Source organism: Liolophura sinensis, chromosome 1 (assembly GCF_032854445.1).
Source record: "Liolophura sinensis isolate JHLJ2023 chromosome 1, CUHK_Ljap_v2, whole genome shotgun sequence".
Taxonomy (NCBI): Eukaryota; Metazoa; Mollusca; class Polyplacophora; order Chitonida; family Chitonidae; genus Liolophura; species Liolophura sinensis.
In genome coordinates this window covers 71,429,912-71,574,090 of record NC_088295.1, presented here as the reverse complement: position 1 = coordinate 71,574,090, position 144,179 = coordinate 71,429,912, and the positions used below count along the sequence as shown (strand labels likewise).

The 144,179-nt window shown below is 39.7% G+C and overlaps 2 protein-coding genes across 2 annotated transcripts; both read left to right on the top strand.

Annotated features, from left to right (window-relative positions):
- The first annotated feature begins 74,605 nt into the window (after positions 1–74,605).
- LOC135463726 (thrombospondin type-1 domain-containing protein 7B-like) lies at positions 74,606–137,405 on the top strand. The gene is made up of 25 exons (XM_064741140.1): positions 74,606–75,474; positions 81,659–82,337; positions 83,081–83,344; positions 83,788–83,906; positions 84,211–84,369; positions 85,549–85,760; positions 89,317–89,518; positions 91,812–92,013; positions 92,447–92,491; positions 93,156–93,283; positions 93,799–94,017; positions 94,842–95,036; positions 96,054–96,548; positions 97,010–97,185; positions 97,623–97,765; positions 98,120–98,273; positions 98,704–98,967; positions 99,527–99,641; positions 100,586–100,731; positions 107,596–107,712; positions 108,816–108,915; positions 109,629–109,826; positions 125,159–125,374; positions 130,209–130,299; positions 134,143–137,405. Exons 1-25 carry the CDS (start codon positions 75,081–75,083, stop codon positions 135,506–135,508), a joined length of 6,399 nt encoding a protein of 2,132 aa, XP_064597210.1. The 5' UTR covers positions 74,606–75,080; the 3' UTR covers positions 135,509–137,405.
- On the top strand, positions 75,621–77,991 carry LOC135482349 (uncharacterized). Its single transcript, XM_064762283.1, has 2 exons — positions 75,621–76,466; positions 76,729–77,991. The coding sequence occupies exons 1-2, from the start codon at positions 75,621–75,623 to the stop codon at positions 77,443–77,445; spliced, it is 1,563 nt and encodes a 520-aa protein (XP_064618353.1). The 3' UTR covers positions 77,446–77,991.
- Positions 137,406–144,179: the final 6,774 nt, after the last annotated feature.

Genomic DNA, 144,179 nt, shown 5'->3' with positions numbered 1-144,179 from the left:
TTAACACAGGGTGTGCGTATACAGCTGATTCCAAAAATCGGGCGTGTGAGTCAACCTATGCTAAGTTAAACCGTGTACGTCTTAATCTCAACACATGGCATAGACGGATAGGGGAGAAATAGACATAGTCCCGGGGGTTCGCCATTGACAACACTAGCCTCAAAAACAATGATACCATTCGTGCGAAGCCAATTTAAGCAGTCTAAGCCACTCCATCAGGTCGCTAATCAATTACAAATTAGGCTGCGTCTACAGTTCTGGTGAATAAGTACACAAAAACTTGGAACAAGGCTTTGACTTTGTAGCTTATCTCTACAAGGGAATGAAGACCGGGACTACAGCGATATAATCTGGTTGTTGTGACGTATAATTTGTAGCGTATAATTTGCTACAATTTACGCATTTATGTGAACAGTTAGAATAAAGGCCCAACAAATGTAAGATGATAAAGGTCCGAATTTTAGAACTCATTGCCTCATAATTATTCAAAACACAGTGGCTCGCTGGATATTCGGGGGAGCTCAATATGTTTTGACACAGGGTGACACCAGTTGCCTAAACTGCTATCGACTTTAATCTGAACACTGCTTCTGACACTCCTATACTTGACATTTTTTTTACGTTTCAGTGTAATATAACCTTCATAAACGAATATCATTTTATCACTCTTGGTATGTTATCTCTCGACAGTGTGTTTTTTTGGAGGTGGGTGTCAGGACATTCTCCTACAAAAACAATGTTGTCTGTTCACTAAGGCAGTAGTGTAGGCTGTGTTACTTTGTAGGCGAGTTTGTTAAAACGGGCATGTTGGTTCAGCTATTTGTAAACAAATTACTCTCCACGCCCATGATCCAGCATGCCACCTATTTTTGAATAATTATGACGTCACCCGAGGTAATGAGTTTTAGGTGTTGAAACCCGACATATGGATCAGAAAAAGTATTCTAACAGCATTTTCCTTGCAATAATATAGGCGTAAAACATATCAGTGTGTTGAGTTTGTGGTGTTACGTGTCACTAATGACTTTACAGATGCCTGACTGTAGGGGATTGGCTAAAAGAAATTGACTATAGGTCCTAATAAGGGTAACAGGAAGGGTGCATTGGCCGAGTGGAAATAGTTACTTTACTCGCTTGTTTTTATAGAAGGACATTTGTCAAATACTTGATAGCCTCCTGGTCAGAAGCGCAGTTGAAACAACGAGAGTTTGATTCGAACAAGTGATAATAATGGCCCTGACCTTAACAGTTACAGCAAACCAGCACTTTAGTGTCCCCATTTTGAAATTCAGTTCACCAATAACGGCCATATTAATGTTGTATATGTATGTACGAATGTTTCTTATAAGCAGGGCATACGTCGTTCTTGTATTTCGTAGCCTAAAACAGACATTGATGTGCGGCAGCTACCGAAAGTTTATAAAAGAAAATGACTAACATCGATGCTATCTTGAGAGGCTATATTTATCGTAAAATAGTTCTCACCATCAATTTACCCCCGTTAAGGGACACATACACTGTATGACCTGATGTGCAATTTGGCCTATGTAGTGTAGATATCGATATTGACTCAGACACTGTTTTACTCGTGGACAAGGTTTCTAAGAGGACATTATTTCGACAGGAACGCTTTATTAGTTCATTCCTGATTACTAACGCCCTGGGCTCCTTCAGATACCTCTTTGCTCCTCCTGGACCACCTCCCCGCACCCTTCCCTTCCTCCCCCACTGCCTAATCCCTGAACGGTCCAGCTTGCGTGGTTAGAGAAACGGAAAATAGCGTATGGATCACCGTCACACGCATTAATAGAACAGCAATTGTCTTCAATCCACTGGAGTACAAACAGATTTATTACCACTCAATATTGGAGCCTCTGTACTTACGGGCCTCACCAGCATTCTCACTGGTATTTATTTACATATGTGTGTACCAGAGATACCAGGCAAATATCCTGTTTTTCAAATGGTAAATGTATGTTGTATAGGCCAAAAATAGACAAAATTTGTTTTCTTACATAGGTATTATCTTGATATGAAAATTGGTGTGTAACCACTGGGGCTGAAGAAAAGCCCGAAAAATAAAACCTTCACTAAAATAATACATGGCTGACATCCGTTTATGTGACTGTACTTGTCGTATGTTTTCTTGTACTCATTTTAACCCCGGGAAGGGTTCGTGCATTTTCTGATGCCATGTATGACAAGGTGAAGTGGCTAGTTGGCTCAGTCTGTGTAATGTGAAACAAAACATCACGACGCTCCTTAGTTTCAAAGTTTGAAGCAAGATGAGGCAACATTCATAAAGACGTTACCCCTATTGCCCGTCTGTGGGTTACGTGGTTATATACATATTATGGTATCTAAATCCCTTCTTTTAGCGCCTGGAAAACAACGACTTCATAGCTCGGAAACCATTCGTGTTTAGATATATCACACAGCACATCCGTGCCTGATTTCTTAACTCGCCTAAACCCACATGGCTATCATGCAATTTGCAGTTTTGCCCTGCCTGTTGTTATTTCAGTGACTGTTTCCCGGGCGGAGTGTTATTGATACAGGAGATAACCGTGTATCTCACCAGAGACCACCTCATAGAGTTACGTGTGGCGGGGAGGATGATTTGAGGATGGCATGATGGGGATGGTGTGGTGTGGGTGGTGGAATATGGATGGTACGGTGTGGATGGTAGAGAGGAGGTGGCGTTGTGGGGATGGTATAGTGAGGGTGGTAGGGAAATGCTGTAGTTGGGAAGGTGGGATGGGAGTGGTGATGGTGAAGTGGCGATGGTGTGTAATGGTGGAGTGGCGATGGTGGGGAATGGTGGGGTGGGGTGGTGTGTAATGGTGGAGTGGCGATGGTGGGGAAAGGAGGGTTGCGGATGGTGTGTAATGGTGTAGTGGCGATGGTGGGGAATGGTCGAGTGGCGATGGTGTGTAATGGTGGAGTGGCGATGGTGTGTAATGATGGAGTGGCAATGGTTGGGAATGGTGGGGTTGGGGTGGTGTGTAATGGTGTCGTGGCGATGGTGGGGAATGGAGGGTTGGGGTGGTGTGTAATGGTGGAGTGGCGATGGTGGGGAATGGTGGGGTGGGGGTGGTGTGTAATGGTGGAGTGGCGATGGTGGGAAATGGTGGGGTTGGGGTGGTGTGTAATGGTGTCGTGGCGATGGTGGGGAATGGTAGGGTGGGGGTGGTGTGTAATTTTGGAGTGGCGATGGTGGGGAATGGTGGGGTGGGGGTGGTGTGTAATGGTGGAGTGGCAATGGTGGGGAATGGTGGGTTGCGGATGGTGTGTAATGGTGTTGTGGCGATAGTGGGGAATGGTGGGTTGGGGTGGTGTGTAATGGTGGAGTGGCGATGGTGGGGAATGGTGGGGTTGGGGTGGTGTGTAATGGTGTAGTGGCAATGGTGGGGAATGGTGGAGTGGCGATGGTCTGTAATGGTGGAGTGGGGATGGTGGGGAATGGTGGGGTGGGGATGGTGTGTAATGGTGGAGTGGCGATGGTGGGGAATGGAAGGTTGCGGATGGTGTGTAATGGTGTAGTGGCGATGGTGGGGAATGGTGGGGTGGGGGTGGTGTGTAATGGTGTAGTGGCGATGGTGGGGAATGGTTGGGTGGGGGTGGTGTGTAATGGTGGAGTGGCGATGGTGGGGAATGGTGGGGTGGGGATGGTGTGTAATAGTGTAGTGGGGATGGTGCTGAATGGTGGGTTGCGGATGGTGTGTAATGGTGTAGTGGCGATGGTGGGGAATGGACGGTTGAGGACGGTGTGTAATGGTGGGGTGGGGATGGTGGGGAATGGTGGGTTGCGGATGGTGTGTAATGGTGTAGTGGCGATGGTGGGGAATGGAGGGGTGGGGATGGTGTTTAATGGTGAGTTGGGAAAGGTGTCGTGGGAAAGGTATAGTGGGAATGGTGTTGTGGGGTTTGGGGTATGTATGTATGCATGTATGCATGTATGTATGCATGTATGTATGTATGCATGCATGCATGCATGTATGCATGTATGCATGTATGCATGTATGTATGTATGCATGTATGTATGTATGTATGTATGTATGTATGTATGTATGTATGTATGCACGCGTAAGGTTTTATGGCGTACTTAACAATTTTTCAGTCATAAGAGGAATACCGTGATTGAATCTCAAGACTGAAATCTTTGCATTCAAGATTAATGTGACCCAGAGACTCTTGTAAGACTTTAGTATATCCGCAATAGTCACGTGATCCAAAGACACCAAAGGCACTCTGTGACAAAACCGTGCAAGCGTATCACGAAGATGCTTTGCGATGCTCGCATGTAGTTTGTACGACAAAGCCGAGCAGCTGATTTTTGAGCATGAATAAAAACGCGACCACTTGTCACTAACTCTCCACGACTTATTAATCATAAGAATAATTCAAGATTTAAAACGATTACCTGCAATTTTCTCCTCACAAAGTGACGTAATTAGTCATAAATATAGGTTTGACTGGAGCTTTAGCTAATTGCACCCAAGCCTTGGCTAATTCAAGAAATAAGTCGTTTACCTGTAAATTTACCGAAAGCCTAATCGCACTAGTTTTTATTGATTCAGAATTTGGACATCTAACCCAAGACAAAGCAAATAGTTGTACTTATGACAGACTGAGAACAAATCAAACCAGAAGCCATGTCAATACATTCCACGGCCCAGGTAAATGTTAATGTTCGATAAGTAGACACGGGCATACCAAGGGCTTGCGAGAGGGATTGGTAAGCTTTGACCCTGAACATCACCTGCAATAATACTACTAACAGCCTTGATAGGGCTTCATATTCCATAGACAAATCTTTTGATATAAATAATAAAGGATACAATTTTGATGACTAATAGTCAGAATTTATTGTTTTGTATATGACCAATAATAATAAAATTGGTATTGGCAACTGTATGTTGTAAAATTGGTATTTTATTATTTGATCATGTTTTGGAAGTGGATTAAACCAAACAAAGGCGGCACAGAACAATTTTAGATTGAATATATCAGATGACCACATTCTCCAGTTTTCTGTGCCTTCAGTCAACTTTATGTAAATCATCACCTCCGTTACAAAAAGATAATTCCCCTGACATAGCTTTATATGATCATACTGCTCTCAGGGACGCAATAGTGTTGTTGATTGACTTGGCCTGTGCAGAGTATACTTTTCTTCGCTTAAACTTTGGTGTTGCAAGATAACAGTGGTGATTCTCATACATGTCGATCTTATGATCACGATAAAAACCACATCGCTCCTTTCTTCGCATGAAATTCACAAAACTAATTAACACAAACGTTAACCATGTTACTAACTAGGAGCAAATAACTAAAACGGATTCATGTGAGACAGAAGCATGTCATGAAATCTATACAGAAATTGGAATTCTTTGTCCCCAACAAATCGAAACCATTACTTGAGTTTTTCAATCGATGTCGCTGATTGGCTGATTGCCTATAACCACCATAATCGTTTAACGTAGCAAATGATACTAAGTCTCTAGTCAAGTCTCAGCACATTGCGTCATTCGGAACTTGGAGAAAGGCCAGCAGTGTTAAAGCCTTGTACCTCACGGAACAATTACAGACATTCTTTGTTACCCCGGCACCGGTTGCTGATTGATCCACTACAAGTTCTAAGAGATCGTTTCATCTCCGGAATCACTTTTATTTATCATATAGCATGTTGTGTCAGCATTTGTTCCGTAGTGTGACTGGGGCTTGTCAATTCCAGTTATTTGATGAGTCAAAACATTTCCAACCTAACTGTAAGTTGTACATTCCATCTGTCGCAACAACACAAAAGCCTGATCTGCGGGATTCCTACGTATCTCGCTTAGTTACTTTTTCTTTTCATGACATGCCCTTAGCGAACGATGTTTTCAGGACAGAAAATATTTTTACTTACTTGGAGTACACCTTGTTGTTGAATTGTTTACAATATGCATTTCATTCAGAACTTTTTGGAAACCACTCCGCTTCTGGTGAAGAGACATATCGCAAACCCCTCTATCTTCAGGTTTTACTTAACACACTATGTTCAAGTTACCATCAATGTCACCGTAACGCTACACAGGCAAGGACAAACAACCATCAATATTGTACGTGCCACCACTCTCCCATCCCATCCTGACCCCAACGTGTCTCTATTATACGTCTTAACAAAACGTAGATTATTTTTATCAAATTTCTCGGAATAATTTACAGTTTACATGTCTGAGATGGAACCTTCTTTCCATGGCAGAGCAGGAACCTTCTTTCCATGCCAGTGGGAATCTAACAGAATTACCAACGTTACAATTCCAAAGGCTAACTTTTGCGATGTAATGGTTTTCGCTGACAAAATATTAATTTACGCGATCGACTTTCCTCGTAACACATCGGCGTGCTTCTCAGTCGGCACGTTAAATGTCACGTTGACATCGGACAAAAGTTTACTATCAGTAAGGCCCGACGGCACTTACTGGGAAGAACTGAACAGAATTGAAGTGTTACGTATTCAGACAAGGTACAGCGACGCTGTTTCTGTCATTTATGAGAACATTGACTAGAGATGAGAGTCTGTTTTTACCTTCAGTGTGAAAAATAGTCTTTAGAGCCAGCTTCTGGCAACACTTGTAGGCATCTGAGAACATTTTAAGCCACATGTACATTGTGTTAAAACGACATGTGCGCCAGCACGATCAGTGGGTGAAAAAATATTAAAGAGACATGAAATAAAACTTCTAAGACGCAGGAAACCTGACAATCTTCTCAGTCATCTGCATGACAACATTACCACTTAAAGTCAATATTGGCAGTCCAGATTAGCCTTATTTCCACAACATCTATTCTATTAATGAGGCTATACCGGGGTTTTTTGGCAAAAAATCCATATTCGCTAATGAAACCAATTTTTCTCCATTTACCTACAGTAGTTCAAATTATTGCATTTCAGTAAATACCAGACTCGTACATTTATAGTGTTACATGATTATAAGGTTTGAAAAGTTATAACAAGCGATTCGCTTTATAAATTTTGGAAACTTCACTACTAATTTTGACGGATAACACGTGCACACAGCCGAGGTTGGTATTTTGTGCCAGGTAAGTACTTCCACTATTCTAAACTAACAGCAAAAATTCGATTAGAGTTGCCATTTTAACTGTACCGCTATTAATTGTATGTTTTAGATGTAGACAGTGAAAAGTAACAAGATCTCTTACAAAACACTCTGTAACGCTCAATATTGTCAGTTCAGTTTAGCGAATAAGGGTTGTTGTCCTTTAACAGACAAACAGATAAAAAAAACAGATATTGAAAACAACACAGATCAATGCCTTACAGAAAAGCTTCAACAAAGATAATAATATCTGAGATGTTACAATAATAATGATCTCTTCTGATAGTACATTGGCATATTAGCTTTTCCACTGTGTAAAAGTGTAAAATTTAGTACGACCCTAAACTCGCTATAAAAGACGTCATTATCATGAAAGTTACATTACCTAGGACGGCAGCAAAAGTGAAAAGTCTTCGCCCTGATAGGCTGTCCGTCTATTCGATTGAAAACAATATAACATTAATTCAGAATGCACGTCTTAAGAATTGGGCAGACGTACATAAAAGATAAAATCTAGGCTTCGAAACAGATATTCGTATGCCTGCCGTCAACCTAATTAATAATGTACCTACTGAAATATCGTTTCTGTGGTTACTGAAAGGTGTTTAACCGATTGTCTTTGCGTGTCCAGGGCTTTTAGTATTACACGGCTGGATTTTGCACTGCAATTTGTATCAATCATTCTGGCATGAACTGTTACCTATTTCGAGGGTCCTTTCATCGGTTGACAAATGGTTCGTAGAATCGGAACTAACGCTTGGATTCCACTACGGAACTGTCATTACCAGCACATAACACAGACTTAGATGGTAAAGGATCAGCTTTGGGATTAATTATAAGGAAAAGAGAATATTTACGTTCGGGGAATAATTTTCAAAACATTTCCTTCCCTAAGAACATTGGCAGAAGCTGGCAGGTTTGTGCGCATGCCGAGACACGTCACCATGCCATATAATGTAGTTTATCACTGCGCCGTAACGCCAAAACACATTTTGTTTCACCACTGGGGATTGAAAAGGCTATTAAATGGGCATATTTCATCCTTAATGGAGCTGGGTTAAGTTTATTAGAATGTTCATTTATTGAAGATGGTTCCCACTTGGACTGTTAGCCATGTTGCAAACTCTTTCTTAATATCGCTTTTATTCAAAGATTGATTGACTACATTGCTGTCTACAAAATGGATGAGATTTTCAAGAAGGTTGCCTTTTTTACGAATCGAGGGTATAATTTACACCTGCTTTAGGAAAATTTACACTGAATTGCAAAACTGAATACATCATGTTAAGGGAATTATCAAAATGTCCTGTCTCTTAACAGAACCTGTGTGTTCAGGCTGAGATCGGACTTACTTGGAAATTTTTCCGTGAGAAAAATGGTATTCCTCTCGAAAACGACACAATTTGGCACAAGAAATGCGTTTGTTGTTAGCCTCATCTGTGTACAAGGGGCATATATGCGTACTTTTGCTTAATGATGGAGATAATTTTAGGAAGGAACTGGCAGATATATAATACACTGACTACGCCAGGTCACACCCAAGTTGGTTAATGCGACAGGGTAATAATGCAGTTCCACTAAGGCAAATAATTTAATTTCTTCTCATGGTTTTTACGTAAGCAAACAGCTAGATTAAAGGGACAGGTGTCAAAAATGCAGAATTAGGGCGCCATGGGTTTGACACAGTAGACGAGGGCCAATGATACAGATGTCGGAAAGAGATCTTCACGGAAGATATGATCTTAGTGTTTAGAGTGCCAAGTTTACCACGTGAGAAACAGAAACACGCCGTGCTCTGACTTCTAGCTTCTAGTGCTACATGAACCCCGAGCCTGATAGAGAATCAGAGTTAAATTAGGGATAAATGACAATCGCGAAGGAAGTGTTTAGGCAGCATGAGCGATTGCCTGCTGCAAATCGGGATATATTGTCTACCAAGCGAAGATCACTAGTTATTAACGTGACAAATTATTCCGTGTATTGCGGTACCAAACACCGAAGCAAGAGGCGTGAAATCTCTCAGAACAACGCTAAGGTCGAAATAGGACCAGAACATTCCTCGTCTGGAACAGGTCTGAAAAGTGACATGTGCGTCAGACCTCCGGCAGGTCTGTGAGAGTAACGTTCCAATATCCTATATGTGCGACATGGTACAAGTTCGGCACCTTTGTGAAGGTGGCCCCAGCACTGTAACTACTGGGCCATGACATCCATGGCGAAACTCCATTCGGCTTAGAGCCTCGAAGGTGGGAGACCCGGAATCAAAACCCTGGTCGGATCATACCAAAGACTATAAACGTGGTACTTGTTGTTTCCTCGCTTGGCACTCACACTGAGAGGTTAGAGTAAGAAAACATGACAGGTTGGCCCGTTGTCAGTATAATGTGACTAGGTGGAGTGTCATGTCTGGTGTCTTCAGCGTGATTGTTCAGTGGCAGCAGCACTTTGGCGGCATGGATTCGCCCTGGAACAAGAAGACACGTTATAGACACATCATATCTATAAGGCTCATCGTCACCATATGACTGAAAAATTGTTAAGTACGACGTAAAACTCCAAGCATTCCTTCATTCATTCATAATCCATTCGCAAAGGTTTACCAAAGAAATGTAACGAAGGTATGGAAAACAAAACTAGAAATATCTTTTTCACGTACAACAGTCTTACGAGAGGGATCGACTGCTCATTGTCACGAAGTCTCCGGAACAATATTGAAACTGTACAGGAAAATTTAAACAAAACCCCTAACCGAGTGCTTTTATAATATTGTATGTAAAGGAGACCTGTGCTCAGTTCCTGTTAAATGAAGCAGTGAAACAGATGAGAGAGGCGAAAAGATTTTGTATGCCATTTCCTCGTTTCTAGCTCTCTGAGTCAGCACTGATTAACTTTCTGTGTCCCACTACTCTGCTAAATATTCATTCAACTATATTCATAAGAGAGCAAGTTGAGACATGTATATTACTTTTATAGAGAGTAATCTCTTGTCTGAAGAGCTTTTAGAACGCCGTGACATTGCCTGCCTGCATCAGTCTCCGGAAAGGAAAGGCTGGAATTGAACAGATCGAGATGTATACAGATTACAGAGATGTTTCATATCCCAGGAAGTAAACAACGCTTACCAAAATAGCCTGACGATGAGATCTTTGTGTTTTCAGAGATAAAAAGGCTATTGTCTTGCGGCAACCTATTCCTCAAACTACTTAAGATCAATCAATGCCTTACAAAAAAGCCAGGAGGAAAATACGTGATCAATGCATAAAGGTGGCTCGCTGGCGAAGCAAAATAATGTTGATGCTACCGTATGTTCCTTTTATTATTGGCCATACGAAAATACACGCCATACCTAGTTTCATTCAATTCATTACGCTTGGCATGAAATACGCACAAAGCCTCAACGATGATTTCCATCCTCAGCACCGCGAAGAAGATGAAAGACCCCGACATCAATTGTGCACCAAGGCATTGCATAGTACACTTTACGAACACACCAATTTGGATGAGATCAATGAAATTCCTGAGAAAGATAAAATAGAATTCGATAATAGATGTTTTGATTTTCCTTTGTGAGAATTAGGCTAAAAAGAAATGTTTCTACATAAGCCCTACTTCTGTACACAGCCATGTTAAATCAGCCTTTAGTCAGCGTGATTTATTTGTACATGTCATTTAATATATCAATATTCTTTACTACGCAATGTGAACTGAATTGTAGCTAATGCATAATGATTCAGCGCTGTAAATATCTATTAAGGCGGATAAACTGAAGAGAAGAAAATACAGTGTGCTGTCAGATTAAGAAAATCTGATCCGTGTCTTGCGTGTGTGAACACATCTAAGATTCAACGAAAAGAAAACTCGTAAAAATAATGTAATAAGACAAATGTCTTCTGTCGCGAGACGACGTGAGAACGAATGAATGTCTAGTGACCCCTTTTGCTTGTTCGCACTAAACAACGTTTAGCTTTCGTTCGGTAAACGTCTGTGATGAGACTACTTAGAAAAGAATTAACAGAAACAAACGGCCTAAGACTGATTTACTTATTTATTTGATTGGGGTTTTACGCCGTACTCAAGAATATTTCACGTATACGACGGCGGCCAGCGTTATGGTGGGAGGAAGCCGGGCACAGCCCGGGGGAAACCCACCGCAATCCGCAGGTTGCTGACAGACCTTCGCACGTAAGCCCGCTTTTCACCCACTTCAAAATGACTTCCGGCCATCAAGAGAATGCACAGTGCCGGCTTGACACTTAATAGTTTTGGCGTTCTTTGTATGCAAAAGGCATGCAAAACGAAACACCCACTTTGTTTACTAACTCAGATGGTAGCCTGTCCTAACGCGTCTTAGAGAATGATCCCTGAAAACCACAGCGGTAAATGACGCTTAGGCACTTGGTGGAAACCGACAGCCTCTCTGTTAATGTAGCTCAACGAGGCTGTCAACTCAAGATTTTCTGTTTGTTGTTTTAATTAGATGTACGCAGTCACGTCATCAACCAATCTAAGGTGTACTTGTTAAAAGACAATATAAAATAGACATAATTTAAGGCTGGCTATGTCAGATTAAGATTGCCTAATGACTGACTGCTTTGCTATGGCTCCATAGATGACTTTTAATCTTGTTAAAGCTGTAGAGAATGCACATCTTTTGGGTTGTGTTATACTGATATTGTTATGAATCATCATGCATAATTTTAGCTACATTTGGATTCACATTGCGTAGTAAAGAATATTCTCTATTTCTTTTTTGCTATAGCGATATTCTCTCCAATTACTATCCTCTGACCACTGGGGTCTCAAGTTCGAGCCCAAACCGTCCTCAAAACTATTTTCATTTCTTTTTAGCATTTTGGTTTCGTCATAAAACATATTTAAAGTAGGATAAAATACGGGTGACTTTTCGTGGCTCATCTACTGTACACTACTTTATACAACTTTCTTCGAAAGAATTTCAGCTATCTGTCTGTGTAACATTTTGAAGAAAGTTCAAATCCTTTCTGAAAATCTGCCGTAAGATCATTCCAGTACGTTTTAATGGATTTAGGCGCTAAAATAATAAATGGTTTTGTGGAATTTCTTGGTCAACACAAAAAACAACAGAAATTTAAGGTATTTCTGGACATTCCTGATTCTCTGTAACCTTTCACATGGGTCACACATTACTTTTGGTTTAATGTGCACTTTAAGTTAGCAGGTTCAGATAATGTGTATGGTTTAATACGGACCCAAAAGTATTTGATTATTGAATCGAATGATTTCTTTTCTTTTCTTTTATATCATATTTTCCAAAAAGATGGAAGAATTTCGGAAAATTAAATATGTGCGCACATTATTTTGTTTTAAAACAAATTCGACCGATATTCACGCCTTAGTATTTCGCACACACGTAACACTCTATTTGAGTTCAACACCATCTTCTTTGAGAAGACAGTAGACCAAATCTAATGTTTTCTTTTCTCATTTTGACTACAAATTAGAAGCCTTATGTATCTACAAAGTGGAACAGAATGTATTTTGATGCCTACTATACAGGGGGGATTAATGTTTGATGAAAGATAAAATTTTGATTTGATATTTGGTTCACAATATTGCATATGTACATTTATCGTCAGTACTTACTGAAAAGTGAAATCATTCTTATTAGCGGTATCAGACAGAACTTAGAGTCACACTACCAGTGATTCTGGGCGATCCGCCCATATTTGCCTACAGCAGAATAATCCTCATTGTAAAATTTAAGAATTTGCTTATCCAGCGAGGTTTGTCGATGGGGTACCGGAATACAAATACAATGTCATAATCGGGTGCAATCGTCATCCGAGCGAAGGTGAGCTTATATGTCCTGATATGCGGAGACCGTTGCAATCCTACCCAACTGTCCTTAACCGGTACGTCAATCACGTTGACGTCTATTAAAAATCTGACATGATGTATTTCAATCTATACAAATGCACGCAAAGATGGAAAACGATGTTGTTTTGAAAGTTAATTGTTGAATGAAGTATGAAGTGCCAGATGCTTTTAAATTCACAAAAAAATCTGACGCTGTAACTGCGAGGTTTTTGTTTGTCACCACATAAACGTCAACCACGTGTGCGCGTGCGCCTCTCTCGAAGATAGCAGCACGTGTCAAATGAAGACGTGTTGACATTTGTGAGTAAGTCTCTGAAAGCGAGATATTACGGAATTACCACTTGTATACGCCACGAAATGAGACAAAAATTGTCCAGAAGACCACGAAGCCGTCAGCGAAGGTAATTCACTTTGCCGATGAGACGAAAGTGTTTTCTCGCAAGTCGGCGGAGGGTTCTGTTCCTTTATACATACTTTACTGTGGATAGCTTCTCGGCTGTGAACTGGACCTTACCAAATATTTCAAGTTCACAGCCGATGTCTTGGCTAAGTTGGACCCTTGACTGATCTGGACTGCAGGTAGTTCGGTTAAGATACAAGCAGACGTTAGGCACTGAAATCTCCCACCACATATCTTCATTCAAATGTTCCTCTTGCAGAAATCCAAGTTGTTTTGATCTTTGCAGTGCACATTTAAATCGTATAGTCCGATCGGCACCATAAGCCCCTTAATTTGCTCTCGTTTTGGTCGAAACGTGTTACATTTATTTAAGCTACATGTAAACTCATATCAGCGCTCAAAGATGCCAGATTCAAACCTGGAGAGATTAAGGGTTAACCTAGCGAGGATGTGGTTATGTGTTACCATTTGCTATCACACTGCCGTCGTCGATTTAGCCTAGTGTACTCTACATGTTGTAGACGTTTATATTTCTCATATCTAACCCTAAGTCCTCCGTGGCTCAGTTGGTTAGCGCGCTAGCGCAGCTTAATGACCCAGGAATCTCTCACCAATGCTGTCGCTGTGAGTTCAAGTCCAGCTCATGCTGGCTTCCACTCAGGGCGTACGTGGGAAGGTTTGCCAGCAACCTGAGGATGCTCGTGGGTTTCCCCCGAGCTCTGCCCGGTTTCCACCCACCATAATGCTGGCCGCCGCCGTATAAGCGTCGTACGTGGGAAGGTTTGCCAGCAACCTGAGGATGCTCGTGGGTTTCCCCCGGGCTCTGCCCGGTTTCCACCCACCATAATGCTGGCCGCCGTCGTATAAGTGAAATATTCTTGAGTACGGCGTAAAACACCATTGAAATAAATAAATAAATCTAGCCCTAAGTACCCTAATTCGCGCTGATTTCCTCTACACACTGCATCTATATTAAAAATATCATTTCACTCACATCAGTTATGGCAAAGGAGAGTTCTTAATTGGTTCGGTTTCCGCGAAATTGACAGTATGCTTGAGGTGATGCTTCAAACCGATGGTGGGGGCTGCATTGTTTATCACAGTCTTTTTCATTTGGTATTACGATCATCTTTTGAAAATCCACAAATTAAACACTAGCCAAGTGTTAAATTTGATAAATTAGATCCAAATTAATAGCCCAAAAATATAACATTTAATTTTGGATACAATATTTGATAACGCAAGATGTTATCAAATCTTCTTAAAAGTCGGCTTACAGGAAGACTTCACAAAATTTGGATGTTGGTCTCCATATATCCATTCGCTAAGGTCGGAAACAATAGCCTTCAACACCTAACAATTTTTTTTGCCTATTTTAGTCAAAAGTCATGAATATTTACCGCTTTGGGCTAATGATCTTCAACTTAATGTGCTGTCTTACCTTTACTACTTGACAGGCATGTATTCTCGATGCCCATCAAGACATTTAGACGATGAACAAGAGAGTCTAACACTCCATTTTACCCCCTCACGTTCTCACATAAACTGTTAGGTGTACTATACTAGCAGAAGATTCCGATGCAGATCTTACTGGCGTAAAGGTGTGGCTGGGGACTTTGTATCAACTAAACTGTTATCTTCCATAGCTTGTGCATAAGGTAGGCGGTCTATTCCAAAGTCTTAGGGAAGCCCTGACTCAAAACTGAACTCCAGATATATGACTACGTCACAGGCTGCATGTATAAGGAACAACATAGAAATATTGTTGTTAGAGAACTTCTGCCGATCAACAAAATACATCAATGTAGAATGTCAAGTGGCAGTTCGCGTGTAATCAGCTAATGGCTTACGGATATTTTCCGTAGAAACACACTCCTCTCTTTGCGCTCAAAGGAGCATGAATCACGAAGTAGACAGACTTTACCACAAGCCGTCACTATAGAACGACGAAAGTAAAGCACTCTCAGCGAAGCAAACAGTATGGACCTCTAACCATAATAAACACTTATTTCCGACTGACAGGTGTCAGGATGGGGTATGCGTAGTGTTATAATGACCGCTGTTAGGCTTGAACGGGCACGTGTATCGGTCTCAGACGTTGAGTGTTCTGGTGTTTTCGAAACTTTCTCACTATTGCTATTTTCATTTGGCACATTTCTTCCTTTCTTAGGGGTAACTTTTAACATTAGATACTCCCACGACTATATATCCTCTTGTATAATGCACAGAGGTTTCAAAGTCATTCAACATTACATGTGCTAGGACATTATCACGAATACATGTCTCCTTGTATGCCAAGGATATCAACAATGGCGCCTTATTCAGTCAATTTTTATTTGTTGACTAATGTATAACGCTTCTTCGAGAATATTTTACAGTAGTAATTTTTAATGGAGAAAATTGAAGTATATCCAGAGTAAACCACCAACCTTTGGCATTTCCTAAGTGCCTGACAAAGATTCACAACCTCCCCCCCCCCTCTCCCCCCCAAAAATGGAGCTTAATGCTCATGCCACTTTCGTGGAAAGCAGATGATCTCCAGTGAATTTCATGTCAGACACCCCACAATTGCCACCTAAGGTTCTAGAACACCTGAAGTCTCTGAATTTCGAAGACTTTTGTACGATATAAAAAGATTAATGCATAGAGAGCAAAACCAGAGCAGCGAGAGACAGGAACTTAAAGACAAACATGACCAACAAGTAATTGGTCGATTTCCTTTGAAAGCTCCAAGATTGCCAGTTTGAATTATTAGCCATGACCCGTCTGGGAGTTGAACCTGGATCTATCATTTGCAAAGCGAAACTCTGATCATCAACCTATAATAATATACCTTGGTATCTAAGTTAGTTATCACTGCTCAAATAAACCACAATGGCCACAGACTAGGACAAGTCATTATTTCTCAAAAAATTGCTTTTCTCCCATACCATCTACAATTAGGATGTTCAGAAATAAAAACTACACAGGGCTTTCACTTTCTTATACATCGTTGCCAAGCACATTTTTGGCGGTGACCATGACAGCAACGGATCCTGCTGTATACCGTATTATGCTCGTGTCACATTAAACCAGAGTAAATTTAAGTTGCTAAACAAGCTCATCAAAAACCTTGATGGAATATATACTAGGTGTTTAGAGGTCATTCAAAGTCCATGTCTGTACATGCCAATTGTAAATGGTCGTAAACATTCCTAAGACAGTGTAACAAGTTCTTGTCTTTGTGTTGTATGGGTTTTAAATAAGTTACGTAATAATTCCTGTCAGTTGTTATCTTCACATATTGTCATGTATTTCCTTAATTCTGTATCTTGAACTAATCCTGTTTTCTGGAGAACATACTGTAAACTTATAAAACTGACAAACTTGAAAATTCATGAAATCTTAGGAAACACTCTGAATCCGATCTTTGTAATTATTCCCATAATCCAGGAAAATATCAAAGCTAAATATCAATAAATCCTCAAAGTGAAGTAGAAGTGTCTTTCGTATAACGCAACTCTTTGCCAATAATATGTATGCCTTCACTGGGTATATGTAGAAGATTTTTCACGGTGCTGTCAAACAGAGAAAACCTTATCACACAAAAAGTGAGAGGTCGGGGAAATTGAAGACATCATTTCACTGTTTGATAGCCACGTTTCGTATCCGATGTCAAACCTATCGGTTGTTTATTTATTTATCTGTTTCATTGGTGTTTTACGCCTTGCTCAAGAATATTTCACTTATACGACGGCGGCCAGCATTATGGTGGGTGGAAACCGGGCAGAGCCCTGAGGAAACCCACGGCCATTCGCAGGTTGCTGCCGGACCTTCCCACGTACGACCGGAGAGGAAGCCAGCAAGAGCTGGACTTGAACTCATAGCGACCGCATTGGTGAAAGACTCCTGGGTCATTACGCTGCGCTACCGCGCTAACCATTTGAGCCACGGAGGCGCCCCCTATCGGTTGTGGCTGAGTGGAAGCTTACTTAGGGTGTAACATGCTGTCACTCTCTTTGTAGTAGGGATCGATGTACTGCCCTATAATAATTTGGAAATTAAGTGACAAAGGTATAAAGTCGCATAAACATCATTGGGCAAGATGTATAGATATATAGGAACTGTGTTTGTGCTGGCCAAAATAAATACATAAATCCTTTCGTACTATAAAATGTAATATTTCAACAAATGTGACGATAAGATGTGTGGTACAAAGAAATCAGATCACAATGAAGAAATCATAATACATTGCATTTTTCTAATAAAACAAAATTTAGAGACAACAAACTCAAGAGCAATTCGAAAAGTGATGATATTACGTATTGGAGAAGGAGGTTCAACAACTGATCGTTCAGATGATTGACTTAGATGACTGAGCTATAGATTTTCATCAGGAAGTTTCTGATGTATTTCATGGTGCTTTGATGTCCTTTGAGCTCTCACAATTTCCTCTAATCATAACCCTGAATCCTGCTGCATTAGTTCTTGAGTATATCCTGAAACATCCGCCAAGACAATCTTTCACCAGTAAAGGCTGACTCCACGGAGCCGTATTAGTGACATGGTGAAAAAAATTTTGGGAAGAGAAAAAAATTACATGGTGAAAAAAATTTTTTTGGACGAGAAATTGTTTTTTTTTAACCGCTGACTTTGAAAGTCGGAGCCCGAGTTTATAAATCGAGACCCCGAGTTCCGTCAGGGCCCCGAGTTTACAAGTCGAGGCCCCTACTTAATTGACCAGTCATAATTAAGGGTTAGGCTATAATCTCATCTTATACATAGGTGGCCATTGCCTGATGGTCAGTGTCATTATGCTTTTGCAAATTAACTTTTATGGCTTGCAAATTACAATTTCTCAGTCCCAAAATGTTCTTTTGGACGGCAAGGAAAGTATAACCAACAATCTGGGATTATTATTAATAAAGAAAACATTCAACCAAATAATACGATAAGTTTAAAATTTATCACAGCAGTCCTCTGACATGTATATGACATGAAGTTAAGGCATTTGATCTTAAAGCTTGCCTTAGTTCCAACCTAACTGGATCAAGTACATGTATTCGAGTAGTGTCTCACATATAACTGTTGCAGTTGAGATGGAAAGAACTCAACTATAAGGGCTATACAAGAGCGGGGCTGCACGCTGTATTTTGTATTTTATTTTTATTTGGTCCATATATGTCTCTTTGAATCTGTTATTGATAAGCTGCCTCGTTGATATAGGGAAATGCGTTGCCCGCCTAAAATAAGTCGGTCTAAAGCGATTTATTCTTTTATTCTTTCAGTACGTCACTGTTTCTGCGTAGACCTAGATGTGTCCGTCGAGCATGTACATGAAGTTCACAAGCACTGAGCATGGCAGCTGGGAATATGTGTTTTTAAACAGATTAGAATTGACCTCTGTATGCGATCAAGCCCATTGTAATCCTTGTTCGTGATTTAAAATACAAATTATTTATCTCATGGTAAGACCGTAGTCAAAACATGTAGTTATCAGTGAGAGATGGGTGTCTTTGGCTGCCATATTGGCTGTTTGATGGCAAACGGCCTGTGCTTGGCCAACTAAGTTTTCTTCCTCCGAATTTTTTTTCCATGTCATTTTTTTTTAATCTCCAAAAAAATTTTTTCCTCTTCCAAAAATTTCATTTTCACCACATCGTTTTACTGCTCCGTATTGTAAGAAGACTAGCGCGCTGAAGAAAAATTGAGAGTTATGGCCAGTGGGCAAGGAAAAGAACTGGAATGATTAAGACGAGGCTGACGAAAGTGACCAAAATTGTGGTTAGCCAATTCAAGTAATGCTGTGAATGACATAAATGGGTGGAAGAGCAGATATGAAAGAACGCAGATATGTACACCATATTGCTGGAAGACAAGAGGTCAAACGCCATACTGCGCAAACAGGCGCATCAAAGGGAGAGCGAGGAAATCCACAAATTCCCTGTCCAAAGCCGAAGATGGCTAATTAGGTAGCTTTGGGTAAAAGTCTGAGATCTAGGACCTACCCTCAGAGATATTCTAAGGTGTTTGTGTAAACAAACTCAGGCGAAACAGTCTGATGAATTTAATAGCCCTGTTCCACATTACAAGCCGTTGCAATATGAACATAAATTGCCACAAATTTTGTTGGAATAGTTATTATACACCCTTATCGATCGCCCGTAACCGCTAATTTAACCAAAGACATTCAGAATAAACCCATCTCGAACGATAACCAGACCTGTGAAAAGTGCCTCCCTTTATTTACAGCGTGGCTGATATAATTATGTCAGAGCTTATTTTGTCGTATAAGAAACCATAAATGAGAACGAATGTATTTTAGAGCGAAATAATGAACTTTAATATACTGCTTTCGACTCAAAAGGAAGGTTTAAAACCTACTGTAATGATTCAAATGCAGACAAATCCCAGTCCAGGGTGTGGACAGATCCTTGCATTTTAACAATTCCTAAAGGTTAAAGATAAAACATTAGGTACCTCCATTATTTCACTCTGATTATTCGAGTCGGATATTTTGGCAATGAAGCCCCAATTTGTAAAAGTTATGATATCAAAGGTCCTAACTTATGTCTTCGGATATTTGTCTCGCAATTCCGCAGAAACAAAGGGCGGTCATTCAATCCCATGGAATATAGAATTGTTGAAACGGTCGTAGCTGGTCTTGCTTGAGTCTAGATATTGGATTCATTCGTACACCAGCCTTTGCTCATGATTCATGATGGACCCTCCAGATCAATATTCGGAAAACAAATTTCCACAACAAATTACAACATAATTTTTGAGTACAATGCCCCCTAAAAATGAATTTAATTATCTTTAAACACGTAAACAAATAAATAAAGAAATAAAATAACCAATCTTCGGATATACTATTCTTGTGATTTGTCTTATTTTTTGTTTTTAATGCGCTCTTTTTGATCCCACATGTCCCATTTCAAAACAACTTCATTGTTTGTTATCACGTTAGATTAGACAACCTCGGTGCAGATCTGTTAAGATGGCATGTTTCGAAACATTTTTCACTGAATAGCATCATGGAAAAGTGTAGGCCTGGAAACTTGTTGCACCCAGTATTTCTGACTACAGCGGTGTGGCTCATCCTTGCGCTGTGCACCTAAATTTCCGTGATTCGCAGTGTGACACAAGTCTGACTGCAAATTACCTTCAAAAGAAAAATGAAACAGACAAAACTAAAGTTGACCTAGAATGCTCAGAACTTTCCAGTGAGCCATAAGCAAGGTTTAAGCCATATCAAGGCTTAAATAATTAATCGACACTTAATTCCCTAAACCAACCCACATCTGTGATAAGATTAATTTATGATACGCCGAAGTTACTATTTTATCAATACAATAACATGACTGCGTCATGCTGCTCTAAGAGCTGCTGTCATTTAGTAAAGATTTTTTCTTTCGATTTACGAAGACGACTGGAAAATCGCGACTTCTAAATCTTCTGTGAACTTTGTAGGAAAGGACCTTGAGCCTCGCGTTTCATTTACCTTATTTTATTCCTGATAATCGCATGTTATCTTGTTTATTTCATAATTCAAAAGCACCATAGGAAATGTTGAGTTGACCATTTGCCTCCTTGTTATAAGCTATTACTTCTTTCTGATTGATAGTCTACCATGATTTTAATCGTTGTTTTGAGCGAAGTCCGAGATCATACATGAATAACGCCACGTGTATTGTGCAGTGCGGAAATAAAAGTGGGATATACCTATGCCGTATCACATTGGCATAACTGTCACACTGTCATCGCAGCTCTGTTTTTACCCTGTATGCGGTAGTCCTTCGTATAGTGCGGTACCACTATATCTTCATGATACGTCCATGGGTGTGATATGTTGCGTCAAGAATGGCACATCGTTAAAAACAACTCTCAACAAACAGCATATAAACAGACGTTAATGTCAGTTCATTTAGCACTCTGGCGGTTTGATGACCCTTTTGCACTGGTTTGTTTGACACACTTTGACGTGAACTTTTCTCAGGTGAACAGGCATCATAGTATGAGATTGTCAACAATCACTCTTCACTATGAAGGTCTGCTGAGGTCCAGCCTTAGTGTTGCAGGGCACAGTGTGAGAACATTTACCTCCCTCTATAGGGATTGCGCGTAAAAGTGGAATATTTGCATATTTATTTATTTATTTGATTGGTGTTTTACGCCGTACTCAAGAATATTTCACTTATACGACGGCGGCCAGCATTATGGTGGGTGGAAACCGGGCAGAGCCCGCGGGTAAACCCACGACCATCCGCAGGTTGCTGACAGACCCTTCCCACGTATGGCCGGAGAGGAAGCCAGCATGACTTGAACTCACACCGACCGCATTGGGTGAGAGAAATATATGCATATAACAGATCATCAACAATTCTAGTGAATCTTAATACAGACTACTCCCCCCCTCCACCCCGCCTTTCATAATGCTGACCGCCGTCATATAAGTGAAATATTTTTGAGTAAGGCGTATAACACCAATCAAGTAAATAAATAAATACATAAATAAATACATAAATACATAAATAAATACATAAATACATACATACATACATACATACATACATACATACATACATACATACATACACATATACATACATACATACATAAATAAATAAATAAATAAATACAGACTACATGGTTTCCAGTCTTTATCTAAAAGGTTAATAAACATCTAGTAGGTAGGCCAGGATAGTTTCTGACATTCTGTTAAGAGCTTGTTTAATTTTCCATGCAGAAATGATCTTGTCACATCTTGTACAATCACAACCGGTGTCGAGGCGTGTTTTCTCCTATGGGCTATAGCCAGGCAGCATTATAAATATGTAGATGAGGATGTAGAGGTTTGCTTGCATAACCGGAAAGTTTACAAAAGAAACATCCAAATATGCAGATGCCTTTTTAGCCTCTGTCAGTTTTTCTAAAAGCAGATTTTCTCACCACTCACTTCTTTGGCAGCTTTTGCAGCATATTTTGGACTCAAGACTATAGTTGAGGCGCCTTAAGTATAGATATGCATGGTTTTAAGATGTTTATGTTTGCTATCAAACAGGAAAAAGCTTAAAGGTATTTAATTTAAATTTTGTGTATATGCCAACTGTTCATTCCAGTTTTTTTTTTTACCCTGTAAATTAATCTGTACAGGTTGATTAGTCTCTCTAAACAGGGGTGTGTGAAACTGCGCCTTCATTCTCAGAAACAAATGAAAGTAAGGAACTTCATATTTTATTTACCACTCTCTGTGACGGCCAGTACTTATGAAATAGCCCCACCACTTATGCACAGGGACAACATGGCGAACTTGTCTAGCCGACGAAATCCACTTCTACTATTTTACCTCAGAGCATATTGATCCTGTACATATAAGATAAGGTGCTAAATATCATTAGGATATCAGATGAGAATTCTGATGACCGCGTTATCCACACTGTCACACTGATACAGCTTAAGGCTACCACTTCTGTCTGAGGACGTTCGTTGCACACCTAATATCAGCCGGAGGGAAATGGAACAAAATTCCTGACGCCAAAATCCGTACTGAGTAAAGATTTTGGCGCCAAGACAAAGTTTCAGTCGAGTAACAGGTCCTGTGGTCAAGTCGTGACATGATATTAAGATTCAAACGTGAGTAATACTTTTTTCAGAATTTTTCTAACTTGCCCATAACGCTGGTATATGTAGGCAGTGCATATCTGTATTTCGTAACGTTTAGAAAATGCGTGAGACTTGGAGTTGAGCACCAATGGTGTTCTGGTGTGGATTCTGCAAGGTTGATGATGGAATGATCCAGTAAATGTCATATTTTTCTGTATTTTAACTCTGTATAACTAAGAAAGCTTTCTAGCATAAAATAAACACGGTGAGATAGCTGAAGAAATCTATTTTAAGCTTTACTTATTGGGCCATTATGACACGTTTATAACATTTTTACCAGCGGTAATCATACAGTTCTAATAATTTCACAGGTTGAAGTTAACGTTTGTGAGCAAGTTCAAGATGGTATTTGTAAAAATAGTTTAGGTGAAAAGGAAAAAAATCGTTTTAGGAAGTAAAGAAGGTATTCTGCAAAGCGATCTCCTTGTCTTTTTTTACCCGTGAGAAAGGACAATCCACGCAGTTTGAACATCTTCATACTCATTTGTTTATTAATGGAGCGTTTAATCGGCTCTATCGATTGCGTGAGACATCTTAAGTATCTTAGCTTTAGGCCATAATCACTTCTGTCTAGTCCTTTCAGGTACTCTGGCAATTCCATGCTGTGGCAATTTCCTGTGGGTAAATATTGGGTGAAACTGTACAGATTCCTGCATACCTTAAGAGTGCCAAGATTCTGTGGGAGTAAACAGGCTTAACCAGAATAACATAGACAAATGAGAGAATCGGTGTGTAAATGTTAGATCAATACCCTCGCAGATAAAACGGTCAAAAGCTAAGCCCGTGTGCCATTTGCTCTTGACCGACGGCTTCTCTTTTTCGAATCCAATATACTGGAGGTCTCCGTTACGAACATAAGCCGCGCTTACATTTTGGGATTTGTCAAAATGACTTGAGGAACTCGACAAAGTCCAAACATATTAACAGTCAATCGATTTTAGTCAAAGAGTACAGGGTTTATCACAAGAAAAAAAGATGTAAAGCTTGATTGGTATTTACCTCCACTCTTGCGAAAAATCGTCAGAAGTGTCTTAAACATATCTTCAACACACCCACAACAGCCACACCTTCAAACTGAATTTTATGTAAAGAAAATATGTCAGCTCGATTAGCTCACATAGTATGGATTTGTAAAAAGTGGAATATCAAATAAGAAAACAAAGAGCAGATCCGCTATTGTCTGTACCATCATATTGCTTAATGCTCTGACTACGATGACCATGTATATGACCTCTTTCGAGATAAGCTTACTATTGGGCAGCGGACAGCTCCAATACTGATCTAAACCGTTGATGTGTTATAGCGTGCGCTAAACGTAAACAACTGGAGCACCCGCTACTTTGTTTATTAACCTAGGGATCCATTTTCCCTAATACTTCTTTCCTGAAGAAGATAACAGGAAATGACAGGCCTGGGCAGTTTGGGAAAACCGACAAGATGCCTGGTGATGTGGCTCAACAAGGTGTTGAAGACGTCTGTGTTTGTGTTTCCTCCATTCCCACTTTGATGTCTGAGTAGTCAACCGAGAGGGTGTTTCGGACGAATAATAAAAGAGATATAATGTAAACCTATGTCAGGCTTGGTGTGCTAAATGAAGCGCTTATTGCCTTGCAACGGCTGCCATCTGAGCTGTTAATCAGATTAAGTTCCACTACGACATAGTTTTTGTTCCCAGCTGAATTGGCGAAATGGTCGATCTTATAACAGAGATGATGTAATATTGACAATTAAAGACATTTTAGCCGCCCACATGTAGTTAGCTCAGGCGATATTTAATCCGAAGAATTTACTTAATACAACAAAAACGTTTGTAACTAAAACAATATGCAGGTGTCATCTCCTTGTTATGGATCACCCAGAGTTATGCCGTTAGTCTTGTAATAAAAGGGTTGAGTTTCACTGTCTGCAGTCGCGACTAGTGTCCAAGCTGGAATGACCTTTTTTTCCTTTTGTTTGTATGTGAGTACTACATTGTCGATTTCCCCGCAAATCATCATCGGAAAGGCAGGAACGAACAACACAGCACACCACTTGGGCCCACAGAAGCCAACTCAGGCGAAAATGATTCCCCATCTGGCACGACCCTGCAGGGCAGATCCGTATATCTTATGATATCCACATTGTCGGATATCTAAACATGCACACAGATACAGACATTCCCATTAATCACCCTATTAACAACAGTGCCACCAAAATACTGGCCGCCGTCGTATAAATGAAATATTCTTGAATAAGGTGTACAAGACCAATCAAATAAATAAATAAATATTAACAACAGTTTTCACATTTTATCAGGACTTTTACGCCTCACAATTCATTTTCCGTGGATAGGCTTCCTCAGCCATCTGCTGAAACTGGAACATTGTCCATACCATCGACTTAATCGTGATTCTCTTTCAACATATCCAAGAAATTGGAACTGTCGTAGCTACGATACTCTATGTTTACATAATACGATAGTATGAAGCTGTGACAGCAGATAAAACTGTGATGTTGAAATACCAGGTTGTTTCAAAGCATGTACATTCCCTCGTCATCTGATTGCGTGTGGTTCAATACTGGGTATCATGCGTAGATTATCAGATAAAACTGCCCATTATCTAGATCTCCATTAATTGTATAGTTCGCGATCCTGGTCAGAATACCTCCTCCTGACATGATATTTTACATTACTTTAACCTTGCTCACCATATTGTCATCCTTGGTTCATCACACTGTCATCCTCTCTGTTTCATTCAGACCTGTCACAAAGGTCTTTCTGGATCGATCATTTATCACAATTAAAAAATGACTTGGTGCTAAAGCCTGCACTGATTCATCTCAAAGGGCAGCTTCGATTTTTCAATTATGTATAATTTTCATAAATTATGAAAAAATTACGTTAACTCTCCCAAACAATTTACACAAACAGATCAATTGGCGTTGATTAAACAATACAAAACATGAAAGTGACGGTTGTCGGAAAAGTTTCCTTGCACTGCATTTGTATAATGGCCCGACAGACAAGTGCGTTATAATATATGAATCCGCGTGACTATATTAGACCCTGTCGACATCTGACATTAGCTTTTGGATGGCCGACCGAATGAGGAACCTGCAGGGAAGTATAGATCTATAGTCGACAGATAGCGGCTTACTGGTCGAGAACAATGTAAGGACTCCCCAGGAGGTAATATTGATCTTTACGAATAAGTCATGTCCGTTAAAACGATCGCGTTGATCGACCGCGGAAACAAGGGCTTGTGTCTATTGGGCCTCGGTCGTAGCTAGATATATTGCACAGTAGAGGAATTCTGGCCAATAGCGATTTGCCAATTCTTCTTGCCCCTGTGGCGTTGAAATACTCACCGATTAACTGTAGTACTTGTGATAGTTTATTGCGGAAGGAAAACAACCAGTTTGTCACACATTAACTGTATTGGTTACTTGCAACTTGTCCATGTCTATTTCCAGTGTAAAAGGTTTGTTTGTTTGTTTAACTGACGCACAGATTTCACCGGGCTAAGGCGGCGATAATTTGAAAAACTTTCTATTTACGACGGGTTATCCATTCTTAGAGCGGTGGCTGTCAGTGTTGGGAGCTGATTAGTGGGGGCCACCAGAGTCGTGTAGCAGCAAGTTAGTGTGGTAGCATCGCTTCATCTGGTGTGTTGTGCATTCAGGCACACTGAGATTAGCTTTAAAGTAAACTGGCTACCTTGTTCAGAATGACTGGAACCCAGTGTCGCCCAGGTGCTGTATAGTTACCACAGATACACAAGTAGTTGGGAGGAGTCCCGATACACCGAACCGGTGACGGGAATAAAGTAAGGCAACGAAGGAATCGCCGCCATCAGCTGTGCTTGTAAGCGAATCGACTGGCTGCCGTCATACGCTAGGGTGTGAGCAACCTGCGCAGCGTTCGTGTTCATGAAAGTACCTTAGTGTAACCAACAGGGATTTCATTACGGCATTCTGGGATACCGATGTTCAAAAGTTGTTAGGTAAGTAGGCAATACCTGCATGTGATGTTTACCGTTATGTTGTCTAATGAGAAAAACAGACCGTAAGATAATATAGGTGGTGAACACACCCTGTTGAGTGTGAGACAATGAGAACTGAGTACATACGTACTCTTTCTGGAAACAACTTACTTCTTAACAAGAGTTCTGTAAGCTTTTAATACAGTCTTCATGCAATACAAATAACGATATGTAGATGACAGTTTTAGTGCCTCTGTATATACATACCTATAGATCTAAACCGATGATATTCTGAAAATAATTGTTTTCTTAAACGACGTGTGTTTCCCTTACATTATGCAAAAATACCGTACTTCTTTAACAAGCCCTCTGCAGCTGTTTAATACAGCTTCCATACAATACAAACAGGGGTCTCTAGAGACCTATCTTAGTGCGTAGGACTATATATACACACCCATACAAACCAACGGTGTTCTAATAAATCTTTTTTTTAAAGGAGTCACATTAATGATGAGTTCATCGTTGATGTCAGTGAGGCTTTTCCTTGCAAACGTTATATTCTTCAACATATAAGTGCCACACACCTCTCTGCCGGACGTGAATATGTTCTTTTTGCAACGACTTGTGGTAAGATATTCTCCCTTTTTGCCAAAGGGAATGTGAGTACCTGGATAAACAAAGGCATATCATTTTGATATGCTGACTTATGTGATATGAACAAACTCATAATAGTGATAAAATCTTCAACATTTGTGGTTATACGTTGACTAAACAAATACACACACGTTACATAAAGCTCTGATTCTTGGCTATGCATCAGAGATACTTCCAACTATCTCCACATGTTACAGCCGTCTGCATATACCTCAAGGCCTGCAGGTACAACCTTAGCATTTGCCTCTCTCTGGCAGGATTTTACTCACATATACATGTGCTGTTTTGCACACATTGAATTACTATCGTTTGCAGATATTCCATGCAATCTATAATTCAAAAACGGCATGGTGGACAGGAACTAACAGACACTATTTCTTCAGCCAACATTTTTTATTGATGTTTTATGCGCTAGCAAAGATTATAGCCTCTCTCCTCTTGATTGTAATGTCACGGCGTGGGTTTAAGTACTATAGCCATGGTGTAAAATATAACAGGGGCCGTCTTTTCTTGACGTAAGTTAATACTTGAAACCTTATAGCATACATATATCCATAGGAGATGCATCTTATGAAGATGGGCTTCCTCCCTGGCCTTGTAATAAGAGTATACGACCATCAAGGGGCACCAGCGTGTACATATGTGTTACCCAAGTCATACGCACTGCTCTTCGCTGAGTAGTGTCCAAATGGAAACTGTTAGTGTAGGTAATAGTTTTATTACCAACAGCTCGCTCGCCACGTGTCTTCCGATTGAAAGACCTTTATGAGTCTTTACAAGATTACCCACCCTATGGTCTCCTAACGGTTACCGGTGTTATATCTCTCGATAAACCTCTTGTCGTCTTTGAACCAAACTCACATAGCTTCGTGGGTATGAACTCTCCGCCATGTGTTTAGCGTTTATCATGTGGCTTTGATGGTCTTTGTGTTCAACTACGATTCCATGTTACGATACCATCATCAACATTTAATTAACACACAGCTGTAGACTGGTTACAAATATTTGGCATATTTGTAATGTGATTGCTAGGCCTGGTTAATTCAAATCTGGATTGTTCCGAATTTTTACCTTATTTATTTGGATTATCCGCTACAGACGAAGAGTTCGCCTGATTCCCAAAATTGATTACGATAGATCAATGAATAAAGTCAAGCAAATAATCATTACATACGTTTACTTGGCCCAAGCTTTCGGTCTAGCACACGTACCTTACTCAGTCCCACTGTGTGCCGTGGCTCATTTACTAAAAAATTCCGATGCTAATCCATTTCCATCACATTTGATTTCTGAATTTGAACATGAAACAGGCCAGTAAATCCCCATTATCATCAATAATTACTTCATATAGCGGAAGCCCAGTTTACACGACAGAGTTTGAATTTACATCCTGTTAATAATTTCCAACGTATCGGTCTTCCGGCATTTCGATCGCTTGTGTATATTCATGACAATAGTCAATTTAGCAGAATCTCCAGTAATATAAGTGGAATAATCAAGTCCATGAATTCTCCAGATATGTTTGACTCTTATTCCAGGTCTGCTTTAGTCTTGTTTCAACAATGGCACATTGTGAGTCATGTTCTGTAAATCAACAGATTTTTAAAATAAACATAACGGCCTTGAAATAGACGATAGTTCTATTTAAGAAAGTCGTTTAAACGAACATTAAAGCGTTTAGTTCAAGATCTATTTTCATTTGTTTTGTACAAAAGTAATTGCATGTCATGGGGTGAAACTGTACTCCAGGCGTATATGTTACGCCGTAAGGAAACGCACTTATGTATATCCTTGTGTTTTATAACGCCATACTCGAGACTCTTTCACCTAAATGATGGCGAGTAGTTAATGGGTGGAGAAAAGCGGTGTAACCCACCGGCAAATAACTGACGAACTTTTACACGTGTCACGCACTGATTTGCCGGCCATATCGGTGGAGCACTGGTGGCCTTCAGCGAACGTAAAGCTATACAAACGTCCTATACATTAATGTAATGATATCTATTTTTGCTGAGAATCTGATAATTCTCGTTCACATATAATTAGACATTCAGTGTGGAGAGTAAAACCAGAGCAGGGACGACAGTGTGACAGCTCGCAAATGGTCACACGTAACCGGTGAAATATACCTACTTTCCTCTGGCTACGTGACGTAAAAGCAGCTATTACCCTATGCGTTGTATATAAAAATGTTGTAATAACATATAATTAGACATTCAGTGTGGAGAGTAAAACCAGAGCATGGACGACAGTGTGACAGCTCGCAAATGGTCACACGTAACGGTGAAATATACCTACTTTCCTCTGGCTACGTGACGTAAAAGCAACTATTACCCTAGGCGTTGTATATAAAAATGTTGTATGGTTTTATGTAAAAATGACCAGTAAGGTGTCACTAACATACAGTATGATTTATTTATTTTATTTATTTGATTGGTGTTTTATGCCGTACTCAAGAATATTTCACTTATACGACGGCGGCCAGCATTATGGTGGGTGGAAACCGGGCAGAGCCCGGGGGAAACCCACGACCATCCGCAGGTTGATGCCAGATCTTCCCACGTACGGCCGGAGAGGAAGCTAGCACCATACAGTATGATGTTAAGTCCTGTGATATTTTGCTGTGTTATACAGGATGTCGTATCACCGATCAGTTCAGTTTTACATACATGTTTTTTCAATGAAGCAAACGTTTTTGATATATCGATTAGTGAACAGCTGGTGAGTTCAAGGGCATGAGTACGTGAGGCGTACACCTGTCGCTGAAGGCAATGTCGCTGTCACGGGAAAGGGCCGGTTATATGCCTTATCACAGGCTGTGTGTGTTAGCTAATGGTACTGAAAATGGCTAGTCGGGATTGTAGCGTTCTGCCTTTATGCATGAACAGTAGCATTTTATGAAAGGCTTGAGACCTGGTTTGAGTACACAGAAATGAAATGTGGCATTTTGGACAGATAAAGGACGCTGACGAGCTATGTTTGTCACGACTGCTCTATACATTGCTAGGACAGTCTCTCTGTCAGGATAATCCATGTACACGTTCAATATGACCGAATTCTGCTGTGACACCCCTGAGACTAAATAGAGAATCTTGTGTGGGACATTTTGTATTATAGTACAAAAGGAAGTCATGTGAAAACGCGAAGCGTGGTCAAGCAATGGTGGTGTGTTGCCTGAGAGTGTGCTTCAAGTATGTAGTTCAGAGAGGCTATACATGTTACGCTAGTGTGGCACATCTATTGGACTGATGATATACATATGTGAAAGTGATATAACGTACAGATCTGTGACATTATAATGTGACATTTCTGGGGCTCTTATGTAACCACCACCTGACATTACTGGGTTAACTAAGAATGTTACAGCTAGGACTATTATATTGTATATAATAGTTCCAATGTATGTACAACTGTTGCAATGAAACGCTTGTGACACTGGTCTCATTGGCAAAACCGTTGTTTTGGAGATGGACCCATATGTATTGAACTGGATGTTCAGCTAGCGGTGATAAACTATATGCTGGTATAGGCACTTGTGCTGCTGAGATTGCCGTACAAAGCTCCCTTGTATAGAGATGATCACTGGCATGATACATGGGGCATCCCTATGTTTGCCCTTGGACTGCCGTGACACCGCCGGTAATTACGGTTACTCGTCGCAGTATCTCGCGAGAAGCAATCGTTTTTTGACTGGACCTTCGTTATTATTACACGATGAAATCGACCTTAGCGACACTTACAGCGGGCAGACCTCAAATGTGTTTGGTGGTCAAGGGGAAACCGTGTCAGGTGCTCGTGTCAGTGAGTTAATTAGTGGCTTGTTATAAAATTGTTTCATGGCACAGCTGTGTAAGGCTGATGAGTGAGCTTGTGGTTTATAGTGTTGATCTAACTTACAACTGATTGTGTTGTTGCGTAGGAATTGGATGCAAACAAGTTCCGTCAGGTAAGATCAAAATATTTACTTTATTATTCCGTCTACTTCCATTGTTATCACCTGTTTATGGAATTTTGCCTAATGCATGAAAAAACGTTTATGGTGATCCAACGAGGTGTAGACCGGAATGCTATGTTGTTATCGACGCTATTATAGGTCACTTCGCCTTGTGACAGATGTATAAGTGCGCCTTGATGTACTTGATGTATACACAGCTATGAATGTGATTCGTATGGACATGTGTGATCACGTTACATATAGACGGGCAGACAGAGGGTACGTAATCACCCAACCTTTACGGTTTAATCAAAGGATAAAGGCCATACCTGCAATCAATACCAACCCCGTGGTTGTCAACACCAATATATACATTTAAACAGCATTTGTTTTCACAGTATATATTACCAACATTTATTTACGACACAACTCGGGTCGTGCTATTCCAAACACTTCATAAATGGTACTTATAGTTTATTTGTTTTAGCCTGTCGCCTTTAGTCAGTGACACGTAACAATACAAGCTCTACACATTGATATGTTGGACATCCATATCGTTACAAAAAATGCATTTAGAATACTTTTTCTACTTTATAATGTTAAATTCCATAAGCTTGGTTTCAAGCGGTTTCATAAGCGGCTAGTTGGCGTCGAAAGTGAGCTTGTGCAGTTTGACATTATGAATTAGAAAAGTGTTCTAACTTCATTTTCTTTGCAAGAACATGGACTTCCAACTTCTAGGTTAGAGCTACTGTTGTTACGTGCCACTGACTAAAGGCAATTGTGGCAGCCAGTATGACTGACCTTACAGACAGCTGAATATAGGCGCCTCGCTTAAAGAAATAGAGTACATACATACATACAAACCTACATGTGTACATGCGTACATATGTACGACACAACAGCTGTGAAATCGTCGATACGTTGAGACTTTCTTCCTATATTGATGACAGAATATGTAATTCATCCTTATACATAGAAAGTAATTTACGGTTTATCTGGTTTTTTAATGATGTTTTATTAATCACTCCTCGAAATGAGAATGTAATATCATGTACGCTGTTCAGTTTCTATCGATACCCTGCGGTTAGTTATGGGCGCTGTTACAGATGGGACGGGCTTAATAGCCATATACTATGTGCCCATTCCCTACATCGCTGCAAATGACCGGGTCATTAGACTTCCTAATTATCAGGAAGTTCTGTATCTAGGCAATCAGCATGTTCGATCTAGCAGGCAATATGCCAGTGCCGGACGATAATATTCACCCCGCGATACCCATCAGCCCAAATAATTATCTTTATAAGATATGTTCAAAGAGCACGGTGTGCAATGCCAGGAGCAGAGACCAAATCTGTGCATGTGGTCACTGATTGTGTTCTGTACATTAGCACAAGCAGAAATGTGAACAAATCTCTGCCATCAATGCTTGGGTTCTCTACTGGTTACCATAAGCAGAGATCAATATGCACAGTCGCCACTTGGATTCCATTCGTTACCACTAGCAGAGATAGAATGTGTACAGTCACCGCTTGGGCTCTGTTCGTTACCACTAGCAGAGATAGAATGTGTACAGTCACCGCTTGGGCTCTGTTCGTTACCACTAGCAGAGATAGAATGTGTACAGTCACCGCTTGGGCTCCGTTCGTTACCACAAGCTGAGCCCAAATGTGTACAATCACCGTTTAGGTTCTGTTCGTTACCACTAGCTGAGCCCAAGTGTGTATGATCACAGTTTGGGTTCTGTTCGTTACCACTGGCTGAGCCCAGATATGTATGATCACCGCTTAGGTTCTGTTCGTTACCACTAGCTGAGCCCAAATGTGTATGATCACCGCTTGAGTTCTGTTCGTTACCACTAGCAAAGACTAAATCTGTATGGTCGCAGCTTGGGTTCTGTTCGTTACCACAACTTCAGACCTACCAATTAACGCAAAGAGAAAAGAATAATTTCTTCAAGCATTATTAAATTTTGTTTAGCTGTTAGACCACGAGATTTTTCTAGTACTTTCTGTGACAATTGTAACATGGAGCAATATTTTTTAGCAAAATACAGCGCAGTCAGAAATGTATAAAAGTGTCAGTATGTTACGTTTAGGTTATTTGATATTCATTATATAATCACGTCAAGTGTTGCTTTGTCTTTGTCACACATTCCAAACTTTTTCGGGAATATACACAAATGATAGCATATCATCTGCGCCAGAGGTTTTTTCTGGTCAATAATAGTATAGATGAGGAGACAGAGAGAGAACTGGAGTACAATTTGGATATCGTGGATTTATTATTGGGAAGGGGTAATAGGAATTCTGCATCCTGACATTTGGGAAATGTCAGTAGAACACTTGGTTGAATTCTACCCGTATACATCTGTGTCATGTATAGACAACAATGATAGTAATGGTCACCTTACGTGCTACTGTAGGAAACTCTTCTAAGGCGAGACCACGCTTGAAGAATACCTCACAGAATCAAAGATGAGGAATTATTTCTTCGTCGCACTACCCAATTACTGCTGACATGTTGCAATGATACCTCACACAATACCTTGTGTGATTTCAGTGACTTGCAAACAACCTTACGGCGTAAGTCGAATATCTATGATAATATCAAACAACTGTATTACAGAATGCGATAGGCAAAAAGTCTAAGTATAAGATGTATATCTGCGCCGTCAGGAGGTTTATTTGGGGATGGCACCGGTAGGTGTGCGGGGTTTTGTCTGGCACCCGACGATGGCACGGGGTTTTGTCTAGCACCTGGCGAGGGCGCGAGGTTTTGTTGGCATCTGATGAGGTTACGAGGATTTTGCCTGGTAGTGCTTACTTCGGGATCTGTCCGTTTTCTCCCACCCATAATCCCAACAGACATTATATACGGGAAGTATTACATTCAGGATAAGGATAAGTCTCAAGTGAATGTTGCATATATACTGGCATATTTTCCCCTCTGAAAACAATTTGTATGTTGTCTTTGGGCCTATATACAGTATGTTTTATCGAGATCCACCCACTCAAAGCATAGCCTCAGATTCATCTAAACAAAGGCGGAAATAAATCCGTGCACTTAAGAATGTACAAACTATATAAAATACAGGTGATACAAGGTACACTGCTTTGTTAAGATTGTGTGTGTATGTGTGTGTGTGAATTGTGAATATGTCTTGACAGATGTGCATGTAGCAATTTGTTACAGTATATGAGAGTTACTCATTCAGAAAAAAATCAATGCGGGTTGCATATTTAGGCGCTGCATTTTGTCATCACGCAAAAGAGCGCTGAGAGTGAGTGGCACGAAATGATAAATGTATAGTATGACCTAAAATAAATTGCTTGAGGGCTGAGGTAAAGCTGAAACACCCCAATATACGTAACGTTAACAAAAAACATGCAGTGAGGGATTTTTCTTATTTCGCCTTTTTTCTAATTCCATGCATTCCTGGCAGATGAAATTGTTCGTATGAGGTTAATCCGCTTTGTCCACGTGTTCTTGTTCTACATATTAACATGCACAACGTCCATTATTGTTTCGTGTCGGTGCAGTACTCGACAATCTAAAACGCTTTGGAAATCTGTGAGCTATCTTAGATCTCACATTGATTGAAATCAGCAATTAGCCATTTTGAAGTACTTAGTATATTCTCCCAATGACTGTATAACATCATAAATAAGTGAAGAAAGTCTGACATTCTTACACCACTCGTAAACTATAAAAGGACGCTGCAAGTCGATAAGCGCAACACCCATTTCCAAAACAACCTACCGCACCAGCTCCAAAATGAATGTGTTAAAAGAAATATTACATATACAGTAAATAAAACATGTAGCATTCAAGATCGGAGCAGTCAACAGTTTTCCACGATGCAGGGAGGACATATTCTAGGCATGACACCCAATTTAAATTTCAGACTCGCAGTCCGTGAATAATTTCCACGCTGATAGCTGTATAGATATAGGTATCTATACACAGTTTTGATTGCAACTGTTCGTAAAAGCAGGATGTAGATGTAACAAACATGAATCCGTAAAAAGCACATGGCCTCGTATTAAGTGGAATATGATAGAACTATAAAGTAGATCGCCAGAGGTCTCGAACTTTCTATAGTTTGCCAACGTCAGTGTTAAAAGGCTAACAAAAGACTAATTTACACAGTCTCTTCTTCTAGGCACAGGGGGCCTCCGTGGCTCAGTTGCTTAGCGCGCTAGCGCACTGTAATGACACAGAAGCCTCTCACCAATATGGCCGCTCTGAGTTCAACTCCAGCTCATACTGGATTCCTCTCCGGCCGTAAGTGAGAGGGTTTGCCAGAAACCTGCGGATGGTCGTGGGTTTCCCCCAATAATGCTGGCCGCCGTTGTATAAGTGAAATATTCTTGAGTACGCGCGTAAAACATTAATCAAATAAATAAATAAATCAAATCTTTTAGGCACATTGTTATTGATAGTATTTATATATAGAATAATTCTTAGAAACGGGACATGTCGAATGCCAGGCATCAATTCAATGTCAAGCCGAGCACTTAGGTGCGTTTCCAATGACGGTGGGGTCTCTAGGCTGATATTGGATAAGATTTTCAGCTCAAATCCGGTTTAAGCTTAAACAGGCGTTTTTGAAGTACATTAAATGGGCACTCACATCTTTCCGATATTTGGATCTCCGTAAAACCCAATTGGTACTAGATCTAAAAAAACACACGGTTCTAGTATTATATTATATGCTTAAATTGCCTCTTCTTTTTCGACATTTACAAAGCCTTATTGACACAATTCAGATAAAATAAGTTGACCAAGTTTGCAAATTGTAACACTCTCAAGGGAATTTTGATTAAAGGTAAAAGGAACAAGGGGAAAAGAATATGATGCATATCCTAGCTGCTTATAGTTATTTTTCGTTAAGGGTATAGCCGATTAGTCAGCTGCTCTGTTCGGTTGAGAACCACGGCTTGTGGAAATGTTTTCAGAGATCAGAGAAAGAAGAAAAAAAGTGTTGTTGGGCTGCTTGTGTAAGAGGAAAGAAAAGGACCAACTGTTGGTGAAGTGTTCGTAATGGCTCAGTGTGCAGCGTCACAACCTTCCTTCACATATATCCGCTTACACGAAAAAAGCCTTATCAACAACTAACCTGATGGCAAAACCTTTTAAGCCCGCTGACTTGTTTAGGAGGGGAGGGGCTTATGGGCTGCACGCGTCAAGCTCTTAAACTCGGAACTTGCACATCACGAGATCCATTTGCTGATGTGCGTTTGCAACGGAGTCTTCATCTTGGCCCACTGAACAGTAATTTATCTCGGAAACCCAAGAGTCTGCTTTGAGGGTGACCAGATAGTGTATCCAAGCCTTATTAAATTATCTCCAAGTCCGAAAGTGCTCAAATTAATTGTTTTGAATGTGAATTAGTGACATTTATCTGGATTCAGTTGGAGAGGAAAGTACAGGGATAAGATTAACTGCTGACATTGCCATCGGGTTTTAAAGGCACGAATCAGACCGGCCAATATATTGTTGCCAAATTACCCTAAAATGGATTTGAATCCATTTCATTCCCAAAATTGCGGATTCACTGCAGTGTCAAGATTACTTCGTTTATATTACGCCAGTGTATTGCTGCAGGCCTGGTGCAGTACCGGCAGTGCTACTTTACAGCATGGTTAGATATGCCCAATGCCCCAAACATGACCGAAACAATCAGTTTTCACACTACTTATAATGAGCATTAATCGAGGAAGTAGAGGTGTTCCAATTTTTTTACTTCTTTCCTTTCTTGGTTGAACATGGATTTGCCTTTTACAAAATGACCATTTGGGAGCATCGTAAGTTATTTTCTTATCTAATCATTTCGTGCAGAATTAAACTAGAAGAAGTTATTTTCAAATGTATGAATTGATCCATTTGTTTATGGACGATAGGCTGTCCAGGATGGCTGTTTCCCACCCATTAATATATCAGCCCTTGATGCCAGTATCATTATAATATATTTCTTCTTTATAATGTAGTCATTCTTCTGTGGAAAAGCGGAAGTAGTAGACATCACAAAACTGGAACCAGTTTGACAATGGAACTGATTCGCTCGCAAGCAGATTTGCATATTTAATAGTAGAAAAAGAGACAGTCCCACAGTAAATAAATAAATGAAATGCTGGAAACACTTAGAGAGCAGTAATGGGCAACAGTTCAAAACATGTGGTTGTTTTCGCATCGTTTGAGACGTTTTGAAACCTGCCTGCAAAGAAGAAACGAGCCACGGTGTCCCATGCGAGTGACAAATAGTCCTACCGGAAATTGACAAACCTCTCGAGATTGTTTGGTCGAGTAACGAACGGCAGGATCGAACTTGACTTCAAAGGTGGCTACACCCCCCGCCGACAGTTTGGTCAGATAAGTTGCAAGCAGTGGACGAGATATTTATTAGCCCCAGTGTGTAATTCATTTGACGCTTCAGAATATAACTTACTAAGCACTCTTCACGACAAGTTACATATTGACAGTGTTGTCCAATCTCAGTAAAAGCCAATATTGGAAGGTCAAGGTCAATCTGCGCATTACCTCTTCAGAGACAATGGATTTCTCGTTTGTGGGAAGCGGCCATCGCCTATTAAGCTAATAAAGAGACTGTGCTGTGTAGTAATGAATTCTCGTTTCTCGGTGGCAAATGAATCGTTATCGGACAGTTAGTGGAAGAGAGCACTTCATCGAGACCGTTTTTTTCTGGAACTCACTGAGGAAATACCGTGCTAAAAGATGACCTCCAATTATCTTAAAACCACTCTCCAATTAGGTAGAAAGTCAGCATCACGCGCGAAATTCCAGGGGTTCAAGTCAGGTACAGGTCATACTGGTAATTAAGACTTTACAATCTGTCATTCGGATATGTTTCCATTTGATGCCCAGTGTAAGAGAATAGGAGGCGCATCAATTGCTCCTATATCAGTATGCTGGGCTGTCCTATACCGTTTCTTCAGTATGGTTTTCCGGTGAGGCAGCAAATGTTTGCACTCTGAGACACGCCTTCTACAAGGTACACCGTCATGAAAGACAGAGTATCTGAATAATATTGAAAGTGATATTAAACACCAAACAAGAGATGCCAATGTCTGCCTTCTTCCCTTGAGAATTCGCCTAACAGAAAATTCATATGAAGCAAATCTCTAAGATAAGTGTCGTTCGTGTTTTATTTCCGGAAAAAAGTTAGATTTGTAGGTCGTCAAAAAATTTCAGCGAAGGGAAATCGATTTTACCAGACATGTATAGATAGATTCCAATAGTGACAACGTCTTTAATCATTGCGGTTGTTGGATCTTTCCTGAAAGATTGGACCTTAAATTGTTTAGCCCCACTACTGTGGTCTGTTACCGGATAACCAGCATCCGGAAAGTCAATGCAGGAAGCCAGTAACGGAGACTTATTTTGCTGTGACGCTGTCCTTGGTTATAGGTCTGTAAAGAAACTTTGAACTAACACCTTTAGATTTTCATGGACAGTAATCAAGTGATCATATTTACTATCTTTTGCAAAAAAAAAAAAATTACAAACACAACGGCCTCAGTTCCTGATGGAAAATAATTATTACTAATATCTCATCTTCTATACTGAGGAGTGATTACAATCGTTTATTTATTTGATTTGATTGGTGTTTTACGCCGCACTCAAGAATATTTCACTTATACGACGGCGGCCAGCATTATGGTGGGTGGAAACCGGGCAGAGCCCGCGGGGAAACCCACGACCATTCGCAGGTTGATGCCAGATCTTCCCACGTACGGCCGGAGAGGAAGCTAGCACCATACAGCAACAGACTGCTAACAGACCTTCCCACGTACGGGGTCAATCGTTTAAATTCCCTGTAACACATACATGTAGTATACAGATAATTATCAATCTTTAATATTGTATGACGGACGTTCGGATATAAGAAAACACTGTTACAAAATTCGACAGAGTAAGACATGTTGTGCGGATAAATCACCGGTTTGCTTACGTAACCAACAGTACAAGAGTTGAAAATGAGAGACTTGTAGTATCAGAATCTATAGGCTTGGTTTCTGCGATTCGAAGGCGGTCCAAGCGTACCATCCGGCAGATATATCGCGTCAAAGAACGTACGCCATGTACTACCGGGAGGGACGTGGGGATACATTGGTGCTGGCAGCTAGAAGGCAAGGGATGAAGAAAGAAACATCTGTGAGAGTCACGCTCATTTATGTTATGTATGGAAACGTGTATATTCTACCATACGGCATGACGGCAGGCATAAATCAACAGTCTGGGTCGAGATTTCCTATATGTAATATTTTTGTTCCAAGAAATGAGCGATCTGCATTTCCTTTGGCTTGCTAGAATACCACGGCAGTAAAAGCAAAATCCGTGTATTTTTCACTAGACCACCTTCTATTGGACGAATGTCTTTTCTGTTTTAACAGTTGGTTTCTCTAAACACGTGCTTTACCTCAGCTGTGTTTATTTACTGGATCAGGTTTATTTTCTCGTGGAAAGCGTGTAACCGTGACAGATTGTCGAATTTACCAGAGACTTCGTTTATGTAGAAATAACGTTCGCTCAGTGTAAGTTTGACAAGATTGCCTTTTTTATATAGATAGATCACTATACTGCTATAGCCCGTTACGTTGGATAGAAGTTATTACCGGGAGGAAATCATTATTACAACATGCCAGGACTGGCCCTGTTATCCCCTGGCCTGCTGGACTAATTCCAGCTATAGAACAGCGCTATCAGTCATCGTCCACCCTTCCTTCGCTTACGTCTAATCAAGATTACTCTTCCGTGGATTACGCCCAAGCAGATTGCGGAAGATCGAGGTAATAAGAAAGGATTCTATTTGCGAAACTGACAAAATGCCACCCACGACATCTGTGAAGACTTGTCGCATTTTCCTGAACAAGAAACAAGCATACGACCACGCTCCGGGGGTCAGTACTTCATCCGTGCACGATTACCACACGCGCATCATATACCCACTGTATGCCGTCTACTTGACAGGGTTTATGACGTCAAGTTGTTCGAAACGCAGTCCATTCACAAGCCATAGCAACATAAAGGATATTTAATATACTACGTAAGGTGGGAAACTGCACGACTTGATCAGCTGACAAACTCACAAATTTTGATGCCAGTCAAAGAAAATATACATCCCAGTCATCCAAAGCTCCCTGGTTTTAGGAATAAACGATGTTTCTGGTCTGAAGAGATGAGCCAGTCGAACCCGGATTCGAACCGACGTACTGCGCATTTTTCAAGATGAGGTGGGTGGGGGTGGGGATGGGGATGGGGAATTGAAACACATTGCCAAAAATTGGACCACGTGCATGGGCACTACTTTCTTAGAACTCTAGTTTACTGTGTGTAACATTGTAGTCTTGCAGAAAAGTGGTGAATTTCCATCATGCTCACTCTGTCTCACGTCAGTCCAGCTGTGTTGGCTGTCAGTAGAGAAGACAATGGCTGGACGAAGGTGATGTCCGCTAGAACTACCAAATTGGAATTTCCACCGGGTAATTGTCTTACCAGACATGAATCAAGCGGAGGCCTTAGGCGAAAACGGCCAGTGATATTGGCTATGATAAAATGTCATAGATTACACTGTGTTGGTGAAACTAATTCATCACAGTTAACCGGTACTACAGGAACGATCGTTTAGATCACAGACATAGCAAACAGTATCTACAACATGCATTTAAAGTAGCAATGTCTCCGTCCGTATATGAATATACTTAACGGGGACTTTTGTGTGTCTTCTGCTGGACAAGTGTTGTACTTACTATCAGGATAGAGTTACCTTTTATCCATGTATACATGCTTATCTGTGTTATATACTACAGAAACAATTCTCGACAAGATACATGTGCCACACTGAAGCTGCACAATTGAATATTTAATAACATACATGTATCTAGACGACACTTATATATGATTAGTTGTTATACATGAGGGTTGGGATTAAAAATGTCATTATCATGCACGATAACTGTGTCCTTTGTTGGGAGTCTTCAGTCTTGAAGGGTAAAGGGAATGTTTCTGTTTCATTACTATGCATATAACAGAGTAAGCAACTCTGAGAATGAGAATCTGTCACGCTGATATCATGTTGCTGAACGTACCGCTCCAGTTTTTCTCAGAGAAAGAGAGAGCTGTGTGTGTTACAGTGTGGTCGTCAGGATCCACACGAATCCGTCTACCGACGTGCAGAGTGAAGACATGGATTTATTACGTTCGACACACGCCAGTCGTTGACACGTGAACCATGCGGTAAGCTAGCGATAACCACCACCATTATTGCCAATTTATTACACGTAATTGGATTGAGACAAAAAATTGAGCGCACTCCCTTATCTACAGACATCAATACGCATAAGAGAAAACTGTTCTTAAGTGTTATCTTGGTATATCGTGAAAAAAGGCAACCCTCCAGTCGCAGCTATCCGAGACAAAGTGTTCACGCAACGGAACAAACGACGTCATCCAAAACGTTTCAGCAGCGTCCACAAAAAGACCCACAGCTTGTGCTACCCAGATAATACCGTAATAATAGCAACATGAATGGACAAGACAGGAATCTGTAACTTGAGTCACTTTGTAGTATATATAGCCATGACTTGCTGCGTTCTGATATAAGATAAAGTACTCTTTGGAATTCAGGCCTGAAAAAAAAAGAACACTATTAACGACAGTATGAAGGAGGGTATACCGAATTCCATATCATATTCCATCCTGAAAGAGTTATCAAGGGTAATGTGTATACACTTATCACGCGCACGTTAAGCATCTGCTCATACATTTTAGGAGGCTTTCTTTTTTTTCAACATAAAATATGTAACCTCTCCTTGCATCTTTTCCGGAGTTTAACATGGAAAACGCTCAAAGTTGCCTTAGTTTGATGGCAAGCTTTCAACATATCTTTCCCAAAAATATATTACATACAGTTTAATTTGATTTTAATAATTATTAATATTTAATTATTTGGTTGTTGATTAACACCATGCTTAAGAACTTTTTCGGCACTTACGCGATTGCGATCATTTTTATAGGTGGAAATCCTGGCCAATCAAATGATGGATCATGCGATTGAAATTCAAAATTGTGGAGCCTATCACACTGGTGAAAGGAACAGCTTCCTTGGGAAAAAAAGACGGACTTTTAAACTATCACTGTTAGCACTGCTTTGGTTTTTACTCTTTATGCTGGTATTATTGCATAAATTAGAATTCTGCTGGTTGACTAAGCATCTCCGAAGACTGGTCCCTTTGTACCGTTTTAATATGAGTGTATATAAAATGTGACGATAACACTGCATTTTTAGTTTAATGTTAAACCAGTGACATCACTGCACGTTTTTACTCAATTTTCCTTAAACCATAGCGACAAGGCTCCCCCACGTTGTTGTTTGTGAAACATTTGCACGATAAGTTAGAATAAAATCTCAACTGAGGTAAATTGCTAAGTCCGGATTTCAACAGTAACATGTGCTACCAGTTATCACACTGTTGTCACTGCTCTTGATTACTCCCGAATGTGTATTCTTCAACATCAATGACCTCGTACTACTCGATAAGCATGAAAGAAGCATTTCTTTAGCCACAAATTCTTCTGTTATCTCTGAGGGATTGAATTTAATTTGGTAAATCATCAGTATACACGCCCATGACGTTGTTGCAAGGGTCGAACTGTGCTAAGTGCAGGCATGCCCTGCTAGTCTATAATTAAACCCAAACTGGGGTTAACGTAGATAAACATTTCCCTGAAAATAGAAACGCTGAATTTTAGTTTTTAGCACTGGCACCTAAGCTACAGACGTCTCTGGCCAAAACAGGTGTAGAACTCGACAAAAGGGCATGCATGAAACATATTCAGCGCATGCCTGCCAAAAACTCAGCGTTTATTGGGACACCATGAATTAACAGCTTAAAAATATGTAGTTCTTTTTTTTTTCAAAAATGGAAAAGAATATCTCGAGTTTGACAACTGTACAATTTAAATGAGTTAAGAGTGCGATCCTAAGTCATAAGTGGCCGTCAGTGTGTTGCTTTGATTGCCAGTCCTGTGTGGGGGCTTGCACCCACAGCGTTTAGCGGTAGGTATAGGATTCTCCTATGAGATTCCTTCCATCTACAAGTGGCCGGTTACCCATGTTTATTCACGTTTACCTGCGAAAGAAATCAAGACCTTGTCATGGGAGATAGATAGGAAACGGCGTTATCGCCTGACAAGTTGCCTCGTTTCTCAATTCCCACACTTGTATACAGGCTAATAAAACAGCAGAACTGTCCAATCCCTGATTTATTCCGCTCTCCGTTTGATGGTGTAGCCGTTATCCCGACAGACTCAGGCAGGCAAGCACCTATACTTTACCTCCCTCCGAGTGAAGCAGCTCGAAAAAGAACCGCTGGCAACAGCGACTCACACCGATATTTCCTCCAGCCCTTTACAACAGAATGATGTAGCCCCCTTCAGAAACGAATGGATCATGGTACTTGAAAATTTACCTGATATAATCAGTCAATCAGCATGTACATGTATATAAAGGTGTGTCAAATCGCCAAGGAATACTCAGTAAGAGCTAAAAACCGACAATATGCACTTGTGCGTGTGAGCATTCATTGTTTTTACCTTGGTTTTTTACCTTACAGTGACCATAATATTGAGGGTTTCCTTTCAAAATCCATCATCAGTGAACCTGCCACTTTATCCTGTTATGGAAATTAACAAAATGTTTGCAAAATGTAAGTTGTATTTCATTTTCAATGCAGATTAACCGTACATGAAGAGGTGAACAAAGATTATGTTCTTATGCCAAATGAAGAAAATTATACCCCGGCATTTTTTGTTAGCCAGTTTTGCCCCACAAAATGAAAGTTGAAAATTTGTTTGTTCTCTTATATGTTTTTACACATGATAATCGACACATTAAGAAATAAAACCAAAGTGTTTTATGGTTAAGCAAGCTGTAATAAAGGTAGGACCAAATTCAAAACGAGGCAGGCGTAAGGTATCAGTCCAGCTCTGGGAAATTATTTTCCAACCACAACAACATACTATATCTGGCTGCTCTGCTCACCTGTGACCACATCCTCAACCCCACGTTGAACATGTCAGTGTTTGCAACATGATTTAAAAGCTTATTTTCAGACCTTATGGGTTAAAATTGGCTCCAAAATACAAACGAGTGTCATGTGAAAACAAAATTGTTCCAGTTTGAATTTCCTGTCACCTGAAATGCTCGTTGCTCAAGCTGAAAACAGGGTATCATTCATTTGCGGACTTAAGGACAACGGGCTTATGGTCGGTTGTGTGAAGCCGTAAATATTCTTTCGTCTATATAAATCTGCCGCCCCCTCCCTCCCTGCTGTTACCTGTAATATTCGGGATGTTTGTATCAGAATTAACACCTGCCTTCCGTTTCCACATGTTTTCATGTGTTTGGCAATGCTACATCATCCACCACTATAATTTACCTGGCATTTAAAAAACCCTTGTCCGGAAGCAACTTTAATTGTGAATACGGTACAATTTTCAATGTAGCCTTTGGCTCTCTTTGCTAAGTTGATATACTATCTCATGCGTATCTACTTCAGACTGCAGACGTATCTTCTGGCAACAAGAAGTGCGCAATTTCATTCAAACAAGCGCATGTACACGGGCAACAGGTAAAGTTGTATGTTTTTCACTTATTGCTTCGAGTACTTTCTACTTGTTTACGTTGCAAAAGGTATTGCAACAGTCAATGTGGGTTTGAAGAATGTTGGTTGGCAGAACTGACAGAGCGGAAAATAGACTTCTGCAGTTCTTATGATCTTCTTGAGTGACAGCCCAACATGTCCCTCTCAGCCTCCTGATTTCACCAAACCCCTTCCACCCTTTACAGATAGGGCTCTGGAGGATGAGGGTACAGGGGCACACGTAATTGACCAACAAACGATAAAATATTTAAGCTTGAGCCGCTGTGGGTTTAGTTTTTCCTTAAAATTTCTGATTTTCTGGACGTGTGGAAGCTATCTCATCAAGCACAAGTTTAACCCCTATTCACTGAACCCCTGCTAGCCGCTACCCGAGCGCTACCAGTGCTGAGAACTGATGCATACTAAGACTATTATGGTCACTTTATCCCTGGTTCAAGTCATCATACGCAATGACTACTGGCTTTAAGTCACTAGTGGAATTGAGGTACATTTATGTATTTAGTTATTTGTTGTTTAATGCTCAATACTCATGACTTTCTCTGCAGCAGTGGTTAGTGATTATTCATTTGATTGGTGTTTTACGCCTATCAGCATTATGGTGGTAGAGTCCGAGGGAATCCCACGACCCTCCGCAGGTTGCTGGATGACCTGTTTACGTACATGCGGGCAGGAAGCCAGCCATAGCTTGACTACCTGCTACCTGACAAACCTCTGACTTAAAGCCTCAGTCGATTAACTAACCAGATCTGCCCTTAGCCTGCAGCCCCATCGGTCGTGAGCCGACCAAAGGTGCCAGCTAGATCTATACTTGAACCCTTAAAACGAATAATTATTGAGCTAGCAAGTGTAGGAAAGGAGGTGTATCCTGAGCTACTACACATACCTAAATTATTCTGCTGTGTTGAGCCTCTTCTGTTTCCTTAAGCAAATGTAAGACAAATATTCATCACTCAGGAGGCAAGGTTCGAACCTTGATGTTGGTACAAGTTCTCATGCGTTATAAGTTGCATAGGATTTTCCAAAACCAGTAAATGTTTTAGTATACATCCAAATAATCCTTAATCCATTGTCCATCCTTATTCAATGCAAAGCCAGTGCTTAACTATCGTTGTATTGTTAACTATTTGAAAAAATCGAATACAGTTATTCATTAATTCAGAGCTACGGTCATCATTGAAAACTGCTGACTGTTTCTCTGTGCATGATTTGTTCCTCATCTTGTACTTCATATCCTTTCTTAGTCCTGAATTTTTGTGTGAACGTTGTTTTGGAATTTAGTTTTGCGGTTATTCAGTATTGTTGACGGCTGGCACACGAATAAAACCACAAGGCTTGTATATATAATGGATAACAACTTCTCATTTAATAGTTTGTAAAGTTTCGATTCATCTTCTAACATCCAACAAGTGTGGATAGCGATGTAAGAATGTACATCGAAACGTTGGAAACTAACAAACCACAAGTTTTTATCCACATATAAACCCAGTGATGTCACTTTGTCAGCTGCTTTGGTTTACGAATGTCTGTTTTGGCGTTTATAGGACATTAGGAGAGAGTAGTGCAAGTGAGAGTCTGATATGGGCAGGTGCGAAGATAACTTGTTGAAAGATTATGAGCTGTAGATGGCACCTAACCTTGGCGATACAATGCCAACGTTACATAATTAAGTCGACCGTTTAACGTGGTTACTATAGATATTAGTTATTTTCCAATATTAACCTACCACTACATTTCTGTTGCCATTGTTTTTATATTTTTTTACTGCCATCTTTGGCAACTCACATAAATAACGGTATCACACTAAACCATCAGCGCAATTCTGCGAGGTGGTCTGTTGTGTTTTAGACATATGTTAAGAGTGGACCTACCTAGGTTTACCTGCAAATGGATATATCGGATAGCAGCACTTAACCACTGAACCTAACCTCACTCCAATTACAGGTGTAAGTTGTGGAGCGGTTCATCTCAGGTGTGGACAGCTTGACAAACAATTCATTCGCCCCAATCTGACAGATACAAACAAGGTGTCCATCCAGTCTGTCAGCCACACAGTGCTCTGCTCGTTATCTCGGGATGAGGGCTGCACTTCCGCTCCCGATTTGTGCTGGTAAAACTAGATATGTTGTGTTTGAAGTGTGACTACAGAAACAGGTCTCGCGTCAAGCAATCTGTTCTTTTGACAGGACTGCCTCATTTTGTCTTTGTCTAATTCTGTTGGAACGGAGTGAACCAAGAATCTGTCTGTCCGATGAATAAGTTAGCAGACTAAAGAAACATTGCACATGTGACTAGGAAGAAACACCATTCTCGAACGTTCTAGCGGTTGTATATAATAGTCAGAAAAATAACTAAATGGTAATCGAGTACAAAAAGTACAGAATCTACAATATTGTGAAATGAAAGCCAATTTCGCCAGATTTTGGAATTACGGATGAATTATTTCAAAATGTCGATCTGTAAATGGCCTATGTAAAGGATGCCAAATAAAGGCAGCAAACAGTAATGTGTATGCTACATAGACAGAAACGTACTCTGGTTAGTCATTTCTCGCTGTATTACCTCTGCCCCTCGCCCCTAACATCCTTCAAGAGCCTAAAGTTCTTTATGACCAGGTCACATCGTGCGGATGTATAATTCAGCTGTGCCGTATGTTGTTGGACTTTCACTTGTGGTTATCTCTGGCCGTAATTTAGACTTGCGGTCGTTACTTTTTATGGATCCTGCACCGCTTATGTCTGACGAATGATTAATGTATGTTTGTTTTGGCCGAGATGTTAACTGACCCACTGCATACGAGAAGTTTAGCCGACAGTCATGAATTATGCCTGTGGTCAAACAACCAAGTACATCTTACCATTGACCAGTGAATATCTGTTTGTGTAAGTCAATGAAATATTGTTTTCCCCACAAGGGATGTAAAAGCAGATGACAGAGCACCAAAGGTGAAAAGGTTGAAAGCGCTGGTCAGCGGATCCAAGCCTTTCCCAAGTGTACGTATGCCCGCTGGATTCAATCTGCCGTTTTAGCAGAATCTTGGCATACCACCGATTAACGGTTGATTGATTCGGTTATCGCCACACACTTATGTCGGGCCTAATTTTAAGCCGCCAATGAGCTTGTATTAAAGAAAGGCAGATATAAATTTGACTGCTAATGTGTGAGTTCGTGGACATCTTTGACACCCTACTCCATGGTTTAGCTGCAATATCCTTATGGAAATGATAGTTGTTAATGTCAACATTTTAGATATCTACTGTTTCTGTTATCTGCCATTAATTGTCATGTGGATCAGCCATGTAGCACCCTGAAACCACGGCTGTTCCAAAATAAGGTTTAAGACAGTCTAAATTCTGTTAAATGGGCTACTAAGACGTTGATACCTGTACTATACAGAGGGTATATTGAGAACATGAAATATAAAACATGAAACACTGGAGCACATTTAGTTGAAATTTATATGTGTGTAATATATGTGTAAAATGATAATGTAATACCTGCAGTTCAAAAGTACGTGCGTTCTCTAATAACAGTTATAGGCTCCGAAGAGTGCGCGTAGGGCTTGGCTATGACAACAACCTCAAATCCATAGGCTCCCTGAAAGTAAAATTCTGCAAATTAGGCATACATGATCACAGATGCTGCCGAAATTACAGTATAAGATATGATGAGCTCATTTTTGTCGAAAAAAAAATGGCATCATTATGTCATACTAAAAACGCACTGTCGGCGTATCTCTAACAGTGCATACATGTGAACATTTGCTATCATGGTGGAATTGCCTGCGTTGATTTAGTATGTACGCTTATGTAAAAAGCACATCGGTATGGTGTATATAAACCCAATGCTGAGCCCCACGAGATCTCGCTGTGTTTATCTGTATACCGGGCGGAGTCCTCAGGGCAACCACCTACACTTTGGTCCTTGTGTCTGGCAATTATTCAGGGAGAAGTTGGAGGGTTTCTCTCGGTTGGAGTGTTCTCTTTCTATGGCAAACAGCTGTAGCCGATTCTAGGTGAACATGCGGATATACAGACTAACTAACTACCGTGGTGTGTTCCAGCAGCCCATAATGAAGGCGAGCGCTTATTACCCTCTTGTCATCTTGTACTATATGATAAATAGGCCCGGCTGGTGGACTGTCTACCTGTCATGCCGTGTTACATACAGAATTGCAGATGACTGTATCACTACACAGTCAAGTTGTACCTATGCCAAACTAGGTCATTCAGTTGTTACCAAAATTTGTAATTGCTTTCGCTGCATTGGGACCAAATATAATTCATATTCGACAATAATTGTACATCATACAATAATAATAATAAGACAAAGTATGCAAAACCACACTGTTGTCTGCTGTTAACCTGCATTACACGGAACAACACCATCCCAAGATGTGGAGAAGAACACTCATATGTTTGAATGAATGAATGCTTGGGGTTTAATGTCATACATAACAATTTCAGTCATATGACGTCGAGGAGCCATTATTTGTGCGTACATATACTGTGTCTTGTTGTGGCAGGGCGAGTCCTTGTCGCCAAAGTGCTGCCGCCACTGAAGTATCATGCTGAAGACACCAGCCATAACGTACACGCCAGTCACATTATACAAACACCGAGCCAACCAGTCTTGTTTCCTTGTTCTAACCTCTCAGTGCTAAGCAGCAAGAAGTACTATTTTGAAAGTCTTCGATATGAACCGACTCGGGGTTGACGCCGTGTCTGCCGAGTTCGAGGCAGACACCATTAAGCCACCGAAGCGGTCCACTCGTATGTATGTACACGCATGCTGATTTTTACGCGACAACCCATCGAAACAGCGTGATGCTATATAAGCTGTGACAAACCACGTCGTTGTTTGCTGATATGTGAAAACCTATTAAAACAGGGTGGTCCTGTAAGTGGTGGACAACCTGATTATTGTTTGCTGTTTTCCAGCCACCAATCCATCAAGCATTGTCCCATGTATATACATGTATAAGTTGTGGACAACCACATCATTGTCTGCAGTCATCCAGCCACCAACCCGTCAAAACAGCATAGTGTATGCAGCCTATACCTACCAAGTTTTACCAATTCCTGCAAAGAATAGATGAGTATGCTGCAGGGCATGAGAATGCTTTATCACAGGAAGTCAATCTTCACTATTACTTGACCAGGCAGTCTCACGGGAGTAGTGAAATGACATGTACATGAACCAGTGAGAACTGTGGAATACAAGGCAGACCTTTGGCGCCGGACTGGATGGTCAAATCACCAAGAGGGTGTTAAATGTGAGATACCCAATCCGATTGGTCAAACAAGAACGTTTTATTTATACCATAGAGTATAGGTACACCTTTCTGCACGCTCTAAGAATCGTTTTCTCAGCTTACACCCAAGTCCAATGAAAATCACTACTTCAGTTAGGTACACTGAAATCTTATACAGCATGATATTAAATAAAGAACTAAAATCCTCAGTTTCAGTATAAGACGAATTTGCACTGTCATAAGTGGACGAACAGTTCAGCTGTTCTTCATTCCTTAATTTAGGCCTGGAATGCGCTGATTTGGTTAACTGCCTTCAGCAGAAGATCATAAATTGTGAGAACTAGTATATAATATATAACATAACATTGGCTATAAAACATCAAGAATAATAAACAATAAAAGGAAGTTGAAATTATCAACTTATTTGACATTATTATTCTCTCTCCACGACAGACCATTCGAATCTATTGTAGACTGAAGGCTGTAATCTCTGCATGAGAAATTTAAGGCAAAGTTTACCTACTTAAAATGAACCTGTGCTCTGTGCACTTATGTTTCATGAAGGAAATTTGAATTTCCTCTCACAAATTGACGGGGATTGAAAGTGACAACGGAAAATGCCTATATGTTGCCTACTTTTCCACCTTTCTCTTTGACCTTCCTATTTCTGGATGCTGCCTCGAGGTAGGCCTAGATACCGCAAGAGCATGAGTTAATATGACCTCTGTGGTAATCTGTGTGACCTGATAGGAAAATGTCCGGAGGAGGCCAATGGTAGCATAGGTATGGCCTGAGTGGCTGTACCTGTCTGCTGTCTGACAGCTTCAGGAATATCCCTCCACCCTCTTCCCTCCCATAGTTCCCCCACTCCAACACCTCCTTAATCGCGGAAACTGACGGGTCCTCCCGCTGAGGGTAACTAGTGTAGTAGTAGTAGTAGGAGGCCTACTGTTCAGGAGTAGACGAAGTCTGATCGGAGGCATTTTACACCATACTGTATATACCGTGATTGACCACACGTGACGAGTAAGTTTCCTTCGTTGAAGCCTTGCCAATTCCTGAGACGAAAGTTTTGTTTGTGTTGTAAAATTCCTCTTTAATATTTAGCTGAGACCTACAGGGTGGAGCAAATGTCTGGACCCATAGACAATTTACTATATAACATTTTACAGTTTACAATAAGTGTTCGAACTGACTTCCACCTTCCTCCAAACTTACTTTCTTACTCGGGAGACGCATGATCTTTGCACATTTCAAAGCATAGAGTTATTTCCACTTATGGTTTCAATTTCTTGTGCAATGCTATCTTTTAGTGCTTGAGATGTTCTTGGTTTGCTAGCATAAACCAAAATTGCCTATGGGTCCAGACTTTTATTCCACCCTGTATATGCTTTATCCGATTAGAAAATGTAAACCTTTCAAAAGACCTAGTTCGATTGTATATACATGTATAAACGTTTGGAATTTTTCATAAGTTCATAATCCTTATAATTGGTCTTAAAAATGAATATATTTTATGTTTTCCCAAAATATGGACGTTTTTATTTGCTGGTTTGGAAAGAGTGACATGGGTTAAATTAGTCCTAGATTGCTCCGACATTAGGTTTGGCTAAATTTTGGCCAAACCTAATGTCAGAGCAATTTGGCATTAATGTAAAATCAGTCTTGTTGAACGAGAGTGAATATCCGCACAGAGCAAGTTGATTTGTTTCATGTCTGATCTTGGTGAATAATTTATGAGTTAACGTATGACAGGAACGCAGAAATTGGGATTTTACATTTCCATGGTGATGTAAAAGAACGTCCTTATCTCGTTGTTGCCAGGTTTCTGTTTAATGAAGCAAAATATGAGTAGAAAATGACATACGGAGGCAAGTAGAGAATGTCTTTACACAGTCTCTAAAACCTCGATCCATCTTGTAAAATTTGGTTGAAATTACAAAAGAATCCAAGGATTCATCATGGTGACCTGCACATACTGAGGTAAAGCAATGTACCAGTCTGTGGCAAATGAACCAGATGGAGCTGTTAATCTGTAATGAAGCTGTCACCGCGAAGGCGTCTCCCATGTCATTTGATGGACTCAGCTTCTTACAGAGTGGCCCACCTCATCAAAACCACTTTTTCTACTCCATCACTATTTTTATCATCATCTGAAAAGCTGTCACACACAACTTTGCCGAATTTTGGTGATTTTTTATTATCACAGATCTTATTGATTTCCACTCAAAACGGATAAATTTCTGTTCCCACTATTATGGGATGATTTGTATCTTCATATGCCTCTGAATTATAGTCCCTGATCGCAGAATGGAGAAGCTTGAAGAAATCTGCCATAGAAAAATGGAAAATGGATAATATCAACTATTTGGAACATGTGTGATATAAAACAGCGCTTGTCCATTAACCATATCAAAGGCTGTATAGGAAAAACTTTAATGGAATCCTTTATTTCTGTCCTCTATTATAAGTCACTCACTGTTCAAATTCAGCATAACACAATCAGTTGTATGCTTTCTATTTGATGATTCATTTGAATCTTGTTGATGATGTTTAGTCTCTTTCTGTGGCTTCGGGGCCTGTTGTGGCCTTGTGGCTCATTTGGTTTAAGTTTTACTCTTGCCAGAGCTGATATTTCCTTGACCAGTGATGCCTCCTCAAATCCAGCTCTCGCCTTTCTAGCACAGTATGTGTGAAACATTCTTGAGTAGTTTATAATTGAACCCCAATAAAGTAAATATGTGTTAATGCAAATTTTTCATGGTTTGAGTTATGCCCATATAGTTAAATATGATTTTAGTCACCACATTTTGTTTGAAAAGTAGATTGACTCGAGTGTCGGATCTGTATGACTTGGTGAAGATTACCTGTATCCTACATGGGAAGAATAGTTTGAAGACAGTAAATAGACTACAGCAACAGTAGGGCTACATGGAGGTGGGTTGTGTGGAGGGACGGGGGATCTTTCCTGATTTTTGTCTATTTTTAGTCGTCGTCATATGACTGAAAAATTGTTGAGTACGACGTTTTACCCCAAGCACTCACTCACTCTATTTTTAGTTTTGTATATTGTGAGTTTAAGACGGTTGCATGCGTTGTCTGTTATGCCATAGTTAATGTTGTTAATCAACTGACCTATGCTCAGTTATCCTGCCCAATTAGCCTCTCTGAGCATCGCCTTTGTCCATGGCCAAGTTCAGTTTGGTTTTGTTGATGGCTGGTCATGTTGTGACAACCTGACTACCTCTTCTATGGTAAAATTATTTCCTCTTTCATCTGGTGTGCTTTACTGGGGGTGTGTTATTGTAATATGGGTAAAGCTACTAGGGATGGTTTGGGAAGTGGGGGTGGATGAGGGGATTGGGGTAGTTGGGGCGTCAGAACAGCTGTTGTGTTTTCCTATGTTAAAGTCTCACTGACATACACAGAGCTGTCAGTGTCAGTGCTGACACCTCCACTCAGCTTCCACCTTTAGCATTGATCAGCAATTAGCCACAGCCAAATAGAGAGCAAGTAATTCTCAATGATTGTATCAGCAAGGGAGGTTAAAACCTGACAAGGCTGACACCAATGAAAATAGAACTCCTATGGACAGAAGATTGAATTTCAAAACTTTCAAGACTTGTCTGTAATGCATGTAGACGTCACACTAAATAAATATGAGGCCATAGTTTGTTAGCATCTGTTTTCATTGGTTTGGGAACATAACACTGCGTGAGGACATGAAAATGAAGATTCTTTGAGTACCATGGTGACGTAAAACAATGGAAGTCTGCTTTCTTCCACCATTGTTGGTAACACCATAGACTGATAGTATATATTGGTCATTTGTTGCTCTTTCATGGGCACCTTCTGACAAATCAGCCAGTAAAGTAATTTTGATGATGGTTATGTTAGTATGGGCTGCCTGTCCAGGTTTCTTTTTGTAACAATTGCCTTCTGAATTGTAGTACATGCTAGCCATGAAATCGGGTATCGCTTTTAATACTGGGTAAGGGAAAGGATGGCCAGCGGTCCCTGCATATCAGTAATTATAAGCCCCCTTTAGACCGAAGTGTTCCAGCCATTAATGAACTATGTGTCTGTTCTGTAACAAATTGCCTATCCCCGTTGGAACTATTGGATATAACCAAGCAATTTATTATATCCTGAAGGCTGTTATTGAGCATGTGACCTGACCATAAAACAATAAATTTAAAAGTACATGGGAACCAACAAATTTATTAATTCCCTGAGTATCAATGTAATGCAATGTAATGTTAAAATATTCAGCATTTTGTACAAATGTGCAGTGCTAGCTAGTACACATGCAGTACAGTTTTCAACTCATAAAACATACACTTAACCTGAAGACCATGGAGGAAAGAAACAACAAGAGGTTATTGTTGGTTGAAATTATGGTTATATTCGAGTAAAAAATGTTTTTAAAGGGGAATGTATGTATTTAAGCATGTTTAAGATCAATTTGATGTTGCGATAAACGAATTCAGTATTTGAATGGGTTTCACAGTGTTGGTACTAAGTACCATTATCTTCCTGAATTCTTGTCTCCACCATGAATTAGTTAAACTGATTTGCTGACATGTAAAATAACATCCAAACAGTTATTTTACAGTTTCCTCTGTAGGCCTATGCAATATTAAGTAGCAAGACATCTGTAATCGAACATCTAACATTCAGTTAATCAGACATCCTCATAATCATACATTCAATAAAATATCCTGATAAGCAATCTGTAGTGAATCAAACATCTTCATACGGTTAGTCAAACCAGTTTCCTCATTGTTAGTTAAGCATACATTATCATAATTAGTCGAGCAGAAATCATTCATACAGGTATCTTTATGACTGTAAGTAGACATTTTATTCAATCATACGTCCTGAGTTAGTTGAAAGGCAATTGAGTATTCAGTCCAGCAGAAATCCTCATTTTAGTCAAGTGGGTACAGTATCTTCATTGGTAGTCAATCTGATATCCTCATAATTACCCAAGCAGACAATTCATTATATCAGACACCCTCACTATCACCCAAGCAGATGTCCTCATACTCTGCTGACTTCTCACATATGTAGTTAGCAAAGCAAACATTCTCACATATGGATAAAGGTAAGATATGTCATAGTTAGCCAGTCTGTTGTACTCATTATAGTTAGTATAGTCAAGCAGACTTTCTCATGGTATAATCAAGCAGACATCACCATGATATAGTCAAGCTGACATTCTCATGATTTAGTCAAGCAGACATTCTCAGGATATAGTCAAGCAGACATCCCCATGATATAGTCAAGCAGACATTAAGGCCTCTGTGGCCTAGTTGTTTGTATGCTAGCACAGCCCGATGACCTAGGAACATCTCTTCAATGCTATGAGTGAATTACAGTTCATGCTCCTCTTCATACATGGGAAGGTCTTGCAGCAACTAGCAGATGGCCGTGGTTTCCCCCCAGGCTCTGCATGATTTCTTCCCACCTCCTACATATGACATAAAACACCTATGAAATAAACAAATTAGGTAGACATTAGTGAAGAGGTCCTGTTTTCGGCCCTCCAGACAACCCCTATTCAGTCAGTCGACTGAATAGTGAGATGCATTGTAATCAGTCAGACATTCGTAATATTCATGTTTAGGCAGGGCAACTATTCAGGCTGTGGACCTATCCTTGAGCTTATCACCTAGCTCATTTACGTCAGACATGCAGACAGATGAACAGACAAGCAGACCAACAGAAAGACAAGTATCAGGGTAGAAATATTACTTCTGTCACGAAGCTGATGTGTGGCTCTATAGAATCCAGACTGTGTGTATAGGCTTACTGGGGAGCAGTGAAGCATGCCTTTTTGCCAGAGGCATTATACGTACTTGCCACTGTCTTGTCAGCCCCACAGGTATTACGCCTGTTGTCCTAAGAACTGACTGGCCTTTGATCTGGCAGGCTTGATCTTAGATTTACTGATCAGGCACTTCTACATGTGGAACAGTGTTGTCCAGAATCTGACCAGCTTTCTCTAATGCAGGCATATATACATGTACCTGTATCAGTGTATAGCGTGCTTGAAACACCGTATTAAAGGGAACACGCTGACACGCTTCAAGGACCTGCAGTTTGATCTACATACTTGTCGGCCAACATCGAAGCACTCGGGCAAGAAGGCCTGTCATTCTGACACAATTAAGGAACGTTTTGTCTTCAAGAGTACGACTGTAGAAACTGAAGTTTTCCAGGCCTGTATCTTCAGGTAACTTCAGGTAGGTCAACTCACCTTTGTTTGTTACTTGCCAGATGTTTGCTTGCTTCAGCTTACTGCCAGTGTATAACAGGTAAATGGATGATCAGATGAAAATGTTTGTATTCTAACAGGCATGTTATCAAATACAAGGTATTTGTATCTATGGGTATTTATGCACCTCTACCCACTTGACTGATGTAATCTCAGTTATACAGGAGAAGAGCCCACACACAGTCCAGTTGTGTGTCATGTTCGTAGCAGTAATACTTAAATTGTACGTATTATCCATGTTATCAGTGATAATAATAAGTGTCCATGTTTTAAATAACAATTAGTATCCCGGTTGTAAATGTATTTTCTTCAACGTTAGATACGTACACATATTTATCTCAGTCCCATGTACATTAATTCTGGTCACCCAGATATTTTATCGATTTTTATTTTTTGGGCTGGATTCAATAGATAATTGATACAAAGCATCTATAACAGATGCTAAGTAGTACATGTATTTAATTTTTCGTGTTATTCGGGTTAACACGAACAATACTCAAGAATATCTCACTTGCTGAATGGCTGTAGGAAATGGATAGCTGGGAATAAACCAGCCTTCTTTGGCAAGTAAGTGAGAGAGTTTCCTGAGTGTACATACAAGATAATGAAAGCAAGTGCTCAAACAAAACTAGTGTTAGATCACCAGTAAATTGGGCTTTAATTGCTACCACAAAGCAGTGCAGACAATGGAATTTCACAGATTTCCTCTCTGAGGTCGGTATTAAACACGTTGTGTGTAATATAGACCTCGTGTTTTGGTCCCTTTTTCTATACAAGTTGGTTTTTATTGCAACGTGTATGTATGTATTTTATATAATGCTCTTGAAAATGTTATACATCATAATTTCAAAGCAACTGAATTTTCTAATACATGTAACTTAAATATCTGATTTGATGAGCTTTTATGTTCATAAGCGTAGGACTGAACTGATAGAGCGCTTAAAATGTTACACCGTATGAGGAATTCTTTAATTTACCAGTGTTCACACACACTGTACATTATGATAAAATAGGCCAGTTTATGAAAACTTACAACAACGTCAGCATGATGTTATGGGACTAGACAAGCACAATAGGCATGTCTGCTTCCCTGAGGAATATGTCTTTTCACAAGTGAAACAGTAGATTTGTTTCCATTTTAAAGGCGCACTTAAATAAGTGTCACAAGAATGTGTGAGGTACCTGAGTCCATTCTGATCCTCACTATTGCTTTAACATTGAGTTAGATGGCAAGTACACAGGATATCCCTACATACATACGGAGTAATGTATTTTAATTCTGCGTAACATTTGATTACCACTATTTTAATGGCGTAAAATCATATGTTCATGATGGTACCATGATGTGTGCATCCCGATTGGATCCTTGGGACCATACGCGGACCGTGCAGCCAAGATAGGATTCGGTTGTTCGGCTGGGATTCCACTGTACTGTAGCTATGCTATCTGTAGTTTGATAGTGTGCAATGATAATTATGACAACAAATGATATGGAGCCCGACGAGAACTGCATCCTCTTTAGTTCTATTATTTTTTTTTTTTTTTTGTTTTGTTTTGTTTTTATTTTTTTTCTTTGATCGAGATTTGAATTCAGATGCATCTAAAACTCACTTTGCCGATAAACTTATTTCTCAGGAAGATCCTTTCTGCATTAGTGTTTATAATAAATACAGGTGCTATCATACGCGTGCTTGATCACCAAAGGTTTGACAGTGTGGAATTTATAATTATTACATATACCTGAGTGAAAAATAGCTGAGGTGTTTACTTGCAATGTGAGCTCAAATAGCTAGAACATACATTCATGTAAAATTTATCAGATTCAAATTCTGGTGATTCCATCGGACAATTTACTTGTCGGTGTATGCATAGCATGTGCCCATTAGGATTATAGGCTATTAACTTAGCCGATGCTGCGTCCATTATGAAGTTTATGTGATTTCAATCCACGTTGAGGTATAGGTAAGATACCGACCAATGTACCTTAGGAAGACCTTAAGTGGTTTTCAAAGGTAACTTTTTAAGTTATAAAGCTCATAATTAAAGTCTGGAGGGTAGAGTGGGGCGGGGTGGGGACAGTAGGGGAATTCTTTTTCCTTGACACCTGTTGTGGCCGGTTCATATGATGCAGACAGTGGGGCAAATAGTTACTACAGGGAAGCCCTGGAGGGCTTTGAGATGGCCCCTGCTGATTCTAAGTATCACTGCCCCCATTAGTTCTCTTGATTCACCCCGAGCTGAAGAACTTTAGAATTGTTTGAAATTAATTCAGCCATCACTAATGCATTTCTGGAGCAATTAATATTTCATGGCAATCCAACAGTGGTAATCCAGTTTGGGTTTGACAGGCAGGCATCCGTACATATGTATCATGTCATACTGACCTGGTCATTTTGCCCATCAGATACACGTACAAGGAATGTACATATGGTGTATACATATAAGCAGTTTGTGCATGCCCCAGTGTTTATTTAGCATACTGAGCAGAATTTATCTCATCTGTGTTTCTATGAAGTGTGATGGTAAGTCAGTATCACAGGAGAGCATGCGTGCAGTGATTAACCATTGTTAATTCTCATCCATTTAATATTTTTACCTTGGACATAAATAACGATTATTTATTGATCTCGCCTGTAAAAACAATCTAGGCCAGTTTTGTTGGATGTTAGCTTTATTAATGTTTTTAAACCAGATTTTCATCTAGATCACTTGGTTATCTGAAAATTACATGCGTTATTAAGAGTGCTTTACACTTTGTTCTTTCATTGTGTTTTCACTGTGTGATGTTTCTACTTGTTATTTGCTTAGGGTTTAATATTGCTTTTGACATAATATTTCAGTCATACCGGTCTCAGTACTATTATATATGCACAGTGTGCTGACTTACTGGAAAGCCATTCCAAAGACCTCATACATGACACCCAACCCAATAGCACTAACACTGGGCCAGCCAGTGTGTCTCCTTTTTGCCGATTCTGGTGATGAAAACTATCCAAGCAATTTTTAGTGCCTTAGGCATAACATGACTAAGCATGGAGGCCATTTAAGAGGTCGACTATAACTGTAACAAGAGTACTTATATACTATATGACATATACCCATATTTACTTAAACAAGCTTGATCTTAGATCATGATCTTGAATTTGAACATTTTCTGGTCATGTATGGCTCACCATGTATTTCGATGGACTGTTGGTCTGCTACAAGTCACAGCTTCTAGTTTTACACTGGCTGGTCAGCCTAATGATAGCCAATAAGGAAGAGTATTCATCACTTAACTAGCTTTTATCTCGGGAGTCTTTTCCACACAGGTGCTTAAACCCTGAAACAAGATCAATGGTGATTTCTCCTGGAGCCTAATTTAGTACGCACTATCATCCCATTTCAGTCAAACTCAGCTTTTCTGCAAGGTCTTTTCTGGTCACAGATTCATTTCCTACGGAGCTCCTATCCTGGCCAGATAGCCCAATGTCATTAAAGTCCTACGGGGCCGGATAAGTTAGGATCAGTGGATAGCCTATAGCTCGCTGCGCTGGCGAGCCCGTGTGTTATCAGCGGGTCATCCCCCTACTTAGCTGGCAAGATCGCATAGACGCAACAATTAGTCGACCAACCCATCTATTAAATACAGAAGATAGCCCTGGTGTTTTTTAGTGCTTGGGTGTTGATGGGACCATATAGTGAATTAGTGGTGATTATGAGGAGAAGATTGAAGTATAAATAAGGTTTCTACAGAGAGCCTGTTTGCATTCAGTATTAGAATTTTTATGTTTTTGTAGAGAGACTGTTTGCATTCAGTATTAGAATTTTTATGTTTTTGTAGAGAGACTGTTTGCATTCAGTATTAGAATTTTTATGTTTTTGTAGAGAGACTGTTTGCATTCAGTATTAGAATTTTTATGTTTTTGTAGAGAGACTGTTTGCATTCAGTATTAGAATTTTTATGTTTTTGTAGAGAGACTGTTTGCATTCAGTATTAGAATTTTTATGTTTTTGTAGAGAGACTGTTTGCATTCAGTATTAGAATTTTTATGTTTTTGTAGAGAGACTGTTTGCATTCAGTATTAGGAGGAGATTATTGCATGAATTCTGACTAAATTCATAGTTAAAGGAAGAAATGGTACTGTAGCTTGTCAGTTGTTTGCTTGGGGTTTAAGATCGCTTTCCACATTAGTTTGATTGCATCTTGACGGCGTCGTCTGGCATCAGGCTTGTGTCATATTGCTGATAGATCGGGCACACTGGAACAACATGCCAAAGACACCAGACATGACACTTCAACATGTTCAACATGTCACAGTGCATACTTACACCTGATCAACTTGCCTCAAGTCTTATGCACCAAGCTAGGAAAGCATCATTGTTGATGACTTCAAAGTCTTACATTTTACCTGAATTATGATAAAACCCATGGTCCCCAGTTCAAGGCTAGTCCTACAATCGTGTTTTTTTTTTTTGAATATGTCCTCTGGTGTGGTAAATACATGTTAAGTGTGTAAAAGAATAGTCTACATGTAGGAATTTATTAAATGACTTGCAAAATACAGACAGATTTATTTATTTGATTGGTTTAACTATTGATTTAACATTTAACTGAATGGTATTAAAGCCTTTCTTTATAGGTTAAATCTGAGAGCAGGTGGTTTCATTTCTAGTGTCTTGAACATGGCATACCTTGAGAAGGCAATGTAAATATGTTTGTGGGGGCGGGGGGGGGGGGGGACCTCCGTGGCTCAGTTGGTTAGCGCGCTAGCGCAGCGTATTGACCCAGGAGTCTCTCACCAATGCGGTCGCTGTTAGTTCAAGTTCAGCTCATGCTGGCTTCCTCTCCGGCCGTATGTGGGAAGGTCTGACAGCAACCTGCGGATGGTCGTGGGTTTTCCCCGGGCTCTGCCTGGTTTCCACTCACCATAATGCTGACTGCCGTCGTATAATTGAATATTCTTGAGTACGGCGTAAAACACGAATCAAATAAATATGTTTGCGTTGAGATCAACCCATTATTGAAATGAACAAGCGGACATCATCGGAAAATGGCCCAGTTAATAGCAATATGGTTAATCATGAGCTATCAGTTTATAAGCTACTCTGGTAAAAGGACCATACATGTATATTATCCATGCACGATACTTAAATGATGGGAGTGAAAAAGCTTCGCATCTGGAGAAACAATAGACCTAGGTTACGAAAAAGGCATACACGTGACATATTCATGATACTAAGTTAAGCTACCTTGTTTTTGGCGTAACAACCAAGAAAAGGAATGCCACTTTGTTTATGACTACAAGGAGCTGGTGCTTCAAGTCTCTGTATAGACCTACATGTATGTGTCATAAACAGTGCTCAAACCTGCATGAACTGCTCTGGCAATAATGCTGCCATAATCCAATTAGAAACCTATTCCCTTTTGGCTGAGAGGGTGGAACATCAAAGACATAGTGTTAAGCAGCTGACCTTGTAGGAAATGCCCCAGAAATTGACATGGTTGTACAAGCAAACACCTTTGTCGACCTTGGTTTATATTTTACGAGCATTTCTTGTGTTTAGTGTTTAGTCCCCCAAGCACTTGTTAACTGAAGTCTTCTATTTTTATACAGACGATATATCACTGTTACTTCTATGACCATAACTGTTGTGGATGGTTATATTTTGTACCAGTCTATTATATAGGGATGGCTACAAGCAGGCTACATGTACCATCTGTGCATTTATTTGTCAACAGGTATGTGTATGCATGCATTTAGAGACTTCATTTGAGTGTCCATAAGGGACTGTTGCGGATGTGAGAGACATCCATAAAATGTGGTAAACCTGGGCCAACACATGTCAAAGAGAAAGATAAGTATAATAACAGGCTGTGGATGACTTGGCACCCCTATTCTATACTATAGGTGTACACATATAGGCATATGTACATATTAAAGTATTAGTCTCTTTGCTTCTGCACTGATGCCGTATACTGATTTGGAAAATGTTTGTGCAAAGGTCTAAGGAATGTCAGTATGCACCCTTTCAGCCACTACAATACAAATCATTGTGGTTTTATGCAGAGGAATCGAAAACAAAAATGTTAGAAAGATCAACTTTACAGCGCAAGCAATATGTTACGATTTACATGTACCTTTTTTAAGTGCAATACATGTGTTTTAGCAGTAACGAAATCGTAACGATAGAAATTCTGTTTGACAACCAATTAATATGTAAGGAATCAACATGTTTTATTTATTTACTTACTTGATTTGCACATGTGTATACTGCAATTCTCATTTTTATTTCACTTATGACAACAATAAAATTTAAGAATCAGTATAAGAATTTGGTATGTGCCTTATGAATTTTATGACTAAAAGCAGCCTGACTTCATGAGCCAGCAACCTCATTGGTTAAGGCTAGGAAGCTACTTGCTGAAACCATTATTGCCCTCCCCCCCCCCCCCCCCCCCCACAAAAAAAGCTGATTCCAAACAGACCCAGTCACCAGAGCCCTTAACATATATTCTCAAATGAATCCATGAATGCAAGATGCCAATTTGTAAACTTTGGAACTTGTAGGTAACTTTAGGCCTACGGTGGATGAATGCATGCTAGGTGCCAGTTTGTAAACGTTTGATATTCTGTTAAACACAGGCCTAATATAAATTCATGCATGTTAAGTGCCAGTTTGTGAACTTTGGATGTTCTGTTGCACACGGGCCAAAGGTGAATTCAGGCATGTTAGTAGCCTGTTTGAAAACCTTGGATGTTCCATGGATTTTATCAAAGGTGGATCCACGCAAGCTGCCCAGACCTCAAGGAGTTATGGGTCCGATATGGGACCCATGTGTCAGAATATATGGGGCCTTTACGGGCAACTCATATCAGCCCTAAGTTATTTTGCATCTGGGGCCAGTATGGGCCTCATCAAAGTTAATACATGGGACCCATGTTGGAACAACATCGGCCATATATTCGCCTCTTACATGGGACCAAGAAAGAAAAGGAAAGGAATAGATTGTATTTAATATAATTAAATTATGAACAAAAATGTTACTTTCATATGCTGTAAATTGAACAAAATCCAAGGATAGGCACAACATAATCCACTTGAAGTATAATATATTTACAGACACTATAACAAGAAACAAGTGTTCAGGTGATCACAGTATACGCCTCAACAAATACATTTGTTTGAAATCTATAAAAGGATACCAGCAGTATTGTATTGAGTATAAACTCGGAGGAAAAGTGCTTCACGATTGTTGATGATAAGTCTCTTCTCATTTTGTTTAATATGAGGCTTTGGGGTGGGGAGCATGAATTATCATCGCAGCCACAGAAATATATATACAAATGTCCATTGTCACCTCTACATATTATATATAATCACCGAAAATAATAATGACGATGGCAGCCACACAAATAAATACAAATGTCCATATATACCTTTGTATGTATGTATCCATCAAAAAAGTAAGTAAAAGTAGGGCAAGAAATGTATTGAAGCAAAGATCTTATTTTACATCTCTACTATTTTGTCTGTCAAATACACAACTCCACTTTGAAGGAAGCCTAATGTGACTGCCTTTCAAAATGGGCAAAAAAATAATACAGAAGTGAGAGGGTTAACCTAAACAAAATTCTTTCATTGGCATATAGCAATTATTTTGATATTTCTTATTCAATTTCAGCCAAATTGAAATAGTTGCAAAATGGTTGACCCTTAGATGAGACAAGTCTGATTTTTTTATGTTTATTTGTATGAGGTATTGTATAGGATATTTAATCACGTTGTAAGGTTATGTGTCTGAGTTATTTCTCTATGTCTGGATTCTGTATTGGGCAGGATTGGTCTCCGTTAAGACTAATCCTTGTAACTAAATACACCTGTAAGCAAACAAAAGGTAAACCTATTGTATTATATATATATATATATATATATATATATATATATATATATATATATATAAAACAGACATATGTTGTAAAGTTTAAGAAGCTGAGGATGTTGACTCTGCCTTTGCTGTAACACACAAGATGAGTTATTGATGTAACCTCTTGGTTATTGAATCCTGCAGATGAAGTTGCATCGGAATAATGTGGGGTTCATATGCAGATCTGCAAACAATAATACCTTACTTGAAGCTGTTGAAAATTATATATACTTATATACTGAAGCTAAAAAACCATCATGCATGCAGGTGACATTGCAGGGAACAGCATTTGTAGACCAACACATGTACATTACCAAAGAAGTTATAATTGCTTACCTTCGTTTAGATAGATTACTTTATGCGAGGTATAGTATTTAGGCTTGGTGGTTTTCTGGTAACACTAACAGCTGCAAAAATTGATTTTCACTGCATAAAGATTTAGTTTTATTTCTTGGTAAATGCTTTAATACTGTGATTGATATGCTGTGGCTTAGAACAATTAAGTAGTTTGTGGAAAATGCTGACTGGATATATATAAATCCTATTCTAGTGGGCTCAAAACCTGGTCTGTGCATATAGTGCCATTACCATATGTCTGGGGGCCCAGTGATTTGTGTGTTCCTGGTCTTACTTAGCTGATCAATTGACTGGTAAATTAGCTGTCAGACAGCAGGGAGGGGGTTACTTGTAGGTGAAAACTGAGTCAGGGTGAGGGGCTCGTCACAACACAGGCTGTTGATTATTATCACAGAGGTTCCCATCTCTTCCTTCTACATACACCATACCCCATCACAGACTGAATCACTGACATACTGTTACATCATGCGCAGCATTGGATGACTAACCTCATTCTGACATCACTGCAGTGGATTTGCTAACATGCCAATCACTGGCTTGTACAAATGTGACCTGTACTGTGGTGTCTAGGAGACTCATGGGTCTGCTTGTAAATGTACATGGAGGCACAGGCTTCTTAAAAATTGCCATAACAATCACATAAATAAACAAATAAAAATTGCCAGCTGGATTTGTACACAAAGAAAATTATACATGCAGGTTAAAAGAATGTACATGAACTCTTAAAATGGACTTAAGCTATGGGTAATGGAAACTAAATCTACATATTAAAGATCATGAAAAACTCAATATTTATTAAGTTGTAAAGAATCGATGTTACGTGGAAGATGTATTCTGACAATTAAGTATCATTATTCTTTATTAGTGTTAGTTAATCCGTATACATGTTTATGTGAAGCTAATTATTGACCATACATGTATTTGTATAGCATGCATATTTATGCGTGGTATATGTTTTAGGTCTGCATACCTTTGTAAAATGTTCATTAATTAGGTCTGCCTGCAATCACATATGGAAATTGTAAATTAGGTTTCCGGTAACCTCTTTTTGTAATTGAGATTGTTAAGACTATAGTGCCATAAAACCACGTGATATACGAGAAAAGAGACGAAAAATTAACTTGCAAAGACTTGCTCCTGGTTATATAGACTGAATATATGCATGCACATCACTAAGCCTATTTGCTGCTATTAACATGGAAAATTGTTCAGCTCCGATGGTCGTAATCTACTTATATTATGTTAGCTCCAATGAAGGAATTTGAAGTTGTAAGCTTATGGTTTACTGGCCATGTCTCATGGGTTCTCCAGTAGCATCTGATGTATTAGGGTTTTCTTTCCCCACTCATTAACCCAATTTAGCCACTTCAGTGAAATAGCCCTAAGCACTGTCTAAAACACCATTCAAATAATGTATTGTATTGGCCGTATCAATTGATGAAGTACGTTAACTGTACGCAGCTTTAGTCCAGCTGCTATCACACACATCGATAAATATATATATTAAGGCCTATAAAACTTTTTACCTAACTATGTTCATGGGGTTACATTTCATAGGTATTCTTTTCTGTAATTCAAGGCAGCCTCCATGGCTGGTGGTTAGCGTGCTAACACACAGCAATGACCCGTTCAGCATCTTGCAGATGGTGCAGGGTTTCCCTGGGCTCTGCCCACTTTCCTCCCACCATAATGCTGGACACTGTCGTACAATTGAAATACATGTATGTATTCTTGGTGTAAAACACCAGTCAAATAAATAAATAAATAAAGAAATATGTAGTTCAACACAAATTTAAAAAAAACAAAACAAGTTAATATGTATTAGCTGTTTTGCAAATTTAAGTGAAGTTGCCCCTTGCACAGGTGTATATGGGTTTGGCCACTAACATACTTGTAGGCATACTTTTAGCCACTAACATACTTGTAGGCATACTTTTAGCCACTAACATACATGTGAAAGCTGTTCACCTGCTAAACTTACGATGCAGCTGCAGTCATAGACATAATTTAGATGCACAAATAGGCTACATGGAAGTTTCTTCCCATAAATGAGCCAAGTAGGCTACATGGCAGTTCCTTCCCTTCCCATAAATCAGCCAAGTAGGCTATATGGAAGTTCCTTCCCACAAATCGGCCAAGTAGGCTATATGGAAGTTCCTTCCCTTCCCACAAATCAGCCAAGTAGGCTTTATGGAAGTTCCTTCCCTTCCCATAAATCAGCCAAGTAGGCTACATGGAAGTTCCTTCCCATAAATCAGCCAAGCTGGCTACATGGAAGTTCCTTCCCATAAATCAGCCAAGAAGGCTACATGGAAGTTCCTTCCCATTAATCAGCCCACGTACTTGACTATTATCTTACCTGTATTGAGATTATTAACTACAGTGAGCCGAGCTCTAAAATTGTCGTAATTAGAGTTGTGCTACCAGTACTCTTGCTGAAATTTCAATTATGTTGTATGTGTGACTCATCACTCACATTTCTCTATACTCTGTTTCTCTTGACAGGTCACAACAGAAAGCCCAGCAAGTTACTACTGTTATGTTGGACTGAGGCCTCAAACTTTATATTGAAAAGTTATGGTCATCTGACAAAGCCTGTCTTAAAGCTTAGATCAGTCTGAGCATGGGCAATGGTTACCATAGTAACAGATCATCTAGGAGTTATTGGATCTGGTTATTGACCTTGTTGACTTTGACCTTGGCCGAAGCCTCAAAAAATTTTGACTATGAGTGGAGAACAGGTAAGTAACTTAGTAGTTAATGGTATATCTACTTTTAAAACAAAATTTATTTGATTTTATGCTGAAAAAGTGTTCTGAATAATCACTTTTTTGTAGTAGGATAAAACATTCCTCTCTTTTTCAATAATAGAACAGGTGAAACAAAGTGAAATTTTCAAATTATAACTGTGCGACTAAATTCCTGCGCAACTGGACGAGCCCATTACAAATGAGGTTGCTTGCTTCAACTGGATAATTAAGCTTGGGCTAACTGAAATATAACTGGTTTCAGTTATGTGATTTGTCATGTACAGGCACATATGGACCAACGATGAGTTTTCAGAAGGAAACTTCAAGGTCTCATGTAGTCACATCGCTGCACAGGATGTGAATACACATGCTGTAATTCTTCAACCTTTTAGCATGTTTGCAAGGTGTTTATTCAAGCATATTCTGAAGGCATTTTTCTGTGTTGACTGATCAAATTATAGCATTTGTACAACCCTTAAACTGGCAAATCCAGCCAATGTTGTTTTGTCCCCGAAATCAACATAGAAATGCACATAAACTGCACTGAAAGTTGTTCTTTCATATGCAAAAAATTTAAGTAATTAGGGTAGCAGTGCACTGACCCAATTTTTGGAAAGGCAGGTTAATGTGTCTTAAATGATACACATGCATGTGAAGCAACTGCGGTATGCAAAATGTGCTCTGTACCCCCACAGGCAGAGAGGAGTTATTGCTCTTGTTTTTGACATGAAAGGGAAACTTAGCTCTAGCTCTTCTTATACACCAGCCAAATGTAACTATCCTGTGTAATGATATTTTGAGTGTGAGTTCGCGTATATGTACGTGTACATGTCCCCTAAATGACGTTAAAGGAGAAGAAAATTTAAATATCAATGAATTACCACTGAAAAGAGTATGCATCCACCAGATATAAATAAAAAACATGCTCTTTTCAGCTTATAGTGTCATGTTTTTAAGTTTTCTTCTCCTTTAAATTTCCCCTCCAAAGGTGCATTTTTAGAGGCAAATAAATGTCACAGAATATTATTTTTGGTTCTGAAACTTACATGTACCATCAGGACAAATGGGCAAGTTAGTCATGGACAGAATTTATGGTCATTTAGGGTATCTGTCATATGCATTGATATTGCTTATATCGGGAATAAGTTTAATTGTGACAAACAGTGAAACAGGTCAGGCCAATGAATGAAGAGGGGGCCTCTGTGGCTCAGTTGGTTAGCGCGCTAGCGCAATGACCCAGGAGTCTCTCACCAAGGCCGTCGCTGTGAGTTCAAGTCCAGCTCATGCTGGCTTCCTCTCCAGCCATACGTGGGAAGGTCTGGCAGCAACCTGGGGATGGTCGTGGGTTTCCCCCGGGCTCTGCCCGGTTTCCACCCACCATAATGCTGGCCCCCGTCGTCTACGTGAAATATTCTTGAGTACAGCGTGAAACACCAATCAAATAAATAAATAAATTAAGTAATGAAGAGCATTCGGCCTAGGTCTACGTGTATAGCTTTACTAACATTACAACATTGGACACAAATATCATGTGTCGTCTTGATGTGGCAAAGTTATAAAGAGACACTGTGAAGACTATAGATCCATTCCAGTAGTATATCACAGTTTAGTGCTAGTAGCTGGCATTCAGCATACTAAACTAATACATGTATCTTACATTATATAACAAGAGGTATATGTACCAGTGTGGTCCATGGTACAGTATACATATCTTTCTCGGTTACAAGATAATGATCAAGCCTTATATGCATCTTTATTGTTTACGGTTACAGTGTACATATAAAGAAACATGAGGCAGAATAAGACAACTATTATGCACGAGCCGAGTGTAGTTCAAGCATGGGATTATACAACTTCTAGTCTTCATACATTTCACTTAAAACATAGCCTACATGTAAACATGTAATAACCATGTACTGCCCAAAGATCTGGCTGCCATGGTAGTTTCATGCATTTAGCGATGTTTGCGTTTTGTAAAACGGTGTTTACCCAAATTCGCCAACCGTATGAAAGAGCAAGTTTCAGTACAATTTATGTACATTTTAATTTGATTTTGGACACAAACCTACATTGGTTGCATCGGCCTAATTCAAGGCTTCACAAACAGTCTAGTTCTATCTGTCCATACTGAATAATGCCTTCAGAATATGCCTGCATAAACATGTGGAAAGGTTGAAGAATTACAGTAGGTATTATTGCTTCTCACCAAAGAAATGAGTGAAGAAGTACTTGATTGCTAAATATCGCTGGTAATTACCACTATTTCTCGATATACTCTCCCAAAGCTCATGCATTTCTTGAATTCCTATTGATCCAATCCCTGCCTTAGTGGCACTGTAGAAATCACACCAAAACAGATTGTAACAGAACAAGTCCTCTCGCTTAATCGCTTCTGCTCCAATCACTTGACGGAGAATTCCTGTGAAAATGGCGTCTTCGGCAGGGAGATTTGGACAGTACTCGGCTAAACTTGAGAGGTTGTGAGCCACATCATGAGGGAAGGCATAAAAAAATCCATGTATATATTTAGGAAATGTCGGATATGGATAATCTCTCTGATTAACACCCCATTTCCCACTTCTGTGCACTTTATTATGGCAAGAATTAATGCCTAAAAAGAAGGCATTGCTAGTTATGTGGCGTAGAGCTGCTAAAAAGTTAGGTATGTGTACAAATACATCATCATCTGACTTCATCACATATTTAGCAGCTGGGCAGAATCTAGTCATCCATTTTATACCAGCCATTGTTTTTATCGTCAAGTTATCATAGGAATCGACAAAATCAGCTTGAATGACATCACCATAGAGCTTACTCTCTCTTTCCGGAATTGCATAACTCTCTTTTTCCTTTGTCACTCCAAATAAGAAAACAACCTTAACATTGTTAATGGCGGTGCCATCTGCCCAGAGCTGGGTAGAACTAGGGGACGCCCATGTTTGCCGGATAGCTTCTCTCAGTTGTCTGTGCATGTAAGCAGACTCCACAAATATCAACAAGAGTGGCGGGGATTGAGGAGAACATATCCACTGGCCATTTATAATAAAATTGTAGTCAAACTTGTTGACTTTATAAGTCTTGAGTAAAGGCTTGTCCGATGAAGGTGAACGCCCTTAATGGACAATATATTACTCGGATGTAATACAGGAAGAGCACAGAGATGACAAAAGCACAAAGGAGTCCCTTTCCTCTTCTCCTAGTTAAATGCCAGCACAGTCCATGCAGCCTCCTCAACATCCCCTGAAAAACATGTAAGAAATGAGACTGTGATTTTGATGGAAAGGAGAAACATGGAAGTGACTGGAGCAAGCTTATGCTGGAAGATGCTAATTAGTGATAATTATTTTTTAGTTTAATCTCTTCAAGTTCCACATTTAGAGCCTTTCTGACTCAGGTGGTTAAAATGCTGCTATTCTCTGGCCTTTTGGCCAAAGAGGTCATATGTTCAAATCCAGCTCTCGGATCATTATTTCGGCTATAGATTTAAGTCAGGAGGTTTGTCAGGTAAAGATCAGTGGTTTACCTAGGGCATTCCTGTTCCTCCACCCATAATCTTCACCACCATCATATAAGGATGAATATAAGGGAAATATTCTTGAGCATGCCGTAAAACGCTGACTTATGTATGAATTTACTTGTTTGTTTGTTATTTAGTGCAATACTCAAGGATGGCTTTTATGAGAATAGCAAGTTTTATTCGTGGGGGATACCAGAGGGGTCCTCCACCAACCTTTGGCAAGTTACCTGACGAACTTTGACACGTGTGGCATACAGATATGCACATCATATTGGCGGACAATGTAACACTGTAAAAGCAAATGACTTTCCAAGCATTTTTGAATGCTTATTGTCACCACAATGAAAGTGGGAAATCTAGAACAAGCCTGGAAATAATCAGTGAATTTTCCAGCTGCCCACTTTAATAAAGAATGACTATGTTGCTTTTGATGGCAGTTTTGTCCTGTACCAAACAGTCGTACACTGTCAAAATACAATTTGTTGGCGGATATTGTCGTTGTCCTGGTCCTTACTTAAAGGAGTTTACAAATTCCAGGGATGAGATAGACAATGGGATGAAAAAGAGTACACTAATCATCATACTCTTAATTTTGACATTTTTAGCATTTCTAAATTGAGTTCTGGACATTTTTCTGATGCATTTTTTTTTTGTATAAATAAAGAGGAATTCCTCTAAAAAGAGGACAAATCTCACACCTGAAATTCCGTGTCCAAGGCTAGTTTTGAACCTGCACCTGGTGTCTTCTGGTGATTCAAAGGCAAGCGTCTGCCACGGCTTTCTACCCACTGACTAATCAAGTTAATACATACAGTTCAGATACAATATGAATGAGGTAACACCACACTTTGACTATCTTCATATAACACCTGCGTCTATTGTGATTATCCTCACCAGAATCAGAAGCTGTTAACAATGACATAAAATAACTTTTTTTGTGAACTATTATTGCCCGCGAAAATTAGGTACTTCTCAGTAAATGAATAGACCTGTGAGGTCATCACCCTAGCTTATGCTTTTAACTCGGAAACTTCCCACTAGCCATTTTCTGAGGTCCCACCTGGCCACAGACCCCCATTAGTTTTCCATAAGCGACAATGTTAACGTTTAGCGCTGTAGCTCAGTCCCAAACATTCCGAGGCCAATAAGCTTTGGGGCATACCTGGCCCAGCCTGTGAGAAAGAAGCCGTAAAAATCTTGACATAGGTTTACCGTCAAAATCTGGACCTTTCCATGCCGACAGCTGGGTAAACTGGTGTGATTTATATATATATAAATATATACATTATATTATATATATATATATATATATATATAATATAATGTATATGCTTACTGTTACTATACCTGTACTTTTAAAAGATTAAAGATTATTAAACTCCCTAAATGCTGTTTAATATTTGTTTAATATCTCTCTCTCTCTCTCAAAAAGAAAAAAATACTATCAACAACGAACATCCAACAACTTGTAACCAAAGATAAATTATGTGTGTTGTGCAAAATCACACCAGTTTACTCAACTTGTTTGTTGTAGTGTCCCACATAATGCTCGCGTTATGTTAAGAACACTGAACATCAACCTTTAAATGTCACTGTGATAATGAAATAGATTACAAAGTCACTCGGTCAAGGGTTCACACAACTTCAATGTCGGACAGAACGCTAAAATTAATGTCAAAAACACAGAAAATCATACTTTAAATGTCACTGTGATACTGAAAAACAGAAAATTCAGTGAATGTAAGTTCACTCATTTTCACTGCACGGCGGAATGCTACATTTATGTTAAAAACACGGGGGTTCAAATTCTGGCACTGACAGGCACACTTCAGGCAGAAGAGGCTATTGTTGTGGTTGTGGTAGTTGTAATAGTGGAGGAGTCCGCGCGTTTTAGAAATGTATGAGTGATCTGACCAGTCGACCTGATTAGGTTCAGCCAATCGCGCTTGCCTGGACAAGAACACGAGGTGAAATGACCAGCTGTCAACATGTGTCAATACTTCTAGTTTTTTCATTTCGACGGATACTTACTACTATTCCCTTTAAAACTGTTTCAGATTGAACGATGTGAATTTCAGTGTAAAATGTCCCACGAAATCCGGAAGTCTTAAGACATTTGATCTGGATAATAGCCTGGAAATAACCAATCACCGAAACAAGATATGCAACATTACGCGGCTGAAATACGTTTGATTGAAGTGGTTAATGAGGGAATGTACGAGTCAGTTATAATCTCCCGGATGCCTTTCCTAACCATCGTTTTATGCAGAATAAAATACGCGGCGGAGAGCTTAAACAAAGCCGTCAGTTAATAAAAACACAGGGAAAGTTACGGTGACCTTCAGTAGAGGACCTGTCAAATTACAGATTTTTCTTTTCCTGAATACAGATGGCGAACGTTTGCGTCATTTACAGCAGTGGTAACTGATACCCGAACTAAACGAGCGTTCACTGTTTAATTTGAGCCCAGATTTGAGTATAGCCGGGTATCCACACGCCTTTACGTATGCCAGTAGTGTTAACGTGGGCTTAGATATGTTGCCAAAAAAACCATGAAGAGCTGAGATTGAGCTGCCCTGCTGCCCACAACCAAAAATTTAGTAATAATATTACGTACGGTTTAATGGCCTGGATTCTTCCCCTGTCCAAGCCTTGTTGTTCAGTTGACTAGCTATATGCATTGAACTGGCATCCTCAGGTCTGTGCTGTAAGCCTGTACCTCCATGTTCCTGATTGTTTCACTCTGTAGCAAAGCTTCGAGGCTGGCCCAGCTTCTGGGGGCTTACTCATCACTCACGCGAATTCAGAATGGGGATGCTGAGAATGAGGTTAGGCATGTCTCTCTCGCTCTCTCTCCTTCTCTGCCTCTCGCTCGCTCGCTCGCTCTCTCTGCCGGAGCATTGTTGCCAGCTAGAAACCATGTTAATACAACCTCATCCCTGTTGTATGCGGCTGTTTAAGTCGTCCATGCCACTTCACAGTCGGGGAAGGAGAGATCTAAAAGACTGTCGTAATTGGGTAGGTGATTGTGTAGCCCAGTGTACCATAGTTCTAACTGGGATGAAGGCATGTAATGCTAGGTGCCCAACTTGTGATAGGCCATGCATGCAGCTTCCTTAAGAACAGCAAGGGCAACAATATACATCTATGTACAATTATATGTACAAACTTGTAAAGGAAAAATAATAGCTACAAAAAAAAAATAGTGTCAAGAAAAGGTAAACTGAACAAGCTGACTGTCGTGATAAATTTTAAAAATGAACTTTGACAGAATTTTGAAGTAGGGGGAGACCGGGGCGCATTGGGACATGGGGTACAGTGGGACAAGAGGAATTTACGCTAAAAATAGAAAGGATTCCCCCTTATGACATCATGTTGGTCAGGGGAATTCCTTTCTGCTTCCTTTTTTGTCTTGAAGGGATTGTTCATGACACCAGGGCTGAAAGGTGAGTAAAATTTAACTTTTTGGTAGCTTGGAGTAAATTTTGAGCTTCGTGATTATTTTCATACTGTTCAAGAGTCTGAGGGTCATACTACCATTTACTTGCCATAGTTAAATATTATCACATCGGTAATATTTTGGTGGGTTGTTTGTATAATCTGATTGCACATGTTTGGTCAGTCGTTCAAAATGGCGATGCTATGCTTTCGGGGCGCAATGGGACACAACGATAGGGGTGCTTTGGGACAGTGTCCCAATGTGCCCCGGAATAATTTTGATTGTGTTATGATAACAATAGTACAGAATGACTGCCAAACCTTCACTCTGACATGTTTCTTCTGTCTAGAATGGTTCGACACAGAAAAAAGAAGAAGCCTGAGCCTCCATCAGAGGACGAGATGAAAAGGGCCGTATGTCTCATCATAGATCACGACCAAAGCATACGGCAAACTTCTAAAGAGACTGGCATCCCTAAATCAACTCTTGCACGCTATGTTAGTAAAGCAAAATCATCTGGGAGAGAGAATGTTCGTTTTTCTCCTTTCTATGCCACGGCTCGAGTATTCAGCGATGCAGGAGAGGCCGAATTAGAGGATTACCTGTTGACCGCATTCAAGCATCATCATGGATTGACAACCAAAGCATGCAGAGACCTTGCCTTCCAATACGTCGTAAAAAATAACAAGGCTACACCAGTGTCCTGGGAGACAAACCGACAAGCAGGTAAGCTAGCTTTAACTCGTGTCTTTGCTCACAGATCGAGATGTATTGATTTAAATTCAAGGTGTGCAAATTTTGACAAACCGTTTGCTCATTTCATTGACAAAGGCGGCTGTCTATTTTCAGGTGAAGACTGGCTTCTTGGATTTATGTCTCGCCATAAGCGGCTTTCTGTCCGAAAACCTGAAGCGACAAGTTTAAGCCGAGCTACTAGTTTCAACAAGACCAATGTAGGGGACTTTTTCAACAATCTTGCCAGTGTCATGGAGCGGTACAAATTTGAGCCAGGGTGTATCTACAATTGCGACGAGACCGGACTCACCACAGTCCAAACTCCACCTAATGTAATTGCAGAAAGAAATGCTAAACAAGTCGGCCAGGTGACTTCTGCCGAACGTGGTGCGCTTGTCACCATGCTGGGCACAGTCAGCGCTATTGGAAACACAATTCCACCCTTTCTTGTTTTTCCGCGCGTCCATTTCAAAGAGCATATGATCAATAACGCACCTTCGGGGACAAAGGGTGTAGCCTTCCAAAGCGGATGGATGACAACTTCCAACTTCGAAGTCTGGCTGGATCATTTCATCCTTCACAGTCATTGTAGCCAGGAAAACAAAGTCCTGCTACTTCTGGACAACCATGACAGTCACATTTCGATTACCATCCTGGACAAAGCAAAGGACAATGGAATCGTTATGCTGACATTTCCACCCCACTGTAGCCATAAACTACAGCCGCTTGACCGGACGGTTTACGGCCCCCTAAAAAAGTATTTCAACTCCGCTTGCAACGGGTGCAATCATCCTGGACAACCAATGACCATTTACGATATAGCCGGTATCTTGGGGGAGGCTTATCCACAAGCTTTTTGTCCACGCAACATCGTCTCTGGTTTCCAGGTAACGGGTATTTGCCCATTCAACAGGGACATCTTCAAGGAAGACGAGTTTCTCTCCGGATTTGTCACTGACAAGCCCAACACTACAGAGACAGAGGTAAGGACTAGATGCCCGAAATGCTTTTATTTTCATCGCACATTCCGCTGAAAACCATATCAATATGCTCCCAGTAATGACATTGCCAGTATTTATAATGCATTAAAACTATTAAAGAAATAGCAAAGAAACTCCTTAGTTGCCTCTGTTGTGTTCATCTACAGGTTCTTCTCTATATTATCTTGAAAGTTATTTTGAAAGTTTACTGAAATAGTAAAGAAACAGACAAGGGCACATCTAATAAATTTCTTCACATTTATAGGAACTGCTCGCAGATGCCACAGACCCTGGCCCAAGTACAGGCACTCCTGAACATCATTTGACCACTGAGATTGCAAGAAATGCAGCTAGTGAAGAGGACTCGGGAAATTCGCAACACTTTTCACCGGAACAGGTGCGGCCATTCCCAAAAGCTGGACCAAGAAAACAGACACGAGGGGGTAGGAAAAAGGGCAAAACATCCATTCTTACTGACACTCCTGTCAAACAACAAATAGAGTTAGATTTTCAACAGAGGCAATTAAGGGTAAGTGGGAGGTCATACAAACATGGAGCCCAGAAACGTAATGACAGGGAAGTAACCCCAGAGAGTGATGATAGTTCTTCCTCAGAGGACACATCCGATGTTGTCTCTGATAGCTCTGAGGGTGAACCTTCGCTTAAACCAGAGGATCTTAAAACTGGAGATTTTGTTGTGGTTAAATATGTGTCAAAGAGAGTAGTTCAACACTATGTAGGGAGAATCACACAGGAGGCAGACAGGTTCCATATGCTGGAGGTAAGATTTCTTGTCAGACAACCGTCCAAAAAACAGCAGGATGTATTCTCTTTCCCTGAAATCGATGACACTGATGACATCGACATCGATGATATCGTCCAAAAGCTGCCAGAGCCTTCCGCTGTCGGAGCCACAAAACGCACAAACGGCCTACTGTTCTTCCGTGATGTTGACCTCAGTCGGTATTACAGGTTGCAGTAGCTGACCTCGGGCGTGACGTCACTTTTCTCCGAAAGTCATTGTGGTCTCAGAAGACCAGGAAACACTTGCCAGGGCAGATGTTTCTGACCAGCTGTTTATTGACATTGACAGTTAGTTTCCTGTTCACATAAGTCCTGTGTAAAGTTTTCGTGACGGATTATCCAAAGACAACTCAAGGCTGTTTGTAAGTTTCTTGTTCACAGATGGTTGATACTGAATGGATACAATGTTACGGGTCCACGTCATTGTAATAAAACCACTGTTTAAAACAAGATTTGTCTAAGGATTTTGTTGCTCTTTGAAGTGCGTCCCATTGTGCCCCATGGTGTGTCCCAAACCACCCCATGACTGGGGTGCCTTGGGACACAATTTTTTAAAAACTTAAATCAACTGAGGATGAGCAGAACATAAGCTATCAACAAAAGACGAGATTCTTTAATTAGCCTTACTAGTTTTTCATTCTATCAGCTAATAATTTTAGTGGGGTCTGGAATAATTTGTCACAAATTTTGATTTATGTGTAAAACGTCCCAATGCGCCCCGGTCTCCCCCCATGTATATATGCTTACACAACTAGCTCAAGCATGCTATATGTATGATACGTTAATGCAATGTAGGTAGATATTGGTATAATTAAACATACAATGGTCTTAAAAAGGAGGGCGATGGGGGGAACGGGGGAGATTTTTAGTTACATTTAATTGTACAACAAAAGCTCATTTTTTAAAAGTTGTCTTTCAGATTTTAATGCACCAAGGCTCCTCATTATTGTACATGTGTACGTCAGTTCATTTTGGTGTGCATTTCCTTTTGGTCAGTACATATTTTGAAATGGGAATGCAAGTTTGTAATGTCTGTTCATATAATATATTTGTATCCATGAATGTAGCCTACATATATTGTGTTATGGGGGACTGACTAGGTACCTGCCGATTCATGCATTATTTGTTATGCAGAATATAGCCTGCATATATGTTCTTAAATCAGTTTAAACTTCTCATGTACAATTGCTGTATATACAATGTATAGTCCACTTGAAATAGCTAGTATACTTATAGTGCATGGAATGATATTTCTCCCTCTGGAAAGTCATATGCTTATTTTCACAGACTTAAATTGATTACACTACAGTGCATATATCCGTGCTAGTTACATTGTACAGGTAGGAGACATAAATACCTGTCTATGCTAAGAAGTAGGGTTATCAGTACATCAGTCTTTGAGCATAGTAATTGATGTGACCATGCAAATGCAGCAATCCCATCATCTGAGCATTGAACTAATTATACATCTTTGCATTAATCTCTCTGAGCTGCATGTTCACACCAAAGCTAATCATGTTAAAGTGTAAAACATCCTGCCACCAAATATATACCTATACATACTTCTTTTGTAGCACCAGCATGGTAATAAAAATGCCCAACACCATGGTTGTAATTTTAGACATTTTAGGCTAGAAAAGACAAGCTACATAAATCACAACTGTGTCACAGAAGAAGTGCTATTCAATAAATTTATCTGGTTTGTATGTTTATAAAAGTTAACAAAGCAGGAGCAAAAGAACTAGCCTCATCCATTCTACTAGTGACTGATTTGAACAGCAGAAAGAACCACAAGCTGAGTAAAGCTTTTAGCACAGTTCACATACATGTAAATAGTTCAGTGTCCTGACAACTTATTTATGTATGTATTCTAAAACAAAATAATTTGCTTAAATGCATTATTGATAAAGTGAAGCGGAAAACTTGTGAGCACCACCCAGCCATGTATTTGATTTTGTACATACATGTTCAACTCACCACTAGTCCCTAAAATAAAGGCAACAGCCAGATTCCCACAATTTGACAGATTAACAAATTTCATAGGCTAAACATATTGTGAATTGTACTGTTTTTGTTTTTTGGGGGGTTGGAGTGGGGGGAAGAAATGCCTTCCCCTTATTGTAAACTCTATAGATAAACCACATAAACTTCCCAGTATACTCTATTGTATATCCAGTGTATAATGTATTTCGAATTCTGGGAGTACACATCATTCCTAATTTTCATGCCTAACTTTTTAATCCTTGAAATAAAAAAAAATGTGCAACAAGACAGACAAAAGTCATCATTAATATTTAAAACTGGTTTTCAGTCAGTGTTTGTAATGCACATAGTGAGAAATAGGTCTCTGGAGTGCATTATTTTGAGTTCACATACATGAAGACCAGTATGTAAATTAAGCATGTCACCCACTTTTAAAAAACAAAGTGGACACCTTTATGGTTTTAGGATTTATTACTTGACTTCCTATTAAATGTATAAAATAAATCTGTACTTTGTACGGTCGAGTATTTATGGTACAATTCCACAACGAAGTCTGTAGTTTCTGTGTCAAATTTGTCTGGAGTGGGCAGGGTTCTACTATTTACTGTGAATAGTAGAACCCTGTGTTCCGGTAGATATCCAGATTCATTTCTGTCAGTTATTCCATCTATTTTGTAAAAAAAAAAAAATATACAAATCTTGTACTTGGCCCCGAAGCCAAAAAGTGATGTTTGATTCATGATTTTATCTTGGGTGTTTGTTTGTGGAGTAAACCTGGTCAGTCATCATTGGACATGGGCACTGCATGTCACATAGTGTAACACTTCCCAAACCTCACCATGCTCAGAGAGATCACAGGCATGTGCTAGGGTTACAGATTGCCATAAACTAGGTCAGCGATACCAGCAGTGATCCCTGACACCAGCTGACCAGTATCAGCTTTGAAATGACACCCAGCTTTCCACCGAAATTAAAATAATTCTAGAATGATAAACCTCTTATTTCAGCTCTTTTTCTTTGCATGGAAAGTGGACATGGCAGTTCTAAAGACTATGGTAATATTTACATGTAATTTTCTACATCGATACTTTCATCAATTCATCCATGCTCCCCTGAATGAGCCTGGCCAAATATGGAGGAGACCATTTTCAGATGTAGTTCATGTAACAAAAACATGTGACACATGCGCATTCATCCCTTACCATCTTCATCTGTCTGAAAGACGTCTAAAAGCCATCACGATTGTATGTTTTTTGTCTTTTTTACGCTTATCAGAAAATCCTAGGTGTTCACATCATTAGTATCAGTATAATTATGGCCTTCATGAGATTCTGAAAGTGAATCCCTAAATACGCTAAACTTAATTGGGAATATAGTAACTATTGATCTACATTGTGCTAATTATGACATAATAAGTTATGAAATCAAAAATCAACTTTTGAAATTACTGCTCTGATTTTACGAGAGTGTATGTTCCACTATGTGGCTTAGTGATTTACATATGGCTGAATTGTCCAGCATGTCCAAGCAGATGACCTCATTTGTCACTTAAATGCTTTCTACAATGTCTCTGGGAAGTTTACTTTGCCAAACTTTACACCCATTCATTCTTCAGGATGAAACTTATGTGCATTTCCCTACCTTGTAAAAAAATATCTCCATTCATTGACCTTAATTGACATGTATTTTTTCATGGTCATGATAATTGATTGCGATGGATTCATGTCCACATGGACATCCATTTACCAACACGTGCTATAGATCAGTGCAGTAGACTGCTGGATGTGCAAGATTGTGCATGCATGACTAGACAGTAAGGAGCATATGTTACAGCTGACATTTTTAGGGAAAATATTGTAAACTCATTCTCCATGCAGAACTGCTGTCCATCAGTTTGTCTCTTTGTTTGTCTCATTTAATAGTGTCTTTGTTCATTTGTTGATGTTGCATTAATTACATTTATAGAGAAAGCAAACGTGAAAATGAATTAAGCATTGGTAGCAAGGTCATGAAAAGCTTTTTCTGGGATGTCAGACATATGCAGTGTTACTATATGTGCAGTGGAAATTACTAGCCCATGCCTTTTTGTAGGAATGATAACTTTTGCCCCCTGTCCGTTTAATTTTTAGCTAGTGGTCATTGTATTTCATGGTATGTGTTTTGGGGAAAGTCAGAACCTCTTTCTGGTTCAGCTGCAGTTTTGTGCCATAAGTTTTGTCACACACCAGTTGAAGAGTGGCCTTACCCTCATTCTCCAGTCCAGTCAGTCGGGTGTTCGCCACACATGAACCTGATTGCTGTCCTTCAAGTGAAAAATTCTTAAGTACTGCATTGACCATCAATAAAGTAATATAGTATAACATCAATAAAGAAATAAACAATTAATTGTGTGTTTGTGTGTGTTGTAGGTCCGTGGGGGAGCTGTGAGCACAGCAGCTGTGGGTTTGGCGGCATGCGGTCCCGCACTGTCTGGTGCTCCCACAGATCAGGCTGGACAACACTCTTCAGTCATTGCCACTACCTGCCTATCCCACCCGACTCTCAGAGCTGCTTCAAGGTGTGTGATGGGCACCGGGACCAGGTGACGTGGGTGCCCTCTCAGTGGACGAAGTGTCAGAGGGCCAATGGGGAAGGCCAGTGTGTGAGGCTGGGGGGTACCCAGAGTAGACAGGTGCCCTGTGTTCATGTGGAGAGTCAAAGTGTTCTGGACGATGAGATCTGTCTGTACTTCCAGCCTAAGCCACCTGAGGAGAGGACCTGTGAGCTACGCTGTCCTCAGGACTGTGTGCTCTCTCCTTTCTCCACCTGGAGCCTGTGCGACGAATGTTTTCACCTGTACAGCAGGCGCATGCGACGTGTCCTTGTCGCACCAGTCAATGGCGGCAAACCATGCCCACCACTGGTCGAGTCCCGACCATGCGAGAACTGCACTGACACCTATCGCTTCAATGTGGGCAAATGGAGCCCATGTGAAAGAACATTCCAATTTAAAAACCCCAAAAAGAAAGAACGCTCCCATCTTTTAATAGGTTATCAAAATAGAGATATATTGTGTGTGAATAGTGTGGGGAAGACCGTTGGTCACAGGTGAGTTTCCAGACCATCCCGAACAGAAGCACGAATATTGTAGAGCTAGTCATTGCGTATGTCATATTGTGGAGTGGTAATATTGGATATGATCACAATTGCTAGAAAATTCTAGGCCTCCAATCGGCCAATCCTCCCGAAAGTATCACAGTTGAAAAACAGCCGAGGAATACAGCCTCAAGCGGTGCATACTTTTTTTGTATACCTGTCGAGTTACGGACAAACATTCCGGCCGGTAATAATGCTGGTCAACAGTGTATTAGTCAGATACTATTTTCTTGCCTTCATTTTCGAAATTGTCCTAATGATTCAGCAAAATCAATTGCAGCACAGGTACTGGTGAACAGAACAGTCCCTATTTAATTGCTGTGTATATACATATGTAGCAGTATATGTAGGATTACATTGAATTTCGGATCAGGACTCAAAAGCTGGTCAGGATTAATATCGCGTTATTCTGTTCTTCTTTGATCCCCATCTCATGGTTGTACAGCTTTGTTCTTGTGAATATCAGGCTGGAAGGCTCATTGGAGCGTTAACTAGTTTGTAGACATTAGACTAATTCAGCCATCAGATTGGAGAGTCTGAAAAATAGGACATATCCCTGGTCTGAATCACACATGTGGCACATTAGTTGTGAATATCAAGGCCTTGGTTCTTGCAGGTATTCATTTCATTTTTCTATTTCTTGCTCCTGCCCATCACAGGTTTTGCTTTTTTCTACTTGTATTTCATTTTTTCAGGTACTGTTTGGATAGTCTCCATCTGCCAGGTCTGCGTAACATGCAGGCTTGCCCCTTACCTCAAGACTGCCTGGTCTCGGATTGGATGGAGTGGCGTTCAATGAACAGCAGCTGTCTGGCAGAAGGTGGAACAATCATTCCAGGGTATATGTCACGAATTCGCAGGGTTCGTCAGATGCCAAGAGGCATCGGTAAACCTTGTCCGCCTCTAACTGATACATTCCAAGTCATTGGAGCAGCTTCCACCTTGTCCAGTTGTCCCAGGTAATGTCAACACAGATGTATTATTGCTCTCTGCAAGTATTTTCTTCTGGTTTAGGAAGTACTGTAAGTTAAGTTGGAGTTCTCTTTATTCATGTGTGCTTATATTCTGGTCTCTATAGCAATCATATACAACAACTTTGCAGTGTTGTAAGGATGATACATGATCTCCTTAGAGCCAAAACAGGCTATCTTTTTAATCAGAGCTTGATGTTTAAGATCTCTTTGCTATGCATTTAGGGTAGTGTACTGGGAGGAAGGTAGGAAACTTTTGAGAACAGAATTAGAAAATGCTAGCTGTTGTAAGTATTTCTTGCATTTATTGGTTGCTTCTGTCTACCATTAGTTGACATATGGTCAGTGGAGATAGCCATCTCCTGGCAGCATTTGACCTTGGCTCAATGTTGGCATGCATTGTATGTACATTTATGGTATTTTTCCCTTAGGTACAAATGGGTGACATCTGACTGGTCAGAGTGTGAAATGTTGTATCAAAGTTTAAAACGTGCAGAACAGTGTGGGCCAGGGATTCATATCAGGGTAGCCTACTGTGTTAGATTTCAAGGTAGGTTTGTGAGACTAGTGACTTCAGTAATCCTGTGCTTTTGTTAGTTTTATCAGCTCACTGGATAGAAGTGGAGAACATTGCTGGCTAAAAAGTCAAATTGATCTTAGGTTTATTTGTAAAGGGTTTTTTTCTTAAATCATTTAAAAAATTAAATACTGGGATATATAATCTGAAGCCCTTCTTTTTATTGCCAACTGGTATAATTAAGGATGAACAGGTATGAGGCTGTTGTTTGAACTGTTTACCTGTGGAATCGCCGAGTAAATGGAATTATCAGATTCATTTTTGTTATCGTTTCTAGATGGAAAGCAGGTTGTGGTTGATTCCAGCCATTGTGAGACCTCTCAACCAGTGGTCTCTCGCCAGTGTCACATTCCCTGCACACAGAACTGTACAGTCTCTCATTGGTCAGACTGGACTGAATGTGCTCCTGATGTCTGCCCATCGTCTCAGAGAAAAGGTTCGTCACATATTGCATCAAAATATGTAACAATGGTTACAACAGTGTTTTACTTTTTTCCACTTTAGTGTAATTATCTACCTTTCCAAAACACATTATGGTTGTATCATTGTTGTTCATGGATAAGGTTATTGGACAAAAGAGATAAAGTTGGACATTGTTACATGGCTGATAGACATGATAGATGTACATTCTTACAAGGTTGATAGACATGATAGATGTACATTCTTACAAGGTTGATAGACATGATAGATGTACATTTGTTCATGTTCAAGTTTTATATTATATGTTAACAAGTGCAAGCATTTGGAATAAATTTTTGTTTTCACTTTTTTTTCTATTAAGACATGGCTTTAGTTTTGACAGGAAACAGATTGTCATCATGACAATAAAACATGCTTTATGAATCTCAAAAGATAGCTGCTTTGTGGTATTAGATTTTGACTTGATTCTGGTGGTTTCCCACGGAGTGAATCCCATTTACATTCTGATGAAAAAATTAGGAAAAAAGAGGCCTGTATGGATTTAAAATGTCATCTATAATGATGAATTCTTTCCTGCTCATATAGGATGTACCATATGTTTTAAAAGTTATAGCTGTGATAATTCATACCCTTTGTACTAATAGTTGAACTGTCAATGGGATTTCTTCCCCATATTCATAAATGAATGGAAACTTGAAGACAAAACATAGATTTCTGCAATAATCTGGTTGTGCCTCCATCCACTTACTCTGTGACTGACTGCACAAAAAACTTACTTCATCACGGATACCTGAATGTATGGATGATGTTCAACTCCTGGGGATATTAGTGATGTTGTTCGTATCATGTACCTCATGAGGATATTTATACTGACCGATAAGTATACTACGACAGCATAATATTATCTGATAATGATTGTGTGGGGAAACTGCAAATATAAACACCAATGTATTTAAATATTTTTATATTTATTTATTTATTTGATGGGGGATTTATGCTTTACACAAGAATACATCACTTATAAATATGATATATATGGTGACAGCCAGCATCATGGTGGGTGTAAACCGAGTATAGCCCAGAGGAAACCTGCAACTATCCACAGGTTCAAAAAAACACCAGTGAAATAAATATGTATAAAGGTAAGAGATTAACCTGACCTGCAAGTACATGTATATATATGGTGTGTTTACAGCAAGTTACAGATTCCGCTACAGGAGAGTTCTCCAGCCCCAGGGTGGGTTCGGTTTGCCCTGCCCTTACCTGTCTGAGAGTCAGCCCTGCACCCCTGAGGCGTGCTTCACCTGGAATATTACTGAAGTTGGACCTTGTATCCCTTGGGGAGGGAGCAGGCCTTGTGGGAGAGGCACTCAGAAGATCTCTGTCACCTGCCAAGATAAATGGGGGGTAAGTTTGTGGCTTGACTGAATAATGCATACGGCTTTATTTGATTGAGCTTGATTGTTTAACACTATATGAAGGAAGCGCATCTTTTTGATGGGAATTTAACGCTGCACTGTATGTATGAATTTTTTATACCAAGGCAGTCACTTTTAGTGGTGGAGGAAACCGGAGAAAACCACCAGTCAGCATGCTCACCAAGAAGGTGACAGACCTTCTAGGTGATGGTACCAGCCATCCAGTCAGTGTAGGATTGTACATGTGACATGCTTCATCATAGTGCAATCAACTACTTCAGAATATACCTCTAATGCGTTCAGTATGGCATACCGATACATACGTAAAGTGATGAAGATCAGTGTGAACTGTCTTTACAGGTGACACTTCACAATGTCTTCATCATAGTGCAATCAACTACTTCAGAATATACCTCTAATGCGTTCAGTATGGCATACCGATACATACGTAAAGTGATGAAGATCAGTGTGAACTGTCTTTACAGGTGACACTTCACAATGTCTTCATCATAGTGCAATCAACTACTTCAGAATATACCTCTAATGCGTTCAGTATGGCATACCGATACATACGTAAAGTGATGAAGATCAGTGTGAACTGTCTTTACAGGTGACACTTCACAATGTCTTCATCATAGTGCAATCAACTACTTCAGAATATACCTCTAATGCGTTCAGTATGGCATACCGATACATACGTAAAGTGATGAAGATCAGTGTGAACTGTCTTTACAGGTGACACTTCACAATGTCTTCATCATAGTGCAATCAACTACTTCAGAATATACCTCTAATGCGTTCAGTATGGCATACTGATACATACGTAAAGTGATGAAGATCAGTGTGAACTGTCTTTACAGGTGACACTTCACAATGTCTTCATCATAGTGCAATCAACTACTTCAGAATATACCTCTAATGCGTTCAGTATGGCATACCGATACATACGTAAAGTGATGAAGATCAGTGTGAACTGTCTTTACAGGTGACACTTCACAATGTCTTCATCATAGTGCAATCAACTACTTCAGAATATACCTCTAATGCGTTCAGTATGGCATACCGATACATACGTAAAGTGATGAAGATCAGTGTGTACTGTCTTTACAGGTGACACTTCACAATGTCTTCATCATAGTGCAATCAACTACTTCAGAATATACCTCTAATGCGTTCAGTATGGCATACCGATACATACGTAAAGTGATGAAGATCAGTGTGTACTGTCTTTACAGGTGACACTTCACAATGTCTTTATTCAGCTTCTCAGTATTGCATGAACAGTTGTTGGTAGAAGTGTGTCTACAGGTTACAATTCATAATGTGTATGCAGGTTGTCAGTATTTAACCAATTGGTAGTGTTACTGTTGTTGCAGGTTACAATTCATGATGTGTATGCAGGTTGTCAGTATTTAACCAATTGATGGTGTTACTGTTGTTGCAGGTGACAATTCATGATGTGTATGCAGGTTGTCAGTATTTAACCAATTGATGGTGTTATTGTTGTTGCAGGTTACAATTCATGATGTGTATGCAGGTTGTCAGTATTTAACCAATTGATGGTGTTATTGTTGTTGCAGGTTACAATTCATGATGTGTATGCAGGTTGTCAGTATTTAACCAATTGATGGTGTTACTGTTGTTGCAGGTGACAATTCATGATGTGTATGCAGGTTGTCAGTATTTAACCAATTGATGGTGTTATTGTTGTTGCAGGTTACAATTCATGATGTGTATGCAGGTTGTCAGTATTTAACCAATTGATGGTGTTACTGTTGTTGCAGGTGACAATTCATGATGTTTACGCAGGTTGTCAGTATTTAACCAATTGATGGTGTTACTGTTGTTGCAGGTGACAATTCATGATGTTTACGCAGGTTGTCAGTATTTAACCAATTGATGGTATTACTTTTGTTGCAGGTGACAATTCATGATGTTTACGCAGGTTGTCAGTATTTAACCAATTGATGGTATTACTTTTGTTGCAGGAGACAATTCATGATGTTTACGCAGGTTGTCAGTATTAAGTGATTGATGGTATTACTTTTGTTGCAGGTGACAATTCATGATGTTTACGCAGGTTGTCAGTATTAAGTGATTGATGGTATTACTTTTGTTGCAGGAGACAATTCATGATGTTTACGCAGGTTGTCAGTATTTAACCAATTGATGGTGTTATTGTTGTTGCAGGTTACAATTCATGATGTTTACGCAGGTTGTCAGTATTTAACCAATTGATGGTGTTATTGTTGTTGCAGGTTACAATTCATAATGTGTATGCAGGTTGTCAGTATTTAACCAATTGATGGTGTTACTGTTGTTGCAGGTTACAATTCATAATGTGTATGCAGGTTGTCAGTATTTAACCAATTGATGGTGTTACTGTTGTTGCAGGTTACAATCCATGATGTTTACGCAGGTTGTCAGTATTTAACCAATTGATGGTGTTACTGTTGTTGCAGGTTACAATTCATGATGTTTACGCAGGTTGTCAGTATTTAACCAATTGATGGTGTTACTGTTGTTGCAGGTTACAATCCATGATGTTTACGCAGGTTGTCAGTATTTAACCAATTGATGGTATTACTGTTGTTGCAGGTGACAATTCATGATGTTTACGCAGGTTGTCAGTATTTAACCAATTGATGGTATTACTTTTGTTGCAGGAGACAATTCATGATGTTTACGCAGGTTGTCAGTATTTAACCAATTGATGGTATTACTTTTGTTGCAGGAGACAATTCATGATGTTTACGCAGGTTGTCAGTATTAAGTGATTGATGGTATTACTTTTGTTGCAGGTGACAATTCATGATGTTTACGCAGGTTGTCAGTATTTAACCAATTGGTGGTGTTACTGTTGTTGCAGGTTACAATTCATGATGTTTACGCAGGTTGTCAGTATTTAACCAATTGATGGTGTTACTGTTGTTGCAGGTTACAATCCATGATGTTTACGCAGGTTGTCAGTATTTAACCAATTGATGGTGTTACTGTTGTTGCAGGTGACAATTCATGATGTTTACGCAGGTTGTCAGTATTTAACCAATTGATGGTATTACTTTTGTTGCAGGTGACAATTCATGATGTTTACGCAGGTTGTCAGTATTAAGTGATTGATGGTGTTACTGTTGTTGCAGGTGACAATTCATGATGTTTACGCAGGTTGTCAGTATTAAGTGATTGATGGTATTACTTTTGTTGCAGGAGACAGTTCATGATGTTTATGCAGGTTGTCAGTATTTAACCAATTGATGTTATTACTTTTGTTGCAGGAGACAGTTCATGATGTTTACGCAGGTTGTCAGTATTAAGTGATTGATGGTATTACTTTTGTTGCAGGAGACAGTTCATGATGTTTACGCAGGTTGTCAGTATTTAACCAATTGATGGTATTACTTTTGTTGCAGGAGACAGTTCATGATGTTTACGCAGGTTGTCAGTATTTAACCAATTGATGGTATTACTTTTGTTGCAGGAGACAATTCATGATGTTTACGCAGGTTGTCAGTATTAAGTGATTGATGGTATTACTTTTGTTGCAGGAGACAGTTCATGATGACCAATGCCTTATCTACACCCGGGTGCACAAACAGTCCTCATCCACAGCTTGTTACCACCCTTGTCCCGAGGACTGTATTGTGTCTGATTGGACAGTCTGGTCACCATGCCCACACAAATGTGATAAGAAAGGGTCACCAGCAGTCAGACGCAGAACACGGGTCATTTATGCCAAGGCTGACAAAGGTAATGTTTAGTACTCCTATTAAACTAACAATACATATGTAGGCACATTCCTAGTATTTGTTGGGCAGTTTTCTATTTTAATAGCCTCCAAATAGGTGGTGTTAATAAAATTGAATTTCAAGACTTTGTTGAAGAACAAAAACAGTAAAAACTAGAATGGATCTGCAAATAGCAGATCCTAGTCCGGGATCTCGGATCAGATTGAGGACGTTTTCCTGACCCAATAATACACGGCCCGCATAACAGCAAGTTTACACTTCCACGTCTCAATTCACAACCTGCAGTGCAAACCAGACAATTAGGAGGACATATATATGAGACATACTCCATTGCAGCCATCCATACACTTTATTACAATGTATAGTTTGTGTATGTAAATGTGGTAAATGTGGTAAATCTACCTTTGAACAATATTTGAAAACGTGGCATGTCCAGTGTTTATTGACACAGATCAACGTTTTTCAGCACACATAGAGTACATGTGTAGTGCTTTGCACTCAATGATTTTCAGCTTTACAGCTGTAATGGTTTTCTCTCACCAGATCTCCAAATATGGTGGAAATTGTGATTTTTCGTGTTTTGATCACAGTTTGCGGCAAAACCATATGTAGTCGGAAAGAAATAAATCCAGATTCATGATTAGGACGTCAAACTACGTTGGGATGCATGCTTACAATGTTCGTGAGTTCATCCTAGTCATAAATGCATTTAAAATGCATCATATAACATAGGGACACCAAAGTGCCAAATATGTCAAATCAGCCTTTAGACAATTTTTCAAGCACTGCCACTCCCACATTTATTAAGACACTTCAACGATTTTCCGCACGTGTACAGTAAACATATAACCCTTTGCACTCAGTCATTTTCAGCTCCACAGCTGTAGCGGTTTTGTATCACATGACCTCAAAACATGGGGGAAAATTACACTTTTTCGCACTTTCATGGCAATTGGCGACCGTGTGTCGGGGAGAAAGGAAGATTCATCATCAGAACATCAAACTACACCTAGTAGCATACTTAAAACCTTTAAATTCACAACATTTTCATTGCCTGATAAATTGGCTAAGCTGGGATCAAACTCTGACATGAGTGGCATGAGTGGTAAGAGAAAAGAAAGAAACAAAAAAAAGAAAACCCGGCGTGATCTGCCTGATGTCCATTTCAGAATGTCAGTCATCTTCGCCCCGCTTTGACTGCTGTACTGATAGCTTGGCCGTTGTCAGAAAGCCAACACCTGGAACACAGCACATGTTGATATCTGTCAATCACCCTGGCCTGGTTAGCGTATAGTAAAGAAGACAAGGCCTGAGCAAAACTAAGCTTACTTTTACAGGTCCACGTCGTTTGCTGTTGAAGTTATCATTCTAAGCCATCAAATACAAGACAGCATAGCTGTATGTCATTGCACAACTGTTTCGGGAGATCATGGACAGTGGAGCAGAAAGCATCAGGTGAAATACTATAAACCCAGTCTAGTTCCCATCTAACTCCATGTGAAAGCAGTAGGGTTCCTATCTTTTTCTAAACAAAAAAACGGTGTTGTCATTTAAACGCTTCTAGCGAGCAAACTATTGATCGTAGCTCTAATCCGTTGGTATATTGCAGAAAGAGCATGTCTTGGGCTACAATTTGGTGCAAGTTGCATTTCTAGCTCCCATAGTTCTTGAGTTACAGGTCATTGAAATTACATAATTCTTTTTAGTTAATTCATTCTCGAAAAGTTACAATGATATGCAAAAAATAATAGCAGATTCGTAATCATCAACTCAAAACACACCAGAATATGTGGAGAGAAGTTGAAATTTCATAACTTTTTGTGACGTCACAACTTTGACCAGTGGCGAGCTTCCAAAGTTTTGACCAGAAATCAACCATTTTTGCAAACTTTTTGTAACTCCTAACAGTCTAGCTGCATGTCAAGTTTGAAAACAGTGGATTCAGTGGTTCTTGAGAGGAAGATTTTTAAAAATTTCACACAAAATTCAATATGGCGGTTGAACCACTTGACCTAGAAAAAAAGTTGGAGAATTTACCTCAAGAAAATACTTGCCAGATAATATGAGCGAAATTTGAAGTTGAAGAAGAAAAAACAGAATGATTACAAAAAGTATCCCATTCTGAGAATCCCTAAAAAGTTTTTTTTAGACCCACAAACATAATATGACAAACAAATATAATGCTGAAAAAAAATATGAATACATGTGGATAAGTGTTAGACAGATCAAATAATTTAAACAAGGCAATAATATTGATTAAGGTGGTAGTATAAGATACATATATCATTGTACAGGTGGTAAGGCCTGTCCACGTGAGGATGAACTGAGTGAGGTGGAGATCTGCCCCCTTCCCTCTTCCTGCCACACCTACATCTGGCAGACCTCTGACTGGGGCAGCTGCGTCATCACCAAGCGCAGCGTCACCTGTGGGACAGGCATGCGGAGCCGCTCTGTGCAGTGTTACCGTGTTAATGGTGCAGTCATGCCAGATGGAAGGTAGGTAACTCCGGATTTTGTATGCTTACCTAAAACATTGGTAACTGGAATATGGGTCTACTTTGACATGCATGGGTAGTAAATGCTTAACAATTCTTATGTACATGCATAAACGCCTAGGACACATAAAATTTGATACTAAAATTCAGATTTGTATTATCAAAGAAACATGGGACAGGTGTGAATAGGCACATCCATTTGCCGATGATGGTTTTTTTTTCTTTCCTCCCAAAAATTGGGAATTTAAGTAGCCTTAACATATGGCATCCTAATTTTAGTGTGCCTAATTTTTATGCACTGCCTTCTGAGTTTCACCTTTGCTCGGTTTCTTGGAGTGATTATACAGATGGTATGCATTTAGGAAATCTCTTTTGTTTGTACTGGCTGTGGTGCTGACAATCTTCCCCACTTTGGTTTTGCCTGTTGATTTCAGTTTTGGAGGTCTCATCTGGGTTCCCTCTTCCGATGCCATGGAAAGGTGATAGTTATCTCCCCTTGATTGTGATTATCCCCCCCTCCTTTCCTGCAATTAACCATAACGCTGTCAGCTTTGTTCTCTGTTGCCGTCTGTTACTTTTGGATTGCAGTTTGATCATGAGTGCTTATCTGTTTCTTTGATATGCAGCTTTGTGTTTCAAGTGTGTCCATGATGAAAAGATTTTTTAAAGTGTGTTTTACCAATGACTAAGTTGGTATACTGAATTATGTGCAGATATATGGTGGCTTCAAGTTCTTCTTAAAATATGTGTATCCCCTCCATTTTGATGCTTTTTCATGGTATAGGTGTATTGTATATGTGTTTGTGTACATCATATATGTGACTGAACAGATAGAACAAACTTTCTGTTACATTTTGGACACCATTATTGGTGATATTAATCAAAAATCTTTCGATGTACAGTTTATATGAGCTGGTTATGGATTTATGAAATTTAGAAACTGATTATAGATGTAGAAATCATCAATGCATAATTTCTGTGGTGATGAGGTAAAATTGATAATTGCAATTTCCAAGAAATACTTAGCTCCTTGAATATTATAATATTGCACATAAGACCAGTATGTTGAATATTAATAATCATATTATGTAGAATACAATTGTGTGACAAAAACAGGTATGATTTTAAGTTATCCCTTTCATGATTTGATGTCAGATGTTCTCCTGATGCCAAACCTTCTGAGAGCGAGCAATGCTCTGTGCCATGTCCTGTAGACTGTGACATTACTGATTGGTCAGATTGGTCTGCATGCAGCGCCACCTGCCAGGAAGGTGGGTATCTGATCTTCAAGAAAGCATATTTTTGAACATGACTTCTGTTATTTTATTTATCTCTGGTCATTTTTTGGGGTTGAATTGACAGGTTAAATAAGTATGATTAAAGGTTAATTGTTTAGTGCTGTTCTCAGGAATTTTTCACTTACACAAGAGCAGTTGGGTTCATGTGTGGATGAGTGCCCAGAAAAAAAACAGTGACCTTTTGCAGGTACCTGCCAAACTGTCTAGTGAAAACATCTGGGCAGGGGCTGACTCCACAAAGACAAATATTTTAACAATGATTTTAGAGCTTATTTTGGGGCTCTAGAAATTGAAATTTTTACCACCTTCTATATGTTATCTTCAGACAAAATATCAACTTCCAGTAACAAAGAGTAAACAGTATGGCGAGATTTTTCATTTTGACTCTAGTCAGACTTAGGTTTGTAGAATCGTAAATTTGTAAATATTGGAATGTGCTCTAGGCTGCATGTAGGCCTATGTAATATGACTCACTCTATCTCTTACAGTTGGATCCTCGGGGTTTTCAATGCCCAGCCAGATGCGGCAGAGGTATGTGATCGAGGAGGCCAGTGGAGGAGGTATCCCCTGCCCCACCAGACTTGTGGAGACACGCTTGTGTGGACCCCTTCCCTTCTGTACTTATTACTACTGGGCAGTGTCAGAGTGGAGTCAGTGTGTTCTCCCTCCATACTACATCTATTGTGGCCAAGGACTAAAAGCCAGATGTAAGTATAGACTACGGATGGACAAAAATAGCTTCAAGACCTCTGGAAAAGAAGCATGCTCATTTATAACTGAGAAGAAGGAATCAAAAGAGACACTGTATTTTATGTTCATTATTTCCTTCTGTGTTGTAGCCTCTACATTGGATGAGCTTAATTTCTTGTTTCTAGTTTTAGAGTGTACTGCTGCAGTGTGTTTTAGCATCTCCGTTAGGTTTTCTTCTATCTGGGTTTGTAAACCCACCTGCAGCACTATTATTGTGAAACATAATACTTAGTTCAGAAAATATTGGTCATATTATGTTGTGCCGTCAGATGCAAAATGGTTACATTTCCAGTGACTCGGTCAGGCCATGATTAAAAAAATGTTTCTTGTGGGTAACATAACCAAGTAGCTAAATTGGTCTGGCTTTTTTTTTTTTTGGGGGGGGGGGTGCGTAGGTGGGGGAAGAGAGTATTTCTTTAAGAGACAAACATTGCCAAACCACTGCCCTGATTTAACAAGATTAGGCTCAGTATTGCAGGTTTGCTCTTGCCGGAGTCGGAAGAGAATTCATTTCATCCACTATGTTACAGTATATTCATTTTCACACCTTGAATGTAGGTCCTGAAAATCTAGGAATGGCATCATTTAAAACCTTTTGTTTTAAAGATCCATTGGGCCTACCATTTAATTCTACTAGTCAGTGTGGCTCAGTACTGCTCGGAAAACCAGTTTTACTTATGAAAATTCAATCTTAAGATGAACATGTCTAGAATGCATTTGAAATGTTGGTAAAACTGCCAAAGTGTCAGTCTCTAACAGTTTTAGTTGTCTCGATTTGTAGCTGTGTCCTGTCGGGATGAGGGTGGTAATAAGACATACCCAGACTTTTGCCTGCGGTCAGTCGGCCCCATGCCAGCGGCTACAGAAACATGCTTCGTGATGTGTGACCAGGACTGCAAACTTTCTGGCTGGTCAGCATTTGGTCAGTGCGTCAATGGTTGCAATGGATTTAGAATTCGCACCAGGAATTTAGTGGGTGAGTTTTAAATACACATATGTTTGTCAAATCTTGGATGCTGAACATGATTGGATAGGTCAAGGGGTCTGCCTTAGGTCAGATTTCTCCAGGCCAAGATATCTTAGGTCACTCCAAAACTATGCAGCATTTTAAAGTCTTATATTTTAACTTTTGTCAAAAATGTCTTTTGTGGAATGAGTGCCTGATGTTCCTGGTGTCAGTATGCTGTGACTGGTTGTGGCATCATGACTGGTGTCTTTGAGATGGTATTTTTGGTGAGGCAGCACTGACTATATGTACATTTTTGTTCAAACCGTACTGTCTTGCATAGACTGAATTATGAATATTTCAACCAACAATAAAATCATGAGCATGGGAAAAAAAACTATATTCAAATATTTCACTATCGTTTTTCCAAGATTAAGGGAAAATTATGATGACTTTCAAGACATCAACTTTTTCTGTAGGCAATCACAGTGACCACTGCCATTATGAATATTGTACATGTATGAGTCTATATTCCACATCAGACAAAAATACTCTTATCACTGAACAGCAATGGTCACGTGAGGAACCTGTATTTTCCTGTATTTTGCAGCTGATCTTCTGTGTCTGCTGACTGTGTTATCTTCCTTTGTTTGGTTGTGAAAGCTACGTTTACATTGCTCAAAGCAATTTGCCTATACATCGGCATTCTGCACTGTATTAATGGATCTTCTGTAGGATAAATTGATGACATGGTTTAATACTCAGTGAGAGGATACAGCCTCGCCCAGTATGAGGATTACTAGCTGTATATTTCTGTTTCCCTATCGCTGAGTAACCTTGAAACAAATATATGAAGATGACTTGGATGAATTAATTTTCTCAGTGTTAAATCTTCTTATGAGCGCTAATTTTAAGTTCATTCTTTTGCATTTGAACAGCTGAAGAAGGGGAGAAACTCTTGAACCATCTGTTTGTATCTGTTTAATACTCTTCCAACATTATTCCATTCAGTGCAATAATTGCCATGTTACACCACGCTCTATTCAGATGACAGCAAGTTGAAAGAAGTATGCCGTAACCAAATGAAATACCCACTGGTAGAGAAGGAAGTTTGCCATTGTTCTGAGTTCAAGCCCATTCAGGTTGGAGACTGGTCACCCTGTATTCTGGAGGATACTGCGTCAGACCAGGTTCTAGGGGTCACCAGTGCACCAGGCGAGAAGAAATACAAACCATATGTCAGCGAAGAAAAGTCAAATGAGATTGCTGCAGACGATTTCCTGAAGGATCTGTCAAGGTTTGAAATCACGACTGCCGGTCCCACGGACATGAACGTTCTTGAAACAGAGCCTGTGAGGGAGTTGGACTGGGAGAAGCGGGTCACTGGGAGTCCTGATGCAACTGCCCTAGGGGATGTGCCGGGTCGCCCTGTTGTGTCCCGCAGAAGACTCTGTGGAATGGGCACCAAGTACCGTCTCTACATCTGTCAGTCACAGATACAACCAGGAGTGATTGAACCTGCCCACAACTGCTCTTCTCGAGGTTTGTAAACTCTGTGAGTTTTATCTGTGTAAACTTGGTTGTGGTTGTCAGTGGCTATGTTTCACATTATCTCTTTCATGATGGGTACATATAAGCTGTATGATGGATACATTACAGTCAGCATATTTTTTGAAAGGTGCATTATCTCATTAATCTATATAATGTGTACACAATTAGTAGATTTCTTCAGACTACTCATTCTAGATCTTCTATGCTGGAAGTTGAAAACCTTTGATATAACTACTGCTTATGAACTATCAGTTGACTGGCTTCCCAGATAATAGCTTTGTATCATAATGGTATGAATTCTTGGGGTTTTCTGTTGTACTTGACAGTTTTTCAGTCATATGAGAACAATGACATCAAATGACGCACATCATTAGGTGTGTGTGGCCATCAGTAAAGTAACATGCCGAAGACACTTTTGTATTATTTGTGCACATTGTGTTTGTGTGCTAAAGTGTACAGTGAGGAGGTGTGCATCGTGCCATGTCCTGAGGACTGTGAGATGACAGACTGGACCCCGTGGACACCCTGCAGTGTGTCCTGTGGCTATGGGATACAGACCCGCGAGAGACGTATACTGAAGGCAGCACAAGCTGGTGGCCAGGCTTGCCCTCATCTGGAGAATGGAAGAGTATGTGTCATGACTACAGACCTAGCTAATGTACAGATCAGTGTGTTGACAATCAAGTTAAGCATACATTGTGACAGTTTTTTTTTCAGAGGATTATACTCTGCAGTGGACTATTTACCATTTACACATTTCATTATAATGACAGTAGTGGTTGAAAAACTTGGTTGCGGCCATGTTATGTTGCATTATGTTGGTTGAGTTGAGTAGGTCTGAATCATTCATTGAGCATTGTTATCTCCTCTGTCATCATTAAAAGGAAACCATTCCGAAATATGGGGTTGAACACCAGTCAAATGATTGATTTCATATGTTAGTAAAGATTATGTGATCTGGATTCTGCAGGCAAAATGATGGTCAAACCAAAATCAAATAAACAATTAAGAGGATTGTGAACGTAAAACAATAAGTGAGCCAAAGTGTATTTTTTTTTTCCGTAGGAAGTGGAGAACCAGACTTGTCACTCTATCTGCAGTACTAACACCTGGCGGACTGCCAACTGGAGCCAGTGCTTTGCCCAGGGCAGTACAGGCTTGAACAAGGAGATCCTCTGTGGGCTAGGCGTCAGGACTAGGCTTGTTGAGTAGGTGGACTTTGTGTGCTTCATCATTTATCTTTTCGTTAATTTGATTGTTTCTGAGCTCCATACTCATGAGTGTTTAAATTATGGAACAGAAGGGACAGTTTATGGCTGGGGAAAATGGAAGAGCCCGGTGTAAACATAATTAATGGAGAGCTAATAGTAAATACTGTCACATGTCTCCTATGTGAAACAACTGATCTTCAGAACACTTTATGTTAGATCATCCTTTCATAATTCAGTGCTGGTTTAGTCATTTCATGATGACATGGAGTACAAATAATTAGTTTCTAAAAAAAACTCTGACAGACAAGATTAGAACTGAATTATTTGAGCATTGACGACGTTTAACTGTAGATGTGTGAAGAAGGCAGACTTCCACGGCTCACAGAAGGATTCAGAGTTCTTCTGTCGCTCAGAGCCACGCCCTATTGGCCGTCAGATCTGTGAAATGCCCTGTCCAGGGCAGTGTGTGGTCAGTGATTGGTCAAGCTGGTCAGAATGCCCACGGGTAAGTCTTCCATAACCTGGCTTAATCTTTTTCTTTTTTCCCCTTTTATTTGTAGTCTGTACTGCATTTTGTTTAACTGCAGAGCAGATGCATATATGTACACTGGTATGCGTGCACAGCCATGAATGTTTAACTAGTAACATTTGAACAGTTGCAGCTGCTGTGAAACATATTGTGACCAATTCATCACCAGTTGTCATGCATTAGAATATCTTACAAGCCAGTTAGAAAACTTTACATGTTGAAATTAGGCATAGTAGTGTCTACATGTATTAAAGATTTCTTAGGTGTGATTTTTATGGCTTGGAAGATGTCCCTTCTATCAGAAACATTTGGATCATAAATGTGGTAGGCTTATTATTTTAATCAGCAAAGTGATAATGGACAAATGACAATAATGCATGGAAACTATACTGCTCTGATTTTCCAGCCATGTTCTCAGTCTGACTTCCGTAAACGCAACAGACAAGTGTTAAGGACTCCTGCCGATGAGAAAGATGTGTGCCCGGTTCTGAGCGAGGAAGAACCCTGTATGCAGGGGCACAATTGCTTTGAGTTCAGCTGGCAGGTATCACCGTGGAGCTCTTGTATACTGGAGGACAGAAATAATGACTGTGGAATAGGCTGGAAGAGGAGGTTTGCTTTGTGCAGGATGAGTAACGGAACAAGGGTGGAGAGTATTAAATGTGAAAAGGTAAGACAAAAAATGGTTCTCATGCCATTGTCTTTCACACTTTACCTAAACCTATGGCAATTGCCATATCTAACTTTAAACAGTAACTTCCTGATATTGTGGAATGCTCTTGGCTGCATTGCACTATAACTTCAATAATAACTGCAGATCACCTGTGAGTTCATGGACATTTTTTCACTAAGTTATCACCCTACTGTAAGAACTGTAGTACAGAAGCCTGAATAGTCGCTGGTGTGAAGTTATATTTTATGAATGATAAATCACATATAGTCTCATGGGATTTTTCAGGAACTTGGTATAGCAGGTGATAAGTTGCTATAGATCTTGTTGAAAATTCATGCATTTCACCCTAAAAATATCATGTGTGTCAATGGAAAGAAAAAGAAACCAAAAAACATGTGTAGGATTCTAACGTAAAGAGATTCCCACATAGTCTCAGAGAATGTTCAAATATGCCATATGTTTTAATAGATTTAATTGTTTTTGCTGTTAAAACTATGCACATATTCTGAAATTACAACATTTAATTTTCACAATTGTGTTATATTTCTTCGGTCAGTTGTATGGCCCTATGATTGTGAAGGATGTGGAGGCATGTAATAAGACCTGTCATGTGAACTGTGCTGTGTCAGAGTGGTCTCCCTGGAGTGGCTGTAGTCAGACATGTGGGCAGGGTAAGATGCTGTTATATATGTACAGCCATGTACATACATGGCTGTAAATACATGTACTTTTGTGAGGACTGATTGTCTCCCCCTGGCTTGGTTCCCACAACCCATAAAGCTATAATATTTGGTGTGTGTTAAATGTAATCCTCTGAACTACCCGTCAATCATGAATGATGAATCAAGCAACTTAAATACAGGAACGTAGGCCACCTCCATTCTTTTATGTTGTAATGATTAGTAAAGGATTGTGGAGTTTATGGTGGCAAGATTTGTTGCTTCATTTGTCAAAGCATTTACTCAGTTTTCCCCAATCTGTTGACCAGTAAGACCCAGGGTAACTGTTATCACTGTTTGTGTGTTTATACATAATGTGTATTCAATATGAAGCTTTTGAGCTGTGATGTTACAATATTGTGGCGACATCCCTTTGTGCTTTACAGTTGAGTGGGGCAAATTCATGCATTTTAACAGATAAATACAGTAATAAATATTATCCATAGTCCATTTATTTTGTTGCCTGAAATATTTATTTTAAAGGATTTGCAAGGGAAGACAGATAAATATAGACCTGTTTTATGAATAATTTTCATTACATTTCATTGTCTTGGCCCACCCATGTTAAAAGCGATGATGTCATATCAAGTATGCATCACCACTATATTGTAACTTGATAACTATAAAGCTTTGTATTGATTCTGTTTTTAATCTTCTGACATTTTTGCTGATAAAATTACTCAGTCATGTGTTAATCTCCTTAGTTCTAAGAAGCTGAGGACACAGTAGATGCTTCATCAAATAAATTTCATAACTGAATGAAAATGTTGTGTATTTATCTGTATCATTTTTATAATGGATGAATGACATGTATATCTTGTATGGAATGTCATGATGTATTGAGGTACTAGTTTTATATCCCAGCATCATTTACACCAACTTATTTCTTGCCTTAGGTACATTCACCCGAAAACGGTCTGTGCTCTTTCCACCAGTAGGCAGAGGGCGCCAATGCCCTGAGGCAGTGGAACAGAGTAAGCCGTGTTTTGTGAGATCCTGTTACAGCATTGTTCTCTCAGAATGGACGAAATGTCAGCTGAAGGTAAACGAACCTCTTTGTACATGACACGGCACTCTCTAAACTCAACTGTGTATGTTTTCTAAAGGAAAACAGAACTATCCATTGTGCTTGGCATGCTGTGTGCCATCCAAATGACAGTATGTGAGTAAACAAACCCCTAAATGCACAACATTGATCTGTCCAAACTGAACTACATGTATAAACAGAACTATACAAAGACTGTGCTTTACATGCAGTGTGCTATCCAGATGACAACATGACAAAATGTCAGCTGAAGGCAAACAAACTTCTTCATGCACAACATGATCTCATGATCTCTCCAAACTGAATGACATGTATGTATGTTTTCTGTAGGTAAACAGAACTATACAACATGTCAGCTGAAGGTAAACAAACCTCTTCATGCACACCACAGATTTCTCCAAACTGAACTACATGTGTATGTTTTCTGTGGGTAAACCGAACTATACAAACACTGTGCTTTACATGCAGTGTGCCATCCAGATGACAACATGTCAGCTGAAGGTAAACAAACCTCTTCATGCACAACAAAGATTTTTCCAAACTGAACTACATGTATGCATGTTTTCTGTGGGTAAACAGCACTATACAAACACTGTGCTTTACATACAGTGTGCCATCCAGATGACAACATGACAACTGAAGGTACACAAACCTCTTTATGCACAACACAGATTTCTTCTAACTGAACTACATGTATGTATGTTTTCTGTGCGTAAACAGAACTATACAAACACTGTGCTTTACATGCAGTGTGCCATCCAGATGACAACATGTCAGCTGAAGGTAAACAAACCTCTTCATACACAGCATTTATCTCTCCAAACTGAATTACATGTATGTATGTTTTCTGTGGGTAAACAGAACTATACAAACACTGTGCTTTACATACAATGTGCCATCCAGATGACAACATGTCAGCTGAAGGTAAACAAACCTCTTCATGCACAACATTGATCTCTCCAAACTGAATTACATGTATGTATGTTTCTGTGGGTAAACAGAACTATACAAACACTGTGCTTTACATGCAGTGTGCCATCCAGATGACAACATGTCAGCTGAAGGTACATGTCAGATACAAAACTACATGCACACAAACATTGCGCACAGCACACAAACATTGTACACAACACACAAACATTGTGCACAGCACACAAACATTGTACACAGCACACAGACATTATACACAGCACACAAACATTGTGCACAACACACAAACATTGTGCACAGCACACAAACATTGTACACAGCACACAAACATTGTACACAGCACACAGACATTGTGCACAGCACACAGACATTGTACACAGCACACAAACATTGTACACAGCACACAAATATTGTGCACAGCACACAAACATTGTACACAGCACACAGACATTGTACACAGCACACAAACATTGTACACAGCACACAAACATTGTGAACAGCACACAAACATTGTACACAGCACACAGACATTGTGCACAGCACACAGACATTGTACACAGCACACAGACATTGTACACAGCACACACACATACATTGTACACAGCACACAAATGTTGTGCACAGCACACACACATTGTGAACAGCACACAGACATTGTGCACAGCACACAAACACTGTGCACAGCACACAAACATTGTGCACACTACTGTGCTGTCAAAAAGGCCTGGCACTGTGCAGTCAAAATCAACCAAGTATACAAGAGTGCTCATATCCACTGTTTTCTCAGGACAACGTACCAACTTCAGGTAGACACTATCGTATCAAACACTAGTGAACATGATTATGATGTCTAAGTGGGAAATGTTCCATTGAAATTGTATGTATAGTGATTAAACTTCCCAGGGGTCAAAGTGATGCTTAACTGACCCGCTGGACAACATGACAGTGGATCAAAGGATGCACAATAAGTCACATTCACATTTTAGATGGCCACCATTTTTGAACAGAAAAGTTGCGAGATCTTGCAGTACACAGGATTTGGGGGTTGACTTTCACTGGACAACATATGCTATAAAGAAGCAGTGACATGCTTAGGACATTAAATACCCTTTTTCTTGAAATTCTGCCTTGAAACTGAAAATGCCAAGTAGAAAGTGTTACTTTGAAATGTTGCCGTTTTATTGGCTGTGAAAAGCATCTGCAGCCTCAAACTTTAAAGGCCACTGTCCGCGACAATGTGCTAATTTGATCACGGCTGCTCTGTGCTAATTTGATCACGGCTGCTCTGTCACAGCAAGTGTAGTAGCGGGCATCCTGAAATGCGAATGTGATGTATGGGTCGACACCACATATTTCAGCCATATTGTTGAGAGAAAAGTTAAAAACATGAGGCACTGAATGGCTTTGGATAAGGTAATGAGCATGTGTGTAGAACTTCGTGATATCCACTTGGACAACATACAACAGTTGAAGGCTCATAAAGGGATACAGGCAGCTTAAATGACATTGTAACTTTGCGTTTATCTTTGAATACGACATATGAATGACTGCTAATATATATATTATTGTATGCCGTAAAGTGGTTCGAGAGTAGCATGGCAGCGAATGCAAGCAGACATGTTGTAAGCAGTGCTTATTATCATTAAATCGAAGTTTTCCTGACTAAATTCTAGATTCTCGATTCTGTCACTCTCCCATGTGCAGCGAGAGGTGCAGGTACAAATTATTTTTGCCAGCTGCAAGAACTTTGCACCTGCAATGAACTTGCTCAAAATGTGCTTGAAAACTCTAGAGCGTAAATCAGCTCAACTTACACTGCTTACAAACAGCTACACTTCCTAGTTGTGTTTGCTTTGAAGAAGGTGGCTGCAAGTTCGCCTGTTTACCCCAGTTTTGATGCCCACTTAGAGGGCAAAGTTGGGCCACACTGGTCAAAATGGCTGTCGCACTTTGAACGTCTTCGACACACTTCCTGATACTGGAGAGAATGATGATTATCACACAGCTGTTGAAAAACTGACTTGAGTATCTTGCACCAAAAGTGAACACTGCTTACCAACTGTATAACTCCCCCGAAGCCAAGCAAGGGAAAAATGAAATGCTAAACTCATATCACACCTGTTTAAGATGCCTTGCCAAAACTTATGACTTCACAGACGTGGATTAGGAAATAGCTTCACAAATCATCCTGACATGCACATCTCAGAGACTACAGTGACGTGCACCTGTCAGTGCAATCCAACGGTTGCGAGATGATTCTAACCCGCCGCATAATTCACGAGGTTGATGTGATGGCAGAACACAAAACAAACACAGATCGCAGTCATATAACCATGCTCAAAACGCAGGTAAATCCAGTGTGCAGAACAGACAGTCAACATGTGGTTACTGTGGATATAATCTGCCACACAAAAAATTGCGTCCTGCGAAAGGACAAACCTGCAACTACTGTGGGAAATCAAACCACTTTTCATCTGTGTGTCACTCGCGGCTCCGCAAACAGAAAAAACAAGATATACGTAACGTGGGTGAAGAATCGTGACCAAAACCTGACAGTCATGATGAATGTGTTTACTCTGTATCAGCTGCTATCATTGGCCAAGTGGCTGAAGATGACAGTCTGCCCATAAGACAAATGGTGCTGAACAGACTGTCAGTACCATTTATGATTGGCTCGTCAGTAAGCATAATTGACTTGGACACCTATAACAGCATTAAACGTGCTGGTCCAAACCTCAGTCTGAAGCAATCGAATACACGTAGTCCTGTTACTGGAACCGTACATGCCGACATTGCCCATGACGACATTGCCCATGACAACATCACCACGGCAAAGAAATTTTGTTGTTTTCAGTAGTTAGACTGGTAATCTTTTGAGTGATCAGACAGCACAGAAACTCAAAGTGCTGTAGATCCGGCCAAGTGTGAGCACCACCTCAGCAAACCAGTCACATGACTCCAAGTCACGGAGACAAGCGATAATGGAACATTTCCTGATTTGTTTGACGATATCGGTAAAATCAAGGGAAAGTAAGTGCATCTTCACATCGACCATTCAGTTTGTCCAAAACAGCAGCCACAGCGCAGCATACCTTTTCACGTCCGCAAATTACATTGAGGCAAAGGTCCAACTCAGTTCTACAGTCAGCCCTGTGGTTGTCGTTCCGGAGAAATTAGGAGGCATTCGTGTCTGCATCAATATGAGAGAGGCAAACAAGGCGATTAGACGTGAAAAGCATCCAATGCTGACAATCGATGATCTGATCACCAATCTGAACTCTGCAGCTGTGTAAGTAAGCTTGACTTAGCACCTGGATACGAGCAGCTAGAACTTGATGTTGCCAGCCACAATATGAGAACGTCCAGTACCCATCTTGGTCTAAGACGGTGCAGGCGTCATATGTTTGGCGTCAATGCAGCATCAGAAATCTTCCAAAACAAAATCGCGTAGCTGATACGTGACCTGTTAGGCTCCATGAACTTGTCAGACGACATCCTGGTGCATGGTAGAAACTAAGATGAACACAACAAAAATCTCCAAGCAATCTCCTAAAGGGCAAAGTGATTAGCTACGGTAACTAGCTGACAGAGAACGACGACTCTCCCAGACCGTACGCGAAATACTCACTGCTGCCTTGGGAGCAGAGCATTTCCACTTGTACCTGTTTGGTTCTAACTTTACCATTGTGATGGACCACAAACCTTTGAAAGTGATCTTTCAAATTCCAAACCAACCTCTGCTTACCTCAAACACAAATGCAAATTTGTTTACCAAGTGGGAAGAGACAAGAACAATCCAGCTGATTTCATTAGTCGTCACCCGCAAACCACTAGCGACTGAGAGTGTTGCTGAAGCCTACATCAACTATGTTGTTTACTACGCTGTCCTGAAAGCCATGACACTCGAAGATGTCAGACAGAACACACAGAATGACCATCAGACTCACAAATTGATGAAGCTATTTTCAGGGGTGATTGGACAGATTCAGAACCGAGCTGACCATGTGCAACGGAATCATTGCTCATGGTAATTGAGTCATGATTCCCCAGCCTTTGGCGGCAGAAGCCATAGATCTTGCCCACATTGGTCACCAAGGGATTGTACAAACCAAACAACTGCATAGACAGAAAGTCGGGTTTCCAGGTATTGACAGGTCCAGGTCAACTGAACAATGTATCCGGTCGTGCCTTCCCTGTAAAGCTTCCATGAGCCATTCCATAATGTGTGAGCCACTATGCATGACAAAACTTCCATGTGGACCATGGGAGGAAGTAGCTGTCAATCTCACAGTCGACAAGTATAGCCGCTTCTCAGAAATCAAGATCGTGACTTCCACGTCATCAAGAGCAGTAATTCCGAAACGATGTTATATATAAGATATTGCACAGAAAGTCAATTGCGATAAAGGACTGCCTTGCAATAGCCAGGAGGTGAAAGACTTTGCAGCAGACCCTAGGTTCAAGCATCACTGCCTTACCCCTCTTTGGCCCAAATCTAACAGTGAGGTAGAACGTTTTATGGGAGTACTGAACAAAAACATCAGGGCTTCATCAGTCAAACACTGGAATGGGAAACAGGAATTGTTCAAATTTCTTAGACACTATTGTTCTACACCACATTCCTCTACTCATGTTTTGTCATTCAAAGGACTGACTGAATGTCAGATGAAGATTGTCCTTCCACAGCTGCCATCTGCCTCTGACAGTCATAACAGAATTGCAGAGCCTGATGCCCTCAGCAAACAGAAGGCGAAATCATACGCCGACAACAGGGGCAACACAAAACCAAACCACCTGTCTGTAGGTGACACTGTAATTGTGCGACAACAGAAAAGAAATAAACTTTCCCCTCCATTTGATCCCCGCCCATATAGAATTACAAGCCTGGAGGTTACTGCTTGTCGTGGTCATCATGCCATCTATCGTAATGCATCGCACTTCAAACCAGTCAACGCAGATGTTAATCTTACATCCAAAGAGGAGGAGGATGAAGATGCTGATCTCGGCATCCCTCTACACCACAGCCCACAAGGGCTGACAACTGCTATTGGTTCACCAACACAGCTCCCACACAGCTTCGTTCTGTTCTGAAATCTCAAGGTGAACACAGCGGAGATCAACACGAAAACAAAAACCTCCAGTTTGCTTCAAAGACTTTGTTCTATAGACACTCACTGTTAACATTCTTTCCAGTTTAATTCCAGTGACACTGCGCATGAAGATTCTTGTCCAATTTAATTCCAGTGACGCCATGCATGAATATGTAATTACTTGTACAAGGTTTTAGTTTGGCCAGTCTATGTTGAAAAAAACAAGAAGAACCTACAGTCATGTAGTGTTGATTTTGATTAAGTTTGATGCTCGTAACCCTTTGTTTGACATATTCGTATTCTTAAACATTCCATTCCTAAGAAATGGATAGATGTAGTGTTTATCTTTGATTACAACACATGAATGACTGCCAATATAAATACCATTGTACGCCGTAAAGTGGTTCAAACGTAGCATGGCAGCGAATGCAGGCAGATATGTTGTAAGCGGTGCTCAGTATCATTAAATCGAAGTTTTTCTGCCTAAAACGAAGCCTGTATAGTTAGATATCACAGAAATGTCCAATTGAGCATCTTGTCATGTGGAGGAAACAGTGTGTACATATATAAGTGTTTGACTGGTTCCCCGAGGGGCAATAGGAAACCATGCATATAGACAAACATGGCATTCCTAGTCAATCTTCCAACTGGCAGTAAGCAAAACTAAACATATCTATCTAACAAACCTCAGTAAGCTCTAATAATAAATAAGTAGCATGTGAAAAAAATATTTTTCAGGTGTAGTTTTCATTAGAGCAATAGGTAAGGATTGTGTCAGAAGTGATACCTTCTGCTGTCCATTTCATCATAGCAGTTCATGTATTTGGCTGTGTTGTTTCAGAAAGGAGCATGCGGCCATGGGATAGAGAACAGGACAGTTTCTTGTGTGTCTAAGGAAGGATTAGCTGTGGACATTGAACACTGTGCAGACCAGGCCATTAACCTGTCCACTATCCAGGTAAGATGCTGTGCTGATCAGGCCATTAACCTGTTCACTATCCAGGTAAGATGCTGTACTGATCGGGCCATTAACCTGTCCACTATCCAGGTAAGATACTGTGCTGATGAGGCCATTAACCTGTTCACTATCCAGGTAAGATGCTGTGCTAATCAGGCCATTAACCTGTTCACTATCCAGGTAAGATGCTGTGCTGATCAGGCTATTAACCTGTCCACTATCCAGGTAAGATGCTGTGCTGATCAGGCTATTAACCTGTCCACTATCCAGGTAAGATGCTGTGCTGATCAGGCCATTAACCTGTTCACTATCCAGGTAAGATGCTGTGCTGATCAGGCCATTAACCTGTCCACTATCCAGATAAGATGATGTGCTGGTCAGGCCATTAACCTGTTCACTATCCAGGTAAGATGCTGTGCTGATCAGGCCATTAACCTGTTCACTATCCAGGTAAGATGCTGTGCTGATCAGGCCATTAACCTGTCCTCTGTCCAGGTAAGATCTTTTGAACCTAGATTGGTTCACATTAGGGCACAAATATAGATAACTTTAATTGCAGAACATTTTACTTGTGTATTGCTCATTATTATATGGGTTTAAAAGTTGTTCAGAATCATGGGTAAGTGGGTAAAATGCTTAACTATAATCACTGAGACACACAAGGTGCTGATTTCAGTGTCTTTTATATTTCATGAAGTGACTTGTCTTTTGTCCGTATGGTATGTATATATCTATGTCACAAGTTAGAAAGTTCATCAGTAACTTGTCAAAGATCGATGGTTTATCCTGGGCACCCCAGCATCCTCCACCCATAAAAATAACCATCGATCATTGTATAAGTGAAAAATCACTGAATATGGAAACAGTCAAATAAATAAAGATGTTCTTGTGATTTATAGAAGTGTAAGATAAGGAAAAAACAGGTCAAATTGCCTTCTCCATTTTCTACATTTTGGACAGCAGTTTTGACTTGTATAGAGTATATTACTTTTTTTATCTTTATGATGTTTTCCTGATAAAACTTGTTATGGCAGTGTTATGATGGTGCAACTAGGAGGTGTATATTTTCCATGTATTTCTGTATCTGCACTTTACTTCCCCAGACAAAGAGACCCTGCTCCATCCCTTGCCCTGGGGAGTGTCAGATATTGGAGTGGTCAGATTGGAGCCAGTGTTACATTGGATGCGAGGACTTCCATCAAGGTAATACATTAATTCTTACTTCAAGGAAAAGAACATGCACTTTTAAATTAAGTATGCATCATCTCAAAGGCCCATCTTGAATAGACTGATGCACAGTGGCATCACTGATTCTTTTCAGTCTTTTAAACATGCTTTGTTATATTTCCACATCACATACAGACATAGACGAAGTACCACATGCATTGTCTTGTTAAATGTAGAAATATAATAATCAGAACATGTTTAGCAGCTAAAGGGAATCGATGTTGTCACTGTGCTTCAGGTTGTTTAGTAGGGTTCAAAATAGCCATCACGGAACTTCAATCTTTATTCATTTTTCACTGTCAAAGGATGAAAAAACAACATTTAACTCATACGTTGAATCAGCACAAATTGTTAATTTAGATGATGCATATACGAACTCCTCGTTTTCAAGATCCCAGAGTTTGTGAAGTTTTCTGCATGTTCATGTACCTCGCACCTTCCTTGACAACAGTATTAGGAACTACAGTGAAATTGGCATACCAAATTAACCTAGATGTTGTTCCATGTATCCATTAGAACAGTGTTAATTCATTTGATCTTCAAAAATGAAAGAATGATTGTGGCTTAACACCACATCATCAGTGTTTCAGCCATATTGTGGCGAGAACAAGTTGAAAACAGAAGACCGTTTGACCTTCCAACATCTAAATGCTTTTGAAAATCCCCACACCTTTTATTGCTCTCCCCAGGTGACAGGGCAGGTATCCAGTCACGCTCCAGGGTGGTACTGATCCCACTCAAGTCCACCCATTTGTCCTGTCCATCAGCATGGGAATACCGTGGCTGTATGGCAGATCAGTGCTTCTCCTTCTTCTGGAGGACATCTGATTGGTCAAATGGTTATAGGGAGGTCTGGTGTTCTCGTAACGATGGTCTCAATGTAACAGGTAAGTCATTTCCTGTTACTCCTGACAGTGTTTGGCTTTAGGGGGCTAAAACTTAGATTGAGTTGGATGCACATTGTTTGATGACTTGAATCTGACATGTTAAAATATCTGCCAAGATTAAAATGAAACTGATAGTTTGTTCACAAGTGTAGTCATATGTATATGAATAAGCATGCATTTTGGTCCTTTATGTTGTTCCTTAAAATTCCATGAAGACAATAGAAATGCGGCTGCCTTGAGTGAGGCTCCTGTAGTTTTCTTGAAATGCACATAATAATAGACTTTATTGGTGTGAAAATTATGAACCTTGCTAGTACTGTAATCCTTCAGCCTTTTAACATGGTTTGCAAGGTGTTTATTCAAGCGTATTCTGGAGACATTATTCTGTGTTGACTGACAAAATTATACTTTTTGTGAAGCCAAGAAACTGGTCATTCCAACCAATGTAGTTTTGCCTCCAAAGTCAAATTAAAAATGTGCATAAATTGCGCTGATAGTTGATCTTTTATATGTGAAATGGTTGGGGAATTAGGGTATAATGTATCAAGATTAATTGTTGATATTTTAATTCTGTTGTATTTGTGCATACATGCCACATACTCGGACTACTGTTGTTGAAACTGTAATATCCAGGTTGAGCAGCCTTGTTTACTGTATCACTGCCAGTGTGCCTGAACATTCAGTTTCTGGGACGTGTATTTGCTCACACTGTTCTGATCTTCAATCTTAGGGTCCAAGGACCATCGTAAATAGGCTGAATATTTAACCTTGTTATTTTTGTTGTGAATTTGTTGCAATACGCTTTTGAGTATTTTAGTGAAACTTATTACATATACATTATATATTACATATACATAATATATTACATTTAGTCAGACATTCTATTACATGTATGTTCTGATGTTAATCACTTTTCAGAGATTAATTGTTTTTGCCAGCTTATTACATGCATGTAAAGGTTTGGATTAATGAACCAGCACTATAGCTATCCAAACATGTATCTCACAATTTCACAAATGTGGGATCAATGCAGTAGGTTTGCATATATTAGAATTCTCTTATTCATATTGATCATTGTTTTTTTTGTGTCTGCTTCAGATATTGTTGGATTTTGATAATATTTTGTGTGCAAATTTTTTGTGTGGAAGTTTTACAGGTTTAGTATGGGTTATAAATTCTCTGAATTTGCTTGTTATCAATTTTTATGAAGTTCACAGCTGTTCTCTGAGATCATGGTAGAATAAATATGTCAAGCTGAGTGCTTGCTTAATAATAATGTATCATAATGATGTGATGTTTGCTTTCAAGTCCATGCTGCAATGCTAGCCTTGTCAATAACCTGGTGTTATTTGATATTGGATGACACCGATATGGCACTAGCAGTATTATTACATATCATATTCTCAGAAATGTTATGATGTACATGTAGCTACATGTGCAAGAGTGGGCGATGGGTATCATGCCTTGAATCAGGCCAGGTGACTTCATATGTGGAGGGGGAGTGGGGGGGGGGGGGAGAATACTGCATGTTATAGTGTGGTGAGATTTTCCTGGAGAGAAGGGCACAAAGTGGTGGCTATGTTGTTTTGTAAGAGGGCACTGGTTTGGTGTCAGATTGTATGTTGTATTGGATCAAGCATACTGTACCTTATTCTGGATGAACACTGGGATGTCGTGCTCAGTGTGAACATTGCAGAACAAGGTCTGGTACAAAGAGGAGGCTTATGCAGTGAAAATTGACAGCTCATTGTGAAGTTGAGTGTGAAAAGGAAGTTTGTTCTTCAGAAAGAACTGTAAATTATCCACACACGTAACCTGAGAGGTTCATGGTAGTAGCCCAAGGGATTGGTTATCAGAGAATCTAAAGAGCAATATGTGTGCATATAAACTGAAATATGAGCCGCAAAGTTCCTGCTTGATTCACAGGACGTAATCTGTTGGCAAAAGACTAGGAATAGCTTTCTGTGGATATCGTTGTTTCTTTGGTGTCAAGTGAGTAATGTAGATTTTCTTCTTCAAATCCCCATTCTTATTATGGTTGTTCTCATCAGATATGCATGTTTAATGCAATTAGTTGTTAATTGTTGGAGATTGAGTGACCATTAAATTTATTTGTAGGTTTGATATTTTTGATTAGGGTTTTTCCTTGCTTTCAACAATATTTCTTTTCATGGCTGACTGGATCCAGTGCCAAGGATTTATAGTGCTGCCTCACTGCAGTGTCATGCAGAAGACACCAGACATGACACTGTAAATTACTTGGCCTATTCTTCTTCATGCCGAGCAAGCAAGGTACATGTACCAAGGTTATAGCGAGTGTGAAACGTTAGGCTTGACTTGACTTCAGATTGAGCTCAGATCTATTGCTTATGAGGCAAACACTCTATCTTCTTCACCACCACAGCTGTCTCATTTAAATTTAAAGTCATGAATGACAATTATGGAGATGTACACAACTAGATAATATCAGTTTGGTGTTCTGAAAGCATTAAAAGTGAAACCAGCTCATGCATCTAAGTTTTTCGTGTGGGTAAATGAAAAACATAACATCATGGTTCACACGACTTTCCATGTGGTTATTGATCTTTAAGTACAGCATGTTTTATGTATATAGACGCGGTATGTCTAGTTGTGGAAACAGTCTGAGAGTTGATACAGATGTGCTCACCCATTTCATTTAATGAACTTAATTACCCATAAAGTAGAATATAATTTTCACAGCCACACTGATACAAAAAGACATTTTGGCTTTAGCAATCCCGAGGAGACACTTGCTTGTTCATGTACTTGTTCGAATACTAATGCATGGTGCATATGCACCAAAAATACTTTCCCTAAATTTTTAAAGCATCAAGCACCTGTGAAAGGAAAACATTTTTAAGAGGAACTTAGACTGCACTAAAAACGTGGCCTTTGACATTGCTTGGTGAAATATTGATAAAGTGGGACATTGAGAAGTTTCAATGAACTTATCTAATTAGGAGTAGGTAAACACCAAAGTTAGGCCATACTGACTCACTATACAGATGAATATAATATGCTACAGACGTGACAGAAGCCAAAAAGTCCCTTGAGTAATAGAGCTGAATTGTTTGATTGTTAACAGAAGGTGAATGGAGGCTACTTAGACTTTTATAAAGTGCTACAAGTAAAATGTCTGTAATTGCATCCTATCCCTGCGGAGGAATATGGGTAGTGGAAAAAACAAATATGTCAGACACTACTGTGTGCTAATTAACAGCTGTGTAGTACCAAGGCCCAGAGTGACTGACACTTTTATGAAGGGATGCACTTTTGTTTCAGTTTACATAATTTCATATTTCCCACTGGTTTTCCCAATATTCATGGTATTAAAAGGAAATTTAGTGTTAATGAGTTAAGTGTTGTTTTGTAGATCATTCAGGATCATTCCATATTCATATGCGTTTTATTTTAAAGCATTGACTGCCTGCAAAAAAGATCATCCAAACATTTTTTTCCCTTCCTCTATAAACAGAAATCATTCATTTGTCAGTACATGTAAATAGCAAATAGTTTCAAATTGCTGTGTATGTATGTAAATCCATAGCTTTAGATAATCACAGGTTATTTCAGTTTTTTCTAACAACACGCACTATACACAATGTACATGTATATCCAGCAGAAGCCTTTAACAAATTCCTGCAGACATTTAAGATTTAAGATCTTTGACTTTTTTTCTGTTCTTGGGATATCTTTATTATACAAATTATATAACCTTTCGGTAGAAGTGACTGGTCAGAGGTGTTTTCGCCCATGGCAACTTGTGTCTATGTGGAACATTGTGCTTCTATCAGTTAATGAATATAGGAAATTTAGCCCAAAGCCAAGACAAATATGTGTCTACAGTTGATTGAATGTGTAGGCTGATAGCAAGTCTCAAAGGATAGGGAATACTTTATAGTTTAAATGACTGCGAGGCAATCCAATTTCCTAGGCATTCCTAATAAAGCCTACATGTGCTTACACTTACATGTATGTAATTGATACTTTATGATTGCTTTATGAGTAAGGGTTGTTAAAACAGGGTTATATGGCTTGTGTCAAATACTATGGATGATCTGGTCAAATTTCCTGTGGATACTGTGCGCGAGACAATTGTAACCCTTGGGGAAAACCTATAGAATCGCCCAGCTCATATGCATAGAATGGAAATGCAGTAGCTATAAACAGCTAAGGGAGCTACAATGTATAATGTCAGTTTGGATTCCTGGTGGATCCAATACAAGCCCCATGTCTAGTGTAAAGCTGAGGGGTACAGGAGTATGTAATTTCCGTTGGTGAAGAGATCACAGGAAGGCCTTACCTGGGCTGGACTGATGAACTACCTAAGCTTCCTGTAAGTACATGCCTGGTGGCTAGGCTGCCACGATCAACAGGGATGTGAGCCACAAGACTGAGTGTCCTGAGCAGGCGTGGCTGACTGCAGGCTTTGTAAGGCATGAGGTTTGGACCAATCACTCTGCCTGTGTGAAATTGGAGGAAATTGTGTAAAGCTGTCCTCAGAGTTTGTCATGTGGCCTGAGGAGAGAGTATTAGTGAGTTAGAGGGTTCTATCAGCTGACCCTCGTGGACACACCGATGATACAGTAGTATTGTTGTTATGGAGTAGTTTCTTTTGCACTGAACGGTAGTCGGCTGTAGGTGACAGACTGTTCTCAGCAAGTTCTTTTATCTGGTTGCTTTCTATACGCTTACGCAATGGAACATTACCTATGTGTTCCATAAAAAAAGCACTTTCTGGAGGCCATATCTGACAGCTGACTCAGGTAAGCTCTGAGGATAATTCTAAGGTTTTATATTGTATGGAATGAACTGGTGGCCGGGAGCTAGGAAAATCATGTATATACCAGTACATTATTTCTCTTCTAAACCATTTATTCACAGAAAGAGTGCATATGAAAGGCAGGACACAGCACAAAAATAGTTGGGTGTATAACAAGACACTTTCATTAGTTTGAGCTTTATAATGAAAGAAGCAATTTTGATTGGTGCTTACAAATGTATTTAGTTATTTGATTGCAGATTTCTGTCATATTCTCAGGAAAATTTCACTTGTGTGACAATGGTTTATGCATATGAGCGAAGAAAGTTATAGAGGCCAAGTGGAAAGCACTATCACCTCAATCCTTCCCTAGTAACATCTGTTTCTTGTACAATTACCTCTGCCCTTTCTTAGGTTGTGTCTCAGACTAGAGTACAAACCTAGGACAGTTAACTGCCAGGCTTGGATGGTCTGTAACTGTTATGTGGTAGATCGGGAATTTGTGACTCAGGTATAAGGATAATCTTATAAAAGCTGGTGAGCCACTGGCCAGTGTAGATCTCAGCCCTGAAGAACAGCATCATAAATACTTCATTGAAGGGAGAGAGTTGATTAAACCAGCTGACCACAGCAGTTAATGGGCAAATGCGCTTATCACAGTGTGGTCTCACCTTTGGCCAAATCTCAGTAAAGCCTATAAATGATGCATGGTTGTATGAATATGGCACATGGCACTTGGATATGGTACGCACAGGCTCCATGTGGACAAATGTATGTAACACATATTGCTTTATAGAACATTATACAGATAGTGCATGATGTGGGATGGGATGTCAAGAATTGTCAGCTCGAGAGAAGTGAAATTCAACAGGGCAAAGGGTGATCAGACAATAGAACATGTAGCTGTGATACAAGGACAGTGGGCAGAGGGCTGTATCATGTTGATAAGATAGAATAGAACATGTAGCTGTGATACAAGGACAGTGGGCAGAGGGCTGTATTGTATTGATCAGATAGAATAGAACATGTAGCTGTGATACAGAGGCAGTGGACAGAGGCATGTATTATATTGATAAGACAGAATAAAACACTTATACCACGATGACCAGGAAAAGGAATAGTTGATTGTAATTTGGAGCCAGTAGAGGTACACATATAATGACTGGCTTGGTTTGTGGAGAGCATGCTTATGAAAGCCTGTGTTTTTACATGTACCTTACAATGATGGCTATTGGTGATGGTGACCTGTGTGTACGTGGTTGTTTAGAGCTGGAGATTTATTGGGTTTTTTTCATGGACTGATGAATTGCCCATTTTGGCACTTTGTGATCCTGTCTAATTGGAGCCTACTGGGAAATAAGGAACCTTCCTCCATGGTCATAAGCACCATAAGACAATCTGGCATGCTCATGTGATGTCATGTATGCTGTGCTGTGACTGGCACCACAACAGTGGCACACAACAGTGGCACACACCTGCTCGCAACCACAAACTGACTTCTACAGGACATTCACCTGTTTTCAGATATGACTCCCACATACTAGCTGTCATTTGACCCAACAATTTTTTCACATGCAAATGTTTTGTACTATGTACTCTAGACCACTTCACAGTTACTACAGAGCGATTTCCAGTGCAGTATATGCATATTTGTAATTTGATTTTGGCGACAGAACTACATTGGTTGAATTGACCAGTTTCAGGGATTCACAAAAAGTATAATTTTATCAGTGAACACAGAATAATACCATCAGAATATGCTTGAATAAACACGGCTTGCAAACATGCGCAAAAAAAAGGTTGAAGAATTACAGTAGATAGATTCTTAATAGGATAATTCCTATTTTATGGCATAGATGGGTAAAAAGTTTGTTCTGTACATACTAAGCAAGTAACGCTAGATTTATGTATATATTTATTTGATTGGTCTTTTACACAATACTCAAGATGATTTCAGTTATATGACGGTGACCAGGATTATGGTGGGAGGAAACCGGACAGAGCCAGGGGGAAACCCACGACCATCTGCAGGTCGTGCAGAAAAAAATCCCTGAAACAGGATGTTAGATTTCTAGAGCATTCTCTAATGTAATCAGCGATGCCGCCACACGCAAAAATGCACCTTGTCTTTGATCTGTTTGAAGACGTAAGATTTTTTAGTAAACACAAATGCTCCCTTGAATTTCTGTAAAGGAAATGTCTTTTTTAGTTCACCATCTTTTACCATCATCTGATTGCATCTTTCAGGAAGCCAATCAGTGCTTTAGACAGATTAGCAGCCCTTCTCATGCTAGCAGCAAAACCTGTTCTGTGAAAGGGGAAACTGTTGGACATATTCTTGAAAAGCCTTTCTGTTTTTGCATAAAATTTATTGTGTTGTGTGAGTTGATAATGCTGAGTGTAATAGTAAACAAACTGGCTGTAAATTGTCTTTTAAGTGGACATCATGGAGTTAAAGTGGTGATTACTTTCTGGGTATTAAAACAAGGATACCTGGTGGTCATTTCCGGGAGTAGAAACCCTAAATAATTATCAGTAGATGAATCTTCTCTGTTTCATCTTGTTGATTAATATTTACATGGAACACCATGGTGTATTTAGTTGAATGATTGGACATATGATTGGACAAGCAGTGGAGTCTACACCATGTGTTGTTAAGCCATAAGTTCTGGTGAATGAAAACAAGACTTAAAACTGCCATTAAGATACTTAAATAACCCAAGCTGTTTCATTGAGTGGTTATGAGAATCTCATTTGTAATCAATTGAAGGATCATGGACATGGCTTCATATGATTGTATTAAAATTGGTATAATTTAGTATCTAAATTTGCAGCAGCAGACTGTGTGATAACCTTGCATTTTTTGCAAGAAAACTGCGTAGACAAACATTCTCTTTCTGCATCCCTAACCTTCTTTGAACGATATTGAAAGATGCGTGTCTTTATACCCTTTAACTTCAGGATAGCCTTGGCTAAACCAGCAAGAGCCAAATAACAAAACATGCCTCATTTCTGGAGGGCTAGGGAGCTTCCGGCTCTAGCCATTAGCCCCTGTGGCCAGAGCAACCTCTAGACCTACACTTAAAAATAGCTTCGAAAGGTGCAGGTAAAAAATAGCAAACAGAAGATATTGTGCTGAGTGTCATTTGCATCTCATCCTTTCACTCTGCCAGCTAGCTGTGCTCACATTACCAGCCTGATGTGGAAATGACCCGCTGGGCAGAGACCTGGGAAGAGAAGACCATGCTTGTGCTGATTGCATCTACTGTTGTGATCAAAGGATTAGGAGACAATTCCGTCTATCTGGAATCAATACCTGTGGAGTTGTGTCCCGCCTGATGACCTTGTCTCACATTTAGGACTCACGGATGAACACGGCCACGCTTACCCTACACCAATAAAATACCACAACTCCCATTAATTTGCTATCCATTGCTCGATTTAATGCTTCTCGTTTGCTCATAATTCCGCATCAGTAATATGCTCCAGAAATGAAGGAGATTGATGGAGTATTTTGGGCAATGAATTGGTCTGGCATATAATAGACACGTATGGTCAATCTTGGGTAACCTGTTATTTGTGTCCACATGATCGTGTGCTGGTTTGGATTCAGTTTTGCTATGCACATCCCTGTGTTATACATGTTTATGTTTGAAGCCTTCATGCATCAGCTTGAAAACCCATTTACTTTTAGAAACTGGTGTTCTGTAACCATGGATGAAGACGTTTCCTTACTGTGTGTTTGTATATGCATTTAGTGTAGCTGTTTGTAAAGGTGACCATTCTTTCTACCAAACTCTTTGGTCAAAAGAAGTCAAATGTACATTTAAAGTACAGGTTTATATAGGAGCTCAATTTCAGAAAATGTATGCCTTTAAGCGTAGCCCATTGCAGATTTGGGTTGATGATTTAACTCAGAAAAATCTAAAATGACAGTTTCTGGTCATAAAAGGCATAAGAAGTAGAAAAGTTCTGGTGGCAGGCAGTGCTAATAATACCTTTAAAAAACCTTTAAAGTGTACAAAATGTCCTTGGTTTTATTCAGAGCAATTTGGAGAACTTGTATGAAAGTCAAATTACTCCAAAACAAGGAATCAAGCACAAAAACAGTTCGCCAAACCTGCCAAGTGTAGCCATGGGAATAGCAACCCATGTATTAGGAGAGAATTGGCAGAGATTACTATGGAATTGCCAATATAAAATCTGCCTAAGTAGCAGGGCATGGCTAGCTGATGGTGGGGAACGTGGCCTGATCTCACTGCGCTAATACTGGTCTGTTCATATTGAGATGGAGCAGTTTGGGTTGATGGGCTGCACCCTCATATACACTTACCCAGGTTGATTGATCAGGCACGTGTCAAAGGGATAGGCTGATAGAATTTAACCCGCTACAGATGTTACCACTAGGGACTAAGACCCTCTCGAATCATGCCAATAAACAACAACGGCGAATGCTTCAGATTTATTGCAAAGCTTTTTTGATTTCTCCTCATGAAAAAAAAGTTTCCTTTCAGGAAATAGGCATGTGAATTTGATGAGATAATGTCATCATCACTGCACCAGAGGAAGGATGATAAATTTCATGGAAGTTCCAGTTAAAGCTTTGTAATCAGTGTTTATGCTGAAAAAGTGTGTTCAAAATCAGGACAGATATGGATGAAATCTACTCAGGTAATATGTGGCTGCATTTTGCTAAATGAGGTTAGGTATACAGTAGATGCATATGCAGTGAGGTCAAATATGTCTGCATTCTGCTCAGTGAGATTAGGTATGGATGAATATGCAGTGTGGTTAGATATATGTGCACTTCGCTCAGTGAGGTTAGGCATGAATGAAATTGCAGTGTGGTTAGATATGTCTGCACTCTGCTCAATGAGGTTAGGTATGGGTGAATATGCAGTGCAGTTAGATATGTCTGCACTTTGCTCAGTGAGGTTAGGCATGAATGAACATGCAGTGCGGTTAGATATGTCTGCACTCTGCTCAATGAGATTAGGTATGGGTGAGTATGCAGTGCGGTTAGATATGTCTGCACTTTGCTCAGTGAGGTTAGGCATGAATGAACATGCCGTGTGGTTAGATATTTCTGCACTCTGCTCATTGAGGTTAGGTATGGGTGAGTATGCAGTGCAGTTAGATATGTCTGCACTTTGCTCAGTGAGGTTAGGCATGAATGAACATGCCGTGTGGTTAGATATGTCTGCACTCTGCTCAATGAGGTTAGGTATGGGTGAATATGCAGTGCAGTTAGATATGTCTGCACTTTGCTCAGTGAGGTTTGATGGCATGAATGAACATGCAGTGTGGTTAGATATGTCTGCACTCTGCTCAGTGAGGTTAGGTATGGGTGAGTATGCAGTGCGGTTAGATATGTCTGCACTTCGCTCAGTGAGGTTAGGCATGAATGAACATGCAGTGCGGTTAGATATGTCTGCACTCTGCTCAATGAGGTTAGGTATGGGTGAGTATGCAGTGCGGTTAAATATGTCTGCACTTCGCTCAGTGAGGTTAGGCATGAATGAACATGCAGTGCGGTTAGATATGTCTGCACTCTGCTCAATGAGGTTAGGTATGGGTGAGTATGCAGTGCGGTTAAATATGTCTGCACTTTGCTCAATGAGGTTAGGTATGGGTGAGTATGCAGTGCGGTTAAATATGTCTGCACTTTGCTCAGTGAGGTTAGGCATGAATGAACATGCAGTGCGGTTAGATATGTCTGCACTCTGCTCAATGAGGTTAGGTATGGGTGAGTATGCAGTGCGGTTAAATATGTCTGCACTTCGCTCAGTGAGGTTAGGCATGAATGAACATGCAGTGCGGTTAGATATGTCTGCACTCTGCTCAATGAGGTTAGGTATGGGTGAGTATGCAGTGCGGTTAAATATGTCTGCACTTCGCTCAGTGAGGTTAGGCATGAATGAACATGCAGTGCGGTTAGATATGTCTGCACTCTGCTCAATGAGGTTAGGTATGGGTGAGTATGCAGTGCGGTTAAATATGTCTGCACTTCGCTCAGTGAGGTTAGGCATGAATGAACATGCAGTGCGGTTAGATATGTCTGCACTCTGCTCAATGAGGTTAGGTATGGGTGAGTATGCAGTGCGGTTAAATATGTCTGCACTTTGCTCAATGAGGTTAGGTATGGGTGAGTATGCAGTGCGGTTAAATATGTCTGCACTTTGCTCAGTGAGGTTAGGCATGAATGAACATGCAGTGCGGTTAGATATGTCTGCACTCTGCTCAATGAGGTTAGGTATGGGTGAGTATGCAGTGCGGTTAAATATGTCTGCACTTCGCTCAGTGAGGTTAGGCATGAATGAACATGCAGTGCGGTTAGATATGTCTGCACTCTGCTCAATGAGGTTAGGTATGGGTGAGTATGCAGTGCGGTTAAATATGTCTGCACTTTGCTCAATGAGGTTAGGTATGGGTGAGTATGCAGTGCGGTTAAATATGTCTGCACTTTGCTCAGTGAGGTTAGGCATGAATGAACATGCATTGTGGTTAGATATGTCTGCACTTTGCTCAGTGAGGTTAGGCATGAATGAAATTGCAGTGTGGTTAGATATATCTGCACTTCGCTCAGTGAGGTTAGGTATGGGTGAGTATGCAGTGCGGTTAGATATGTCTGCACTTCGCTCATTGAGGTTTGATGGCATGAATGAAATTGCAGTGTGGTTAGATATGTCTGCACTCTGTTCAATGAGGTTAGGTATGTATGACATGCAGTGAGGTCAAATGTATCCGCACTCTGTTCATTGAGGTTTGATGGGATGAATACCCAGAGAAATCAGTTATGGTTGAATGTTCAGTGAGGTCAGATATGAACTCTACCTACTGAGATCTGTTATGGATAAAATCTATCCAGTGAGCTCACATAAGGCTGCATTCTGCACAGTGAGGTTATGTATGGATGAATATACAGTGAGGTCAAATATGTCTGCACTTTTGTTCAGTGAGGTCTGATAGAATGGATACCCAGAGAAATCAGGTATGGATGAAATCTATCCAGTGAGATCACATATGACTGCACTCTGCACCATGGATGAACACGAGTGGTTTCTAAGTAGAGAGGTTGGATGAATTCCATGATATCAGATGTGTGGGTTTATTCTAGCTACGGGATTGTAGAGCAGAGGTACACTGGTTAGATGAACTTGATGAGTGGAGCTGGTTAGGTACCATTTTTTAGGCTGGAAGACAGCTCCCTGTTAGTACAATTTTTTATAAGGTCAGTCTCTGGTTGAAGTATATGGATATGCTCAGATCAGTATGGTTGACAGAACTGACCTCAGAGTGGCAGTTTTCCTGGTACAGGAGATAAGGGGTATTGTTTTCATGTATTGGCATCATGGCAAGTGGTTTATTGTTTTATTATGCAGATAATCAGGTTCAGTGTTATACATACATGGAATTGGTTTTTGTACTGCTTATCACTATGTCCAAATCCTGTCTTTTTGTAAGTCAGCTGAGAGAGAGGCAGTCATGTTTCACATTGCCAAGTTGATGAGCATTACATGTCGTGTTTAGCTCAGCATTATTAAGTGGAAGAAGAATAGCTTTGCGAGCGGCGGGTACATGTAAGTGTTTATACCGTTTGTGCTGACTAGATGTTTGTGTAGAATGTATATAAGATGGTGTATGGTTGTAGTTTATTGTGTAAGATTGTGTTGTGTTCAAGGACACATACATATACATTTGTGACATGTCAGACTTTATTTGCTCATCAACATAGACATAAGTTATTGCTTGGTTGATGAGGCATACATATGTTTAAACTGTTCTAGCTACTGTGCCCATTTTAAAGTTCTGTTTCAATTCAGACAGACTCATTGATAAGCCTGGGTATAGTTTAAACATGTAACCTACAAAGGTTAATATGTTGAGGTGGATTCTTGAGATGCCATCATTTTCTGGGTACTCTTATGGGGATTTAAATTAATCAAGGTTTTTCTTAACCCTTGTTGACCACACGATCATCTGTTTAACAGTTCATTATGGTTAAGATAGTCAAAACAAATGTTGCTCAATGAAAACTATCTTCGTGTACCAATAGTTCTATTTGATTTTTTTTTTTTTTTTTTTTTTTTTTTTTTTTGATTGGTGTTTTACGCCGTACTCAAGAATATTTCACTTATACGACGGCGGCCAGCATTATGGTGGGTGGAAACCGAGTTCTATTTGATGTACAATAATGTGTATTTATAGCGTAATATGGTAGTAATTTCAAAGAAATAAGGTACCTTTTCCTACAACGCGGGCTGAAGCCAGATTGACCATAATGCTTTCTGGAGTTACCAATTTGTCCACAAATCATGATCACAAAGACAGGAAATAACAATAGACTGCCCAGCTTACAGAACCATGTTACTTCAGGTAGCATGGATTGCCCATAGTAAAGATTGCATGGCCATGTGAAAAAAATCTTTTTAAATAGATGATTCAGAAAAAGTTTATAGCATTTGACCAGTGGCAGAGAGATTTCCTGGGTGAGATATGATATAATTTCATTTATACATGAAACATGTGTCATAATGAATTTTTACTCTAGTGGCATTTGTACAGTACTTCACCTTAATTATGATATGGTGTAAATACGTGTAGCTTTGGGAAATACATGTAGATCAGAGCAGTTCTGATATATAATGAAATTTATTTGTATGTACATGTTGTGGAAGGAAGGAATTTTAAGGGCCCAGAGCTAATACATCACACATTTCGTGGAGATGCTTCTCTGTGGTGTGATAGAGATTGCCATCTTTAATTGAGCTCTAAAATGTTACCTGTCCAATATCATCAGCTAAAAAATACCACACTGCCATGCTTTTGAATTCCACCTATAAGGTCTAATCCAAATCATAGGGGTGTAATTTATTTTCAGGAGTTTGCATTGTCTGTGTGCTTTTATGCCATGCTCTCACAGGTGTAGAATGCAGTTCTCTCTGCTGTTGTATGCTGCAATTTGGATGAGTTTTACACTTATTCTTTTTTTTTTTTCCTTTTTTTTTTCTTTTTGTATGAACGAAGTCTCCAGGTGCCCAATTTTGTCATTCCATTTTAGGGGTGAAAATCAACAAATGGTCTTTCTGTAATGGTTAATAGTCTTGTGTAAATATGGCTTATCTCTTTGGGCCCCAGACACCCATTTGTTCATGGAAAGTATGAAGTACCGGTACTGAATATTTAATGCTATCCATCTGTTCATGAAGGAATAATGGTACTACCAGTTCTGCTAATGGAAGTTCTATCACAGGAAACCACAAACCATCATAGGCTGGTGCATATGGCTTGATCTGATCAGCTAGTCAGACCCCAAAAATCCTGATAAATATCCAACAAAGCTCTCTCTGATTAGCATAGCGTAAAGCTACTATTTTTTTTTATTGGTTTTATTTTTCAGTTTTCACAAAAGCTGTTTTACCAACATTTTACTTGCTTTCTCATGGTTGTATTCATATGTACCTTTGTAGAGTTACATCTTCCGAATAGATGCATACATGGATTCACTGATGGATCCCCCTAGAACATATTTTAGAGTGGTTAAATTAGTTTTGACCTACATATACATGTAGCTTCTTAGGCCAGAGTTCATATATGACCCATACAAGTTAACTGTAGTTGCTAATATATCCAGAGGTAAAAATTTGTATTCAGTGAAACTTAATTTATATGAGGTTATTTAATAACATGACTATATAGCCTTTGACCTGCTGTCTCTGGTCAGCTCATATTCTGCTTGAAGTCATTGCATCTCCCATACTACTGAGGTTTCATATGTTTTATACCAATAGTGTATATTCAGCTTGTTCTCAGCTATTATATGGTAGGTGGGAAGGTCTTCTAGCAATGTGGGGATGGGTGTGAGTTTCCCCGGGCTGACTGCTGTTGTATAAGTGAAATATTCTTGAGCATGGCACCAAACACCAATCAAATAAACAAATCAGCCACTATGTCTTCAAAACCAATAAGCCAGGTGCAATGAAACTTTTTTTTTCATTGATTCACTGGTGGGTGTTGAAAAGCTTTTAATCAGGAAATTTGGCACGTGCTTGGTGAAAGGCAGTGCTTTCTGCCAGACTCTTTGACAGTTACTTGGTGAAAGGCAGTGCTTTCTGCCAGGCTCTGCATGATTTCCTCCAACCATTAACTTTATGTCTTGAGATGTTACAAAGTCTGTTGTTAAACCCCGATCAAAAAAGTCAGTAATCTAAGAGATTTAATTTTTACTTTGTCATATAGACAATCATGCATGAATTGTGAATTCCTGATCAAATAAATTGATTCTTCTCAGTCGATGGAATTTTTTATTGATAAAGTAAAAAAAAAGAATAGCAAATTGCCATGTATTATATTTTATGCCATTGCTAGTGGATTTATTTGTGTTCCAAATTGATGCAGAATGGTATATATTAACAGTTCATTCACAGATTTTATCATTTCCTGATAAGTGGATAAAATGGACCCAAGATTTGATTTGTTTCAATTCCCTGGCTGCTGATTTGATTGTACACTGTAAAGTGTTCGTTTTTTCTGTTATTGATATTATCAGGTGGTTGCGATGAGGATCTGCGCCCCTCAGAGATTCTGAGCTGTCTACCCCTGTGCTCTGCTAACCACTCGTTCTGTGTGGACACCAACCTGTGTGGCTGTCACCGACCGTACTCAGCCATCTATGATAACAAGCCCATCCCTACCCTGCTGGAGTGCGTCATGGCTGGGGTGAATGGGACCAACCCGTCAGCAGCACCAGCCCTCTACTATCCATGTAAGTTTAATATCTCCACAACCATTTTAGCTCCGCTTTAAAACACTTCTCTTGAGATTGCTACATTTGGAAATTACCCCGGCTCTACAGTAGTGTCTGTTGTACAAAAACTTACTAAATGCAGTTTGTACCACAGTTGTGTCATCATTAGTTTTTTTCCAGTTGTAATTATTGATTTCAGTCTTCCAGACAAAGGCAGTTGCAGCTGAGGTTAATTTCTTTTGTCATTCTTGATATTCTCATTTTATCACATGATCTTTTATTAAGTTAATATGAGTCATCGTATACACAATGAGGGACATTATTCAAAATATAGAAACCTTATTTACATCTTGAAAGCCATTATTGTCAGCAACCTTGGATGTTCAAGTGAAAAGCCTGTGATACAATTAGGATGGGCAACTTCTCCTTTTGTGCGGTATTGTATAGCAGGGAGCCACGGCACAGGTCCCACTGTGGTAGCCTGATGTGATCAAGCCATTTATAAATTGTAAGATTGATGTCTGAAGTTTATTATCACGCAAATCTTGATCTGTAGTCTACAAGTGTCAGAAGCAGTGCTGTAAATAACCAAGGAGGGATTAATGTATCTTTCTGAGAATGATATTCTGATCTGGCTTCAGTCTGTATTAAACAGAATACTGTGAAGGAATTGACAGTGAGGTTCAGATCCCAATGTGGTGTTATCTTTTTGTGCCAGATTGTCTTGTGAGACACACATTGGTCATTGAGTAGTGGTTACAATGTTTCAACAGAATCTTGTACAACCCTTAATTGTACCCCAATTCCCACTTTACAATCCAAACATAAACTGCAAAAACACACACACACACACACACACAAAAACACACACAGTGTACACATGTGATACATTTTACCATAGTGATTCTGATGACCATTACTTTTTGTTTTCTCCTCCATTAATTTGAACATTTGTTAAGCAGGAATATTAAGGTATAGATAAGTTAACCAGAAATAGAGCAAAAGTATTTCTATGATGATGTCACCCGACCAGATGGACAGATGCATCAGTCTAACCATGATAACAATGACATGAGGGTTTTTCCGCAACACTTGCCCTTATGCTTACAAGTAAAGAATATTGGTAATTGTTCATTCGAGAAGAGCTGGCATTCATGTCCTGTTATGTCAGGTGGCAGGAAAAATTGATTTTAGTCCAGGAATAAGCCTTGTCCTGATCTTACCCTATAGTTCGTAGAATGCGGTTAATATGCAGCATATGCTTTTGCAGAGGAAAGCAAGAGAGAGAGCTTAGAGAGCTTAAAGAAGTCTCCATTCACTGGACCCAGAATTTCCTGGGATTTGTGGATCATTCTGTTATAGTAGACATTTGGGAGCTGTGAATCTTTTTCTGTCAGTCCAACAGCATGATCCTTAAATCTGCTATAAGAAAAGACGTCAGCCATAAAGTGACTGTAGCATACCATCTCCAGTCACTAGAGGCCAAGAGCCATTTACGCATCATTCTGAGCAGTATATTACAATAAACATTGAAGATTTGTACCCCGCATTTAGAGAATGCATGAATGGTAAAAGGGTTTCTAGTTTTTACGTAAGTTTGTTGGATATGGTGTTCTAGTATCTAGTCACCTTAAATAAATTACGACCAATGTGGTCGCTGTGAGTTCAAGGCCAGCTCATGCTGGCTTCTTGTGTGGTCATAGGTGGGAAGGTCTGACAGCAACCTGGGGATGGTGGTGGGTTTCCCCCGGGCTTTCCAACCACCATAATGCTGGTTGCCGTCGTATAAGTGAAATATTCTTGAGTACAGCGTAAAGCACCAATCAAATAAATAAATACATGAATAAATTACGGTTGATCCAGATGTGGTTGCATGAATTGAAAGATATGTGATACTGGGCCATTACTCTATCCGTGGCTTCAGCATGTGTTTTGACTTTAATCTACATATACATACTGCATTCAGGCACCACTGAAGCTGGAAGTGGAGTATGGTATCAAGGTGCTAGTGTTCATTAATGTCACTTGAGGAAAAGGAAATGTATTTTGTCCATTTTGATGTTTGTAGATATTAATGTGAGGGCTTACTTAAAGTCAGTGTATTTTGGATACAAGACATAAAATGTGCATGTCACCTCTCATTAGCCCTTCTAGCCATACTGAATTTCTTTTGTTCTTGGTTTTCAATAAATGTTGATATTTTAGTCATGTTCGTGTTGAGAGCAGAAGCATATGAACAAATTTTGATAAAAGGCCACAGTATGAAATTAAACTGCTGGGAGTTATGTACCCTGACTAATTTAATGTCACCCCTCTCATGTTTCACGCGAGAACATTATGTCAGACACTCAGTAGGCCTGTGTGTTTCAGAATGCCTGTAGTTTTCAGGACTAGTTACTATGGTAATATATTTTGTTGAATTGTATGATGTCAATCTCTTGGTTTAGCACGTGTTGCATATAGGATATGTGTTGGAGCCCTGCGGTGAATTACCGTATACTTATACATGGTGTATTCTGCCAACGCCTACGGTTTAATACCTTCCGTTAATCCGTGTATTAGTAACAGCTTAGCAAAAACAACGGGATAACCGGCTTAACCCTGCTGAGGTAGGTGGTGAACTAAGTTCTGTCAGTAGTGAAAGAAGTTCTGCCAGGAAATTGAGTGAACATGGTTCCTGTTCTGACACTTGACCGGATTATATAAATAGGTCTTCCAACAGTTACGTTCATAACAGTTTCAACTTGGCATCAGCAATGACAGAGGTATCCTTTATTCCAACTGCATGATGTGGGCGAAAGCTTTCCCATGCCAACTTGTATAGTGTAAATCGTCCACATTTACCTAAATAATGGTGGCGATGCACAAAAGCTGGGTGTACGTCTGGCATGACTACTGAGAATGACACATATGTTCATGTGACCAATGCCCACAACCATCCTCCCAGCCATACCGATGCTGCTGTTCAGCACGTTAAGGCAAAACTATACGCAAACAACCCCCAGATGAACTTACCCCCATGCCATCTTTTTGTACAGAAGAGATATCAATACTAAGATCAGATGAGACGGAAGTAGCCAAAGTTTTAAAGAAGACTGGATGCCAGATTGACAAACCTTAAAGTGAAATTTGAGCAGCAGCTGATTGATGTAATGCGATATGCTGATTCCGCATCACATTTTCTTGCTACATAAATGTGTATGCAGTATCATCTGTTAAACATTATTGTATTATTCATATATATTCGGTCACATTGTGTAAAATGTTGCTCATTTACAAAAAAATTAAATAAATGACACTGAAATTTATTCAGTTTGTTTGAGTTTTCCACATATTAGACATATATGACATTGCAGATAAGTTTATCAATCTTCAGCCCTTGTAGACCAACTCCCCCCACTCAGTAGCCGCATGCGGCAATAATCGAAGTTAATCATACCAGCTTATAGCACATCTGGGGATGTACGCTTTAGCGAAATAAACCCATCTGATTGCCATATAAAAACTGTTTTATACTGGACTTTCAGTTATCTTTTAGAGCAGAAAGCTACCTTGTAAAAGTAAGAAGCTACCTGCCAGAGAATTAAATGAAGTAAGATAGGAGCATGGGTCTAAATTAGCAGGTAGCTGGTAACCGTCTTCTAAATGAATCCTGTATGTCTGTAACTACCTTAATTCCTCAACCTTTTGGCATATGAAAGCGCAACTTTCAGTACAAGTTATGCACACGTTCAAGTTGATTTTGGAACCAAAACTACATTAGTTGGCTGGGCCAATTTCAGGGCTTCACAAAGTGTAATTTTATCAGTCTACTCAGAATAATGCCTTCATAATATGCATGAATAAAAACCTTGCACAACGTGGGGAAAAGAGAATTACGTTCAGTTGTCTGTCCTTGCATGTTTCAGTACTCTGGGATTGTGCATTGTAAACAAGAACTCATTTTTTGACTTCCTAATGCTATTTTTATGTGTACATGTAGATCACATATACATATTTAGTCTTAATAATTTAGATAACAGAATTTTATTATTCTTTGTGTGAGATGAAATTTTTTTACATTGTTTTATCAGTTGTATGTTATGTGGAGCTGTTAAAAGCCATTGCAGTTGGGCTTTAATAACCTTGGTGCGCTGCATCACAGTGAGGTTAACTTAGCAGAATCTGAGAACTTTAGTGTTAATGATAATAAAAATATGAGGCACGAGCTTTCAATTATTTACATGGTGATAATTTGACTCCATTATCATTATGTGTAATGATGCTTATGTGTATAAATAACTAAGACAATATCTTTGGCACTAGCTGCTAATGTGTTTAACATGTCCCAGGGCTGTATAAATTGACACTTAGCAGGGCTATCTCCTGTGCAAAACTAGATAAAATCCATTTATACATACATTGTAACTTCTTTCTTCCATGATACTACCATATGGTGATATGGTTTGTGTGGTTCATTTGATTCATTGATTTACAAAGTTTAGTGAATGTACATCCTGATTATTGATGATCTCTGCCCGCTGTGAACATGGCTAATGTATGCCCGTGTACATCTAGGTGGACTGGAAGCTGTATAGTTACATCAGAAGAGCTGGAGATATCAAAATTTCATGGGGGAACATGGATTCTGTGCAAAGCTTATGTCTAATAATTTAATATGCAAAACTGAAATTATAACATTAATTTTGTATTAGATATTAATTAATTTGCATACATGCGTGTTGACATGGATCATCTTATGTAGTATGAAATTTAAACTTGATCTTTCAGTTAGCAAATGAGAGACTTGGGGGTAAGGATATTGTTTGATATAATTGTTCATTGAGAGACTCTGTGATCTGCTTTGTGACAGTGGATGGACCCACAAACTTCTGGATGTACGCAGTGCTGGCAGCTGGGACCTTATTCATCGTGTTTGTCATCGTTGCCCTGTACACCATCTGGTAAGTCCTACAACTGTTTAGTTGAGTTCATTCTGTGTGACATTGTTAAATGACACATTTAAACTACTGTGATCAACATGTTGTCTCCATATTGGATCAGGAAAGTTGTCAAATTTGCCAGCCAGCCAGCCAGCCAGCCAAGGTGGGTAGATCAGGTCAGTTAGCTCAGGTAGGTGATCAAATCTGCCTATTCAGGTAGGTTATTAAATCGCTGCTCTAGTAGGTGATGAAACTGTCACCTTTATAGGTAGGTGATCAAACTACAGGCTCAGGTATGTGGGTGAAATAATGGATCAGGCTCCTGTTCAAACTGCCTACTTAGGTAGGTGATCAAACTATGGGCTCAGGTAGATGGTTAGACTAATGAGTCAGGTAGGTGATCAGACTACTGGCTCAGGTAGATGGTTAGACTGATGAGTCAGGTAGGTGATCAGACTACTGGCTCAGGTAGATGGTTAGACTAATGAGTCAGGTAGGCGATCAGACTACTGGCTCAGGTAGATGACCAATCTTCCGACTCAGGTAGGTGATCAAACTGTCTGCCCAGGTGGGTGATGAAACAGCTTGCTCAGATAGCTGATCAAACTGTTTGCTTAGGTAGCTGACCAAACTGCCTGCTTAGGCAGCTGATCAAACTATCTGCTCAGGTAGATTATCAAATCTGTCTACTCAGGTAGGTGTTCAAACTACTGGCTCAGGTAGGTGGTCAAACTGCCTGCTTAGGTAGATGATCAAACCTGTCTGTTCAGGTAGTTGATCGAACAACCTGTGTAGGTAGGTGATTAAACTGATTATTCAGCTACATGTAGGTGCAAAATCTGACTTTTTCGGGAAGGTGATCAAAACCGCCTACTCGGGAAGGTGATCACATCTAACTTCTTGAGTCGGTGGTCAAATTGTCTGATCAGGTAGGTGATCAAACTGCTGGCTCAAGTGGGTGACCAGCTTTGCCTAGTTGATCAAATTCACGCACGCAGACAAATTTTTTCATTGGTGCTGAAATATACCTGCTTGAATTTGAGGTCATGGCCATCTGCTCACATACATCAATAAAATTGTCTGCTCAAGTTTTAATAATAGGTGACCAAATATACATGTTAAAAAAGGTGGTCAAATTTGCCTGCTCTGATAGGTGATAAAATCTGCATCATACAAAAGCAATCAAATCTCTATGTTATAAAGGTAGCTAGGTGATTGAATGTGTGTGATAAAAGAGCTGTCAAATCTGCCTGGTCAGATGGGTGATCAGTTCTGCATGATAATTGAGGTAATCAAATCACAGTGCTTACTCACGTTCAGGATCTAAACAGGGTTGATAAATAAATGGCCTCATCCGGCCATGTCAATTGCTCTACATACACCGTAAGTGTGTGGGGGGTAGCTAGAGGTGTACAACCTGATATACTGGCCAGACCGTTTACAGAAGGTGAATTTATTTCTAATTAAGTTAAGGCTGACTACAGGTGTTATTTGTCCCTAGAGTTAAGGACTTTGTCTATATTAGCTCACGCAGACCACCTGGGACTTCCTCTACTGTCAGCCCATCCAATGTCAGCTTGAGTCAGTACTATCATGTTCTTGGAACATAAATGTAGACAGCTTGTGTTGAAGCCTGGTGTAAAGTGATTGATGGTGGAGAGAAGGCCTCAGGGATATGACACGGACTTGAAGGGTTTTCATGTTTACTCGATTCTGGAGTTACATAACGCTCATGTACCGTAATTGGCACCTGATAATAGCAACAAAAACCTTTTACGCTCATATTGTTACTTGTACTCAAAATAGCTGGATTGGCTGAACATTACTTCAGACATATAATGTACACATCATGCCTAGCAAAAGCAAAAAGAAACAGTAGATTACTGGTACAGATTCTTATTTCTAGATTAAAAGCATTTGTGCTGAAAAAATTACTTGAAGATACCCTTCAGATACAAACTGTAGCAAACGTACTGTGTGAACTCAAATGATAAGATGTACATTATACATGTAAACCAGTATTTGGGTTTTATCAAAACTGTTTTTTTGAATAGAACAGAAACTGTTGGATGATTTATTATCTCTCATCTCATGTCAGAATTGGTATTGTGGTCTACTCCACGTGATAAATGTCGTAATACAACTGAAAAAATTGTCAAGAATAATGTAACCCCCCAGCATACATACATTCATTCCCACCTGCCTATCAACAGAAATGAACATTTTTCAGTTTCAAGCGCACAGTGTGTATCAGAACTATATGTGCTGAAAAGAGATGTGAATATCAATTGCTCTCTGTCTTTCAGCATCTTGTCATTAAGTGTAATAAAGGCTATAGTGAGAGTGAGTTTATGCCGGAATTACGGGGTTTGAAGGTGAGTTAAGGTTGAGCATGGTGTGATTTCCTCCGTCCAGCACCTTGCTTACCGTCACCAGATAACCCAGATAGAACTGTCTCCACAACAAACACACTCCTCCCCAACCCTTACTTCATTCACATGAAAAACAGAAAAAGGATGTTGTTTGAAAATAGCTTCTGAAAATAATTTTGTTTAATATACACGTGGGTTTAATTCATAAAGATGTACAGCGCTGCTAAATGTAGTTGTTTTTCTCATACCTGTAAACACATGTAAACTGAAACAATTCAAATTCTGCCTAATATTGCCTGGTTTATCATGTTTGACAGTGAGCTGTTGGATGTGATCAAACAAGATGCGAAGAGAAAGATGTAATTGAAAGTCACATGAAGAGAAAAATGTAATTTTAAGTCATGTGAAGAGAAAGATGTAAATTAAAAGTCATTTGACATGTCTTCATCCTTGGGACAGGCATATTTTATATACAGCATTTTCCAGGAGATTATTGAAACATAGTTTTGTGCAATGTAAAATTTCTTGTAGGCTGACCTAAATTAGTTATACTATTGAAATTTAATGAATTTGGAAGTGATGGAGAAAAAGTCATGCCGTTAAATCAGCATAAGAAAACAACAACAGCTATTACCCCAATTTCTCAACCTGTTTAAATAACCAGTGACAGGTTCAAGATATTAATACTTATTGGAAATAAGTTTACATTCACTGGTGCATCAAACCTCACATTATCATAGAAAGTATTCTGTGACTCAATCAACAGCATGTTGCCACTCAAAAAAAGTATTGATGGACGCTTATGATAACTTCTTACAGCATCCCATTGGCTACTTTACAGTAGTCTTTAGTAGGCAGTGGTGTGACCTGGATAGAGTGGTATTTCTCAACAAGTTATCACCACGTTCCCAGAGTTCAGTGTTAGCACTCGTAACCTTACCCTCACTGAACGTAATATAACCCAGGAGCTAATCTTAGAGCACTGTGATACTCCAGTATGCTTTGTCTGGCTGCTTACATGTCAACTTTGAAGAGGCCTTCTATATCATCATGAGAAAGATAAAAACAGGCATGCCCTGTAAATGTATAATTGGGTTTTTAATGAAAAAAAAACAAGTATATGTACCTGGTATTCTGGCTTATCTGATACTAGTACCTGCAATACCCTAAGATAATAGGCTACCATTACATAACTTACTTGGTTTGAAAGTTCCATTTACATGCCCAGTTCTGTATTTATGTGAATTTGTGACATGTCTGCAGGTTTATTCATTGTTTTCCAGTGAAGTTAGTCTCTGAGCATGTTTATATTTTTGCTTGGCTTTATTGACTTAAGTTTTCCTTTAATTGATTTTTAAGTGTACTGGTACATTGTAAGCTGTGAGTATGGTACGTTCATAAGTTTTCGTTTTGTATTCATTTTGGTTTCTGCACGCCAATTTTTGTTGCAATTTGCATGTCTGTTTTTATTTCTGTTTCTTTTGTCTATCAGGCACCGAGAACGAAAACAAAAAGCAAACAATGAACCTTCAGTGGTGTCCACATCAGGTCCTTCTAAGTCTGCGAAGATGGGAAAATCCCAGGGGCACAAGAGCTTAGAGGTAAATGACAAGAGCCTGGGGGAGAAGGGTAACAGTTTAGGTGTGATTGACTCACGCACCTGCTCTAGGGAGACATCTGTGTGTGAGGAAGCTGTAGAACCTGTGGAACAGAACCCCACCTACACGAGCATAGATACTGGGAACAGCCGTACAGGGGAGGTGATTCCATTGCTCAATAAGGCGGACTCCGATCCACAGTCATGTGACAGTGTGACAAGAACAGGTGATCCAGGTCATGATGCTACTGCTGCTGAAGAAGCTAACGAAAGAACTTCTTTGATGGCAGTTAATGTCAAGGACACTCAGCCTGACCCTGGTGAAAAAATTCAGGTGATAAAAGCTGATATACATGCTGAATCTGATAGTGACAAACCAGCTAGCCATGTGTTCAGACCACCAGGTTCTGGTTTAGGTAAGCAACTAAGGACAGGAAAGAATTCTGTAGACAGTTCACCTCCAGACAAAACTGGTCAGAAAACCATTAAACCAGCAGGCAAAAACAGTGCAGTCTCTCCTTCAGGTAAAAGTGAGGATAAGGTTCACTTTATAGAAGTGGACAAAAATAAGTCACCTACAGGTAATAAGATGAACTTTGAAACATTGCCAATGAAAAGTTTACTGAAGAAAGAGATGTTGCCAAGTGGAAAGACTTCAGAGAAAGTCACTTTCCCAACAAACAGGACATTGGAAAATGTGGCTAAGCCAATGAAAGGGAATACTGTCAGTGGAGCTCTGCCGGCAAATAGCACTTGTGTGATGGGAAAGAGTTCGCCAAGCAATGGGAGCGTTGGCAAAGTGAACTCTCCCCCAGTGAAAGGGAGCACATATCAAAGAATCTCCACCGACTTAGCACCAGCCCCAGAGACAATACGGGCTAATAAGCCAGTGGGCCCTGTGTCTGATACTGCTCTTAAATCTAAACCAGTCCCCAAACCCGCTATATTGTCTAAATCAGCGGTATACTCAGGACCTGGCTCTGCGCCCAAACAGAATGGTGGCCGGTCTGAGAATGGTCACTCGTTAGCGACTACATGTGTTAGGCCTCTGCCAGGGACTGGTCAAGATGGGGGAGGGAATACAGAGGAGGGAAAGAGCACGGCCATGGTCAACATTGATCTTAATAATCCGTGTGTCGTGATTGAGCAGGATTCCCTGGACTCAGACTCGGATTTGCCGGATTCACCCGATGGCTCAATGACGAAGTTGCCATTGACGGACTCCAGGGAGCATTTGGCTGAAATCATCACAACCGTCTGACCTGGGTGTGCATAAAAAAAAAACTACCTCTGTCACAGTCCAACAGAGGTAGACATTGGTCATTCAACCATTTAATCTCCATCTCATAGTCACAGGGTTTCTCATGGTTAATCACCATAGAACTAGTTACTGGTTAAGACCCATTTCTTGAAACCTTCCATTTTACTCATTAGATTGTTATTGTTTCTTTATTGATGTTTTTTAAAATCAAAATTTTTTTTCAAATTTTAAGGCACTTAATGTCTCAGCATTTTCATGTCACTATAAAGTACATTGACTGTTAAGGGTTTACCATGACTTCTCATGAAAACTGATGGCTAGTTCTCAGTCATGATTCCTTTACATATTGACAATTTGCCTAACCTCCTTCTACTGTCAGGTTAGTTGACGAGGTGATTACTGTAGAGTTATTATCCACATTTAACACCATCTAATACATAATTATATATTTTTAAACAAATATTGCATACCAAAACAGAGAATGCATCAGATAAAAAAACAGCCATATTGTGTTTACCTTGTTTTCTTGATTCTTTTGGCACATTGTTGTGATGGTACAGTTTTACACATATGTACATGTGTGTGGAGAAAATTATTCTGTCACTTGGGATATATTTTATATATCATATGTGAACTAAATATCTTAATGTCATTTGCAAGATATGGATCATTGCAAAATTTGTGGTTGCCTATAATTTAGGTTACCAAAAGAGGGTGATGATGTCGGTCAAAAGCATTTGACTTTCAGCCTTGGCCATTTTAGACAATGTCATCACATACAAAGAGAAATAGCCATTCAGTGCATCACTCCATTTTGCAGGAGAAGTTATTAGATAATTTGTATATCTTGATATGGTCCAGTGATTTGTACTGTACCGAAACCTTATCCAATAAGGAATTTTCAATTAAGACAATTTGAAACTTGTGACCTTGTGTAAATATATATATGCATTTATGTACCCATACCATTTGTATGTTATCTTGGAGATATTGAAGCTTTCATGCTTATCTTGAGATAATTCTTTTCAGTAGGAGGTCTTCAAAAATATTTCCTTGAGAGAACAAAATCACATACGTACATGTTTGTTCACCATTCAAACAAACTTACTACATACTAATAACAAGAACAATATGGTTCATCATTCCCAAATTCCCACCATAAAATCAATGAATTATATTATTTTTAATGCACCAGTGTAAATGTGGACCACAAACTGAAATTCACCCACCAATGAATGTCAACAATCAGTAGCCAATTTGTTGGCTGTTTGTCCGTCCCTCTGTACATGTGTCTCTGTACGGCTAAAGACTGTGTGTTTAATTCTAGGACGCAATGAATTTTGTTATCTGCCAGAAACAAACCCACATCACATTCAGTTGCAGTTTAAGGTTTCAAACATCTATATGTATGATTTCTTAGGGTGGACATTATGATGCTACAGAAGTTTGAATTAAGAATTAATTGGTAGCTGCTGTCAGAAAGAAGTGTGGGATTTCTGCATATATCCCACAGAAACATTTATTTATTGTGACTTTGATTGGTAGATGAAAGATAAAACAGTTAAAAAGAACATCCTTTATCTACAGCTACATGTATATCTAGTTTGATGGGAAGTATCAAATTCCACTTTGTGGATTTAGCATCCACCCACTCCCATCTCGATGAGAATTTGCAGAAATTATAAATGTTTCTGTATAGAGAAGATGATACTAGCGCTGTGATAAATTTTGTACATTAGTTGTGCCAATAGACTGACTATTTAGACTTTCTTTCTACTGGTAGTAACCGTGTAAAGAGTCTTCACTCGTATGACCCTTTGTTTCTCATTAGCTTAATTATAAGCTTTGGCCTGGGAAGAGTTTTTCCCAGATTGGACATATTTCGCTTATATATCTAGATCAAAATACATTTAAACATTTGATTTTTTTTATCAAAAAAGAAATTCCAAATAACCACCCTTGGAACAGTGAATTGTTCATACTTTAATGCTTATTATTTATGGTGCAATATCCCTGAATAAAATAGAATGACTACGCGATATTGTGTGCCAGTTTTGTGGGTTGTGCAATGGATATAGATCTTCACTGGCAGTTTAATCCAGCAAGATTTTCCAGGAATAAAAGGTGGTGCAATTATTGCCATGTTGTCTGTTCATCGCGTCATTGATTGAAAAGTGGTTTCACAAAACAGTAGCCCTAAGCACTTTCCATCATATACCTATACTGTGAATGACCTAAACTTTCATTCATGACTAAGTTGCTCATTCTCCTGGATTTTGTGAGCTCTATTTACCTTAGCAAGCAATTTCAAGGTTAGTTTGGAAGATAAGATGATATCCTACTGGTAGAACGTGAGGTAGGTTGGAAGATAAGATGATATCCTACTGGTACAACGTGAGGTAGGTTGGAAGATAAGATGATATCCTACTGGTACAACGTGAGGTAGGTATTTTAAGACATTTATTTGGCTCTAAAAATGCAGGATGAACTTTTAGCTCATTTACTGTGTAGATTGTGAATATGTACAGTGTACATACTTAAACCTGTATTATTGTTATCACTGCCTGGCATTCCAGTACCCATTGTCTTCCCTGTTGTTATAACCAAGAATAAATATTACATAACAAGTATGTGTATAAACAGATATATTTTATGTACATATAACTGTAAGGTCGATAGACCTAAAAGGTTTTACAAATGTGCAGAGTCACCGTGAAGGTAGGATTATTGAGCGCTGACAGTTGTGACAGAGATTGGACTGTGCATGGTGCAACCTCAGCATATTTATGTGACTTTCCTATATCTACAGTAGGCTTGTCATAGGTTATTTTCACAAAACACCCTGAATCAAGTTTTCATATTTTTTCCCCAAAGATTTATTCAAAATGTAATTTCTTGGTGAAAATTGAGAAAATTTATTTTGGAAGTCTTTTGAAAGTCGCGCCTGCATGGTAGCCTTTAAAATATGTGACTAAAGCGAAATTAAACATACTGCCCATGTATGTCTAAGATTGGAGTGTTTAGAACTCTAGGATTCTAGAGCCTATATACTCCTCAGGAAAGATGTCTGTTATCTCAGTAGCACTGCACACGATAACGTGCGTACATTTGCAGGCCAATGTTGGTTAATTCCATATAACTGTTGGTGAGAAGAATCAACTTCCAACATGAGTCTACAAGATTGCTTCCTAGTTTGAAGGCTGATAGATGTAAAATATGTCATGAACAATATAATTTGCAGACCAGTATAATGAAGTAGGTACGAGTGACCAGATAATCTTCATTGTTGTGCACTGGAAGCTCTATTCGTTCCTCATGCTTTAGTCTACATGTACATCCCCCACCCCACGCCACCCTCCGAGGATTCCGAAAGGAAACCGTTAGGATCACTCCACGGTTAGAATAACTGCAGTATGGCCTGATGACATTTCATCAAAACAGTGCTTAATAATGAATGTTATTAGGCCAACGGCTACATGTATCTTGAACAAAGCCAACTGTTCATGTGAAGCTACTAGTACATAGGTACCAAAGCGTCACATTATGTTGACAGAATTGTCTGCACTTATTAGCTGCATAATAAGTGATGGTTGTATGTGTGTGCAAGTTAATAAGTTGATTTGCCTATTTTCACTGAGCATCTCTATCTAGAGTTTGGTTGAAGTCACATATATGTTAGAATCTTTGACATTTTACTATGTGATGTTTGAAGGCTACATTGTTTTATTAATTTTGATCTCGAATAAAAACAAAATGTATGTACACTTTATTGATTTATACTTTCGTTTTGTTTACTTTGCTTTTGTTTACGTTAATGAACTGTTAGGTGTTGAATAACGTTGCAGCTCTGAGACATAACTGTGTAATGGATAAGAAACCAATCGATTTATGTGGATGACTGTTCAATACTGTCTTCTTTCTCATTATAAAAGAGTGTGTTTGTGATAAGCGACAGCAGACGAGAAAGAGGCATGGTACCATTTGCAAGTTAAACCTGACAATACACATATGTAAGTGGACTGAGCAGTACGAGACTTATGACAATCCTCCTCTTTCTGGACGCCTGTGACGTAAGAGGAATGTTCCTCCCGTCTCAAACCCCAAGGAGTAGGTGGCCAAGGGAGACGCTCATATTGTCCACAGAAACTTTCCTGAAACACCATCAGGAGCGTTGGTTTTCTTTTTTGTCTGGATGTCTAATGCCAGTGGCATTCTAAACTGACATTATCTTCGCAAACAAAAAAAGTTTTAAATCTGTTCGTGGTAACCGACGTCATTAATCTGTCAATTGTCAGAACCCTTATTGTCCTGGGTTAACAAAGGGGAAAGCTAGATGTTCACATAAAGCCCTGGAAAATCAAGAAGCTCTAACTAAATAAGCATCTGAATGCCATCACCATACGAAAGGAAGCAGCCGCAGTCCATCTGAGGTACCGGTATAGCTTTATTCCATCTGTGCAGCATGATTTGTGTACGGGCTTTGGTTCCGATGAAACGGAAGAGGTTCAGTCAAGAGGCTGAAGTCCGAGATCTTTAAGGCTGAGTCTGTAAGGTGTAGGTTTCAAGAAAATCGTTCAGGTTTTTAAGTGCTGGTAGTAAAGTGCAAGAAAACAAGAGTGGATGTCAGTGAGATATATGGAACATGAGTAAATTAAGGTGAGCATAGTATAAGGAACCAGAGAAAGGCGAGACAAAAAAAAATGAAGAAGCAAGAGGGAAGGCAAATAAAGTATAAGGAATAGGAGGGAAGGCAAATAAACAATAAGGGACAAGAGGGAAGACAAATAAGGGACTACAGGGAAGGTAAATAAAATGTAAGGAACAAGAGGGAATGTAAGTAAACTATAAGGATAAAGAGGGGAGGCAAATAAACTATAAAGATAAAGAGGGGGGGGGGGGGCAAATAAAGCATACGGATAAAGAGGGGAGGCAAATAAAGTATAAGGAACAAGAGGGGAGGCAAATAAAATATAAGGAACAAGAGGGAATACAAATAAAGTATAAGGAACAAGAGGGAAGGCAAATCAAGTATGAGGAACAAGAGGGGAGACTGGTATAAGATTAGTCTTTATGTTGCACCTTTTCACTGGACAATATTAGTATTGTACATATTGTGATACTGCTGAACGATAGGATATACGAATAACGGAATATGCATGGAGAACGGCACCGAGTGGCTGTTGCATTGCATGTATAGTTTGTGCATGATCGTAACAAATGGTTAGATACAGACGAGTACCAGAGCCAACTGTTGACGTTATCGTCTTGTATGCGTGTTGTCTTTCTCCCCTGTCAACAAACATTTGCATGTGTTTTATGTAATTACAGAGTTTGTAATCATTTATTTATGTATTCGGTATCTCTTGTATACTTCTTCGCATAGGTTTCATTTATTTGGGCTTTCTACCTTGGAACCACAGGGAATGGCAGGTGTGAAAATTGTTGGTGCCATCATCAAGCATTGCTAAACCTATTTTTGTTCGGCATTAATTCTGTTCCGAAGTGTTTGGCATAGAACGAAACAAAGTTCACATTCAAACGTAAACGGTTCATTAATGCTTTACATTAAGCTTGAAAGTTCCCATCGCGTTCGATCGTCATAGTGGAAACTTTCTTCTGCCTGCGCAAAAACGTATCAAAGCGGCTCTTTAAAACGATAGACTTCGTGGACGTAATTTATATTGTAGAGATAAGGCGTTAAGAACGTTAAGAAATTTCAATATAAATTGGGGTTTTTCACGATAATTACGCCCTAAATTACCTGTTTATGTTACATGTTTGGTTTTGTTTATTTTCGTTCATTCCATCTGTAAAAAAAATCACCGCCCTGATCAAGTATACCTGACATATCTCCGACTTACAGCAACCGACTGATGTAAGAACGAGAGCGATGTCATGTCGACATGAGGGCGCCAGAGAGCTGTTTTATAGGTCTTTCTATTAGCGGTAACTGAATACTGGATCTACATAACAGCTCTGACAAATCCACGTTTAGTATACGACATATGTCGGTAAAAGTCTATGAAACACTTGGAAACTTGCCAGTCACATGAGCTTCATGTAGAGGTAACGGTGGTGTTTTCGTCTAAGCCCTGTCATTATTTCCCTTTTGCTATGCTCTGGTCGAGGATAAGACGTATACAGTAATCACTACTTACCAACATTATATGAGGTTTTACTCTGCCAAAGAGAACGGTTATAGAGCTACCGCTGATATCGGTATACAAATCCCATGCTGCCAAGTTTTGCGATGCTGTTTGTATGCAACTGCAGCGTTGCATTATGAATGAACATTTTCCACGCATTCACGTTAACTGAGGAATAAGGCTGTGGGTTGTATGCATGTCATGTATACTTCAGACGTAATCAGTCTGTTCAACTTTATTCCATGTGTAAATCCGCCAAGGAGTTGAAAACGGTCTGCATCCATCAAAATAACCAAAGTATGTAAAGATGTGTGCTGGGGGAATGCAAATACGTAGATGTGAGAGCCAGATAGCGTGTTACAGAAAACTAACACCGCTTCCAGTAACAGTGATTTGAAGGCCTGCACAATTTAAGCTTTGTGGAACAGACAACTGACATAGACCATTAGCATCCATGGTATAGCTCGATCTTCTCGTATGTTTTCCCGCTCAGATATTTATTCGTCACCAGTCTAGGGATTTCTAATGGCGTTGTTTGCTTTATATTCTGTCTGGCCCTTTGTTAGGTAACCTTGACTACGTCAACACCACATAAATGCACATGTACTTCGAAGACGTCAAGTGAGTGGAAAACGGTGAGTGGGTGCGTTTCATGGGAATACACCAATGCAGGAGCACTTCGGTTCACGGTTTGTTTTCATGCAGACAGTGGTCCTTGTGGACTAGAGATCTTTTGTTTTCACAAATATTTTCGTCAACCTTCAATGAATCCTTGTCAATATGGCTTTATACAGGGGACCAAGGACACATTTCAAGTAACGTACTTGTTTTACCCTGTCAAGTAAGTACTAAGAAAATCCCATGGCAGCGACCCATATATAAGGTGCCGTGATGATAATTATAAGGAAAGTGTACGCTTTGTGCAATGTGACACCCAAAAGTAACTGTATCAAAAGTAACTTAGACTTTTGCTGCTCACCACCATTTTTTTTTTTTTACTGTCTCACCATAGTCTCTTGTTTTTCTATTTCTTCAGCCAAGGTGTGAAAAACGACAAGACTGGAGAGTTGCTACGCAGCAGCTTCTCTCAGCGACATAGTACAATGGTTCACTACCCTCACGCCGGCAGTGGCTTCATTCCTCCCAAGACTACTATGGAAAACCACAAGATATAGCCAATATTATTTGTCACAGGAAGAACAAAAACGGAAAATTGTTACACTGGAGTTTCTATCATCGATAAAGCGCAATGGTTCACTATCCTCACGCCGGCGCTGGCTCCAGTCCTCCCAAGTCTACTGTGGAAATTCACAAGATCTAACTTGTCTTATCTGTGACGTAAAAAACAAAAACTGAGAGTTGTTAGGATACAGTTTCCGCCGGGTGCTTAGCACAACGGTTCACAACATGGGTCCCGGCTTCTTTGTCCCAGAAGACTGATACGGCAAGCAGAAGATCTAAACCACCATGGATCAAGATAAGAAAGTTTCACTTGTTTGGCAGCAGTTTCACCAGCGACTCAGTACCGTTACCGTTAGTCATTTCAAGAAAATCTAAGCTTTCTTTTCTGTCACCTTTTGGCCCACGCCATGCAACCATTTAACTTCCTCGAATGTGCAATCAGAATGGTTTGTTGTAAGGAAGGAAGGAAAATATCGACTACAGCTTTTCAACGTACAACACATAAAATGTTATACAAAAAAACACAACTGACAGGAAGTTGTGTACAGAAAGGTCTGAATGTTTATGTGTAAATGAAATCTTTGTGACTGTGAAGGTTAGTTCTTATGATACAGCATGGGTCGTGCGGCTTCGTCGAATATAGCTGTGTAGAAATGGGCAAATTTTCCAGAAAAGGTAGTCCATTCCTTTCTTTGGTGAGGTCATATTCCCAAGGTGGAATGTTCATGAGTAGCGAATGCATATTGCTCGTTATTTTTGAAGTGGATGCAATATGCATATAGTATAATATAGTATTTGACCAAACAGTGAATGTTTAGTAGTCATCAGAAATGGACATTCCTTGGGAAACGTTTATCCGCTTTAGATACCGCTTATCTTGAAAACAACGGCCAAGGCACGATAGAACACCAGGATGACGACCATCAGAATTCATAGGGCGGTGAAATGTAACAGATTGGCGCAGATGTAGACGTATTGAGAGGGTACACGCGAACATGTCATTTCCATCTCACTTTATAATAACAAAACATGATGATCGGATAAACGATCGTATATCATAACATGGAATAAGATACCTAAAGTCTCTACGTATAACGGAATGGCGCAGCTGCTGTTGGAAGCTATGAAGGTACAGAGAATGTAGGATAGAATGCATTACTGCCCAGTCCCATTTTTTCTGAGTGTGTTAACATCAATTAATGAAGTGTAAACAAGGATGCTAGCACAGATGTGCCGAGCAGTTTTTATACATTTTCCTTTCTGATCAAGCCTCCAATAATGCTCATATAGGATCAAACACCCGATCCACATAGATTTTGCTCAATGGTTCATCATCAACCCTG

Coding starts and splice junctions, on each gene's coding strand:
- LOC135482349 (XM_064762283.1), top strand. CDS start 75,621: ATGTCTCGCCATAAGCGGCTTTCTGTCCGAAAACCTGAAGCGACAAGT. Junction 76,467..76,728: donor CCAACACTACAGAGACAGAG/GTAAGGACTAGA, acceptor TCACATTTATAG/GAACTGCTCGCAGATGCCAC.
- LOC135463726 (XM_064741140.1), top strand. CDS start 75,081: ATGTTTCTTCTGTCTAGAATGGTTCGACACAGAAAAAAGAAGAAGCCT. Junction 84,370..85,548: donor CCCATCGTCTCAGAGAAAAG/GTTCGTCACATA, acceptor GTGTGTTTACAG/CAAGTTACAGATTCCGCTAC. Junction 130,300..134,142: donor GTTGCCCTGTACACCATCTG/GTAAGTCCTACA, acceptor TTTGTCTATCAG/GCACCGAGAACGAAAACAAA.